Source organism: Pteropus medius, unplaced genomic scaffold, assembly GCF_902729225.1.
Source record: "Pteropus medius unplaced genomic scaffold, Ma_sr-lr_union100, whole genome shotgun sequence".
Taxonomy (NCBI): domain Eukaryota; kingdom Metazoa; phylum Chordata; class Mammalia; order Chiroptera; family Pteropodidae; genus Pteropus; species Pteropus medius.
The window spans coordinates 1,093,317-1,237,495 of NW_024344240.1; the positions used below are offsets into that span (position 1 = coordinate 1,093,317).

General features: G+C 42.8%; 1 pseudogene; it reads right to left on the minus strand.

Moving 5' to 3' along the window:
• Positions 1-24,781: 24,781 nt before the first annotated feature.
• On the minus strand, positions 24,782-97,673 carry LOC120607389 (piggyBac transposable element-derived protein 4-like; annotated as a pseudogene).
• Between the last annotated feature and the right edge of the window lie 46,506 nt (positions 97,674-144,179).

Sequence of the window (144,179 nt, forward strand, 5' to 3'; positions counted from 1 at the left end):
GTCCAGGAATTGTCTCCTCTCTCCGTCTCCTACCCTCCGTGGCTGAGCCCGATGAGAGGAAGGAAAAGCACCAGCCTCTGGACAGAGGGTCCAAGCATTCGCTCCTGACCAGCTGCCCCAGCTCCTTCCTGCCTTCTTGTGGGCTTAGCTGCTCTCACCAAGGTTGCTTCTGCCCACCCAAGGGCAGGGACCACAAGTCATGACAAGTGGCATCTGAGAGGTCCTTCTTCATGGACACTGAAGGTGGACCCTCCAGAAGCCTCAGAGATGAGCAACCAAGGCCCTGTGAGGGCACAAGGCTCATGTGGGTCACGCAGCTAGGAATGAACAGCAGAGCCAGGGCCGGCCCCCAGGACTGTGACGCCTCGTGCAGCACTCACGTCCCAGCTCTCCTGCCACGCTGCCTCCGTGGCATCTGTATGGTGCTGGCGCGGTCGGCTGTAGGAATCGGTGAAGAAGGAAATGTGAGTCTGTGGAATGAATGGGGTGTTATTAATGTTTGCAAAATGAACAAAGAAATACGAATGACACCTTGCCCAGAGCCAGGCTCTCGGGACATGTTGGTTTTCTCCTTCTTCCCCATTCTTTGTATCCAAAATGCTGCCGTGGGCTCACCCTGCCAGGACTGGAGAGAAAAGTGATCGGTGTCCTTTCCAGAACCTCGTAGAGATTCCCGTGTTCTGTTCCCTCCTCTCCTGACCACACCAGGTGCTCCAGGGGGAGCTGTAGTGGAGCTGCAGAGTGTCCTTTGTGGTCCTGCCCCACCCGAGGACATTCATCTGCTTCCTGGGTGCCCCACCCCCAGCAGGTCTTGCAATCACTGCTTTCTGAGTGGCCTTGGAGGCAGAAGCTCAGGGCCATGGGGCCCAGGAGTGTAGGGGATGGGGGGGGCCACACAGTCACCAGTGCCCATGTTTTTATCTACTGGCCAGCAGAATGGTTTGGTCCTGGCTTTGCCACTTTTTAGCTGTATGATCTTAGGCAAGTTACTTTAACTCTGATTCTCTCTTGCCATCTTTAAAATAAGAATAGACAACTTCCTGCTTACACTGTGGTTGTGGGTAGGAAGGGGTGTCTGTGACTGGATGTTGGGTGGCTGTGAAAACACTACGGAAACATTTGAGTCGCGGTCGTGTGGGAATGTGGTGTTGCTGCCTCTGCGCTCTCTCTTCTGTAGCCACCTGGGGAGCTTTGATTTGAGTCTTAGCCTTCAGCAAGTCACATGGTCTCTGAAAGCCTCAGCTTTTCTCATCTGTCAATGGGTATGATCACCTATGTGCCTCTCTAGGATCATCTATAAGCATATGAGATAATACTGACAGTCCGTGGTTGAGAAGCACTTTGTAAATATTAGGTGGATTGGGGTATACTTGTGAGGAGGCTCTGAAGAAGCCAGACTTCCTTGCAAGCAAGGCAGATGAGGGACGGAGGGAACCCTGACTCTTTCTCTTATGAGATGAGTAACTACCAAGGGTACATCACGTACCCTCCCCGAGCCTCTGTGTGCTCATCTGAAGAGTTACATGTGCCCAGCACCCAGCACTCAGTGGGCGGTTGCTGGGACAGCCTGTCATGCGGTTGCCTCCACAACTAAAAGGAGTGGCCTGCTGAAACTGGGCCTCCCTCACTGGGCCACCACTGCCCGAGGACAACAGAGCCTCTCTGACCTCACTCAGCTCCTGCCAAAGTGCTCCCCCAGCTCCAAGTGCTTCTCTGAAACAGCCTGGCTTCCTGGAGTTCCCCGGTCACCACCGACGGCCCCGTGCACATGATCTCCAGCTCAAGATGTTGAAATCCTACTCCAGGCTGCCCGGAAAGCCCCCGCCGGCTGAGGCTGGGCAGGCGCATGGGGCAGTGAGGGCTCCTTGGGTCTTGCCACACGGCCATACATTCGGGCTCCATTCTCAGACTTTCCTGTTTCCTCTCCAGGGAGCGGCGGGCAGCCAAGAGAATTTGGGCTTCCAGAGGCTCTGAGATTATCCCGAGCACACATCATTATACCGATGCTCTATTTGGAGAACTGTGTGCGATGTGTGGTTTAATGGCTGCACAGTCCCTCACAGAGGAAACATGCTGGAATCCACCGTCTTGTGGATCTGAGTGCTGATGTGGCAGTTTTCTACTCACAGGTTTTTTTTTTGTTTTTTTTTTTATGCTGTTCATATTGACAAAGGAGGGTGGGGAGCTGGCTACTCGTGGCATACCTATGAATCTTGACAGCATAAGCTCACATGCTGCTGAGAATGTTGCTCCATTTTTCTGACGAGGACACTGAGACACAGGAATAAGAACTAACCAATGCCAAGCAGTACAGTTCCTAAGCAGGAGGACCTTAACTGGAATCCAGGGCTGTCTGGCCACAAAATCTGGGCTTGTCGGTGCTTCTCTGCTAGGTCCTAGTTCAGGTGCTAGGAGCTAACCGGCTGTGTGACCTTGAGCCAGTCACCTGCTGCCTCAGGGCTCCAGTTTCTTTGTTTTGTGAGATTGTTGAGCTAAGTATTTCCAAACCTTTTCACAGAGCAGGTGAAATGAATTTCTTGAAAGTCTGTGTTTTCCCTTAAATATTCTCATAACATTTTATATTCTTCTCCATGATTTTTTGAGGGTTTATTAAATATATATATATATATTTTACATATTTCTTTTTCCCCCTAAATAAATCTCTAAGTAGACTTGATGCTCTAGGAAGACATGCCATATACCCCTGGCACAATGCTGAGGTCCCCTTCCTGGGCTGACCGGCTCCCCCTTTCCCAGGGGAGAGGCCTGGGGCAGGCCTACTCCAAATGTGGCATCTCTTCCATTGGCAGCACACGATTTAGGCCTCGGCCAGAGCAGGATGGAAGAGGACCCTGCCCTCTCGAAAGGCGGCCAATGTCGGATGTGAGTGTCAGTGTTACTGGCTGTGGCCTTGGGCAAATCACATGCCTGAGCTTCCTGGTCCTCTATAGACATAGGCATGGATCCAGATCCTTCTTCACAGATTACGGCAACAGAGAAGAGGGAGAAGAGGTAGGAGAGGTCTCAGCATGAGGGACATGCCAGGACAGATGAATGATGCTTCTATATGTTAGGACCACAGAGCCTCACAAATCTGTAAACCATTTCCCCTTAAAAAGCCCCTTTTCCAAAAATATCTCCCTCCCGAGTTTTGTCACAAGCCTGAGGTCCTCATAGTCACCAAGGCCTTAGGTTAAGGCATTGACATCCTTATTAAAATGGAGTTGTCACACAGAAATGCTGGGGCCGAGTTCCACTCCCCGCCTTCTGTTTAATTAGCCGTGTGTCTTCGGTAAGTCATTTCTCTCCTCAGAGCCTGTTTCTTTATCTCTAAACCAAAGATGTTGAGGCAAATTAGTTGCTGTAAACAAGATGCTCAGAGGTTAGTGGGACAACAGATGAGTCAGTGAGCTGCCGTAGCCCAGGACACTAAGTCCAATGGCAGGGGTCTATCACGGGCCCTTTGGAGACACAAAGATGCACCAATCCAGACTTGGAAAGTCATAGAATTTTCATGGAAGAGGTAGGGGTGTCATCTGAAGATATGAAGGATGGCAGGACTCAGTCAAGAAAAACAGGGCTGTGGCGAGCGCTGCTGGCAGTATGAATGGAGGAGGCCGGGCCCAGGCACCAGGCTGAGCTCCTCCCTGTGCTCAATGCTCCAGACAGCCCCACTGGTAGTTACTTTCACCCACTTTGCAGATGAAAAAACCAAACTGAGGTACATTAAGCAGCCTGCCTGAGGCCACCTTGCTTATAAGTGGCTCTGCTGGGCTTCATACCCAGACCAATCAGATCTGAGTCTGAGCTTGTAAGTGGGCAGCCCTACTCATGAGCCGAGAATAAGAGGCCTTGTTTCTCAGCGGATAAAGGCAAGGGTGGAGAAGGCCACACTTTGTGGTGGGTGCCTGGGGGGTGGTCTGAGAAGCTGAAGGTGGCTGGAGCCTGGAGCAGGGCCTCAGCCAACCACCACCTCGGCCTCTCTGCAGAAAGAAAGAGCCAGAATTCCTTCTGCTCCTTCAATACTCGCTTCAAGGCCTCACCATTCTGACAGGTGTTATCACACCCTAATCGTGGGGCCACTGCTTTTGGTCTGCTAGACTCTGAGCTGCTCAAGAACACACGTGTGGTCTTCTCCATGTCTTCCCACTGGACGTTTAGTACAGAGTCTAGGAGTCAACAAATGTTTGCTGAAGGAAGCCAAAAATGTGTTCTCCTCTTTCTAGTCCTACCTTTGCCCATAGTAAATGCTCCCAAAGTATTTGGAGCATGAAGGGTGGCACGTAGTTCAGCCCTCTCATTTCACAGATGAGAAAACCAGGGACCAGAGAGACAGATTTTCTCAAGACCCCTGTTCAAATTACACAGTGTTCCCTGGGTCGCCCTGTTTCCCTGAGGGAGGAGTTGGGTGAGCAGTGGGCCCACCTCCCTCTTCTTGAAGCCAGGGAGCCTTGCCATCCCCGGGACTCTACCCTCTCTTGCTCAACCACTTCTTCCAGGGGTAACTGAGCTTCAGCATTTTGCCAAAGGAGCTTGGCCTATTATCTCATCTGTAGGAGACACACCTTCTGCTGTTCTGCAGGAGGAAGAGGCTCTGTGAGCACCGTGGGGGACCCAGCTGAGAACTGGATAGTAGACTCCTGTCGGAGTCCCCTGAACAACTGCCATGGAGGCATTCAACCTGGGCACTCCGTGCTTCTAAGCAGGGCGGGATCAGAGCTGTGGACCCTGAGATCGCCTCCTGCATGGGAGCATGAAGGGCTGTCGTGATAACCACGGGCTTCCTAACACCCTGGGCGGGCAGGCGCTGGCTGCGGTGCTACGATGCTGCTTCACTAAACAGGAGAAGGTGGCTCTTGGCTCCCCCGCACAGCCTACAAATCATTTTTTAATGAGTTGTCACTTGGACAATGGGGCTAAGTCTTGGCCCTGATTCAGTACTGTTGCCCACCCTCCTCCCTTCTATGTTTTTCCCCCTCTCCTGCTTGCTTTCTTCTCTCTCCGGCCTCCACTTACTAGAAGTGAAATCTCTCAGCACATGAATGGCAGGGTGGGAGGGAGGCACGGAGACAAAGAGAAGGCTTTGTCTGGCGGTGAATTTAGATAGCATGTGGGTGGCGGGGAGCGTGCAGACTTCCTTCATCCTCCTGCCTGTCACGGAGCTTGCCTTGTGTTGATGGAGAAAAGGAGATGGGTTTAATCCTCTGGCAATGATTGGGTCCCAAATTACGGGGCTAGAAAGAGAGCCCCAGCACGCCAGCCCCTGTGGGAGAAGGGCAGAGGGGAAGCAGGCTGCTCGCTGTGGGGAGGGCTGTGAGCAGGGCCTGGATGCTTCTATTTTAGGGCAGCGAGCACAAGCGTGGGATGATGCTGGCCTGTGTGGGCTCCATTCTTCATGATGCCACAGACTCCCACACTATTGCCGCTCAGTTTCCCAATAGTTAGCGGACACTGACCCCTTCCTCTTCACGCTGACAAATGGATTAAATCAAACTAGAGAAGTGAATCCTCGGGCCCACCGCATCAACACTATTATTTTCTTCACTGTCATCGCCATCACCATCACCGACATCATCGCCATCATAGCAAACGTTTATATATCACGTACTGTGTGCCAGAGCCTGTTAAAGTGCTTATAAAAGTGAAAGACTCTCCCACTCAGTAGGTGTCCAATAGAAATGATTTGCAACTGACTTCATTTCTGCTGTCAATAATTGGTCGGGCAAGATGATGGTACCTCTCTGGACCTCAGTTTTCTCATCTGTCAAATGGAGATAATAACAGAACTTTCTGCAAAGGGTTGTTGGAGGTTTCAATGTGTTGAAGCACATAAAATCCTTGATAGAGATCATGTGCTAGCAAACTATTTACTGGTGTTATTGGAACATGTCGGTGGGCAGTATTTTGATACCGGAGAAGGGATGAATTCGCTGTCGCAAACATTGTACCCTACAGGCGACTCGCCTTGAATGTCCTATAAGCATTTTTTTAACACTCCAAAAATCAAATGCATCATTTCATCATTTTCACTGCCTAAAGTCCTAAATTTGCTTTTTCTCTACATTCCATATCTCACCCAGTGGCATCATCCACCACCATGTCAGTGGATATTTTCCTCTATTCTTCTGCCCTGCCCTCCACCTATTCCCAGTCCAGAGGGACCAGTTCCATTGCTTTTGTCACTGAGTATCTCTGGTGAGGTTTCCTGTTGCCCACCCCACCCACTTGGTTGCATCAGGCCCCACCTCCCCTTTGGAGATTGCGGCTACCTCCTCTCTGGCCTCTTGGCCTCCGCCTCTGCCTTACAGTTTGCCTTCCACCCCGGTAACCCAAGGGGTCCTTCTGAGTCACAGACATGGCCCATAACTCTCCTGTTGAACACCCTTCCATGAAAATAAGTCATCAGTCATTGAAATGCTTAATGGCCATTGGCTATGTCCAACACCAGGCTGGGCTCTGAGCATGGGAGGGAATGGCAGGAAATATTTGCCAAGAGGCCACTCCTTCTACATTCACTGAATGAATGTTTATTGTTTGCCTTCTCTGGGCTGAATACTGTGCCATGGACTTGCCAGCAAGTTTGTTGATGCTACCTGTGAGGGAGGTGTCGCTGCTCCATTCTGCAGATGAGAACCTGAAGCCCCGAGAGGTCCATTGGTTGGCCAAGGCCACATAAGGTCTTGATTCTGACGCCATGGTCTCTGAGGCCAAAGGTGTGATCTACTTACTGCTGCAGGCGACTGAGAGACCCAGTGGGCCTGGCAGGTGCAGCCTCTGCTCCTTGTCTGGAAATGGAACAGGGATGGCATAGGAGCTGTAGCAGAATCAAGCATAAAGAACAGAGCTGGCGGTGGTGAGGGGAAAACTATAACTCGACCAGTTTTGAAACAGGGAGGAGCTCAAGGCCAGGGGTGGAGAGCATAGCTGGGGGTGGATTCTGCAGCCTCTGAGAGCCAGATGCCCTATGCCAGGTGATGGAGAGGGGACTAGGGTCAAGGCAGAGTGGGGCAGCTGGATGAGATAAGGATAATGGCGAGGTGAACGGGGACATAGAATAAGGCCTTGGGTAGACTCTCCACTGTCAAGCTCTTTGCTTCTTACATAAATTGCCACTTAGTACCTGGGATTTGGGCAGATGGCTGTCAGCACTAGGGTTTCAGAATCCAAGGGCATCCCATCCCCTTACTTGCGTCCTCACGCTCCCTGCTCCTGCCCCCATCGCTTGCTCCTAAGTGTCCCCTCTTGCCCTGTGCAGCCAGGAAGATACCAGCAGTCCCTTGGGGTGATAACAGCAAAGACTTGGATCATAAGAGACCAGCATGAAAACTCTTTGCCACATTTCCTCCATATGACTTCCCAGAATGCTCTGAACTGCTTTGTGTTTGCAGGATGGAGCTTTGCTTCTGCCAGTTCATTTATTCTGTGAACATGTACTGGCCACCTGCTCTGAATCAGGCCCAGGGCTGGATCCTGGTGACCCTGGGTACTAGGCAGGCTGGGGTGCCCTTGTCTTTTGTGGGAGCTGGAAACCTGGGTGCCCTGTGCCCTCCTGCTCACCCCATACCCACTTAAGTTCAGCAGGGGCTCTCAGGAGAAGACAGGTCCCTGGACAATGTAACTTGCTGTGCTTTGAGCAGGTGTTCTGTGGAAAGACAGCCAGACCTGAGCATGGGGCCTGGTCCTGGGGGAGGTGCTTCCCCGTCCAGGTGCTATCCAATGGGGAGTGGTCAGAGGTATAGAAGGTACTTGTTCAGCCCAGGCGAAAAGCTCAGCAGGAGCAAATGGTGAGCATTCCGCAGAGAGGTAGGGCTCAGGCAGCGGGTGAGGGTGTGCTTGGGGACAAAACCATGCAGTCATCACCTCCTGGCATAACTTTTCCTTGGCCACCTCTTCTTCTCAGTCCTCTGTCTGGGGGCTTTGTCTCTGCATGCTGCCCTCTGCTAGCTTTCTGCTCCCTGGATTGCTCAGTTCAAATCCCAGATCTTTCATTTCCCAGAGTTGTGACCTGGGGCAAGCTGCTTAACCTCAGGTTCCTCATCCACAGGATAGGGGAGATGATAGTTCCTATCTCAGAGTATACTGTTAGGGATACAGCCGTCAACATAAGAGCCATTGGAAAAGCACTGCTTCCATATCTTTCCCGGTCCCCTTTCTCTGACTTCCTTCGTTGTCTCCTTTGTATAGTCTAGCCCTATCCAGAATTCTCCCACTGCTCCTGCTGCTTGTGGCTGTCAGTGTCTGCCACGTGCCTTGGACCTCCTAGAGGACCAGAGCCACGTCGTTTGTTTGCGCCCCGAGTGCTTATTTCAGTTCTGAACTCTGGCAGAGAAACGCCCTTGGCCAGTGAAGTCATTCTCTTGTCTGACCAGTATTTATTGAGAATGGTTTTGTTATCTCTCCATCGCTCATGATAAATTACTCCCAAACTTAAAACTTAAAATATTGAACATGTCTGTGGGTCAGGAATTCAGAAACAGCTTAGCTGGGCAGTTCTGGCTTATTTATGAGGCTGCAGTCAAATATCGGCTAGGGCGGTGGTCACCTGAGGGCTCAGCTGAGGCCGGAGGACCTGCTTCTAGGGTGGCTGCTCACCCACCTGGCACGCCAATGCTGGCCATTGCCTGGGACCTGAGTTCTTCCCCACATGGGCTTCTCTGCAGGCTGCTCGAATGTCCTCATGGTATGGTTCCCTCAAGAGGGTGATCCAGGAGACAGCGAGGTAAAAACATGTCTCTTATGACCCAGCCTCAGAAGTCACACCATCATTTCCACGGCATCCCATAAGCGACACAGGTCAGCTCCCTTTAGTGTGGGACAACTGTCCAGGGTGTGAACATGGAAGACAGGGATCACAGGTGGCATCTCAGAGTCTGGCTACCATAAGCATCTACTACGCGGTGGGCTGACTTTTCTGTACTGTTCACTGAGTGACGAGTGCAGAGCTGCAAAGCTCACAGGTTCACAGGACCTCATGAGGCCCTGGGTGCACTCAGGGCTTCTGGCAGGGGATTTGCCACTGTGATAGGCTGGAAACCTGGCCAGTTGGTGGCCTGGAGCTGTTTGAGGACAAAGTAGACCCTTGGGATTAGGATCCAGGACTCTCTTGGTCTCTCACGTCAGTCCCTTTGATCCAGCCTCCTTGCTCTATCAGCCAATACTCACCGGCACCTGTTCTCTAGACAGCTGTGCACAGCTGCACCTGCTTTCCACAGTCCCATTAAACGCAGACCGGTTTAAAGATGAGAAGTGTGTCATTCTCGGAGGCAGTGTGTTCCCTAGCCCTAGAGGTGCCACCCAGGGGAAACTCTGTCAGGGTACCTCTCAGTCCTGAGCTTCTAAGACTCCCCTCTTTCTTTGTGACCTGTCTGTAGGGGTTGGGCCAGCCCCCTGAAGGAAGCCTCCACTCACCCCATTTAAGCCTCTGAATGAGGCTCTGATCTATCTATCCAAGCCGTTCTCTTGCCCACCCCACCTCCGAACCTCCCACCTGTAGGGTCTAAGTGCCCGGAATCCTGGCTTCCCGCCCATGCTGCCCACATCCCGCTTGGGAGCCTTCCCCAGATAATCAGGACCATTAGAGGCCTCCTAATGCCACCTGACCTCAGGCCTGTGATGGGCCCTGCGCCGGCTGCCCATGCATTATTAACACGCAGAGAGCATGAGAGAACCACTTGGATGTATTCCATCCTCTGTCCCCCGTGCATTAGTTTGCAGCATTTGTAGCATCTTTCTGGTGGCCCAATGATGCCTCTCACCCAGATCTGCCCTGGGAATGAGTGCTGATGGGGGAGCTGACTCTCCAGGTACTAGACACCTGCAGCAGGATGAGCCGGCACCACTGATACCAGGGACGTCCAGGTCAGGGAGGGGAGCAGGTTGAAGGCTCAGCTCATATACTCCTCACCTCCTCACCTCTGCAGGGAAGGGGGCTGAGGCTCGAGAGGGAAGGGGTAGATGTTCAAGGTCACAGTGAAGTGGGGCAGAGGCCTGGGCTCTTGGTATTTCCTTCCCCCTGCCACTGAGTCTTCCTCGAGCTGAGCCTTGTCAGCTTCTGAGGACTTAGAGAAGGCCTCAGACAAGGCCTCCGCAAGTGGCCAGAGGAGAATTCTTGGCAGGATGGGGCCTTCTTGGTCTCCCGAGGGGCCCCAGCAGAAGATAAGATGAGAGCCTCCTACTCTACAGTTGTATTCCTAAGGTTAAAAACAATCAGCCTGGACTGGCCATAGGACCATGGCCTGGTCACTTAGCCTCTTTTGGCCTTAGTGTGCTCATCTGAAAAATAGGCACAATAATACCTGCCTCCCTGCCTCCCTGCCTCCCTGTCTCCCTGCCGCCCTCCCCAGGCTGGTGTGAGGCTCAAGAGCAGTAGTGGATGAGAGGAAGACTAGAAACTCACACGGGGACATTCCAATTATATGTCAAAAGTAAGGACACACCTCCTTTTCTTTCCTGCTCTCTAGCACCTCACACTTTTCAATGATGGCTGACCTATCGTTAAACCGAAATAATGAGAGGAATAGGGACAGCGGCTCTGAGGCCCCCAAGGATCATAGTAGTCAGGAGGCCCTGGTCTCAAGCCCAGCCCTGTCACTTACGAGCTAGCGACCTCGATCAAGGCCCTTCTCCTTCGCTTCTCCTCACTCTCTCTCTAAAATGCGTAAGGAGTTGGGAGGCAGAAGATTAGAACTCCTCTAAGAATATTCTGGCTCTGAAGTCACTGGGGACTCATTCAGGCTAAAAAGTAAATGACTAAAATCCAGCCCTTTCCTCACAGCAAGTTTGGGAAAGGGCCTCGGAGTCCTGAGAAGCACATTGTACCTTGAGGTGGAAGGAGAGGAGGAGGACAGTGAGGATGAGCTTTGCCAACTGCCTCTTCTTTCCTGAGGGCCAGTGCTTGCTTAATTTCTTCCCCATTTTACAGGTAAGTAAGCTGATGTGTAGAGAGTGGAGTGAGTTGCCTCAAGTCACAGAGCCAGGGTGAAGGATGAAATGGGCCCAGATCGGCCTAGTCCCTCACGTGTAATGTAGGAAGCAGATGGGCAAGGAAGGGGAAGGGGCCAGTGATGGTCAATCGCCTCTGTGGGTCCCCTGCAAAGCGCGCTCCCGCCAGCATCTCGTTTCCTTCCTGCAACTCTCCTGAGAGGTGGGTACGGTTATTATCCCCATTGTACAGCTGGAGACATTGATGCTTGGGCAAATGAGCAGAAGCTCTGAGAGTGATAAGCCAGTGGTCTGATTTCTGGTTGTTCCTGGATGGTTGTGAGGGGGGCTATGTGGCTGTGGCAGCCTGGGTAACCCCCCGTCAGTGTGGGGGGCTGTGACTGAGAGTGAGACTGTAGCCACACAGAGGCAGGTGTTGTGCCTGGAGTAGCAGCTGCCCTGTATGCAAATAAGGCCTTCAGCATCCAGAAAACGTGGCAGAGAAACCCCCTTCTACCTTCCCCTCCCTGTGGCTTTAGACTGTGCCTTGTGACACCTTCACCATAGCAGCTGCCTTTACGCAAGGCCTTGAATCCCAGGCAAGACCAGTTCACAAGAGCCATGCCCACCCGCCGGGGGAATTCCCTGGGTCCATCTGCAGGCAGTCACAACCCAAGCAAAAGTCTGACTGAAGAAGGCTAAAACAGACTGGCCCTAGAAGCCAGCCTGCGGTCAGATGCTGACAGAAGCATCCTCAGCAGTGTGCCTGTAGCACTTCTGGGCCGGGTCTGAACCCTGACAGCCGGGGCCTTGGATCACAGAGGCCCTCACCCTGTAAAGACAAATCCAGCCATACACTCTGCCCTGCCTCTGTGCCTTTACTCCTGTCATTTCCTTCATTCTTTCCCCTCTCCACCTGTATTGATACCCGGCAGAGCCGCCCCACATCCCTGTCCCAGCACTGAGTGCCCAATCCTTGGTGTTCCCCATCGTTACAATGCTGCTCCTGCCCTTGTACAGAGTCCAGCTGCCCACCACGCTGGGCACTGCCCAGGCCAAAGCTGATGGGTTTGTGTCTGGCTCTGGACTGATGTGCCTGGAGCAGCTTTACACACGATCTCATTGAATCCTCACAACCTAGAAGGTAGGGATGCTTTCTGTTCTCACTGTACAGATGAAGAAGGGTGCTGCTCAGAGAGGTCGCTTGTCTGAGGTGACACAGCTCCAAGTGCGATAGTTGGAATAAGAAGTTGGGAATCTGTTTGCAGAGCCCGTAATTGGGAATAAGACTGGCCCTTCTTCAGCCTTTTGTTCCTGCTGCCAACAGAGCAGAGAGTGATAAAGACCGATAAGCGTCAGATAAATGTTTGTTCAGGGAGTAAGACCGTGATGCTCCCCGTCGTGCATCCTGCAGCGCTGGGCACAGCCCCTTCTTTTTTCCCAAGTGCTCCCCCAAGCACAGGCCGGGGCTTCCCAGGTGCCATTTGCCTTGTGTGGGGCTTTAGCTCAGGAAGTCCTCCCAGCAGCATTGTGGACTCAGGGCAATGACACCCATTTTATAGAGAGGAAACTGAGGCCCAGTGAAGCCTAATAAGTATCCCAGAAGCACCCAGCAGGAAGTGGTCCACCCAGCCTCCAGCCTGGTGTTTGGGGTTTACAACTCTGAGTCTGCACTCCAGTGGGAGGAAGGCTTCCTTACCAAAGCCTCTGGGCCGCCTCTGGCCCGAGGTGAGGAGGTGAGGAGGTGAGTGGCGGCTCAGGGCAGTTATTCAACTGACCCCCCTCCTGTCTCTGAGAAGAGAGGAAACACCAGGCTGTGGGGGATTCCTCTGTCGGCGCCGCACCCCTCGGCCACTTCCTCTGGACACTCTCGTTTTCTTTGTCACTTGTTTTAGTTTCTGCTTTTCTTCCCTCGTTCCTTTTTTCAAGGTCACTTTCATTTCCGTCTGTCAGTGTCTCCCCCACTCCACCCCCACCCGTCCTTTCCTCATGCCACCCCCCCACCCCCACTCCCTCCTGCCACCTTGGGATCCCCAGTGGCCCGGCCTGCCTGGGGCCCCGGCTAGGGAGGGGTGAGGGATGGGAAGGGGTCCGTTCCCTGTGTCTTCTCCACAGTGGGAAAGCCAAGGTCGCTGTCAGATGGCCTTGAGAGGCTACACAGTGGTTAATGAGCCCCCCAGGCTTTCTGCGTAGCCTCTCTGGCCTCAGGCTCCGCATCTGTGAAATGAGAGTAAGAATACCATCCTCAGAGGATATGAGGAGAAAACGATGGCACATGTAAAGCTCAAACAACTAGTATTTAGAAAAACTCATTAAGTACCAGTTCTGTGTCTCCAGGCCCTGCCTCCGAGTTCAGTCTCCTACATCTGTTGTCTTTTACCCCACCACACACCCACCCACCCACCCACCCACCCAAATGTTTTCACTGGGCCCCATATCTGGCCAGAGGAAGAAATTACCATCTGTGCCTCCTGTACTGAGCCACCAAGGACTGCATGGAGATAGGTCTGAGAAAGGAAGACAGCATTATCAGTTATGCCCTCTAAGTCAGGCTAGCCCGAGTGCGGAGCTCCTCCATGCCCAGCTCATGGGCCTCCTTCCTTGCAGACTTCACATGGCAAGAAGCTCAGTACTGCCCAGGGCAGCCCATCTACTGCCAGACAGCTCTGCTTGTTAAAAATCCTTTTCTCTAGTGACCTGAGACCTGCCTGCCTTTACTCTCATCCTTCACCAAAAGGACCACTCTTCTTCTCCATTATTCCAGAGATTTGAATAGTGTCTTTGGGCTCCAGACTTGCCCTAGTCCCTCAGTCCCATCCCGAGAGGCAGTATAGCAGAGTAGTTAAGCTCTTGACCTCTAGAGCCCAGCTCCCCCAGTTCAAATTTTGGCATGGCCCCTTGCTATCTTTGTGACACGGTGCCCTCTGTGCCCAAAAGACATCACCTGTAGGACTTACATGAGCAGATGTGTAACATGCTAGCATATTGTTAAATACCTGATGAACTTCACCTACCACCATTATTCTTATTTAAGACCAAACATCTATGATTCCTACTTGTTAATTGAGGCATAATTGACATATAACATTTTTTAAGTTTCAGGTGTACAACATGATTCAATATGTGTATACATCACAAAATGATCACAGTAAGTCTAGTTAACATCTGTCACCATATATAGTTATGAATTTTTTTCTTGTGGTGAGAACTTTGAAGATCTACTCTCTTAGCAACTTTCAAAAATATAAAACAGTCTTAACTACAGTCACCACGCCATACGTTACAGCTCTAGGATTTATTTATCCTATTACTGGACGTTTTTAGCTTTTGACCATCTTCACCCATTTTTCACAACTCTCACCCCGTACAGTTCTTAACAGCCACTCAAAGGACATCATTCCCAGACCCCTTCCAAGCCTTGTCATCTGCCGGATTCTACTTGGCGGCTTCCCTCTTACAGCTTGGAGACGGTGCCGTGGCTTCTGCAGGTGGCTCCGCATGGAGGGAAAGACCCAGGTTTTGGCCTGAGACCTGTGTTCGCATCCCAGCTCTGCCCTGGGCCTGATTTGTAAGCTTCTTGGGGGCTTACGAGAATGTTTGAGACATGAAAAGAAAGTTTTCATTCCAAAATAAGGAAACTACTGATCGAAAAGAATGTTTAGTTAATATACTCAAACATGATTAATCGTTTGGTTTGGTGTTTATAAAAACAGCTCTCCTGCGGGGGGTTCCAGTGCTCATCTTGCCAAGTTTCCTTGTTACAGACGACTGCTGTTGAGAAGTCAAAGCCGATCGTGAATCGTATGAGATACTCATTGCAAATAATTTCCAGATCAAAATTATTTTTAAAATTCAGTTTTTTTTTCAGCCAAAGAATATATTCAGAATGGACTGTGTTTTATATAATGTGGGAGAGGTCTCCAAAAGTAACAGCACCTCGGTTGTAAAATGGCCCTTAGTCAAGTCACTTTGTCTCTTAGTCACTACTCTTCACTTGCAAGATGGGGACAATACACCTGCCTCCCAGAGTTGTTGACCCTAGCACGGTCTCTAGTGGTGCCTACCTGTCTTTTGGGAACTATTGAGGGATGGGACAGAGGACTGGTGGTCTTGGCTTCCCATGCATTTTCCATATAGACACTGGCTTATTAGCTTTATTTACCTGTCCTAAGTATCTGGGTCTTTCGTCCAGGCTGCCACCCACCCTAACTGGAAGGGAGCAGTGCCCTTGGCAGCAGATGATAGTTTGGGCTTTGGATGGTTCTGGGAGACTCTTGGTTATCTCTTTGCTGCTGCATCAGGCAGCTTCACACAAGGCCTCGAAGTTGGACATTCCTTCCTTGTAGTAGAAAGAGTCAGCTGGAAGAGATGTCTCTGCTCTTTCTCCTCTCAATAGCTTTCCCTTGTAAAGAACCATCATCCTTTTGTCTTTGTTACTGGAAGAGGCTGGTGGAGATGCTGACTGCTACAGGTGGCGCCTAGTTAGAACTTCACCTTTATTTCTGCCCCTCCAGAGATGTTCCTGGTCCAGGGATGGTATTCACAGCCTGAGAGGTGCTTTCATATGTGCCCATCCTGCACAGGGTGGGCTGTTTCATACTAAGAGCATCCCATACTAAGAAAAATGTTCTTGGGTTTCAGTTTTGCCTTTCTCATTCACTTGCTCTGGGACTTCGGACAAGTCACTTGACCACTCTGAACCTGTTTCTTCCTCTGTAAACTGGGAGACAAACAGCTGGCCCACTCCTCCCCTGAGCTGTGAGATTGTGAGATTGTGCATAGGAAAAGTTCAATGGAACATCATTTCCCAGATGCCTTGTCCTGGAGTCCTTCTCTGGCTTGTGCTGGCCCCAGCCTGACTTCCACCCCAGCCTGGCCCAGTCTTGGAGGCCACCCCCATAAGGAACAGAGCTGTCCTACCTGGTGTGAAGCTTGTGGCCTCAGACAAGACCAGGCCATCACCTCTATTTATACTCACAAATCCAACAGCTTCCCCTGTGTCCCTGCAGAGACTGTGTCTTGAAAAGTAGACTAAAACAAGATCGAATACTTACTAGAAAAAAAAATTATCTCACATATCAGACAAAATAGTCATTTCTACTGTTCCCTCATCACCCACTGGACATGCCCGTAATCACAGATGGAATCGTTCAGCCAGAGAAGGTCTCTGAGGTGATCCCGTGTAACCCAGCCTTTGTCTCCAGTCTAGATGTGCCAGTCAAAACCAGAGAGGTCCAGTGACTTGCCCAGGCTTGCCCAGGGCGTATGTGTGAGAACTGGGGCTCAGACCTCTGATTCTCTACCCAGCACCAGATGCCTCAGCACTTCACATCTCACTGCTCAGGCTCTGCTCCCTTCTCCCATTACCTGTTCTGAGACCATAATGTCAGCTCAGAGCAGGATGCCTCCCGTCTCCATTGTGTATCTCAAAGGGCCAGATGTTCAGGAACCTCCTGAGTGTGTGATCCAGGGCAAGGCTCTGTTCTCTGGTGCTCAGTTGTCCCATCTGCAGAATGGTGTTTTCGATGAGCGTTTGCATTCACTTTAGTTGGCATCAATAGTACCTCATGAGGAAAAGCCCATCCTACTGTTCATTCAGTCCTAGGCATTATATGAGAAGGCAGCCCCCTTCTCCCAGAGGAGCCAGCCTCACCGGCTGTCCCCAATGTTCTGGTGGGGGTGAGAGCATGTAGAAGACTTACCTCGAAGCTGCACTTGCAGAGTTAGCATTCTTTTTTTACCTAGCTTTTATGTTTGTGCTGTGGAGTAAATGTATTCCACCAAAAGTCACCTAATAAATGGGATGGCACTAGGAGGTGGGGTCCTTGGGAGATGGTTAGGTCATGAGAGTGGAGCCCTCATGAATGGGATTAGCGCTTGTTCCTTCTACCATGTGAGGAGGACACAGCAAGGAGACAGCCATCTATGAAGCAGGAAGTGGGTCCTCGCTAGTTACCACATCTGCCAGTTTCTTGATCTTGGATTCCCCAGTCTCCAGAACTGTGAGAGATAAACTTCTGTTGTTTATAAGACACCTAGCCTATGGGCATCTACTATAACAGTTCAAATGGACTAAGACAGTTTGCTTGCTTGGAGTGGCTTTGGAAGGTGACAGAGGCGGTGGAAGGAGGTGCTGTGTTCTCTGGGATCACGGGCAGATGACAACGTTTGGAGGAAGTGAGGAGAACTACTTACTCTCTATCTCTAAAGCTCCTACCTCCAGAAGGGGTGACAATACCTCGTTGGTCATTCATTCCTTAGCATGGACTGCTTAGTCCGGTTTCTCTCCATCCCTGACTAGGGGAAACCTAGGAGTGCTTCACCCTGTCTTCTGAAAGCTGTGCTGAGATGTCCCACTGCTAAACTAGATTAATATCTGTCTATTCCCAAATTGTAGCAAAGGACACAATTATTACTTAGAATTATCTCAATTTTACATTTTTCTGCCATTGGCATTTCTTAAGCTCCTGGCAACTGCTACTGCTTGACTGCTAAGGAGTGCTCTAGGCAATAAAATGAAATGTACAAATGGCAAGCAAATATTAATGAGAATGATCAGAATCAGCCAATTCTGCTGGGTTTCGTGGCATATTTTTTATGGTGGATGTGTGTGTGTTTGGTTACGATTTTATGGTGCCGGCACATTTTCTGCTAGTAAAATTGTTCCCAGTTCATGTAATGTTGCCAGAAGTTTAATATTTCATGGAGTTCCCCCTAGAGCTTCATGATTCCCATTATGGCAATGAGATGAGGATGGTGGTGGTGGTAAAGAGAGAGGGGGCCCCGGGAATGGATGGGATGCCCCAGACTCAGGCCTCATCTCTGACACACCACCCCCACCTCATCCAAGGCAATCAAGTCCTGTTGACTCAAGATTGGTTAGGTGTGTCTCTTCCTCCCTCCCCTACTGCTGACAACCTTGTCTTACCTGGATACCTGTAGCTGCTTCTCTCTGCTGCCATCATGCCCCTCCAATCTGTTCTCCACAGCATACCAGGAAGATCTTTCAAAAAACACAAACCTGGTCGCATCATCCCTTGCATAAAATCCTTTAATAGCTCCCTGTGGCCTCCAGGGTTAAATGCCACATTCTATTAGAGTGACTTACGAGATTCCTTTATGAAAAAAAAAAAGATTCCTTTATGAAATCTCACCCTCGCTCTTTCCTCTCTCCCTCTCTACCTCCATGCTACAGTCACCCAGGAGTGTGGTGCAGGGCTGTGCCTCCAGGCCTTTGAAGATGTGGTTCCCTTTTCCTAGAAAGCTCTGGGCTTGATCTCCCTCTCGCTAACTGACAGATACATTTGTGGTTCTACCTATAGCTCCCTCAACACCTTGTGCAGGAATTGTGCATAGTTTCCCTGTCCTCACCACCTTTGAAAAGTGGAATAATAAATAATATGGGATATTCAGTGCTTGAATGGGGTGAGCCAGGACTGGATAAACACTTTTCTTTATAGACAAACCCAAAGTTGTTCCAAATATGTCCAAATGGATTCAACCTGTGAATGAAGCATCTGATTTGCGGGATGTCCCAGTGGAGAAAGCTACAGCATTTCCCTTCTTTAGTCTTTTCAAGAGTTGCCGTCTGGGGCCTGGAAACAGCCCCGGCGGCCTGCTCAGAGTTGGTGTTGCGAGTACATCAGGTTCAGCATGCTAATTATGGAATTTCCTGGGTGCTCTGAAGAATTTTCAGCATCTGGGACATATGTGAAGGCCTAGGAAGATGTTTGGGGGTGGGCAAGGGAGGCACAGAAAAGACCAAGATGGCTTGGAACCAGAGCCAAGTCTTCTGACTCAGAGAGGCTGAGCCTCTGGAGTGGCAGATGTGGCCACCCTCCAAAGTCTGAGTCCTTGTGGGACTAGGAATAAATTGCTTCCTATCTTAGCTTCTATTGTTGGCCTGTGCAACTTAGGATAAGAGAGAACCTGGCCTGATGGAGAAGACTTGAAGGCTGGGAGTCACATGGTCCTGTGTTCAAATCCTAGCTCTGCTACTTAACCAGGTGTAGGTCTCAGGCAAGACACTGCACCTCTTCAAAGTTCAGTTCCCCAGTATGGTGCAGACATGTGTCATCTTCCCGCTGGGGTTGCTGTGAGGTTGGAGTCTGTGTGCCTCTCTCTTGAGCCTGGTCACCACATCACCCTTCTAATTTTGTGGCTTTTGCCCCAGAAAGATAGATGTCCCAGGAAACCCAAGGCTTTCAGATGAGCCTAAGACTTTCTGGAAGAGACAGAGACATTGGCCACAGGCCTCCCTAAGCAGTGTGAGGCAGCTGCTGACTGCCGGTTGGTCAGGAACATCCGCTCTGGGGCAGTCTTCTTTCCATGCCAGGGACACACCTATTTGGGAGATGGAAAAATTGAGGCATAGGAAGGAAAAATGACTTGCTTAGGCTGCCTCAACCCTTTTTAGAGTTATTCACATGAGTGAAGGAATTGCTGTTTGCCCAAGGTAAAGGTGAACACTGGAGGCACAAATAGGGCTTCTTACTCCACCTCCCTACTCACATCTTCCAATTTAGAAAAGGCCTAAGTTGCCAATGGAACCTCGCTGTGGTTCTAAATACCCTACAAGTCCCAACCTCTGTGCCTTTGTACTTTTGTTTTCTGCTTGTAATGAATGCTGTTCTCATATTGAGCAACAAATTCTATTTGGCCAAATTCTCTGCATCCTTCAAAGTTCAAATGAAACCCTCCTCCTCCTCTTGCTCCTCTACCAGGAAGTCCTCTGGGGTGCCTGGTGGCCCTCTGTGCAGCTGCTGTCCATGGCTGCTGCCACGCACTCCCAGCCCTCCATTCCAGCTGCCTGGCCTTGGCCTCTCACCATATCAAGGGTGTGTTTTTTATCAGTCCCACTTGGTCATGGGCTCTTGCTTTCTTGACCTCTGGGCAGGCCCTAGTTTCATCATGACCAGTTTCAGGCCAGCTAAGAGAGAGGTTTAAAACTGGTACCTCAACCCCCAGCTAGAATCTTCTGGAGACTACTTCCCTTTGGTCTTGCTTGGCTCCCACTGCTCTGGGGTGGATCAGGGTCTTAATTGCAACTTGTGCCTCTGCGCGTGTGTGTGTGTGTGTGTGTGTGTGTGTGTGTGTGTGTGTGTGTGTATTGTGTATGAGACAGACAGACAGACAGAGACAGAGAGAAAGAGAGAGATAGAGAGAAAAAGAGAGAAACAGAGAGAAAAATAGAAGAGGGAGCGAGAAGAAGGGGAGGAAAGAGAAGAGTGAGAGGGCTCATGCCAGGCCACATATCCCATGTTTCTATTTCGAGGTGAGAGTGAAACAACTCTTATTCTCTATCGGCTAAGATGCCTGGGCAGAGCCTCTGTGGGATGCTAAGCCTGCTCGCTGGGGCGGGTCAGCTGTTCAGATCCCAGCTGGGTCCAGTCTCTGTCACCTACAAAGAGAGATACCAGTGTCCTTAAAGTTGCACTAATAATTATAACAACAACTGCAAGCATTTGGGGCATTTGCTCTGCTAAGCACTTTACATGTGCTTCTTAATTCTCACAACTATTTGAGGTAGATGCCATATTAGTCCCATTTTACAGATGAGGAAACTGAGTCTCAGAAAGATTCCCTGCTATTGCAAGCATGGGGTGCAGATCCACAGCCAGTCTGTCTGGCCCCCAACCCCATGCTCATCTCCATTGCTCACGAACATCCCATTGGCCTAGAAACCTGGACTCCTGAGTATAAGATCCTGGTTCTGCCACTGGCTGCCATATGTGGGACATTTGGCACCAGGCCTCAGGTCCTCCCTCCTTAAAATTGACCAGATGATGCTAAGGGCCTCGCCGACTGTCCCATGCTGTGAGGTTGTGTAATTCAGGTAATTCTGAATTCTCTGAGGCTAAAATGCAATCCTTTGCATTCTGGGATTCCCAGATTCTGATCACAGACTTCAGGGTCCTGGAACCCTGTGATCCCCACATTCTCTGGCCTTCACTAGAACATGGGCTTCAGGGGCACATATGCCTCTGTCCACGTGCTCCTCACTCTATGCCAGGGCCCGGCACAGCCAGCACTTGGCGTGCGGTGGGCGCTCAGTCAATATTTGTTGACTGAATGACTGACTCACCCTCTGTTCTGCCTCCCATCATAGTCAGCAGCCAACACCCACACTCTGGCCAGAGCCCAGGCCCTGAAATGTGGCCAGTTGCCCATGCAGTGGCAGATGAGTCTTGGACCAGCAGGCAGGCCATCTACCCTCTGATCCTGCTTGGCCACTGATCAGCGGGATGACTCCAGGCAAATCACTTAACCTCTCTGAGCCTCTTTTTTTCTCCAGGAACACTAGATGAGGAGTCATTTCTGCCACAGGACCTTTGCATGTATCAGCCCCTCTGCCTGAAATACTCCACTTCAAAATACTCTTCCCACTGCTGCCTCACTTCATTCAGACCTCTGCTGAAATGTCACCCACTTAGACTCTCACTGCCTTAGAGAAGCCTTCCCTAACCACCTCGATTCAGACATCATCTCCTCTGGTCACTTTCCCTTCCCTTCTCCAAGTTGTTAATCTCTTTCGTAGTACTCATCGCTACCTGACAATATTTATTTGTTGACTGTTATCTGTTTCCTCAATTAGAATTTAAACTCTAAGAGGGCAGGGATTTTGTTTGTCTGATTCAATGCCTAGGCTGGTGCCTGACACATAATAGGTGCTATATGTCAACAAATAATATTTGTTGAAGGAGGCAGAAAGACCTAGTTTCGTGGGCTGCCCTGGCCCAGACACCTCCGCCCAATTTCTGGTCCCCAGACACTGAGCCACTTCGGGCAACTCTCTGCCCACGGGCTGACTCAGCCTGACCTCCCATGAGGCTGAGACACTCTCCCAGACACACTCTCGGCACCTCCACCATGGGAAAGTAAGACCAGAAGTGGGTGCCCCAAGAGAGTAGACGTAAGGCAACTAGCTCTCCCCAAAAGGGGAAGACAGCAAGGCAGAGTCTTGGGGGAGCTGGCTGTGTTCTGTTGACATAAAAGCAGTTGTTGAGTAAATACACTATGCTGCTTGATGTCTGGTGTGTGTTGCTGGTGCTCAGACAGCTGGAGAAGAGGGAGGATCCTACATCTGAGGATTGGGGAGAACAGTGAGGAATTAGATGTCTTGCCCAGCTTCGCTTCCTAAAGCTGCTTTGCTCACATCTCCCTATCCTGCCCCTGTTCCTCTTGGCTCCCCACAGGTCTTCACTGCCCAACAAGAGAATACAGCCCCTCATTCTGGAATTCATGGCTCTCTGTAACCCAGACCTGCCCAAATCTTCAACCTGCTTTCTCCAAACTCTCCTGCAGAAGGTTTCAGCTTCAACAGGGTCTAAAAACTATTTTCCCAGTATGCTATGGCCCACCCCAAGCTTTACTTGCGCCATACCATCTGCCCAGAACGTCCTCCACTCCTCTTCCAGGAAGCCCTCCCTTACCACACCCACTCATGACACCGTTTCCTCATCTGGGCCCCTCCAGCTCTCCTGGACTCCTAGGAAGTCCACTTGGCATCCACTTCTAGGGGATGCTTAGGAATCGATATGTAGCTACTGTGTACATGGTGGGTGCCCAGCCTATGGGAAGTCCTACAGGCAGGGATGAGGTAGGGCTTGGGTAGGGCAAGCTGTCCATCTTGGCTTGAGCAAATGAAGTAATGGACATGGATGTACTTTGTAAACTATAAAACCCTCCCTGCCTCAGCCCAGGACTCTTTATTTCTGACCAGCATCCTTGTGGGCTTCCTCGCCTCCAGTTTACCAGACTAACCTAGCTTCCCTGCTGAGCCCCACAGGGGTCTTTCTAAAACATGGATCTGATCATTTCCCTTCTCTAGTGACCCCTCCTTGCTGGTAGCTTCAGGCCCAGCAAGCCTGTCCCATGCTCACAGATCCTCCTCATGCTTTCCCAACTCCTTGCCTTTGCTCAAGTCATTCCTTCTGCCTGAAATGTCTTTCTCTCTCCTTCTCATCCTCATTCTATTAAACCTTCCTCTTCCTTCAGAATTCCCTGACCCCTCCAGGCACATCCGGTCATTCTGGGGACCCTCGCTGGCCATCTCTGTGCAATGACACGTCTCCAGCTGGATCTGGGTCCTTATTTATTTGTACAGGTACCTCCGTGGGGTTGAGTTGACATAGAGAAGTCAACCTTCTCCTAGTGGATCCTTTCTCCTGGTGGATGGTGCTATCTGCTGAGGATGTTCTATGTGCCAGGCCTGGTACTTTATGCACTTCAGTTTACCGAGACCCAACCACAGCCCTGAAAAAAAAAATGTTGTCTTTTTCTCTATGGTAAGACCGAGACCCAGAGATGCTCAGGACTTTCCTGGAGGTCACACAGCGGTATGTGACAAAGGTGGCATGGGGACTCTGTTTGGGCTGATTTCACAGCTTTCTTCCATATTGCATGACTGTGACAGAGGTAGATAACAGATCTCTTTCCAAAACATAGCAATTAATAAACCTTCGAAAGGATTTCGTTTGTCTTTTTTCTGTCTAGTTCTTTCATCTCAGCTGCCTGATGTACAAGAGGCCATAGTCCCCATCTTCCTCCCTGTCCCTCCTCAGGCCTGCTATGGGTCCCCTCCAGGTCACCTGGGCCTAGGCTCCAGAACAAGGTTAGACCTAGCGTTTCTCTCCAGGACTCCTCAAAGAGCCAGGGTCATCCTATGACCACGTCTGTCCCGAGCCTCCTCCCAGCCCTGACATCCATGCAGCAGATCAATAAATCTCTCTCTTGCTCTTCTCTCCCGACCATCTGTTCTTCCTGGTGGTCCCCAGGGAGTCTGCCAGGCTGGCTGCAAGCTCCCAGGTCGAGAGAAGAAGCTATTTTGGGGCCATCTGTTTGAGAGGTACCTCTGGCTGGGGTTCCACAGCTGAGAGAGCCTACCCAGGCAATGGGGGGTCTGTCAGGAGGGGACAGCAATTAGGAAATGAGAGCCACTTTTATCTTTAGGCTCAAGGCCAGGATGTGCCGGCTCTCCCCTGACTCGGACAGACCGGTCAGATCCCAGACTTGATTGCATCTTGGACGTGTTGTTGGGCCAGATGGTACCGGAGGAAGCGGGGAAGACAGTCTGAACCTCACCACTCCCCCCCTACTCCTTTTAAAACACATACACACACCCTTAAAATTGGGTTGCCAGTGACAACCTGGCATATCATCTTCTTTTTATATTATTCTTAGCCCCTCTGTTGCTATAGCAACTGAACAATGCTTTTAAATATAGCCGTTAATTTTTCAGCTCCAGAAACAAAGTTCTTGTGCTGTCCAGAAGGCCAATGGCTGGTTTCTCTCCCAGGGGCAAGTCCTCTCAACTCATCTCGCCCATGTCAGCTCCAGAATGTGAGCTGGGGCTGCGTGTCTGAGGCATCAGGGACTCTCCATGCTCCTTGACCTGGCTACACGCCAGAGTCAAGGTGTACCAGAAAGACCCTGGGTTCTGGAATCAGTGGGCCTGGGTCAGCATTCCACTCCCCCACCCCCACCCCCGAAGCCCTTGCTTTTCTTCTCTGAGCCTCGATTTCTTTATCTGGTTAATGGGGATGATGGCATCTGCTTCACAGTCTGCGAGAAGGCGTAAAGGCACTAAAGGAGGCGAAAGTGGCACATGAAAGACTCGGTCAATGCATCTGTGCTTCCTGTCCTTTCTTCTTCCCCTCCCCCTTTCCTTCCCTTCCTCTCTCCCTTTCAGTCCTTACCTCGCCCTCTCGCATTTTTCTCACCCCCTCCTCTCCGCTGCCTTGAATTATTGATGTTAAATTCCCAGCCAGTAACATCAGAGGGTTAAAATCCATAACCAGCCTTCCTCTGGCCTCCCCTCAGATCGCCCTCCCCCTGCGGGCTGGTGAGCTCATCAGAGTCATTAATCATACATCACGGCTTGAGAACCCAGGCCCCTGCGGTCCAGGTCCAGCCGCTGAGCAGCCCCAGGCAGGATGTCTTCTGGAAGGACTGGGCTGGCTCTGGAGCCTTGGGCAGAGTTGGCACATTAGTGGGAGCTTATCTGGGAGTGGGGGCTGACAGCCTGGAGAGGGCTTACATCAGAGAGTGCTCCCTGGCCCAGTGACCAGAGATGTCTTTTCCTGGTGCTCTCAGCTCCCAACACCTTCCCACCATCATCCTGCACCTCTCTCAGACCCTCCCCCAGCCTCGATCAGCACCCCCTCATTCCTCTGCATTCCAGAGCTCAGCATGGCACGCTTCAGACAACAGGCAGCAAAGTTTCTAATGTCTACAAGCAGTCAAAACATGGCATGGGCTGCCAAGCAGGTAGTGAGCTCCTTTTCACTAGAGTTTCACTAGAGTTTCTCTGGGGGCCGGACACTGTAGAAAATATTGTAGTACCAGGTTACAGATTGAATAACCTTTTGTCTTAACCTATGATTTTATAATGAAAACAATAATATTAAAATCACCATGTAATTTTGCAGAACCTTGGGTACCAATTATTATCCCCATTCCCCTCACCAAAAAAAAGTTAACTTGCCCGGGGCCATTAGGCTGACTCTGAATCTGTGATTCTACTTTTCTCATTTTTCTTCAAGTTCAGCTTTCCTGCCTGGAAAGCTGCATGGGGGCGGATATTTATGAAGCGGCAGCTAAGACTGAGTGTGACTCTATGCTGAGCCCCAGGATGGTGGCTTCGAGCTGTGCAGGAGCCAGCGGCTGCTTCCCAGGAGCCGTCGATCTTGTTCAGGACCCAGACAGACACAGGCAGAGAATAGGAGTGCTCTGAGCTACAGGAGCCCAGAAGAGGCAGTGATGCTCCGGGCTGCCAGCCAAGCCCGGCGGGAGGTAGCCGATGCAAAAGGGAAGGTGCCCGCATTTCTCGAGCCCACTGTGGGCCACAGACTTGTGGGCATTTTACACCTCACCTTATTTAATCCTCCCACAGCTCTGCGAGAGTGGTACAACATCCAGTTTTGACAGATGCTCTGCTGAACTTGTCAAGGTCACACAGCTCAGAAATGGAGGGACCACGTGTGTCTGACACCAAGGCACCACTGACATCTGTGGGAGGTGGTGGAGGGGAGGGAGCAGTCTGCCATGTCTGGATGGCTGAGGATCTGGCTGTCAGTCTCCATAGACAGAGAGCAGCATGGGCGACTGGAGGTAGTGGTGGCTGAAGGGGCCTAGCTCTGGCCCTCAACTCAGCAGAGCTGGCTGTTGCTTTCCTTGCTCCTCTGGGGAGGATAGAGGGTGGGTCGGTGGCTCTGGGGGCAAAAGGATGCCATGCCCTGTAGGGACCAGTTCTGGTCTGAGACCTGGAGCAGGTCTTGACTCTTTCTGGTTCTCTGTAACCCCTGTGGCAGGTCATTTCAGGGCCTTGGTTCCCTTTTTCACTCAGAAGGGAGAATGTTCATTTTTCTGCTTATCTCATGTGCTAAAGTGAACTTGTCATTTAGCATCTGCCCGACTGTCTCCTAAAATATCAGCAACCAGTGATAGGGGCTCACTGTCCCCTTCCCCTGCTATATTTTTCTTTACAGCATTACGTGCCCTGACATTCCATCATACGTGGCTTCATCTATCTGTGGCTGCTTTTCTCTGCTGTGAGACCATGAACCCCAGGAAAGCTGACTGGCCTTTGTTCAAGGCTGTGTCTCCAGCACCTAAACATACTTGGCACATATAAGCACCAAGCACATCGGTGAATAAATGAATGAATGCATGACCCATGTGATTAAGATGGTGTGCTTCCTTCATGCTCCCCCTGCCTATCTGTGCCTCCTCCTAACTCTTGTCACATGGCACTGTGATTGCACGTGTCCCATCTATCTCCCCACACACTGCGAGGTCCCCGTGGCTGAGCATGAAGCCAGTCTGGAGAAGGTGCTTGATAAAAATTTGTTGAAGCAGTGAATTGAAGCACTCTTCTCCTTGGACCTCAATTTCCCTATTTGTACACCGTGAGGGCAGTCACCACAAAGGCTTTTTAATGAGACGTCCTCCCTTGGTGACAGTCTGGGGTTTGTCGGCTGGCATTTCTGCACCCGCACCTTGGTGTGTTTTCCACCCCGATGCTTGTCCTGACCCTCCAGGGATGGTCACTGCCCAGAGCCTGCCTTCCCCTTGATGAGCAATTAAAACCCCAGAATAGGCCATTGTTTAGAATCAGGTGCCTGGACCCTGTATTTATCTCCAGCATGCCGAGTGTGCTCGGGTCCCTGCCAGCCACGTGGTGGGCATCACTGGGACTGCTCAGGCTTCTCACTCCAAGCGGCCATTTCTGGCACCAGGAGACAGCCAGCACCAGGGGCCACTTAGGAAAAGGTGTGGAAGGGAATCAACCTTCACTGAGAGCCAAGCATTCAACAAAGATATTTCATATGTCCTCACCACAGCCACACAACCACACATGATCTATGGCATTAGCCCCATTTCACAGCAGGGAGGTGGAGGCTGTAAGAGGCCACCCTCCCCATAGAACTGCTTCAAGCTCATGGAGTTTCTAAGGGCCAGGGCTGAGGCCTGAACACAGGACCGTCAAATGTTTTCACTGCGCCACTCAGCATCCCCTGGATGGTGGGGGATGTTCAGTTGTCATCAGCCTCTGAAGCCATAGCCCAGTGACTGCCAGTGAGCGAGTGAGAAAGGGAGCTGGCCTCGCGGATGCTGTCATGAGTCTACATTTGCAAATAACCAGGCTTGATTTCTGGCCTCCCTTTGGCCATCCCAAACCCTCTGCCTGTTCTTCCAGGTCCTGTCAAATCTCTTGTCTTTTCTGAAAGACATGGCAGAAACCTGAAGTGCTAGAGAGTAAGAGGGGCCAGAGACTTGGGACCTCCCATGCCTGCAGGGCAGAGCTGGTGTTCAAGGCCAGCCCAGGGGCTAGTATCGGGAGGGATCCACTCCAGGCCTGCAGCAGAGCAGAGTCCAGAGAAATGGCTGACATAGGGCTGTTGGGTGACACATCTGAGCACCACCCCTCACCAGGCAAGTGACCTCTGGTAGGTTGACCTTCAGCTCCCTCATCTGTGAAATGGGAGTAATGATAGTTACTGCCTGATGTGGCCCTGTTTGGGATTCACTGAAGTAATCCATGTAAAATTCTCTGATGAGCACCTGCTTCAGAAGCCACTATTGGCCAATACCATATCACCACCATGCTGCACATTTTGGGCACTGGAGACTGCAGGTGGGCACTAGACCAGGATTGAGGAATAAGGCGGCGCTGGGCCCCCTAACACTGGAGGGTCAGGACAGTGACCATTTCCAAAAACAGAGTGCAATAGCAGGAAATGTCTGGACCAGGGATTCCTTTGATGATTATAATGATTATAAGAGGGAAGATTGGTTTGGGAACAAGCGGTAGGACTGAGCTTGCAGGCGTGTGCAGGGGACCCAGCTGTTGGAAGAGGAGAGATGAGGGAGAGGAAAGTCAGATCCTCATTCAAGGCTTAAGGTTAGAGCCAATTCATTTACTGTTTCACATGTGTTGGTCCTTTTGAAGCAGAGCAATGGACTGTCAGAGCAGGCATCACCTTAGAGATGATGTGACTGCCCATGTTCACACAGTAGGTTACAAGCAGTCCCCTGCACTTCTCTGTGCCTCTGTTTCCCTTTTGGTCATATTAGATGACATTTTAGGATTTTTCCAACCCTGGAAATGACCTCTAGGGACTATTTCTGGGGTCCGTTCAGTGTTAAGAAAGGGGAGGCAGAGCGTACAGATGAGAATGCAGCATGAGGAAGGGCCTGATCCCCTGACCGATACACAAAGAATAGTTTGGAGGGAGGAGCACTGGTCCAGCTGCTGCCCCCTTGGACAAGAGTTGCTCGCATATTATCAGACTCAGATTGGCATAAGCTAGAAATCTCACTGGAGATCTCCCAACTCCCACTGGAAAATGCTTCCTGACCTAAGACTCTGTTGGTTCCTGACTTCCCAGCTCTGCTATAGGCATCGTCCTTCCAACATGCCTGTCCAACACCTGAGTCAAAGTGGTCCGAATCTCATCAGTGCCTAGGGTTTGGCAAGGCCTGGAATCGGCCTGGTTGCCTTGAACTATGTACTTGACATTCCTACGAGTGGTGGTGATAGGGTGCCTACTGAGCTGCAGCCTCCCCCAAACCCTGCTGTGTTAGTGACTCTGCAGAAGTGGATTTGCTCCTTTCTGCCTCTGTTCCCCGTTTGGACTCCAGTTCTCTGCAAGAGTCAGAGCCACACATGAACTTCAGACCTTGAGACCTAGACTAGCTATTACCATTCTACCCAAACTCCATTTGAGGCTAGATTCTGTTCTCCATGCCCTCAAGGTGCTGCCTGGGTTTTTGCCCCAAACAAAGAAGATTGCCAGGAAATGATGCTGCCATTCTTCTAGCTTCAAAGATTGCCACTGTTAGAGGCTGCCTGTGTCCCACCCATGAGTGGCCCTGCTTGGACCCATCACAAGCTTGCTCCAACCTCTAGATGCTCCCTTCTCCAAACCCCTTCCTGCCGCTGGCCTGTGATGCTGCAGTGCCAGCCTACTGTTCCTAAGTCTGAAGCTCTGGCTGGGTGTTATGATGTTTTGGGCTGCAGGTAACAGAAGCCTAACTATAAATGGATTAAACAATAGGAATTTATTAACTCCAGGATCCTGGAGGTGAGTGCGGTTTTAAAGCTGAATAACCCAGCAGCCCAGTGATGTCCAAGACCCATACTCTTTCCAGCTTCCTCCCTCTGCCAAGCTAACCACTCAACATCATCTCACCCAAGATCATAAGACGGTCCCAGAGGCCATTTGCAGACATGATGGTGGGTGGTGCAGGAGAAGAACACTGTCCCCACAAATCTTTTTTTATTAGCGAAGAAGTTCTTTTTCAGAAACATTGAAAAAGACTTCTCTTAGCTGTAAAATGGGAGTAATACAACTGACATTAGCCAGAACTGAGTCACATGCCCATGTCAGACCCAGTCACTGGAAAGTGAAATGAAACCACCATTGTGGATTGAACTAATAATGGTTTACCCGCTGGGCCTGCGGAAGGTCTGTCCCCCGCCCCGCCCTGCCCCACCTTCCCCGCCCCACCCACCTCCCCGCACTCCCCTCCTCCTGCCACCGAAATAAAGAACAGCAGGCTTCTACCAACAGAGAAGAAACAGGGGAATAACTTTATTGAGTAGCTCTTAATATTAACTTGAACTTTTCCTTTTTGCATTTGGTGCCAGATCACCTGTTCGCAGCCCTTTGTTCCAAAGGCAGCCATTTTGATTTCTTCCTCTCTGCACCCATCCAGGCTCTTTTGTATAAGCAACAGAAGCTGACTTTAGACAACTTAAGCAAAAGAAGATTGAGTTGGAAGGATAATGAGAATCTCACAGAATTGACAGAAAGCCTGGAGAACTAGTCTCAGAAAAGGATCAGGCTCCCCCAACCTCCCAGGTGGAGAAGAAAACAGGAACTAATCAGTGGCAGTCTTGTCATGGCCACAGAGATAGAGGTTCAAGACCTAGAAGAGAGCATTCAATATGCCTAACTCAGCCTTATGCCCTCCCCTTGGCTGCAGGAAAGCAGGCATTCTTGCTTCACTATCCGCCAAGATCAGGAGAACTAATCCCTCAAAATGAAATCAAGGTCTTATTGAAAGAGTAGGGAGAAGGGGTGCTGAGTGACCCCAGCCTGACAAATACATAAAATACATGGTAGTGCATGCCTGACACAAAGATGCAACAGAGATGGCATTATACGTGTCCCTCACAGGGGGGTAAATAATGCACAATCTTAACTGCATGGGAATGGTAGCTTGGAGCAGGAGATGCATGAGCAAGCACTCTCTGTCAGGTCCCACAAAGGTGATACCCCTCTGATGTCACTCTGACAGGCAGAGGATTCTGTCAAGTCCTTCTAGCAGCTCCCCAAACTGCTCATTTGGCAGCCGGCCCTTCCTGGCTTCTCTCAGTTGGTCTAGAAATTCTATCATTGCATCTTTTGTTCACCAATTACAGGAAACTGGTGACAGTCCCAGAACATTCCTTAGTCTTTCTTTAAGATGAAGTCAAGACCTTCAAGATGAAGGTTAATTCTCAGGCTTACCATACCCCTGGCAGGGTGGGTTTCAGGTTGGGCCAGCTCTTTTGCTGCAAATTAGAAACCTTTATTGAGCGCCTATTGTGGGCAGTTAAGGTGCTGAGCCCTTGGCCCACAGCAATTCATTTAATCCTCCCAACGACCCTGTCATATGGCTATCATTTTCCTTTCCTACAAATGAGGAAACCGAGATTTGGAAAGAGTCAATGACTTTCCCATAATCACAGCTAGTAAGCAGCAGATCAGGATTCAGATATGACCCAGAGCCCCCCTCTCAGTCACTTCACTGTACTGTCCTACATCCACTGCTAATAGGCGTCTCGTTTTGCCTATTTGGAACAGGAATGGGACGTGACCTTAGTTCATGCCTTTGTCCTCTAGGCTTATCCACTGCTCCTTATCTCCGGCTTCAGCCTACCACCTGTAAGAGCCTTCAGACTGCTCCAGAACTGCCGTCTGGACAGTTCTGGAGACGTCAAGTCCTTCATTATTCCACCCAAGGCCTCCATGAAAGCACCATCATGGGTTGCACTTTTCAATTTTCACAGCAAAACCTTGTCTTTTCTCTCGTAATTGTGCCTTGTAAGGGACATGTCTCTGCCTTCGCTGGGCACAGAGCATTCTTTCTGCTGCTCTCGCCAGTGCCTTTATCCTGGCAAAAGACCAGGAACCCTACAGGTCCCCAGAGGGATGGGCTGATGGAGCCATTTGCCATCTGGGCTCCAAGAAGCCTCCGAAACTCTGCAGAATCCCCTTCAAGGCAGCCATAGAGGGAATGGCAGGGGTACATAAAACATGCCTACTCAGCTTCTACCGGAGCACCCCATCTGTATGTTTCACACACTGGTCTCCAATGTTAGTTTTATTTTCTAAGAAGAGTGGTCAGAATTCAGGGACCCATTGAATACATTGATTTTTTTCCCCCACAAGATTCAATGAGGTTTTCTTTGAACTAAAACTCCTATATCCCTTTGGCCACTGGGAGAATTGCCTTTACAGAAACACAGCTTCATGTTCTGACTTTGGCATCATTCGAAGACTAATAACCAGGAACAGCCATATATGCAGAAAATACTTCAGCACATTGGTTTAAAAAAAATAGAGAAATTGTCTACTGTGTTGCTCAATTCCCTTGCAACAGAGATCCTGGCAACCAAGTCTCTCAGAAACTGGTTCCTTCCTATTAGTGACAATGACGCCGTCTTGTCTCACTCCTTGCCTTAGCTTATCCTTAGCAACCTAGGTTGCCCAAAGCTAAGATATTTGACTAAGCCTCTCTCTCTTTAAAACATGTATATTTTTCCACTATCCAATACTTGTATATTTCTTAAGAATTAAAAAATAAAGATATGTACAAAAGAGCAAAAAAAAATAATAATAATAAATAAATTACTCATTGTGTATCTATTCTCAAAAAACTTAATATTTTCATCTATGTCTCTCTGGCTTTTTGTTTAGGTACAGTTTTCATGTGGTTCGGTTTATAGGTTTTTTTTTTCTTTTTACACAGGTGAAATAACCTTATATATAAAACTTTATGGCTTACTTTTCTCTACCTGAAATCTAAAATCATCACATTCTTAAAGGATGCATACTATTCCTTCAAGTAAATCAGAGGTCAACAAGCTTGTTCTGTAAAAGGCCAGGTAGTAAATATTTTAGGTTTGGGGGGCCATACTGTTTCTGTCCCAACTGCTCCACTCTTCTGCTATAGCACAAAAGCAGCCATAGATAATATGTAAATGAGTGGCCATGGTTGTGTTCCAATAAAACTTTATTTACAAAAGCAGGCTGCTGGTGGGATTTGGCCTGCAGGTTATAGTTTGCTAACCCCTGATTTAGATGTACCTTAGATAAGGGATCCCCAATTCCTGGGCCACAGACCGGTACCAGCCTGCTAGGAACTGGGCCACACAGCAGGAGGTGAGCGGTGGGCGAATAAATGAAACTTCATCTGTATTTGCAGCCGCTTCCCAGCCTTAGCATCACCACCTCAGCTGCACCTCAGCTCATCGGGCATTAGATTCTCATAGGAGCACCGGTCCCTGGTGCCAAAAAGGTTGGGGACTCCTGCTTTAGATTTCATACCGCTATTAGCCATTTCCACATGTTAGCACTTAGAGTTGCTTTAAACACTCAGTGCTTCAGTATTATAAATAAAGCTGCATGGAATTTGCTTAGGCTTTTTTCCCCTTAAACTATATTCCTGGAAATTAGGATGACTGTGCCCTAAAGCATGGATATTTGTGAGGCAAAGCTCTTGGTGCGCGCTGTGAAATGGCTCTCCAAAAGCACTGCCACCTTCCACTCCCAGCAGAGATGTGAGAGCACCATTTCCCCAAACCTTTTGCACATTGGGCATTGTCCTTCAAAGCACTTATTCCAACCTCCCCTACTCCTTTATGTTTGGACTTTGCTTTTGTTTGATATTTCAAGCTTTGGTCTGCATTCTTGTCCTTTTTGGAAGTAGGTAAGATATAAGTAAACAGGGGCCAAATTCATGAGTAGGGAGAACCAGGGAGGCACAGAGTCCTGAAGGTTCAGGGCAGGTGGCACTAGCCAACAGAGCTGACAGCTGTTCTGACAGCTGTTCTTCTCTTTTGGGAGAGGGACTTTGAGGGGTGGACACTAACTGGAACTTCCAGAGCCTGCATCACTGTGGGCCTGGCAAGGGTAGGAAGATGAGGGTGTCATAGGGAGAAAGGAGCAACATAGTGGGAGGTTTGGGGTTCAGATGATGCAGGCTTCCATCAGGCTCCGTGTGTGTGACCTTGAGCAAGTTCCTTCACCTCTCTGAAATGCCTGTTTTGCCATTTGTAAAAGGGATAAAAGAGTCGACTGCAGGATTGTCATGAGGATTCAACACAATCCTACAGTGCCCGGCACGTAGAAAGGACTTAATGTGTCTTTGTTAAGTTGAATTGGCTTGAATCCTAGGGTCTTAGGAGTGGTGGGAAATAGATTATATGAATATTTTTTAAAGAGAGAACATGGATCCAGTGCACACCACATGGTAGGCCTTCAAAAAGTAATAGATGGATAAATGAATTAATGGAAATTTAAAGTCAGATAGCTTCAGTCTTGTCACTTGTTAGATGATCTTGGACAATGCACCTCCCTCTCTATGCCCCAGCTTCCTTCTCTGCAAAAATGGGTCTACCGAATGAGGATATTTACTTAGTGCTCACAGATAAGGAAACTGAGGCATGGGAGACTACATTGTTTGTTCTCACAGCTGGCACACAGAGAAATCAGGGTTCCCACCTGCAGGCTTGTTGTGAGGATGAAGTGAGACAAAGAATATAAAGTTTCTCATTTGACAAATGTTCGTTCTTTCCCATAAATAGGATGGTTTGCCAGCCTGGGGATCTTAGCCAGAGAAACTGAGCACAGGGAAACTGCAGCCACCACTGGGGCTAGGACTGCCTCAGAGGCAGCTACACACCGTGGGCTGTGAGATGCTGGCACTGGTACTTGGCAGGAACTCTCCAAGTGAATTCTCTGGAGACCAGCCTTTCCAGGGGGTCATTTCCCAAGCAGCTGTCTCACCTCCAAGGAGCCCAGTCTGTGCATCAGCCTTTTGGCACAGAATGGAGCCCAGGCTACTCTAACAAGCCATTTCCCTAGTAGAAGGATCCGAAGCCCATGTGAGGAAGAGTGTGATGGTAGCAACGTTTAGCACAAGATGAGCTAGCCCATAGGACGAGCTCCATCACAATGATCTGCTGTTGACCTTGATAGGCTCATTTTCATTATCACTATGGATAGGAGGTTTTACCTTCTCCAGTTTACATTTAATCCACCCAGCATCCCTCCAAGGTAGGCATGAGTTTCCCCATTATCCAGATAAGGAAACTGAGACAGGTACAGGAAGATAAGTATACAACAATTGAGTGACAGAGCAACAGAGTGAGGACTAGAATTTAAGTATCTGATTCTAGAGCCCATATTCTTGAGCACTAGTCATAATTTCTGCCCTTTATTGGACATAAAACCTAATTAATCTCCTTCCTCCTGGGTTTGGCTATGACCCAGGAACTGGGGGATCCTAAATTCCTTGGGGTCAATGCTCTGGCTACTATTTTGATTTGCTCATCCACATATGAGGCACAACTATTGACCTCTTTCCAGGAAGTACTTCATTCATTCAACCATCCAAAAATGTTTATTAGGGATCATCCATGTACCACGTATTCTAGGTGCAAGGGATGCATCATGAATAATAATAATTACAACCACTCCTGACTATATACCGGGTACTATTCTAGACACTGTACATGGATTAGTTCATTTAATCCTCACAACAACCCCATAGTCAGCTAGTATTAGCTTTTCTTTATAGATGAAGAAATCAAGGTACAGAGAGGTTAAGCTATTCATCCAGTGTCCCACAATTAATGAGTGTCAGAGCCAGGATTTGAACCCAAGCAGTCTGAGGTCAGCATCTATAAGTTTAACTGCCTCCACACTATTGTGGCTCTCATAGTCCCTACCCTCAAGGAAGTTACAGTCTTTTCCAACAAGCATGTTAAAATAGTACTAGCAATAATTTAATTGAGTTTCATTTACTGAAAAGCAAAGCATGAATGATTGTGGATTTGTATAGTACTTAACATAATTGGGCCAGTGGGAAGGAGTCAAGGTCATGAATAGGACCTTGCTCCACTTTCCACCATGGCCTTGACTGCTGTGTGCCTTATGGTAAGTCTCGTCACCTCTCTGAGCTTCCATTTCTTTATTTACAAAATGGATTGTCAGTACCTGTTCGACCTGCCTCCAAGCATTTCTGTGAAGGCTAAATGATGTGGCATATGGAAACAAGATTTCAAATTAGAAAAAAAAATAAAAAAAGACACTGAGAGCAAGGTTTGTTATGGGACCAAAGTTTGATGAATGAATGAATGAATGAATGAGCAAATGAATGAATTAATGAATTGTCCTAGAAGGCCTACAGATTGGTTTCCTGGGTAACAAATGGCTCCTTTCAGGAGCTTTGTTGGGGTTTTTCAGGGCTCCAATAGGACTCTCTCTTTGTCCATGTCCCATGCTCCTATACCTTGATTTATTTTGCTTCTAATTTTATGTGAACCTCCAAGATTGTTTTAGCAAACACTATTAATGTCTATTAGGAGACAGGCCTTCCACTAGACTCTTTAGGAAGACCGAGATGAATTTGGAATGGTTTCTGTCCTCAGGGGCTCACAGGCCAGGAGGAGAAATGATAATAATAACAATAACAAAATTACCACAAATTATTGAACATTTACCACCTGCCAGATATTGTGTTGTTTTTATATACATTATTTTATTTAATCATTACAGTTTCATCAATTACTGAAACTAATGTCCCATTTCACATATGAGGAGATAGATTCAGATAGGTTAAATAACTTGCCGAAGTTCACACGACTCTGAAGTTATAGAGGTTAACACGAATCTGAGAAAAATGTGAATACAAATAACTCTATTATAAGGTAGAAACTACTGTGTATCTTACAAGAGGGGCAAGGACAGGCTTCTTGGGGTTCAGGAAGAAAAGGAAGCGGGATGATGATAGTGGTGGTAGTGGTGGTGATAACATTGATGATGGTGACGATGAAGACGTTGATGGTAACAATAATAGTATTTATGATGGTAATAGTGGTGGTGGTCATGGTGGTGATAATATTGATGATGGCAATGATGATGATGATGATGTTGATGGTGGTGATGGTGCTGCTGCTATTGTTGATGGTAACAATTATATTTCTTATGGTGATAATAGTGGTAGTACTGATGATGGTGCTGGTGATGGTGATGTTGCTGCTGTTGATAGCAACGAAGATGATATTTATGATGATGGTGATGACAATGATGTTGATGACGATGATAATCCTCTGGTGCCCATTCGTTGAGCTACTTTATTCCAGGCCCTGACCTAGGTCCTTTCTACTACCTCATTTCATCCTCTTAACAATTTTTCAATATCAGGATATTCATCTGCCTTTTACTCATGAGGACCCTGAGCTGAAAAAAGGCCAAGTGGCCTGTCCAAGGCCACACATCCAGTCTGAGCTGGGCTTGAGCTTAAGCATACCTCCTTGTAGAGCTACCACTATTCCCTCTACAGGCTCTCTAACCTGTGGGCCATGGAGCCAGGCATCTTGGATATGCTCCATAAATACCTACTGAATGAATATTGAATGAATGGATCCCCAGGGGGTCAAAGCCTTAAGCCCAGAAAACACAAATAACATGTCTCAAATAAATATGCGTAACCATTATTTAAATATATGTAGTGGCGCTGTAATTACCAAAATACAAGTTATTTGTAAAGCATTATGTTCATTGTAGCTTTTGTATTAGTTTATTTTCCCCATGAAAAGATATGAAGTGTACAGTTACCATCAGAAGGAGTTTTGAGAAATATTTTCACACAAAAATGAGTCTTTGTGCTAAAAATGGTGGGAAGCATCATGTCATCCTGCACAGCTTATATAAAATGCTTTGCCCAGTTTCTGGCACAGAGATCACTGAGAGGAGGGAGGAAATCAACCAGGCTGGATGTTGGGAGCCCATGGCATTTGTCCTGGCTCTACAATTGACTTTCTCCCTAGAGCCGAGCTGTCACTCTCAGTGATTTTATCTCTGTAATACCTGACACTAACATCTGAGAGCTTCCCCAAGTGACAATCGAATGTTTGCATGAATGAATGAATAATGAAAGAAAGAATGAGTGAGTTATGACAAATGGTGCTCAGAAAGTATCCAGGAGTGCTTGAAAGTGAGACTTTCTCGGCCTAAGAGCAGAAATAGGATGCTTTGCTTCTCAGCAAATAGGGGGTTCAGCAGAGGCTGGTGACAGAACTTCCAGCTCTCAGTAGGGTGGTGAGGCATCTCATCAGGGGATGTCTGACCTTGACCCTGTGATAATCATGTTGAAGAAGCGGTAGTAGCTGGGGCTTGGCTGTGAAGCCACTCACCAAGGCTGTGCTCATCATTTTTGGATGCATTTTTCAAACTCGAGTGAAAGTTGACAGATGGTGGTATAATATTCTCACTTTCTCTGCTTCCCACAGGTCTCCCTCCAACACAGTCCTCCAAGCTCTTAGAAATCTCTGACACATATTGACCATGAGACCACGGCTGGCTTTTGGCAGGTAAGCTCCCCACCCCACACACACTCTCTTTCTCATGCCAGAGGGCACAGAGCAATTTTAGCATAGCCCAAAGGCCACTGGGCCATGTGTGTGGCTAGGAGGTAGGTGGGGTGACTTCACCCTCGGCAGAAGAATAGAGCCCCACACCCTACTGAGATTTCATGGAAAGCCTGCCAAATGTCCAGAGTCCTTCAGCTGGCTGGCATTTCTGCAAATGTAGCATATGGCGATGGGCACGCATCCTAGGATGGAAGCCAGGGAACTGGGTCTGACCTGGTCTGCCTTTACTGCTCAGGAAAATCTCAAGCAAGAACCTCCCTTTCTGTGTCTCTGTTTCCCTATCTGAAAAGTGAGGGAGTGGGACTCAGTGAACTGGGCAGGCCTCAAGCCAGCTGTTCCAGACTCTTGCCAAAGCCATGGGATAGGGGAGGGATGGTGGGGACAGTAGCTGTCTGCCACTTCATTAGGACTCATCTACTGTTGATTGTTCCATGGACCTCACATCCACAGGGAGCCTGTGTGTACGCTGTGTGTGTGCATGTTTGCGTTCAGGAGTCTGTCACCAGCTCCACACCTGCCCTCTCATGGCTGGGCAGCAAACCACAGACACTATAGGCTGCCAGTGCCCAGATGAGAAAGGTAAAGTCTACCCATGCACTGAGAGATGGGCAGGCCCACTGCAGAATTTAGGTGTGAAGATCAAGCTGAGTGAGGGTCAATGCAAGGTGGGAGACCAGATTAACCTAACAGCGAGGCCCTCATTAGAGCAGGAGTGAGTACAGGGCTAAAGCTCATGGACAGGCTGCAGGAGAGCTGCATAGGAGATGACAACTAGAGGGGCAGGTAGAGGCTCTTTGTGCAGCAGTTGGAGCTATCTGACAGGCTGGTGGCTGCCCTACCACCATATTACTCTGTCTTGAACAAGGCTCAGGTGACACATGCCAGGGTTTACAGCAGCAAGAAATCAATACCCTGTTCCCAGCTTGCCTCCATGCTCCTGCCTGAGTCTAGCCAGGCTCTGTCTGCCCAGTGGCCCAGCAAGCATGGCCTCTGAGAGAAGGGCCACCCTTACTGCCTTACATGGTTTGAGGATGGTCATGTAAGTGTCAGCCTGTACCTTCTTCCTCAGCCTGAAGGCCTGGCCCAGGAGGCTCCTGGGCACATAACACTGCTTGTCCACCTCAGCTGCAAAGCATGCTGAGAACCTGGAGAGCTGGGAACTAGGAGAAAGCTAAAAGCAGGTGACACAACCTGGAGGGATCCTCCAGGGCTTGGCCCTGCCCCTCACCAGCCCCATTCCCTCAACCCCCAGCTCTCCGCGGCACACACCCCTGCCCTCCAGCCCCGTGAAGCTCCCTGAATGGAGCAGCATTTCACCCTTCCTTGCATTTGCTCATTCTTTTCCTATGGCCCCTCCTCTGCTCTCCTATCCAAACCAGTGTGGTCCTCTGGACCTTAGGTCTTGGTTCTCTGGGGACCCTCCGCTGACCATCCAGCTGGCCTTAGTACACAGTACCTGCCACACGGTACATCCCTCTATCATCACGTACACCTCCCTGGGTTTAGTCGTTGGTTTCCATGTTGTCTCCCACCAGACCCAATTCCTTGAAGTCGGGGGCAGTGTCTCGGCCATTTGTGCAGTGGGCTATGGGAGTCCCTGGGAGTGAAATGTGAAGTAGGGCCTGGTCGTCTGGGCATATTTGTTGCCTGCTATGCTCTATTCTCTGTGCTGGGCATTGAGCCACAGAGATGAATAATGTCATTGCGTTCGAGAAGCTTCCCATCAAATGGAGGAGATAACAGGCAAATAGGCCACAGTACAGGAAACCTGCGAAGGCGAGAAGAGTCCGTTCTGTCTGGATTCGGTTGTGATGGTGATTCAGGGAAGACCATTTGAAGGCGACACTTGAACTGGGCTTCGAAGCATGAGTAAAAATTTGCCAGGTTAAAAAAAAAACAATGGATGAAGGGCATCCTAGGATGAGGAGGAAGCAAGTGCAAAGGTGGGGTGTCCAGGACGTAGGTACAGAGAAGGAGTGTGTGGAATGAGGTTGGGGGAAGTGGGCAGGCCTTTGAGCATCATGCCAAGGAGCTGGAGTTGGGCCCTATATGATCAAGGAAGGGAGATAGTCAGCTCTGTGGTGCCAAGAGAGGCCTCTGGGCCCAGGAGGAGACTGAGAACTAAGAAGAGGTGCTCCTGTTAGAAGCTACTAAACCGGAACAACAGGAGTCCAGAGCAGGACGCCCCTTGCTGATTGATGTGTCTGTGGCCCAGAGTCTCAGGAACTCAGGAGCCCCACGGTGGCCCTTTAGGTCTCCCGACACAGAGAACCACAGGCACCTTGGAGTCCCTGTCCTCAGCAGCGGGCCCCTTCCAGTAGAGGGGCTGATTAGCTTGCTATCAGAATCCCTCTTCCCACCCCACCCAGCTCTCCTCCTCCCAAGTCTCTGACCAGCAATAATATATTGTTTCCCCCAGGGCAACAACCTTTAAGGATTCTGTGCTGCTATTAGGCCCCCTTCAGGCCTCTTTTCTCTACTGGATAATAACAAGGCAGCTCCTGCCCTAGAGTTTTTCTGTGTGGTGGATAATCCTTCGTGATTTTGTAGTTTTACAGTTTCCCCTCTTAGCAGAACTCAAAACACTTTCACATCTGTCATCCCATGGGATAGTAGTAAAAGTAGCTTCTGAGGCCTGAGAGATCTGGACTCCAGTGCTGCCCTGTCAACCCCTTGGGGACCAGTGTAACCAGTCTGAGCCTCAGAGTCTTCATCTCTAAAATACCTACCTCCTCAGATGATTCCAGAATTAAATGCCAGAGCTTATGTGAAAAGCCAGCTCAGTGCCTGTCACACGGTCAGCAATTACATTCCTCCATCAACTCACATCCCTGTGATGGAACAGGTGGCTGCTGATGGGCAGTGGTGGCCTAGAGGGCCTGCAACTGTTTTGGTTCAAAAGGTGGCATGAGCAATTAGCATATATACCTTAACAAGAAGGCAAGCCAATTGACTTTCCTTTAAAAAGTTCATTCAGAAGAACTTTTTTGAAACCCCTCTGTTCTGGGTACTGGTGGACACTGGGGGCCCAGACAGGAAAAAGATGGTCCCTTCTGGAGAAGGGACATGTAAACAAATAAATACCAATGCACTGTGAGAAAGAGTAGCAACAGAAGCACATGCAACACACGAGAGAAGTGGAGAAGAGAGAGAGCCATAAATTCTGTAGCGGGGCTGTGATTAGGAGAAGCATTGTGGAGGAGGGGGTGTGTGAGCTGGCACTGGAAGCCTCTGTGGGATTTTGGCAGACCAGGAGGGTGTGGAGAGGACATTCCAGGTAGAGGGACTGGCATGTGCAGAGGTGTAGCCATAAGAAACATTCCAGTGTGGCAGGGCATCGGTGTTGGTATCTGAGATGACCTGCCCCACAGAGCTCTCTGTCACAGAGAAGCATTTAAGAAAGCCTAGCACTCAGCTCGCTTGTCAACTCGAGAGGGTCACATCCAGGGCCAGCTTCACAGTTAAGAGGAGCATTGATGAGCTCCATGGTAAGGCCAGACATGCAACCTTTACAGCCCGGGCAGTGAGGAGCTTCTAAGGCTTTTCCTGCTTGAAGTTGAGGGCATGTGTTACCCACAAACTCTGAAGTCATCCTGGAGACAGAATTGCTGCCTTTGTGCTGGGGCTGGGATAGAGATGACTGAAACTTGGTCCCTGCCCCAAGCACAGGCCTTCACATGCCCTTACTACATAGCTATTGATTCTCTAACTGGGGTGGGGGGGTGCATGAAAAATGCTATGGGACTGTGGAGGAGGGGGTGGCCAGAGGGCAGGAGGGAATCTGAGCCAGATGGTAATAAGAACGATTATAATAACTGATGATTATTAAGGATTTAAACGTGCCAGACATTGTTCTAAGAGCTTTATGTGGATTTTCACTTCACCTGCACAGTAACTCTATGAAGCAGGTGCTGTTATCATCCTCTTTTAAAAAGATGAGGGGGGCCAATGCACAGAGAGGCTGGGTGAATGTCCCAAGCACACACAGCTGGGAAGTGGCTTAGCCAGGTTGAACCCAGGCAGTCTGGCCTCAGAGTCCATGTTTGAATGACCCAGATAGCCTAAGCACGAAGCCCTCTCTAAGAACTAGAGGCACTGACAGGGTTCGGACTATGTCAGTCTTGTTCTAGCATATAGTAGGCACTCAAGAAAAATGCGTTCACTAACAAGAATGCACAAATGTGTGGGTGAACTGGGACAGAAAATGGGGAAAGAGACATGCACTGCAGACAGATTACAGCTGGAGCAAAGACGTCAGGTTTGAGCACCTGGAGTTGCCTTGAGGCACTGCTACATCTGGAGCACTGGAAGGCTTGAGGGGACCAGATAAGAAAGACTTCGAATGGTAGCCTCTTTGGCCAACCCTCCTTATCTCGAAGACCTGGCACTGGCCTACCTTTCCATGCAAGTCTTTCCCACCTGCCCTGCCCCACATCAGGAAAAAGAGGGTACTGTGCCCTTTATGTCACCATACTACTATTTGTCATCTGTTCCCTTAAAGGCTCCCAGGAGCTGATCTGGCAACAGGACCACAATCCTCCCAGAGACAGGAAACGTATGCACCACCCATGAGAGGCTCAAGAAAGACTATTCAAAACTTGCGTATGAGGGGTGGCTTTCTGAATATTTGAGACTTCAGGGAGCAGGTGTTTTTCAAAGACATTTTCTTTCTTCATTCTCAGTGAGTTATGGCTGAAAAACTAAAGCTGAGATTTAGCCCTGTGGCTTCCTAGCAGGGTGTCCTTGGGTGGATCAGTTCACTTCTCTATACCTTGGTTTCCATCTCCATCAAGTAGAAACACAAACAACTACAGAATTAAAGGGGACAAGGCTTGGAGAAACTCCAGTACGGGACCAGGGTCAGTGAAAAGTAGTTTCTCAGCTTCCTGCTTTGCTTCTGGGGCCTCAGTTTTCTCCATAAAATGAAGAATTGGAGGATGTTGATCTTTAACGTCAGCCAGCTTTGACATTCTAGGATTCAAAGCTACCAACACTGGTGGACTAGATATATAAATGTATTTACACACACACATACAATATATGCCTATGATCATATGCGATTTATTTTTATAAATTTAAAATGCATATTAAATTATATTTAATATAAATATACAATTGATAGCATCTCGTATTGTTTTCTTCTGATTACAAAAAGTAATACACATGGATTGAGAAAATTTTGGAAAGTACAGCAAAAGAAAAAAATTCACTCACTATTCCACATTCAAGACTGAAATAGCCTCTTAGATATTCAATGAAATCCTCTCCTACCTTTTTCCAATGCACATACACACAGATTTTAAAAGTATATATATATTTGGGATTATACTCTGCCTTCTATTTTTTAACTCAAGTTGAGCTATGGAACCAGGTCTCTGGGTAGGACCATCCTCCCTGTGCCCGAGAGGAACCGAAGGCAGCTGCTACCGCAGCTGTTGTGTGCCCGCTCCCCGTGCCCGCTCCCCCACTCCTGCCTGGGCGGTTGGCTGGAGGCATCTGACCTTCGGATGTTCTGTGTCTCTGGCGGGTGCACATTTTACACTAATTTTAGTTTAGCCACTCAGGCCCACTGGCCGTGGGGCCCGCATATAATGGACGCCTTATGTAGACAGCTGCCAACGGTACAGGAAGAAGCGTCCCACCTTAAAATGTTCTTCGTCGCCGGCCAGTCCTCTGCTCTCGGAGAACAAGCCGGCTCCCTGTTCCTTCTCCCACCAGGAAGGGGCCGTTGTTGATGTTCATGGCCCAGCAGGCTGGACCTGGTGGGCAGGTGGCCCACCAGACACATGGGCAATTGCTTCTCTGGACAGGGCCCTGTTTTTACAGGACAGGCTTTGATTTGAGCTGGAACCTCTGAGAGAGACATTTGCAGCATGGCAGCTAGGTGTCTGAAATGTTCCCGGCTGTGTACATGGAGCCTCCTGAAGCCTCACCTTAATACCGTACCTTCGTCCAGTGTGTACAAGTGTACAACGTCCTTTAATATCCCATTTTGCCCTGATGACAGCCCTGTATGTTGGATGATGGTGTTCCCCTTTTACAGACAAGGGAAGTGAGGTTGGGATGGGGAAGTAATTTGCTCAAAATTGCCCAGCAAATAGTGGCAGGAACTTGAACATGAACGTGGCTCACTTTTACTCCATGTCCGGGGCTCTTTCCATTCATCAGCACCATACAGGTGAGAGGTTAGCTAGGTTCGTATCCATCCGCTCTGTTTCCTTATGTTTGATATTGTTTTTCTAAAATGGAGATACTTTCATTTTCACTTTAAAAATCATATGTATTTATTGAAAATAAATATACCTAGTCCGTCTGTTTCTGAAGTATAAATCTGATCATGGGAGACTCTTGCTTCAAAATGTGGAAGTCTCCCTTTGCCCACTGGATGAAGCCCCCATGCCTTAGCCTGACATTCAATTTCCACACCTTGCTACCTACTGGCCCCGTGCCCCTGCCATGAGCCCCAGTCGAGGCTCCCCCAACACTTAAGTTAAAAACTTTTCCTTATGATCAGCTACCTGACCAGAATGGAGCTTCACAAGACAGGAGACCTGTAAGCTGTTCATCTCCATATCCCTGGGGCCAGGCACAGCGTCAAGACTGGAAATATATTGGCCCTCAATCCATGGCCTTTCATAAGAAACTGGAGCTTTAATCCAGGCTTAGAAATAAGCCGAGGCCTGCCCAGCAGCTGCCCGCTCAATAAGGAAGTGGCTGCTTGGCTGGACTCCAGGGGGGAGGTCAAAAAACCCAGACCCTGCACAGCCTAGGAGAAGGAAAACAAGAGCATCCCCAGATGTGTGCTGGAGACCGACCCCCTCCCCACATGGCACATCTTCCACCTCCCCCATCCCTCCCATCCCCAGTCCCATGGTGACAATACGTCCTGTGTAACACATCCCCAGCCCAAACAGTGGCTCTTTGACCCAAGTCCAGTGCTCTTCAGGAACAATCTATAGGCATCACATGCTGCTCTGAGGAAGGAAAGTTAGTTCTCTAAGGACTGTCTTAGCTTAGTGAGGACAGGACCCTCTCTCTCTGCCTCTGTACGGGACTCTGGGCCATGGCCTCTCGGCCTCCCAGACTCTGGTGTTCTGGATGTTACTATGGGAGAGGCAAGGCCTTTAGAGTCCCAGCTCTCACCAGTCCTGCCACTTACTACCTAGGGTTTCATCTCTCTGAGCCTCAGTTTCCTCATCTTCAAAACGAGACTAATGATATCAACCTTTCAGAGTTGTTGTATCTTAAAGGAAAAGGCTTTTCAAAAAGTCTAGCAGACACACAGTGAGCAGCTGGCCCGCCGTGAATACCTGCATTCCTTCTCAAAGCCTTGAGAGACTCCCCGTGGAGTGCCCAGACAGCTCAGTGAGGGTGACAGTCTTTGGGGACAGATGCTGGGGCACACTGCACATGGCGCATTAGTCTAGTAGTGAACACTCCTCTGATTCTGACATGGTCTTGGAAGATTAGCCAAGGACAAAAAGGAGGAGGAATAAAACTCTTGTTTTCTAATGAAAGCCTGTGGAAAAGGCTTTCACTTCACTTTCAACTTTCTGGGGGGAAAAAATCTTTCATTCATTTGTTCATTCATTTATTCATTCATCCTACAAATATCTCCACGGCCTTGACCACCCACCAGATGTGGCAAGACACACAAACAGGCCACGCAGGGACCATACCTTCAAAGAGCCCACCATCTAACTAATAATTATAATTCAGGGTTAAAAAGTAAGACATGCCATGAGAAAGGCATGGTGTTAGGGAGAGAGTAATCATGTCCTACAGGATTGGTTAGAGAAGCTTCCATGAAAAAGGTAGCACCTAAATGAGCCACTTAGAAAGCATAGAGGGAAAAGATGCTACTCTTCAAAGAAATAGAAGCATAAAATATCCAAGAATAAACTTAAGAAGATATTACGAATCAATCTACAAATTAAATGAAATCCCAATTAAAATCCCAACAAAATTTTTGATAAAATGATTAAAAAGCACATCTGGAAAAATAAACATGGGTGAATGGCCTAGAAAAATACAATGTTGGTAAATGAATAGGCCCATGGCCCAGGGGACTGGAACAGAGTGCCCAGAAGTAGATATAAGTGAACGTGAAAATTAGAGACAAAAAGGCAGATGATTCCTAACATGTTATAAAGACAATCAGCTAGCTATTTGTAGAAGAAAATGAAAAAGAATAAAACTGTATCTATACCTTAGTTCTTGTACCAAAATAAATTCCTAGGTGATGAAAAAATATGAGACCATAAAGGCGCTGGAAGAAAACAATGAAGGAATATGCTTATCATATTGGAATGGTGAATATCTTTTAAATATAAAACCAAATCCAGAAATCAAGAAATAAAATATTTTAAAACCCTGTGGGCAAAAAACCCACAATCATCATGGTTAAAGGATGATAAACTAAGAAAAGTATTTCAACATATATATGATGGGTAAAAAATTAATAGCACTAATAGAAAGAGCTCATAAATGAAGTAAAGAAATCGCCAGTAGAAAAATGGGCAGAGGATGGGAACAGGCAATTTTCAAAAGACTAAATACAAGGCATAGTAAGCATATGAGCAGGATAGTCCCCTGTAGTCAAAGGATGCACATTAAATAATCAGGATGTACTTCGGGGGCCTGTTTCAAAGGATGAGAATACCTGGGAGATGAGGAATGGAACACAGGAACACAGGAGTACTGTTAGCAGACTGTGACGCGATGCATATTTTCCGGAGGGAAGGTTTAACAATACGCACCAATATTTTTGATGCACATACCCTTTGTCTCAGCAGTCTGCTTCTAAACATTACTCTCAGGGAACAATCAGCAAGTGCCTGGAATTGTACCTGTAAGAAGGCAGCAGAGCTCATTGGTTACGAGGGACACATCAGAAGTCAAAGGACTGTTTTTAGCTGTGTGACCCTGGAAAAGTTGCTTAACATCTCTAAGCAACGGAGTCCTCATCTGTAAAGTGGGTGTAATAATAACATCAATTTCATGGGCTTGTTGTGAGGCCTAAATGAGAAAATACTTATAAAACTCTTAACAAAGGGCTGGGCCCATAGTAAGTGCTGAATAAATATTAACTATTTTATTATTACCAATAAGGATGTTCATTATAGTATAGTTTATAATAGCAAATAATAATAAACAACCAAATTGTCCATCAGTAGGGAACTACTGGTTAATAATTGAAAGAATGCTTGCAGAGATGCAGACATCTAGAGACTTGTATTTATGGACGTGGAAAGATACCTTTGACATATTGTGCAATTTTTTTAAAAAAAAAGATATCAAAAGAATGTGGAAGGTATGTTCCAAATTGCGTGAAAGTATACATCTCTGTATCTAGAGAAGTATAGTTGATTCTTGTACACATACAATCACATATATATGATTGTAGTTATGTTCTATAAAGTCCCCACAAACACTGATTTCGTGAGCACTGAACCATTGCTCCCAGGGAATATACAGCATTTGGTTCCTGTGAGCCTCTGGTCACATCATTCTTGTCATCCGATCAATATATAACCTTGTTTCATGTGTATTTCTGTCATTTACATTGAACTTATGATCAACAACACTGTAACTCATGCCCGAAGGTAACTTATCTCACACATATATTTCTCTGTAAGGCACATCACAGCGAAATCACCAACAAAAAGCACCAAAATGCAAAAAATGTTGCACGAACTAGACTGTTAAAAGGACACTTATTTACATAGGAGAGCTGAAACGAGAAGACAGTGGCATCTTTTTCGACCTCACTTAGGAACATGCATGTCAAGCGGCTCAATTTTTTCCCTGCTCTCCTCCTGTCTGCATGTGACCACAAAAGCACATGAGCATTGACTTTAGGGTAGCAAATATATTTTAGCAAGTAGGCGAATTTGCAAATATAGAATCCTTGAATAATGAAGATTGACTATATCAAAAAGGTGGTCATGCTAATGACAGTGATTGGAGGGCCAGCATTTAAGATGAATCCCTCCCTTTCTTCCTTATATTTATAATGCTTTAACTTTTTATAGTGGACACATATGAGCAAAATCAAAGCAATAAGCTTTTTTAAATTATTACTTTGAAAAGAAAGACTTTCACTGAGGGCATTTCATTGTCAAGACAAAAGCCAAATTCCTTACAATAATGAAAATAGCTAATACTTCTATCTATTGCCTACTATGTGCCACACAGACTTCTAAGTCCTTTATATATATTAATTCATGTACTTCTCACCAAAAGAGATAAGTACTATTTATGTCCTCATTTTACAGGTAAGAAAACTGAGGCAAAGTGAGGTCAGGTAACTTACTCAAGGTCACAGCTAGTAAAAGGCAGAAGCCAGACTTGAACCTAGGTACTCTTGCTCTAGAATCTACACTTTCAACCCAAATTCTGTGAGTGCCTAGTCCGGCACTGGATTGCAGAGATGCCCGGGAGACCCTGACCAGACCTCTGCCCCAAGGTACTTCTGTCTACATTGAGGGCGGTGACAGGGGTAGAGCAGGCATGTGGACTCATGATGGGGGACTCTTTCCCAGCCCAGCCTGAGGGCTCAGAGAAGGTGGAAGTAACCCAGCACTCCAGGCCCCCACAATCTGGATCACTCTCCTTTCTTCCTCCTCCCACAAAGACATCCCACCCCAAGCCACATCTGACCATTCCCTTCTCCTTGAGCCTGCCATGCCTCCTCATATTTTTGGGCCTCCAGCTCATCCCCTCAGGCCTGGCTAAAAATTCATCTTCTTTCTCAAGCCATCAGGAAGAACCAAGGGCTCCTTCTCCTGATGCCCTCTCTATTTTTGAACTACATGGCCATTATCTATATTCACCTGTCTGTCTACCCCCTCTAAGGAATTTGCCTCAGAAATCTTTGAATCCCCAGCACCCATTCCTTGCACATTTTTTCTATCAATAAAAGTGTGTTGAATGAATAAATGAAAAAATAAATGGAAATACCTAAGATTCTGAGACCCCCCCAAAGATCTAGGCCAACTAGATTGTAGCATGATTGTGGTCGAAGGCTGCCAAGGCTCTGGGGGGCTCTGGAAGGCTGAGCTGTCTGGGCAGGGGGCCTCTGTGACCAAGGGATCAGGAGGGAGAGCTGACAAGGCTGCAAGACCAATATTAACTGGGGTGTTTTTTCTGCGGCTTCTGAAAACCCCCACCTCAGTGGGAAAGACTAAGAAAGGCCCCATTCAGCTTCTCTTGGCATTTCCAAGGGAAAAGATGGGGTTGGGATTGGCTGGGCCAGAGACATCTCTTCTAAAATAGCTTCATGCATATTCAACTCCTCCCTGAAATAGTCGGCTGGCTATTTTAAGCAGCTTCTACTCAGATGCCCACACATAATGGCATCTACCTTGAGTGTGTAAACCAGCAAGAAGCAAAGAAAAGGGGCTGGGAGGACAATGTTAGAAAGCTTTTGATGGATTCCTACCACTCCTCCCCCATTCCTTGGTGTGCTTTCCTCTCAGGAACTCTCTTGCATGAAATTGAAAGTCCTGGTTACCATGACAACTCACTGGAGGAGTTTTCCCATCCAGTGACCTCACCCACCCAGATCTCAGAAAGTACAACTGCACCAGAGTGGTCAGAACTTGAGGCACAATAATGTCAGTCCCTAACAGAAATCGGTTAGTTTACTCCTGAGAGAGTCCCTCAGTGCCCGTTTCCTCATGGTTTACATACTGTTCTGACAGGTTCCCAGCAGATTAGAAGTGGAAGCTGTGGGAGGGCAGGGAGAGGTGGGACCCTAAACAGCTGAGGGTTAAGGTTACAACAGACAATCCAGCTGTAAGGGTAAGGAGAGAACAACTCTACAAAGGAAACGTTTATTAATAAGTACTGAAACATCAGTATGTACCCTGTGCTGTTTGCTGGGGAAACAAAGATAAATAAGACACAGGTCAGGAAATGAGTATGTAAATAAACAATGGTAAGTGTATTTATCTAAGCTCTAACTTTGTTCCCTCAAAAAAGATTCCAACAAGAAGTTGGAATACAATGTAATAAGTGGAAAGACGGTGTCACGAGTGTCACAATTGAGGAGAGGACGCAGCATTCACAAAGGAAGGAAACAGGTCTGTTTGAGGAGGTTGAGAAGGTGAGGCATAGGTGGAAAGGTGAGAGCTTTCCTGCCAGATCAGCAGGTGATGGCCTCTGTTCCAGGTGGCAGGCACAGCACATTCAAAGGAACAGATGTGAGAAACAGCAGGTCCATTTGGGGTGCTCCCAAATGGTGTGGCTGGAACGTAGTACTAAGGAGGAGGCAGAATGAAGAGAAGAGGCTGGAGACTGAGGAGCTACTTCTCTGAGCCCTTGGAGGCTCTTCTCTATCAGAAGAGCCTTCCAGGCCATTGCACATTTGGGCAGAGATCAGTACCCACCCCAGTCACGTCCGAAGGTCTCCCTGTGTCATAGAACAGTGATCAGAAGAAAACGAGATTAGATTAAAAGCTTCACAGTGAGAGATGTGACTACAAGAATGAGTTAAGCGTTCACTCCAGCTTCTCAAGAGACGTATCAGAAAAATGAAATGAACAGGGAGGCTGGAAGCCTGGATCCCAGCAGGAGGGCTGTGATGGGGAGGCCTGATAGAGGAGCCCTGCACCTCAGCTGGCTCAGCTCTATGTCAAGAAAAGTTTATTTTTTATATGTCTGAATTTATATTCACGCTGTTGCCCTGTAGCCATCCAGAAAAGGTTCTGTTTTGTTTTGTTGAGGGCACCCTGAGAAAGGCAAAGAAGTGCGTGATACCTTTTAGAAAGATGGTCACTCAGAGGAGTTGGAGGAGAACAGTACAGGGAGCTTAAGGAGGTGAGCTCCTGCTCTCTGAGAGACGCCTGTCAAACAAGGCCTGACCACATGTTCCTTCCAACCGGCTTCTTTAAAGGCTTCTGGAACCGTCAGCAAAATTCCTGATGCCCAGAGATGGCTGCATCTGTTTGTCCTGTTCCTCCTCTATTATTCCTCCATCTACAAGCAGCTTCTTTATTATTCATTTTTTCATTCATTCATTCATTCATTCAGTTGGAGCTACAGATTAGGATATCATTGGCATAGATAATGGTTTCTTCACTGAGTTTTCAGGGATCTGTGAAGCTTGAAATTTATTAAGAGAATAAATGCATATCCTGTGTTCATTTTCTGAAGAGATAGAACATAACTTTCAGCAGACTCTCAAAGGGGCAGGTGACCCAAAAAAGGTTAAGAAGCACTGATAGAAATGGGAATTGTTTTATTTTAAAACAAATGATTTCGCCTTTTGGTAGGGTGAAGCAGGGTGAGGGAGTGCTGAATGAAATTCCAGTTCTTTATCATCTCAGATGATAAAATGGCACCAGGGATTCTGTTAGTGTCTCCAGCATCACTGTGCACCTGGTGTGTACATGTGCTGCAGCTGAGCCAGGCCCAGAGGCTGTCCAAGCATCAAGGGAGGGCAAGGTCCCCAACCTAAGATTCTTCTGTTTCTCTTCCCAACCTCGGTCTCGCTTCAAGGCGCCTTTGCAGCCTGCGCTTGGCAGAAAGTAAAGCAGCCCCCTGGTTTGGATAGATTTAGAAAGCTGGAAGAAATTTGAGAAAGGAGAGACCATGTGAGCTGGAGTTGTAGAGGTCTGGATATTAAATAGTCTTCGAAAGGAAGGGGCATTTGAAATTTATCGTTCAGTTATAAAAGTCAGGTTGTGTCAGCTCTCGTCTGGAAAGCCTCCAGTCGCTTCCAGTCTCTGAGTAAAAGCCAGAGGTCTTATAAAAGTCTTCACAGCCCCAGTGATGTGGCTGCCAATGACTTCTCACACCCCATGTCTTCTGACTTTCATGCAGTTCCTCAAACTCTGGACTCAGGGCCTTTGCACTTGCTGGTTTTTCTGCTGGGAAAAATACACACATGGTTCACTCCCACACTTCCTTTGACTCTTTACTTGAATTTCCCCTTCTTGGTGAAGCCTTCTCTGACTCCTATTTAAAATGGCAAAACATCCTACTGGCAACACCGCATTCTCTGCTTTGCTTCTCTTGATGCCATTGTTTGTACATTATTCCCAGTGCCTGGCTCATAACAGATGCTAAATTAATATTTGTGAAATGAATGAATCTATTCTTATCATGCCCTGAGCTAGTTGTTTTAATGCACCGTAATCTCATACTGATCTTATAGTAACTCTGCAGGGCAGATTTTATTTTCCCTTTTCACAGATGAGAACCAGAGACTCGTAGAAGCTGGAACCACTTCCTGGGTTCTGGGGGCTCAGAAATGCCCGCTCTCTGTTTGTTCCCCACCCCCACTCCTGGGAGGCTTTGATGTCGCCTTCCCCAGGGCTCCTAGAGCCAGACGAGAGGCTGGGTTTGAACATGGATCCAGTCAGTAGTTAAAAGTCCACGGTAAACTCCCACGATCCAGCTGTGTCCCGGTCAGACAGTGTTTGATATGTCTTAGAAGTGGCCGGTCACATACATTCATCAGAAGCAAAGTAAAGAAGAAAAGAAGACAACAACTTTATGGGGATTTTGATCAATTCCTTCTCTTCATTGCCACCCCATAGTGTATCTTAAACATCTGTTCACTTTTCTGGAAGAGATTACATAAAGGAGGACTTTGCTCTTTGAAAATATAGCCCAGAACCCACAACTGAGCCCAGAATGCACCTAGATAGCTACAACGTGAGGCGATTTTCATATATATAAGCCAGTTCATTTGCTTGTAGCAGAACCCATCGATTCCCGTTTCCTTCACTGTCACATGCCCAGCCTGTGGGAATAGAGGGGATTGTAAGACGATGAGACAGGACAGATGGAGAAAAAAACTATACCATAAATCCTTCACAGTGCCCTGTATTGGTTATTGAGAGTTGCAAAGATGAATATGACGTAGAACATGCCTTTAGGGAACTTAATATCCAGCAAAAGAAATATATGGAAAACAATTCAGTTTAAGTGTATTTATTTATTCAAACCCTCACCTGTACCAACAAAGATTCGAGATAGAAATTGGAAATACGATATAGTCCACATGCTGCAACTGAGGTGGGGACACAGGCTAACAAAAGGAGAGGATGGTCTCTTCTCCCTGAGGAGTCAGGGGGGTCTCAGAAGTGGTGCTGCTGGAGCTGGGCATGGGGAAGCAGCCTGGCCCACTTGGTGACCCAGCAGGAAGCCCAAGTTTCTGGTGTGGGCCAGACAACCATTCATCCAAGCAAGGTGTGTGCTCTGAGCTAGTCCTGCCTCTGTGGAACTTCTAGTCCAGTGGAGCAAAGACTTGTAATGTGTCTGCAGCCCCTCCTTCCTTGTTCCCAGACTCCTATGCTCAGCTTTTGGAAAGCCCCAGGCTAAAGGGGCCTGTGGCATTTCCTGTGGTGGCTGAGACAGATGCTCCTACAGGCTTGGTCCTCCTGGATTCCTGACTACAGGCTGCACTGATCACAGTCCCAATAGAAGTTCTGGTCACAAAGTATCACCTCTCATTCAGACAGCACAGTTCAGCTGCAGAGTCCATTGCACTCATTGTCTCATGTCTTCCTTCGTGAAAAAGGCTGGGAAGGGCCAATTTTTCAGTGTATGGATGAGACCATGGAGGCTCAGAGACGATAAGTCCCAGGAAGTGTCAGAGCCAGGATGAGAATCCAAGAGGAGAGGACAGAGGCCCAGACACACAAACATGCAGCTGGCAGTGCAAACACTGGCACAGGACTACCTAGCAGCAAGAGAGCATGCTGTAACTGGTGAGAAAACACTCAGTCTCTGGAATCAGCTCGAACAAAGTGCACATCCCGCCTCCATCAGCCAAGAACAATGTGTCGTCACCTCTCTGAGCTTTGGGTGTCTCGCTAGTCAAATGAAAATAATCACGTCTACTTTGCAGGCTCATGGTGAGAATTAAATGAGATGATGCATGTACATCTACCTAGCAAAGTAAGCAAAGAAGACCAGAGCCATCGTGTATGGCTTAGGATAGCTTAGGATAGCTGCCTTTACATGTATTATCTAATCCTCTAAGCAACCTAGATAGTAGATACTATCACCTCATTTTACAGATTTACAAAGTTAACCAAAGCACCTATAGTCAGCAGATGATGAAAGCTGAATGCTGGCTGCAGAGCCCCAGTTATTAAACATAAGGTTATAATTATGCCTCATCTCATTTTACTTATGAACCTTTGACCCACACAGGCTCAGCCACTTGCCAAGTCTATGGAGGTGACCCCCTGACCCAGTAGGAGGGAAGCACCATGGGACCGTGCAGCAGGGAGTCCCTGGAGGCCCCAGAGAAGCCAAGTGAGCTTGACCCTGGAGGAAACGGTCAGCAGCTGTGGCCTTGGGAAGGAAGGGCTACAAGGTCACGGGCACCAGGCAGAGCTGCATGGCCAAGGTGGTTGGTGGCTTTGCACTAACAAAGTGGTGACCTGGAATCCAGTGGGCTGGGCTTCCCTTTCCCACTTCCTTCCTGTGCCGACTGTCTCGCTGAGTCACCTCCAGGAAGTCAGGGCGGTGAGGTGGAGAGTGAGGAGCCCTGGGTCCTCCCTCACCCTTGCCGTTGTCTTACTGCGTGACCCATAGCCAACCACTTCCCCTTGCTGGGGCTCAGTTTCCACATCTGTCACACCAGAGGCCTCAGTAGATCTCCAAAGTCATGCAAAAGGCTTTTTTCAGAGTGCAGTGCCTCCTGGAAGAATGGTTAGGACAAGGCCCACTCTGCTGGTAATCAGCTAGGGATTTAATGGTCACTGCGCTCCATAGAAACACCTTCGTGCTCCCACACAACTTGCCGGGTTCTTCTATGGGTCCTGAGTGTCACTTTCGGGTAGTGGGACTGGGAGTGCAGTAAAGGGCAGACCCTCCAAATGCTGGAATGGAGATGGCCCCAAGGAGCAGCTGCCACAAGGTCCTAAGCCTCTTCTAACTTAGCTCCATCCTCTGCTAGCCTCCTGTGATTTGTGTTTCTGAATTTTTACTAAGCCCTGGGCCCTGGTGAGGCTCTCCAGGATTCTCAGCACAGGTACTATCTTGTGGGAAAATGCACAACCAACATGGTGTTTCTCTTAGCTCCCAGCAACGTCTACCCTGAGCCCTGCAATAACCCTTTCATGCACGTAGACCCCAAAGAAGCTGTTTTGACTATACACAGTTCCAAGCTAGTTTATAAGACTCTTCCTAAGGACACCATATTCTGAAGTCAATGTGGACTCATTTCTGCAAGTATCAATTCTTAGCATATCACAGCTCCAGCCCTAATATGCATGGCTATCTGTGGCTAAGAGGAATTCTTGTGAGTCAAGAAGGGTTTGTTCAGGACCTGGGGGAACCACTTAGGTAAATGACAGAGTGCGGTTATAGCATCTGTCTGTGCTTCCTGCCACTCTGGAGAGGACGGGAACATAAAGGAAGGGGCATCTGGACTCCAAGTATAAGGTTCTTTGCCTACGAGCTGGAGTCCAGTAGGATTAGTGTGGCTTTCAAGCACCTTCTTATGTGGCCTTGCTCCCTGCACCAAACTCAAAGTACAGGCTCCCCTGTACTTAGGGCTTCAGCCTCACTAGCTGGCTTGTGCAGTTCCCCATCTTGCCATATCATTTCACGTTTCTGTGTCTTTGCACATTTCTCTTTAATTGAACCACCACCTTCTCTCCTCTCTTCTCTCATCTCCAAATTAGTCCTCCTTATAAACAAACTCTCATTCAAGACACAGTTGGGATGTCACTTCTTCCAAGATGTCTCTCCTGACCTCTCCTGTCTCCCTGGATGGCACTTCTGTAAACATTTTTGTTATTTCCTTTTTACCCCACTTTATAGCTCTTTGGGTCCACGTCTTCACAGTTCCTTGAGCACCAGGACTGTGTCTCAGTGGTATTTGTGTCTCAGGCTGAGCCCAGGGCCTGGAAGATGGTGGATTCATTTCTGAGGAATGAGTACTCCAGTGCCTGTTACCGAGGTTCAGAGGCAGCATGATGGTGGGGAGAGGCCTGGGACCTCTGGTGAGTCCCTAGCTCTGCCACTTACAAGCAGTGCATCCTTAAGTGCCACCTGTCCCTAGCTGTGCTTCAGTTTCCCCTCTGGAAAATGGACTAATTTCTCAGGTCTCTCTAAAGCTGGCATTTTGTGGTGTTTCTGGGAAGTCTGTAAGATGGCTTTTGCAGAGCGCCCCAAGTCACCAACCTTAGGGCATTAGATGGGATCTTTTTTTAACTCACCAATCCATTTCATCAACCCTCCCATTCAAGGCCAGGTCGATTCAGGTGCTGGGAGGTCACAGGGAGGAATCAGACTCAGTCACTTCCTGCAGAGGTCATAGCCTAGTTAGGATGACACACACATCTACAGCAGCACAGTGAACACACAGTGCTGTGGGAGCCAGGAGGAGGCCAGCTCTAAACCGGCCACTGGTGGTGGTCAGAGAGGACTTCCTGGTGGGGGTGGGCCTGAAAGAGCTGGAGCAGCACACTCCACGGTGAGCACAAGGCATGGAAGCCCCTGGGTATGGCCAATGGCATGGACAGAAGATGCGTCCTCAGCTGCTCCAGTGTGCTGGGGTATATAAATATGTGTGCTTGGGTGTGTCTGTGTGTGTTTTAAAGCGGTGTGTGTGTGTGTGTGTGTGAGAGAGAGAGAGAGAGAGACACCACGGGGAGGTAGAGTGGTAGAAGGGCCCAGGCTGGCACAAGTTATTTCCCCAAGGCCCTTGAGAAAGAGCTTTCCGATTAAAGGCCTGGCTCTTGGGGGCTGGGTTTCCTTGATTATGTAATAGCTGGAATAGCTGGGGAAATGTCATCTGGGAGAGCATTAGAGGGAGGCTGGATGTGTCTGAGCAGGGCTCCACCATTCCCAGAGGTAAGCTGGGAACAGGTTTGTAAATGAACCAAATTCACAGATAGTCAGAACATGCAAGCTGGGCAGCCAGTCCACGTGAAGAAGAGTGGACACATCAGTCGCAAGGTTGTGGCAATGAGATCCACATGCATCTGGACAGAAGGTCTCTCTCCTGGATCCTCTCTCTCTCAGGTAGCACCAGCCAGCTGGAGCATCTGCCCATCCTGTTAGGGTGGTCTCTGGGGATAGGTGGGTGGGGACAGGCCAGATCTGCACTACACTGGCCCAGAAGACATGTGCTGGGTGAGTTGTCTCATGAAAGAATATAGTGCAAGAGTGCCTTGTTTCCTGTGCCTCATAAACTGACCCCAAGGTCAAGCGGGCAGGAGGCCGGAAGCCATATGAGCACAGACCGAGCACATTTGTATTGCTTGCTGGGGAGAGAGCACATCACACCTTATTGCAACTGTGAGATGCCTCTGGGCCCCTTAGAAACAACTCTTGTAGCCCATTGATAAACCACACAAAGTAGTTTTCAGCTTCTGGGGGATAAGAGTAAGATGGACTTTGAGCCTCCTTTTTCTCATCTTTAAAGTGGGAATAATATTAATATCACCTTCTAGGATTATTATTGTGAAGATTAAATACATGTGAAATGTTAAGCCTGGAGCTTGGCACATAGTAAGTACTACTCAATAATTGGTAGCTATGATTATTTCCATAAAAGGCAAGCTTCCGCGAGGGGTATCCTGTTTGATTTATACTCCATATACTGTTTGAAAACATTTGGAGTGCCCTCCAGGGAGTAAGGAACCAGCAAGAGAATCAGGTGGCACAAAACAGGTTCTTGGCAGAAGGGCCAGTTGTACCTCTAGCACCAGCAGAAAACAAAACAAAACAAAACAAAAATGCTCTTTACCTCAGGCCGGGTCTGAGACATCGCTGCAGTCAGTTCAAGAAGAAGCAGGGTGAGAATATGGCCTTGGATACGTAGGCTGAGCCAAGACAGTCTGGACTCTGTGAAAAGAGTAAGAACCTGTAAGTTACATGCCTGGGTGTAGTTTAGTGCCCATTGTTTTGGCCCTCTAAGTGACACCCTGCTAAAGTTGGAATTTGGAAGAAGGGAATTAGAATGCAAGGCCAAGGCCAGAGTGACCCCTCTGTCGCTGTGGACGTGTTCAGCACTGAGAGTAACTAATAGAGGGAAGAAGATCTCAGCAGCCGTGGCCCAGTATCAGGCCTGCTCTCCAAGCTGGCCAACAGAGAAATGACGGCGTCACAGCTATAGCTGTCTGGGGCTTTGTGTGTGCTTTGGGTATGATAGCCAGTGCCACTTAGAAGGAGGCTTAGCAGTCCTGTCCCATCTCCCTTCATGGCAGGGTCCAGACATGGTTGCTATGAGTATGAGACACAGGGGCCAGCCCACAGAGGGAATGGCTATTAGGTCAGGCAGGTAACAGACTCTCAGCAATGTGAGCCGGACCTAAAGTTCTGATGGGGGCAGCAGGACTGGCCTCAGGGCAGACCCACGGAGAGATGCCCTGCCTCCCAAGGACACTAGAACAAGACCGTGGCAGGTGAGCAGCGGTTCACCTGGGCATTCACGAAGCGTGTGGCTTATGGTGAGAAAATTAATTCTAGCCCTAGATAGAACTAGGTTTCCCACATCCTCCCAGGCCTGGGCAGGGTGAGCTCAGCAATGGGCGGGGCTGAACCTTCAGCTGCTGAGCCCAGAGCTGGGGGCTGAATGGAGCTGGGGGGAAAGAGTATCCACAGTACCAGTAGAGCTATGGCTGGACATTGGTGCCGTGGGGATTGCTCAGGTCCCTTCCACTCCAGAGGTCCTCCCATCTTTGCTACCAGCCCCCTTCCCAAATGCATGCAGCTTGACTCTGGACCACGACAAGAGGGTGGGGAGAGACCAGCAGATTCCATTGCAGGTACAGTCAAAAAAGAATCCCCAGGCACCCAATTGAGGAGACAGGCTCTGTCCTTTCTGTGTTCAACAGCACCCGTGGTGCTGAGGAATGAGTCCTGGACTCGGGTTCTGACCATTGAATCCAAAACCAAGCTCTGCCTCACTCTGCTCCATGACCGTGGGCATGGACCTTGGCCTCTGGAGGCTTCAGCTCCCTCACTCACAAAATAGAGTGGGGTTCCAGAGGGCCCACATTGTAGTAACTCTTGGACCCACCAGAATTAGATGTATGTCAACGGAGCTATAGGGAGTAGCTTTGGGGAGATGAAAAAATAATGAGAGAAAGAATAATATTCACCCAGCCTCAAGGTATCTCTGTGACAAGGGTCTTTAACATTCCAAATGCTTGGTTATAATGTGAGCTCCTCTAACCAGGATCCTTGTGGTCCATCCATGGTGGAGCATCTTCTCTCTGGGCCATGAGTACCACACTGCAGACACCTAACTGCATGCCTAGGAACATTACTCCCCCCGCACCTTTTTTTGTTGTTGTTGCATCTCTGTCTTGATTGCCAGACCCTGATCCTATGAATCCATCTCTCCCTGGAAAACTGGCCATAGCAGTAGGGAGTAGGGAATAGGGAGCAGACTCTAGGATGAGCTGACTCAGAGCATGCTTGATGCTCTAATCTCTATCGCCTTCTCTTTGAAATGAAGGGTGGCTTCTTGGCTGGAGGGCTCTCATGATCTGAACAGACACAAACACTGGCACGCAGAGCCTTGGCAACCTGAAGAACCTGGCCTCAAGCGGGTAGGGCAGTAGTCATAGTCGCCGTAACCAGGAGGCAAGGTATGCTTGGGACCCATGGGGATGGGGTTTCTCTCAAGAGGGTGCTCGGAAGGGTAAGGGATGGGTAGGAGACAGCGGTCTCACTCTGTCTGCTCAGTGCCTGCTGTGTGGTTGTGGCTCCAAGGAAGAGGTGGGTGGGTGGAGAGGAGCAAGAGCAGGAGGCCACCCTGGGAAGAGGAAATGGACAAGGCCACATCTCTAGATGTGGAACTCGCAGGAATTTCAAGCCCCTGGCCTAGAGCTGCTCAGCTAATTACGATTTCCCCCTAGTTGGTGAGAACGAGGCTCCTAAGAGAGTACCAGCCTTGGCTAGGACTGGCTAAGGAGGGCAAGGTTGAGGTAGGGAGTTGGGAGGGTCTGGCAGCCAGCTGCCTAATGCGTTATTGCAATCAGGCCTCCATGAAAGGCTGGCCAGCTCAGCTTTTCTCTGGAGCAGAGTGTCCAGGTCCCAGTGGCCCAGGAGTGCAGTAGTCGCAGATGCCTGCCAGGAACAGGCTGTGGGAATGGCAGGGAGTAAACAACAGAGGACAATTGCCCTGCAAACCACACTCGATGGAAATCTCCCCCATAGCCACTTTGCAAAATGCAACCAAAATATTGATTCCGAGCATCATTTTTCAGTGTTGTTCTTTGGAAAGTAACACAGACTGTCCCATTTCCCAGACAGTGCAGTGCAAAGGGACACACCCTGCCCTCACTCCAATAAAGTCAACCATCCATTAGGTGGGGACTCAGAGTCAAGTTCAGCAGAGTCCTGGCCCATCCTTTCAACACTGTTCAGGGGAGACTGGACGCAGCTTAGGCTCCTTGTCTCAGTGACCCGTCATTGCTTGGCTGGAGCTGCCATCCCTGTGGACACACTGGATGCCCAGCGCGAAGGGAGGCAGACCCATCAGCCAACCTTCTGTCACTGCCAAGTCAGCAGCCAGTAGCCAAAGTCGAACGTTAACTGCATGCCTTTTTTATTCGTAGCCAACACGTATTCTTAGAAACAAGATATATAGAACTATCTTTCTAGAAAATACTTCTAGATTTGACAGGCTCAGCTAATGTTTATTAAGGCTCTCCTAGCCAGGAACGATGCCAGGCTCTTTTGTTTGTTTTAGGTCATTATTCCTCATGGAAGCCTTAGAGGTAGGCATCGTTATCCCATTTTGTAGAGGAAGAAAGGTAAGCCCAGAGAAGTTAAGAAACCAGCTCAGCATCACACAGCTAGTGCGTGGCAAAGCCAAGATTAGAGCTCAGGTCTTCAACACCCTATTCTAGTGTTTCTTATCTTCCATCACCCCATTGTATTTCTCTATTGTTATGGAGGCTGATCATGAGGGTTAGACAGGAGGACACATGTGACATATGTTAGAGTGGAGCAGGGATCTCGATGCATGCTCTTGTTCGTTACTACTGTCCCTCCAAGAGATTGTTTATTTAGTACTATGGGGTGACTTTGGGCCTAGATGTATCAAGCAGCATTCTTTCAAATGTGAGACAGAAACTAAATTCCATCTGGCTTTAGAAAAGAGACTGAGTTTGTCTCAGTCTTATTTTACTAGGGTGGATGAGTGAGTGAACTTCAGGCATGGCTAGATCCAGGAAATGATAAAACGTCATCAGGTCATCAGACTCTTATTGCCCCTCATTCTCATTTTTACTCTTTTTTGTGTTGACCTCAGTCTCGTCTGCTGTCTTTGGTCTTCTTCTACACAGCATGACACAATGGCTATAGGGAGTGAAAAAGGGCCATGGGCCCCTGGTGGCTCCTGACCTTCATTATTCCAGCTAGTGGCCCCAGATTGAAAAGCAGCTTTCCTCCCAGCTGTTATAGTGACAAGTATCTCAGAGAGGTGCTCTGATGGGAGCAGCTTGGGTGCCATGACTTCTCCCAGCCTGGTGGACTGCAGTATTAGACTAAACAGGTAGCCAGTCTGCCCAGTGCCATGGACGCAATGGCGGGGTACTGCGATGGGAAGCTCAGCCGGAGTCATGATTGAAGGACGAAAGTTCCCTGAGCAGGGCATACCAGAAGAAAGGGAAGCAAGCATCCTGCACAGACAAAAAGCAATGCTGTCCATTACCCTGGGACTGGAAGAATGAGCTGAGTCAATAATGAGATAAAACAATGTAAGCCATTCTTTACTGGCATATCCTTTCCATCTTACGGATTAGGAAGGTGAGGCTCAGAAGCATTATGTGACCTTGTCATGTTCTCACAATGACTTTCCGAGACAACTGAGGCTAGAGTCGGAGTCCTCTGTTTTTCTACCTCACCCTGCTCCAGGAGGAAAGTAAGGTCACAGGGACCTGCCCAGCCATCTTCTCCCTCACCCCAGGCTTCTCAGGGAGTACTGGGAAGAACCTGTGGGCCAGCAGCTGCTGTGGCAGGTTCTGGGGATTCGATGGTGAGCAAAGCATGCACGTCACCCTGATCATGATGGAACTTGTATTTCAGTGAGGGAGCTAGTCATCGGACTAAAAAATTGTATGTATCAAAAGAAGTGACAAATGTTGATACTTGTTGGGCTCTAAAGACAAAGTATATGGTGCTGAGAGAGTATACACAGGAAATGAGAGAGTGTACAGAGAGAGTGTACACAAGTTCAGCCAGGGGTCAGGGAGAGCTTCCCTGAGAAGGTGAGGTGCAAGGTGAAATTCAAAGTTTGGAGAAGAGTTAACTGGCAAAGAAGAGCATTCTAGGCAAAGGGCATAGCATATGCTACTCGTGCCCATAATTGCAAGAATTTTATGTGCTTGAAATTGGAGTAGAGGATAGATCCCCTGGTGGGAGCAAAGTGGGTCTTTGACCTTTTTCAATGTGTGGCTTAAAGATGAGCTGCTTTCTTTACCAGCCCCTCCAGATTTTTCATCTGCAAGTGTCCATTGGTAATCCCCAAACAGCCTGTGCAATAATCAGTGTTTTCCTAACATATGTGACCATGAGAAAGGCTATGGGCAAAGGCACTCCTAAGAGGTACCTGAAAAGTGACTGGATCTGATCCCAATATGAGAATACTCTATCCTGGTGGCCTATGGCCAGGTCAGCCTGGGAAGAGACTGGACATAAGGATACCTGTTAATAGGGCATTACAAGAAGCCCATCGGTGGTCAGACAAGCATGCATCTCATTGAGCGGCGCAGTGTCAGCAGGATAAATCCATCAGTGTGAAGACCTTCACTTATGTCCAGAAAACAATAGCACTAGTGAGGAATGCAGAAAGGAAAAGGGAAAGGAATGTCTCCTTCCTCTCTGCCCATCGATTTGTCTGTCGATCAGGTAACTAACGTCAGGCCCTGGACTGGACACAGGGAACCTAGCTGTACGGGAGACAGATTCAGTGTCAGCCTTTCTGATGCTGGGCTGGGTGTATTTTTGTGTGGCGTTAATTCTCCTGATGACTTGCTTCTAGCTAAGCCATGTCCACCTTTGGGGAGGGTTGGCCCCAGCCAACTGGGTTTAGGGAAAGTACACTGGCCTGGTGTTGGAGGGTCCTGGATTAGAAATGCAGCTGTATGCTCTTGGGAAAGTTACCCAGGCTCTCTGCACCTGTGTTTCACATCTGGATAAGAAAGGCAGCTCCTCCCTCTGCACGGGCTGGGGTGAGAGTCTAGGGAGGTACCAGGCTCCTGGCACCCCAGATGACACCTTGCATGCAGTGGCTTTCATTCTCATCCTCTATCTTTCCCACCAGGGAAAGTTGACCAGGCAATTTTGGTCTAATTTTTCCCAAACAGAGCATTATATACCCTCTCCCTTAGCTCAATGACATGTGCAATTTAGAGTTACAACTGAACCTGATTTTTTTTTTTTTTTTTTTTTTTTTTGGTACTTAGGGAGTCTTCAGAAATAACCTGTCAGATAAAACTTCAACTTTGAGGAGCTAACGCAAACCATTTTTTTAATGCTCATCCTGACTATGTGAAACTGGGCACAGGCTCATATTTTCTGCGTGCTTCAAGCAGTGAGGTAGAATGGGAGGAGCCCTGGGTATGTGACAAGGAAATCCAGGCTGCGGTCTGATTCCCTGTCTGCTAGCTGCACCGGGGTTCCCAGCCTTTCCAGCCTCGCTTCCACCCACTACCCCCCTGCGAAGGGGAGGTGATAACTCTTTCTTCCCAAGGGTGCTGGGAGAGTCGAGTGAGGTACAGAAGCAATTCTAAACGGAAATTGCTGCACCTCAAAGTATCTGCCTCCCCAAAGCTACTCGACATGTTCTCTTAAAATACTTACAAGCCCTCCTGGGAGACCAGCATTCCCACTGTCTCCTTACACCTGCGACCACCCATCTGGCCTCTGGGAGCCCCTCCCTCCTGACCCAGCTGTGTGGCTCCAACTGTCCTGTGGTTACAGCAGCAGGCCTGCTGTTCTGGGAAGTCTCTTTCTCAGGCTGGGTCCCTAGGGAGGGAGCTGAGCCCCATTTGGTGGAAGAAGTCAGGGCTGGGGATGGCGTGTGGTGGGAGGGGAGGGCCAACCTGGAAGAAGCTGGGTGAATGCTATGTTGTGTTTTTCAAATAACTCCATGTTCACGAAGCTAAAAATGTGGTCTGGCCTTACATATTTTATATGTGTGTGTGTTCCCGGTACATTTCCTTCTAATTTTTAAAACCATACGTAATGTCAGGGACATTTAATCCATATGGTTCTGATTCCTTAACACTTAAATCATCCAAATGTTGTTTTGGAGGATCTATTTGCAAATCTCTTTACATAAGCTTTTAACTCCTTCTTTCTCAAGGACATCAAGGTAGGGTCTCTGGGTGAGGCTTCCTTCTCTTCCAGTTCCCCACTCCCCATTCCCCACCCAAACTGGCCAGAGGTCTTGACCACCTGTCTTGACCACCTGTGTTCCCGGCACCAGCTGCTCAGGCCCTGCCTCCATCGCTGGGGCGAGCCTGGCGGGAGAGGAAGAAAGACAGAGTGGAGTCCATACCCCAGCTCCACCACATCCTGGCTGTGTAACCAGCTTCCAGTTCACCTCACCAAACCCCTTTGTCCTCGCCTGCAAAAAGGAATAAAATAATAAATATTTTAAAGGGTCGTTAGAGGAATTAAACAAGGAAAGCAGGAAGCCTGGAGCCCAGAGATCGGGGTTTGCCTTCCCTAATCAGAGCCTTCCTGTGTGCCTCAGGGCAGTGCTAGGTAGGGAGCGTCCTCGAGCTACAGGGTCGTTCTTGAGGAATCTCTAGCTCGCAGCACCAGGCGAAGAAACTGAGTCCAGAGAAGCAAAAGGGGATCCTGGGAATTGGGGGTTGAGGCAGCAAGAACGGAGCAGTCACCACAGTGGCCAGGAAGGCGCAGGTGAATGGCTTGATGTCAGGAGATACATGGCCCAGCCCGCCCTCAAATGCAAGTCTGGGAGGAGAGTGGCACCCCTAACCCACCCTGCATTTGATGCCTCCCCCATGTGTATGGGGGAGGTTGGAGAGGGCTCTATAGGACCAGACAGACCATGGAGGAGGGGAGCACAGAAGGCGACTCTCCCAGATTTGAGGGGCCTGGGTTTCACACCTGGAAGCCACCCACATTCATCTGTCAGCGCATAACTCCAAAGGCCCCTTCACAAGTTTTCCCACCTACAGGCCCAAGCCCAACTTCTTAGCCTGGCGTTAGGGACCAGTGACCCCAACACACACAGAGAATCCCTACTCTCTCCTTCCTCCCTCCCTTCAGGCCATTCCCAAACATTTAATGCTCTTTTAAGCTTTTATTTCTTCATCTATTTCCCCTGCCATGGTGGCCTTTTCTTGTCTTTTCCATTCATAATCACCTACCTACTCTTCAAAATCTAACTCAAAAGTCACCTCTTCTGATAAGCCTTTTGGGGAAGATTCGCAGACAATGAGCCCTACTTTGTGTTTTCCTAGTCTTGGTTTTACTGGGCCATACTTATCTGGGATGAACTCCTCAGGACATGGGTGGAGACCTGCGGGTGTGGGGATAGCTAAGAGATATCCCTATCCAGGAAGTCCTCCTGTTCTGGTTGAGACAGATCCACATCTGACCTATCAACTTTCTGGAAAGACAGAATGGATATCGAAGATAGCACCCATGGAAATCTTTGGCCGTTGGGTTTGAGACAGGAGATCAACAAGGAGGACACAGATGTCCTGGTATGGCACAGCTCCTAGAGGGCCTCCCCATGGCAGGGGCCCATTGGCCAGCTCTGATATGGACACCACCAACGTCTGTACCCATAGAGCAGGTTTGTTTCCCTGGCAATTCCAGACAGAGCGAATCCCAGACAGAGCTGAGTCTCTGGGATGGAAGAGCAGATGCTCTATCTAAAATTAGGCTGGTGACTGTAACTTCATCTAGGCTGCAGGAACTGATCTGCTTCTTACATCTGTCATTCTGTAGTGGAGGCAAACTGGAGCCCCTGCCTCCCTGTAGAGGCTGAGTGGAGGAGATATGGTACCTGCCAGGGGTCCAGCACTCTACAGTCTGCCTGTGCTACTTTCCCGCTCTCTACCTGGTCGACTCCTCACAAATCCCCCCTGACCCCCCACATCACCACCCAGCCCTCAGGAGTGGGATCTATCTGACATTGCCTTTGAAGTCTTCCCCTAGAGAGTTAATAACCTGTCCAGCACCATCCCCACCAGTGAGGGTCCAAGCAAGTCTGGGTCCCGACTCCAAATTTAGGCAGCGAAAAGACAAGCCATAGGAATGATACTGGCAGGAACCAGGGGATATCTGGCTGAAGCTGAGGAGGATGGTAGTCAAGGCAAAACCTCTTCTTGCCTCTTCTTTGTCTGCTATTCCCTCCTGCATTCAGGCATCCTCCGACTCTCTTATCGCTTGCCCAGGTAGAGTCCTACTCTCTAGAAAAAAGTGGTATCCACTGGAGGTCAACCGTGGCCTTCATTTATTCCTCACAACAGCCTACAAGGCCCCAAATAATATGCCTGACACACTGTCACCTCAGGGCCTTTGCACTAGCTCTTCTCTGACTATAAAGGTCTTTCCCCAATATCTATGTGACTCATTTCTTCACCTGCTTTAAGTCATGGTTAAAATGCCACCTTATCGATGAGGCTGACTCTAACTACCCTATTTAAATCTGTGACACACCTCCCATTTCTGCATTCCTCATTCCCTTGCTCTTTACCTTGTACTTTGCATAATACATACCTCCTGCTAAGATGCTGTATAATTCACTTAATTCTTCCGTTTTTCATTTGTCGGCTGTCTCTTTTCTCTAGAATGTAACTCCACGAGCTCAGGGATTTTTGTCCATTTTGTTCACTGTTGTACTTACGCTAATTTCCCAGAATAGGGCCTAGACTGTGGTTGGTGTTCACTGGCCATTTGTTAGATAATGTGTCTGTTCAGACAAGGTAGAAGCACCTGGACCCAGGGCAGCATCCTTCTTTAGTCTTTCCAGAGGAGGGTCTCTGATGTCAGGGCCACCTCTAGGTCTTTGGGCCTCCATTTGCTCATCTGGTAACTGGGGATGATGGTTCCTGTCATGCCTCTCACAGAGCCTTGGAGCTGACATGAGGGTACAAGTGTGATAGTGCGCAAAACTATAAAGGCCTACCCAAAAAAGTGTCAGATATTAATTTGTTCCATCAGCATCACTGAGTACCTACTGGATGCTAGGCCCCATACTGAGTATAAAAGAAGTAACAGCTGATGCCCATCTGCAAAGAGGATGACTCTAGATGTGAGGAGGTGGGAAATGTCCACTCATTTTGTAGAATCTTTGGACAAATGGGACTCCAGATAAGGAATGTGGGGCCCTCCTGAAATCTGTTGAATTCATACCTTAGCCCTCTGCATTAGTCAGGGTTCTCCAGAGAATAGAACCAATAAGAGATGTTAGATTGATAGATAGATAGATAGATAGATAGATGATAGATAGATAGATAGATAGATAGATGATAGATAGATAGATAGATAGATAAAATGAATAGGTAGGTAAGTAGATAGGGAGATAGGTAAATGGCTAGATGGGAGAAGGATAGATGGATATGAATTTGTAGAAATAGATACAGATATATATCTTTTTTTTTTCTGAATCCTTAGAGAATAACCAGCATATGTTAGGGTCCATCATCCCTATATACTTTGGTGTCTAATTATTAAGAATAGGATATTTTCTAACATAAACTATAGTTATAAAGCTCAGTGAAACACTGATATAATACTTTTTTCTAATCCACTGTCTTTACTAGTTTTGTCAGTTGGACCAACATCCTTCATAGCACTGTTTTGTCCCTCCAGTGCAAGATCCAGTCCACAGTCAGGTAATTCATTTTATTATTATATCTTTAGCTCACTTTAATCTAAAATATTTCTAAAAGCCTTCATCTTTTATGAATTTGATAAAATTTGAAGAAAATAGTCTTTTTTCCATTGGATTAGTCTTCATTTGGGGTTTGTCTATTTCCACATGATTAAATTTAGCTTATGAATTTCAGGCTGGAATATATAATACATAAATGATGTTGTGTCCTCCATATGACATCTAGAGACACACAATGCCCATCTGCCCCTCATTGGTGATGTGAATTTGAATCACTCGGTCAAGTTTTGTCTGGTTTCACCATTACAGAGTTATTATTATACAGTTACTATTATATAGAAACTAAATTATGTATAACAACATGACTATATATATATATATGTGTGTGTGTCATATTCAATGTATAGCTATAATATAGTCACTATTACACTGGTATTGTTTTTTCCCTCACAGCTATAAACAATCTGTGGAAAGACACTTTAACACCATGAAAAAATCTTGCTCTTTATCAAAATTTCCCTCTGGATCAATGATTCTTGACTGATCTCATCTTTAGCATGATAGTTACAAAAAGCTGGTTTTCTAACTTCAGCACTTACTCCATGTTTACCAGTAGGCACTTGGATTTTACAGTAAGCAAGAGCCCTCCTCTTTCCTCCATTTGTTTATTTGTCTCTATTTTTGACAAGGATTTATAATTTTTTTATTTTTCAATAGTTTATTATTATACTTAATTATGTCAGTGCTCAGATTGTCTTAAATGTGGCTTGTAGGGGCCCCTGGAGTTTTTCCTGTGTCCTTGTACTATGACTTGTCATTTTTTTAGCACTTTCTTACTTTGTGGAATAATAAAATATTCTCAAATCACTTTGTACTTACTCTGCCTCTGCCATGAAATCAGAAATTTCTTCAAGGAATCCTAATTCCTTTTAATAGGGAATAGTATTAGAGATCAAGATGCTAGTATGATAAACTTTCTTTTGAACTTTTTAGCATTTCTTAATGTAAATTTTCTTTAAAAAATTAGAGCTTTCGGGAGTCTTATTAGAACATAAACACTTCCTTACGTGTGTGAGATTTTAGTAGGGTCTTGAAGGAGTCATAGGAAGATAAAGGAAGGGGAAGTATGGAGATGGGAGTAATGAAGAGTTTCTGGATCCCATTCCTAAAATTTTCAGGTAATAAATCCTTAATCCTGAACATCAAGAAATTGTGGGGTTTTTTTAGAACTCTTATGCTAAACTCATTACAAAGAAATTTTATCTCATCTGCTTTTGTTCTATAATATGTTATTATTCCCCAAAATTTGATCAGTGAAAACCAGTTCTACATGGTTGCTGAAAAATACTCTGTGGTCAAATAAGTTTAGGCAACAATGCTTAACAAACCCCCTGCATAAGTTAACAGCACACACTGGTCAATTAAAAGTTTCTTCAGTCCTGTGTTAGACAGACTACTGGTTAACTTTAACCCAATATTGCCACATTTGCTTGAAACTACCTCCCCCTCCAGAAATACCTGTTATCATGGTTCAGAGCATTATTTGAAATGCAAATTTGCATATTTGAAGTGGATATTAAGTTGCCTTTAAGGCCTGTCCTCTTCTGTACCTTTCTCCTCCATCACCCTCTGAGCATCTTATTATAGCTCTTAGTAAATTACTTTTCAACCAGTTATTTGCTTATCAAACAGTTCCATTTGAAAGAAAGTTCCTAGAGGACAGAAATTTGTCTTTCTCAAAATTCCCTATTTCTGTTACAGTACCTGGTATTAACCAGACTTTCAAAAAAAAAAAAATGTGGAATTAAAGCATTGAATTAGCGAAGAGATATTGAATTCACTTGAAATTTTATCTTAGCTCAGAAGTTGTTCTTCCCTCATCTCTATCCCTATTCAGCAAATTGTTTTTAAATTAATTTTATCCTGGAACCATAATAATTACTCTCCTTCACTCTTAAAGAATAGTTGCCTTGTTGAAAAAGACATCAAAACAAAACCAATGAGTGTTGAGAATTCATTTAACCACTTGGAGCAACGGAGTTTTAAGTGATGGGTGTGGCTTCTACCTCCACCTGGCCCATGAGGAAATTGAATACAGTATGCAGAGCAATTTGTTCATTACTTCATAGTACTTTCATACTCATCGGTGCCGAATAAGGCAGGCAAATCCCTTTTCCCATGGAGCTAATATTCTAGATGAAGACAAAGAAAAAAAAAAGTGAGCAAATAAATAACCAAGGAAATTCTCCAGAGCCCTAAACGTATGAAGACAATAAAACAACATAAGATAGAAGGTAAAGCAAGTGAAGCTAGGACTTCAAGGATAAGAAGCAGCCAACTTTAAGACAATTCGGGGGCTGAGAATCTGAGGACCAGCAAGTGCAAAGGCCTTGAGTCAGCAAGAAGCCTGGAGAGCTGAGCCCCAGAAACGGCCCAATGACAACTAAGCATAGGCATCATATGGGATTCTATTGCTGCAGAATGAGACTATTCTTAGCATCGTCTTGTGAGGGAGGAGTGGGATGAGGGAGTAAATGATAAAGAAAAGTCTTAGAGCTGTGAACAGCAACAAATAAAGGAGTCAAGGTTTTAAAGTTAAATGATGATATTATACAGAATCTAAGTAAGCAAGACGGTGGTAAAATTGTGTCCCTGCCGTAGGCATCCCTTAAAGTCTCCTTGCTTCCTCTCCCTTTGTTTCTTTGTCTTCTGCTATCAGTGTCTTACTTTCCGTGTTTGTCTTCTTGCAGCCCATTGGCTGATCTCTCTTTTCTAATTTTGTTCTTCCTCTCCTGCCTTTGCCTTTACTTATTCTTCCTGTGTGTCATAGCTTCCCCTTCAGCTTACCTATCTCATTCATATTCATTTATTTGACAAAACTTCACCAAATCACTTCTACAGCCAGTCACTCTTCTGAGTACCTAAAAAAGATACTAAGATGAATGAGCTTTAGTGCTCCCTGCCCTCAAGGAACCTGTGGGCTTCGATGGGAGACAAATGAACACATTATTACAATGCAGCCTGTGCTGTACAAAGGCATCTATGCACAGATGGCCTTTCACTGCCATGCCCCTTCCTCCCTCTGCCTTAAGCAATCACAATATAGCAAGAATCTCCTGACATTCCTGCTTTTATCTCTCTGCCCTAAAATCTATTTCACATGCTGCCTTAAGATTAATCTCCCTCCAAACTGTTCTTGTGAATTTTGGAGTAAGACAGAAATGAGTTCAAAGTATGCCCACTCCCCACCCTCTCCCCACCGTAAATAAATCTAAATGCAACTTGAGATCCTGGATAAGATCCTGGAACAGAAAAAGAACATCAGAGAAGAAAATTGTGAAAATCAAAGAGGTCTGCGGATTAGTTAATAACATGGTACTGATGTTAATTTCCTAGTAGATCCTTGTGTTCTGGTGATGAGGTGCTAACATTAGATGAAAGGTCTATAGAAACTCTCTGTTTGATTTTTGCAACTTTTCTGTAAGTCTAATATTCATTTAAAATATTAATTAAATATCAGTTCATATAAGTTAACTAATAATATTTACATATTTCTTAAAAAAGAATACAAATTATTGAAAATGTTCTGGGAGAGGAAAAGAAATAGAGTATTTCTAGTGACACCGTTCTTATAGTGAAAAAACAAAACGATCCAAATGTCAAACAGAAAAATGTCAACCAAAAAAATATTCACGCAATAGAATTCAGTATGGTAGTGAAAACAAGTGGACTGCAATAACATTCATCAACATAGTCAGATCTCATAGACATATGAGATATAATATCGAGCAAAAGATATAATTCCACTCATATCACAGTGGAATTACATGGTATGAGTCCATTTTTCTGAAGTCTGAGAGTCCACAAAACTAAGCAAAATACTGCTTAGAGACACATGTGCGGGTGGTATGTACATAAAGAAAATCGGAGGATGACGATCACAAAAGTCCAGGTGGGCCAGCTCTGGTGGAGAAACGTGGAAATACTGTCAGGGAGGAGTCGCGCCCTTCGCCTGGTGGTACACACAGGTGGACTTGTTTCTTTAAAATTCTTAAGTTGCGCATATACTTTCTATTATCTTTCTGAATGAGTATTGTGCCTAACAGTGTTAAGTAATACATTAAGTAAATACATAAATTATGCATCATTCAAAAATAAATATTTTTTTCCAACACTAGCAAGCTGTGTGACTCTGGGCAATTACTTTTCTCGCTTATTTATTACCCAGTTGGTTGTCATGAGGATTAATTGAAATTATGTATAAAACACTAAACAGGAGGTTAGCCAATAGCAAACGCTCAATAGATGCTAGTTTACAAATAAAGATATATATACATATATATTTTACTATATAATGAAATAGTAAGGAAAAATGATCATAAAGAGGGAAGAATGGTCTTCTCAAGCCAGAAGTAAACCACTGTATTATCATCATTATTACTATTAATTATTGTTATTATGGTGTTAAAGTAATAATAGCTAATATTATGCTTCAGGAGATTTGCTAATTCTGAAGGGTCCCGGGAATCTGGATGTTTAATTTTTTAGATGATTCTATCACAGGTGATAGCTGGATTGCATTTGGAGAAACAGACCTCTAGCAGATTGTCCCATAAAAATACGATACAAGTGCTTTAAAATGTACATGTTCTTATTATTCAAGTATGGTAAAGCCAACAGATCAGGAAATGACTACCATGGAAAAGATGGTTTATTATATTCACAGATTCCAAGAGAGAGTGCACTATTCCAGGGGGTGCGGGGTGGGGACACCTGGGAAGTAGCAAGGTCAGTCAGGAGGCACGGGAGGCGGGTGTGATGGTTGGGAAAAGTGGGCAAGGGCCTTTATTGTCGTTTCCATAGGAAGTAATGAGTGAGGCAGGGTAAGCGGGCTTTAACTTGGCTGGCATGAATAACTTCAGCATACTCTAGGGAACGGGGTCCGTCCCTAGTTGTCTGGCACCTGGCCTTAAGATGATTAGGGCAGGTGGATAGTGGCCCGGTCCGGAGTGTCAGAACCCACTAAAGGAAGTAGTTGGGGATATGAGCTCTGGATCAGTTGCTTTGCATATGGAAGTGTCTCTCATATGCAAATCCTTTACTTTCTCTAGAATCTGGCCAGCCCTGGGAGAGGTAGCTCTTCTAAGGTCAGCAAGGCCTTAAGATGTCAGACATCAAATACAGAAAACTGGAAAATGTGGTTATTAATACAGGCCACAGATGCGATTTTAAATTTCCTAGTAGCCATTTTTTAAAGAGTAAAAAAATAATGATAAAACATAAAATGAATTCTAATGAAATAGCTTAAATATTACAATTTCAACATGTAATCGATATAAAAATTACTGAGATATTTTTTGTTTTTAATACCTTTGAAGACTAAATCTTTGCAATCAAGTATGTATTTTACACTTAAAGCGTGTGTCAATTTCAAATAGCCACATTTCAAGTGCTCAGTAACCACATGTGGCTAGTGGCTACTCTGTTGGAGAGTGTGGAACTAGATAGCCGTAGAAAAACTCATTGAGGTTGATTAAGACTTAAGAGAAATCTCTGAGCATCTGTTTGGTAGTGGCTCATTAAAATAATCTCTCTCCTCTCACCCCCGACCCTGCCTCAGCATATTATCAACGCTGCTCTTGTCTTTTGCTGGCCCGGTCCCCCTGCCCTTCCCTTTATTACCATGTGCCCGTCATCACTGTCATCTCCTCATTCCCTGTCTGTCTATTCCTGTTAGTGGTCTCTCCTTGGACAGACAAAGAAAAGATGCCACTACGGCTTTTCTCGGGTCGTTATCACAGAAATCACCGCTCCTCGGGAAGAGACTGCGAGCGTTCTTAATGGAAAAAAGGATGCCTAAAGAACTTTCTGAAAAGGCTTAGGTTCCAAAAAAGTAAAAATAGAAAAGATAATTAATTAGGGGCCCCGCATTAACCACTATGAACACAAATAACAATTACCCAACAATAAAACTTCTTTCTTGGTGATTTGGATATAAATAAATAAAATGGATTTTTTATCATTGTTATTCATGTTATTGCGACCTATATATCAGATAAAGGATCACAATAGAAAAACTAAAAAAAATACCACTTTATACTATATCAAAGAGTAAATATTTTTAAAAACAAGCACACCAGTAGCTTCCTAGTCTAAAATAATAACTTCAGATCATGTCTGTTTTTTATTTTGATGAGATGCTTTTGCCTCTGATCATTTGGAAGTTTTATCAGCTCTCTTGGTGAAAGTTAATACAATTCCAGCAGTTTTAATGCTCACATCAGCAAGGTCCATGAAGTACTCCCCAGACTAGACGCCCCATGACAGGTGAAGTTTCCTCCAGGTAGTGTTCCCTTGGTTCTAAGCTCACTCATCCTCAATCTCTATTTTTAAGGTGTTAATCCGGCATCCAGGAAAGTGAGAAATAGGTAGCTTTGTCCTGAGCCAGGAATCCTGTGAATACATCTCAGGCAGGTTAATCCACAGAGCTCAGCACATGTCCTGCAGCCTGATAGATGCTTCCGTCTTCGCTGTGTTTCCTATAAATAGTGGTTGACTACTGAACTGCACAGAAAATGTCAGCTCCAGAGTCATTTGCCAAGACTAAGAATTTAGGTCTACTGTAATATCTTTAGAAGTTTCATAAAAGATTAATAAAAATATGATCGTATATGGTAATGAACACTATAACTTTGGCTAGCATGTTGAAACAAATTCTTATTTACATTGTTATTTTCAATTAGGTTACTCTCCATAACACCTCTGATAAAATTCCCTGAACAGATAGAATGAACTTAACTTTAAATGGTCCTGAAAAATATGCATTGCTTTTTTCTTATAAAATATTACTTAAAACACACATTGCCAAGCAACAATTATGGCTTAGTTCTAGCAATTGCTCAAGTGATATATAGAAGAACAGGATGATACTTCAGAAGATTTATCGGAAATGCTCCACATCCATGATTTCTAGTGAAATCACTAGTTTGTCTTCAAAACACTACTTTGCTCTGGTGGAATATCTGTCTGATAAAAGGCCACAACCCAGTACAAGGTAATCATTAGGGAGACATTATTATTATTTTGCTAATTAGTCAAAAATCATTGGATTTCTCGTGGTTTCTTCCCGCTGAGCAATCATTTGATCTTGCTTATGTTGACAAACACACACGTCACCAATTCTGCCTCATTTATCATTTGACAGGGACAGTGTTTGCTTCTTCATGTGTGAAGAAAAGAAAACTAAGTGTAAGCAAACAGGCAAGAAGAATCAGGCAATAACTCGAACTCGTTTTCTTGCTTAAAAATAAATAAACAAACAAATATATAAAATTATGCAATGCCTTATTTTCTAACAAACTGGCTTTTGTGTGCTCTGGCAAGTGCTAACATGGATTGCACACCCCTTAAGAATAAACCAAATCAGAAAGTGAGCAAAATTGGGGTGCTGCTCAGCACTGAGAGAGGAAGCAACTGATAACCTAACAAAAGACTGAAAAATCTTCTTAAATAGTCAAAGATGTAAGATGTTCTTTTTTCTGTTTGAATTAATAATATGGAACATATATTTGTCTAGAAAAAGATTAAAAGGACCTTCTCCTTGCCTCTACTTGGTTAAAACATAGAAAAATGTTACATTCTGTGTAAGACAGACTTTCGAATTCAGTGTGACGATCATTTGAAATTCCAATCAGGCTGCATAGATTCTGTTGCTAAAAAAAAAGAGTCGGTAACTAAAATAAAGTGTCTAATAACTACTTTGGGAAAATACAGTTGCTTCCATAGAAGACTGCATCAGACAGCACTTAGCAAAATCACATGGTTTGGGCAGCCCTGGCTAATTAATAGGATCAAATGTTTGGAGGACTGATTGATTATTTATGCAGAAATCATCATTATGATAAGAAAAAAAAGTCATTTCAAGGGTTTCGAGTAAGAGGGCATCTGTATGTGGCTAAGGGGGCAATTCAAGACAAGAATGAGGTGAAGAGGGAGCTGTGTCTGTTCCAGGTTAGAATAAACTGGGGACATTAACCAAAGTTTTAAAGTAAAGAGCTGGTTTGGGAGCCTAATGTCCTCAGACAGGGCTTTGGTTCTCTGCAATCTCAGGTGGATTAAACATTACTTTCTTCAACTGCAAAATCCAGTAGCATTGCCATTTCACCCAGATATTGAGATTTAACTTTAAGCAGACCCCAAAATTCTTTAAAATGGCAGTGCTGTAGCCTGTATATAAACACATAAACACACACAGACACACACAGAGACACATACACACACACACCCCCCTAAGTAAAGGATTAAGAAGCTGCTGAGATGTGAGAAACACAAGTCAAGGAAAATTCCCATATGTTCTTATGTTTGTTTTTAAATTATATGTTAATATAGATGCAATAAATCTATTAAAGTCTCTGGTAGTCATTAAAACTCCATTTACATAAATTCCTTTTAATTTTTACTAAATTTTGCTCATAATTTTCTTTTGTGAATGTAATTTGCATTAGGGAAACAGTACCAAATTGCATTTTGAAACACCTTTCCACCTATTTAAAATTAATATTTTACAGCTTATCCTATGCGTTCGTTAAGAAGCATTCAGAATTCAATAGCTTAACACCCTTCTTGACTAGCATCCCAACAAATGTTCATTTTTCCATCGAATAAGGAAAAAATGATAAAAGACAAAATAATGTTAGTTCACAGATAATTTACTTGTCAACTTTCAAGAGGTTAAATGTGCTACTGCCTAGTTATGGAGAAATTTTAAATTTTCTAATTCATGTGATATTGACATCTGTGAATCAAGGTGGGCTGGATGTCATACTTTAAATTAGAGAAGAGTTATTATTAGCTAAAAGAAATTTTTTTTACTTAAATATGGTGCTGTATGAACTTCATTTAAAGTGCTTTTCTAAGCCATTTTAATAAACAAAAGAAAATGTACCATAATAAAAGATTAAGCAAAAACAAAAAATTCTTTCTTTTATTCAGAAAGTGACAACTCTAGAAGACACTAAGTATAAGTTGTTCAGGTCCCATTGAAGTGCTATCTCAAATGTTTTTGCTTTTTATTAAATAATAGAAGTTGGATACCACACAATTTGTGTATGTATTTATTTCCATCCAAAATTTTTGCAAGGAAAACAAAGTGTCGGGACCCTTATCTCCCTAGCTGACTCTCCAGGACACATTATTCCTTTTTTTCTTTTCTTCTAACTCATGCTTTCGAGATAAGGTTAACCCCTTAAGAAGAACATGTTGTTTTCAGAATGTTTGACAACTCTACAAGAAAAAAAAAATCTGTATTTTATTCACTATTTGTAAATAAAATATAATAATAAAATGATTGTTCTCATTTTAAATGGATGCAAGACATTAGAAAACAGAATATTCAAGGCTTAACTCAAATGATTAAAAACTGTAGCTGTCTCATTAATATAGGATTTTAAGGTAATGGCACAACGGCTCATTGGTTCTTTGTGTGAATAATGTGATCAAATGAAGGGGGGAGGGGAGGGAAGCTAAAAGACTATGGAATGATAAGAGCTTATTTCCATTGCCCACGAGGAAAATATATAGAATAGTATATCCAACACCTTTTTTTCCTCCTGACAATGATTTTAAAATGTTGAATACCCCCTTTTGAGACTAGTGTTGATCAACACTGATGGCTAAAATATACCTAAAGGGGAAAAAATGTGCTTATTAATTTGAATTATTAACAATTGGCTGCGTAAATTTTTTTCCACTTGAAATTATAAAGATTATATTTTGATTTTGATAATACGTGTTGTATGAATCTCCAGGTATGATGAAAAAAGGAACACACACATGCGCACGCACACATGCGCGCGCGCACACACACACACACACACCCCTCTGACCCACTGCTTTTAGTTTGTTATCTATTATCAACACATCATCTCACATTTGCCCATTTGAATAGCATCTTGTTCCAGACCCATTAAATTATTTTACACACTGTACCAATTAAGTCCCATCACAAACAAAAACTAAAAGTGATTTTAAAAATCTAACTTTTTACTCATTATTTATTCTCAAGTTTTGAGACCATTTCTTATCTCTCTCATGAGGTCTGAAGATCTACACACATGCGATAGAGCCTTTAAACTAAGTTATATGAACATCAAATCTACTCCGTAAAAACACAGAAATATCATACCCTATTCATTTATAGTAATAATTTCATGCTCTGTCAGCATGTCATCTATCATCAAAATTGTGGACAAATGTCCAGATTAATTTGTTCAACAATGGAGTATTACTGCATTACAATAGATGGCTTTTCTTTTCTTCCTTTGTATTCCAAATCCTATAAGATAGAACAAAAATAGACAAAAGAAATACGCATGATATGTATATACAAGTGTACAATCTATGTATTTAAAGAGGCAGAATTTGTCACATAAAGGTAACCAGGGTTTTTCTAGAAAAACTGATTCAAAGAAAACCCAAATCAATTTTCAGGAGACAATGAACCGATTAAAACAAGTCACTGCTGCATGTGTCTCTCGCACTGCAGCTTGGGAAGTGTTTTTAGGGTTAAGTGGGCAGCCGTCAAGCCTCCTGTAATCTGTGCATTCTGGAAAGCAGTCGGCTCCAGGGCCCTTCCCCAGGCTTGCGCTCTGCCTCTGCGTCACCCTGCCTCCCTGTGTCCAATGTCAAAATCACACGCACGCTGCAGAAAGACAGCCCTCTGCTTCGGCAGTCAGTGTGAGTGATGGCAGCACACCAGGACGATGGCAAAAGAGCCCTCCAAAGAGTGCTACCTCCAATCACTGGCGATTATCAGGGAGGCCCCCCGAATTCCACCTGCAGTCCCAGAGAGGCCCCCTGAATTCCACCCTCAGTCCCAGGCCGTGGGGAACGGGGCACTCTCGGGAAATCATTTAATCATAAGATTTCTATACCATGCATTTTTAGCCGCTTTTTCATGAGGGCTAGAAAAACGCCACCTCGTATTTGTTCCCTGTGAATGTCACAGATCTGTTCTCGGACTAAAGGATATCCTCTTCAAGACAGGATGCTAAAATCCCAAAGCCGACAGTTAATATTTTTGTTCCGTTTTAATTAAATGCCTAAGACCCTAAAGGCATCCACAGTGTTCATTCTGAGTTATTTATCTAGATAAACTGTGTATTAGTGTAGGTGAGAGATGATCGTTTTATCACATTTTATAAATTACACGTGGCTACATGTCTGCATACCACAGTCTCCACTTCCAGCAGATACTGTATTTGTTCAAAAACCAAAGGCGACATTTTATTTTTTATACCGCGGTTTTCAGAAATATGCACTATTATATTTTACTTACGATGTAGGTTATGTAGCTAATTCTGCTGTATAGAGGTATCACTGGATAATGGTGCAATATCTAACCCATCTTAGCAGGCTTAAAATTGCAAGATGGACTTAAAGTTCTTGATAAGGAACTAGATATCTTTTCGCAGCCTGCACACATTCCTAAAAGCAGAGAGTTTTGTGGCCTTCTCTGTCAGCAATGCAGCAGGTGTTCCCAGATCTGCATATGATGCTGCAGTGTGCCGAGTGCTTGAATCACTTCCAGAACTAGGGAGCCTTTGTGATTGGTCCAATTGATCACTGCAGTCACTTGATATTACATAAAAGGTTGGTGTTGAAGCATATGGATTGGATAATAATCAGAGTTGTTCTGACATGGTCTATTTAATAATTCAAAAAGGAAAATTTGAAAATGAGTCTGCACAAAGCTGCAGCACCCGGCTGACACTTTATTTATATCAAATGCTCTTTGTGTCATTTGCGAGCCGTGCAGATTGCCTGTTCGATGCAGTTCTTCTTCTAAAGCATCAATATTCCATATCACCACCAGCAAACAATCAGGCACATCACCTGTCACTATGGAAGGGTTGAAACAGTCAGCTTCTATACACACTGATGTAGCAAAAAGCAACCGTAGGAAAATCACTACTTAGGAATGTATCCAAAATGCAACATAGGACAGGCTCTGTGGACCTGATTTGTCAACCTGGAAAAAAAATACTTCTCGATAACATTCAGATGTAGTCAGAGCGTTTCTATTTAAATATCCTTTAGGGCGATTCACTCAAAAAATATGGGGGCGAGGAACATGTGGCTGGATTAGCGATGCTCACCTCCTCTCAGGTGAGTATGGAGTGGAGCTGTTTTAACAGCTTGGAAATGAGAGCCAGCTGTTCATGGTTCCCTAGGCTAAGCTCAACCCTTTAAAAAGGCTTTGTGATTGGAGAGGGGCAGGCAGATTTCCATACTCTCAACTGATAGCTCTCCCCACTATGCTTGAGACCCCCATCAGCGGCGCCCTCACTGGTCACTTTTTTTGCCCCCAAAACACTATCGCTTTCTAACGATCTGTGCACCACATTTTCCACATCTGTGACATGGAAATAGCACTGCAATATATCACGGGCTTTCTTTCTGATCACTCTAACTAAAGAAGTGATTCTGATGGCCCTATGAAACTTAAAATGTGTTTTGTAAATACTAAATGCTAATGATTTAAGTTATCAAAAACAAAGCCAATTGTTCTTGCAGTGGAGAAACTATATTCTTGTTTTACATTATACTCGTATACTCAAATTTTTAGTTTTTAAAATTAATCACAACATATGTGCAAATTCGTGATACATAAGAGCAACCCTGGCAAACAAGGTTTTGTCACCATAAACAAGTGTAAGTCACAAGTTGCAATAGTCATGTGCTGTTTTAAATGCTAAATTCGCCTCCCAATGTTTTTCTTGTTTAAAAAATTATCGGAAAGATTTTAATCTTGGAGACAGAGGCAATCTCTAGTACGTCTTCTCATCTTTTATATTTCATCCTGGTAAGAATCAATGCATAAAACACTAACATATCCAGCCTCAGAATGAACTAATTTAAATAGACATGGCCTTTACCTCTTGGCAACATCAAAATGTACTCATCAGACACCTGGTTGTCAAAAGTAATGATGTTCAAGGTACAAAATAATTTTAAGAACATTTTCTCTTTCCTGTAAATGAATCTAAGAAAGACATATGACAACAAACATGCAAGGGACTTCTCAACTGAAATAAAACAAATTACCTCATACGAAAAGACAGTAAAGTAAGATCATGAACACTCAAAAAGATCCATTTTCTTGGCCTAAATGTCCTTAATTTCAACCCCTAACCCACTTACAACCCATCACTATTGTTATCTGCTACATTCGATATTTGAGATGAGGCAATCTGAGGTGAGATGCCATTTCCCAAAGTTATTGTCACTGGAAATAATGAATACATACATGTATTTGGTTTACATATAACATGAGTAGTTTTAAAGCATCCTAGGAAGCCCCCAGGAAGAGGAGCTGCAATCTGTGCTTCTAAATAAAAACACCCACCTTTCTCTTGCAAGTATTTCCTACCACAAGGTAGCAGTTGCGTTATCTCCATCACCTCCCATGCAAAGTTGCACTCGTGGACTGTGATTTTCCGAAGAACACTCCAGGTGAATTTAACAAACAAGAAAGTTAAGGACACGTAATATTAAAAAATTAAGAAAACCTGGGGCCCAAAATCATAGGTTCCACCTTTCATTTCTGATCAAATCTTTTAACTCTTGCAAAAGGGGACGTAATCAAGTGGCAACATGAAATTTCGCAGACGAGGAAAAGAGCACCACATCCATGTGCAGGTGACCTTCATCCCAGAATATGAGTCTAAATATCTAAATGCTAACAGGAGAAGCTGATAATGTTCTTGCTTGGTCTCCCTGATGCATACTGTCCACTGGCCATGGACAGCACTCCTAATATGGTCTGTTCACCTCCCGAACAAATAAAACAAAGAGCCAAAAAAGGCATGCATTAGTCTATTTCATATTAGAAATCTGATTTCATCCTAAAAAGTACTTTGTAAGTTAAGTATCATTAACCCCATTTTATTGATGAGGAACCTGAAGCCCAGAAAGTTTAAATAACTCACCTGGGGTCAGACCGCTGACAAAGTAGTGAAACTGGGTTCTAAATCTTGAGCTTTAGAATCCAAGTTCAGTGACTTGTCCCCAAACTAAACTACAGATAATAAATGAGCAATGAACATGTTGAAAACTTGGTTAATTAGCATCCTTGAGTTATATAAAGGACAGTCCACTCGATTACCTGTTATCTAATAATTGATTTAAATAATGATCAATAAGTACAATCATGTTGTCAATTGTGATTCATAGAACTGAGCCCATGCCATAAAATATTAATCACAGGAATATGACGGAAGAGACAGGATAAGTCAATGTTTTTCTAAACCAGCCCCCAAGGCAAAAGTCAACAACATGCATATTATTAATGATACCATAAACTCTGTAGGAGTTTATCTAAAGGACAGGGCTATTGTCACTCCTTCACTCCACTAATGCTGCTGCTATTGTTAGCCTGGCTTCTAAAATAGGAATTTAGAGGACACCGCCCCCATCCCCTGCCTCTAGTAAAGATCAATCCCATCTCTTGCTGCTTCCAGGCCAATGGGAAGTATATACGGCAGCCCATCTGAAACCCCTTTTAATCCTCTAGAGGCTGTAAGTACAGTGTCTCTAAGTAAACGTCAATGTAGTCAATACATACATTCCTAGAAATCTGAATGCGCTTTAAGAAAAAAAAAAAGAGCACTCTTTTGTATTTATTGAAGTCAATAACTATGTAAAAAACAAAACCAAACAAAACAAAACACTTGTGAATGCTTTCACAGCTTCAAACACTGTCTTACAAAGTAGCACAGAGTTTATAGGGAAAAGACCTGGATTCAAATTCTGCCTTTTCTACTTACTACTGGTCAGCTGTTAGCAAGTGACTGTCTAAACACCAATGATCTCATCCTTGGTTTATCATAGCTTACTTTAAGAGTCTATTAAAATAATTTGCATTAGAGCACAATATGCACTATAAATTTATTACACAATCTAAATTGTCATCAATATTTCTTAATTTAATGTTTTTGTAAATTTGGATATTTTTGCAGTTATTTTCTCATGGAGAGATCCAACTTTTCTTCTGAAATGAAATCAAGTGTCCTCGTGACCTGAAAGAACCAAGCATTCTCAGTCCCAGTCTAAACCTGACCCTTCATATTCTCTGTCATTTATCTTCACAGCACTTACTGAACAGTCTTTTTCAAAGTTATATTTATATTTATTTCTACAATTATTTTTTGGTTGTCTCCTCATTTGGACCATCAGTTCCATGAGGGACCATACCTGGGTTTTTTGGGTTTTTTTCCATCACTGATTTCTTAGCACCTCTACATATATCGTCTGTAAATATTTATTGATCAAAATTAATAAATGAGAGTGATTAGGATCTAAAGGTAAGATGGGAAAGCAGACTACAACTCAGGTAACCATAGATTTGCATTGCTTTCCAGTAAATTTCTCTTTGGGTATCTATGCTTCGGATGTGGTCTCTTCCCATTCCTCAGCCTACCTAAAGGAGAAAGGAGAGGAGGAGAAACAAAATAATTAATGGTCGATAGTTAGAGTGCATTAAATTTTTTAATAAAATATCTACTCAGAGAATTCTTCAACGGCATTTCTATTTAGTATATTTAGGTAGCTAAGCAATAAATAGGCATAATGGTGCACATCGGTAAGAAATTACTAAAAATAACAAATAATTTTTTAAAGTGCTAGAATTTCTGAAACTATATTCAGATACTTTTATCATTTTGCGTTAAGCTTTAACAAATAGGAATGCTATTAACTGGTGGAAGTCAATAAAATCCCTTTTGATCCCTGTTATGTTTTAAAGGATTTCCCGTTTCTGGTTGGAGTGAAATCAGGATCTGGAGTGGGCGGTGTGTGCTCTTTTTCTATATACGGTAAGGAAACCTACCAAATGGCACAATAGACTTCAATATTCTTGGGAAACACATCTGCCATTTGGTCTACTTTCATTCTGATGAAATGGTTTGGGGTCAGCGCACAGTTGCTGCTCCTAAATGCAAATCGCTCCGTGATCCTAGCACATGGAATTACATCAACGCTTTTGATGAGAGGACAGAATCAATACAGAGGTCAAAAGTGCACAATTGGGAGCAGAGCCGCAATCAGGCACAGGGATTCCCCAAGATTACAAGTCCCCTGACGAGACAGCACAGTGGCCAGAGCATTCTACCTATGGACCCTGCCCAGGACTGGCTCACGATGGTTTATTTCTCCCCACACTCCTCTCATCACTGACTTGATTGGATTATGTTGCAAAGTTTGCCAACAAAATGCCGACACATAGGACCAAACTTTCAGAAAATCAATACCAACAATTGCCCAGGCCATGCTGGAAGATAAACTGATCCTGCACATTATGTACCTTTGGTTCTAGAGTGTGTGAAGCCACAGAGCTGAGGAAGCGACGCTGTTCTCATTCTGCATAATATACCTTTATATATCAGCAGGCAGCACAAACTATTTCCTTCCCTGCTGTTCAATACCCAGTGATTCCATCTCTTTTATATTCATTTTTTTTGTACCAGACCGATGCCCTTAAATGCTATGCTGCTGTCAGTTCTTGAATATCCCTTACCTGGCAGCCAAAGGGAGTGCTTAGGAACAAATCTCTTGTCCCCATAGAAAATGTCTCCCGGTGGTGATATAGTTTGATAAGTTTAATAAATAGACCACAATATCAACCACACTGTATTTTCCATAAAACTCTACCCTACAGAATGCACTTCCCAATTTATTTTTTTACTGAGTGGATAAGTGATAAGGTGAAACAGATACCAAAGGCCCTTTGTTATTGCCATCTTTCAGGAAAATGATTTCTATACCAAACAGTATTAAAAGTCAAGATATCAAAACAATTATAAATAGAGCATGTACATTTGTTTATACTTCATTGGCCAGAGCTGTTCTGTTACAGAAATTAGAGCAAGAACCATGTAATCTTTCACATTCTTAAACTGAATTTCCCCTCCCCCATTTAAAAAAAAAAAAGAAAGAAAGATTTATCTTTTGGGTCATGGCTGTGAGTCTTCTATATTATTGGTTCCAAAATGTGATTTCAAGCTTAGACAACAAAGCAATGACCTAGGAAAAAAGCAGTTCAGTTGCCAAATGTATGAACTCGTAATTCCTACTCCATACACTATCTTTTTTATTATTGAGTTAAGAAAAATAGATAGCTGAAAATACTTCAATAAAAATAACAGACATGCCTATTCAAAACTCTTCGGATGCTACGGATGCTAAATCCCTGCCAAACTTGTTCATCTCAAAGATAGCGTGTTCCCATTTATAGAAAAATCTACCACATAATAAAATTCGGAGATGCAGGCATAGAACAGAGGGGAAAGCCAGGAATAAAAAGAAACTATGTCAAGGTACTTTAGCATGAAATTGGCTTGAACGAGAGGGAAAAAAAAGAGGAGGGAGTTTATAATAACTGATGCCGGAATGCATATTCGCCTCCTTAGAAATATGTTAATTTTACATGATTGTTCCTTTGCACTTTATGACAGAAAGAAAGACCTTGTTAACATTAGTCCAGCTTCATATTTAATCACATTAATTCAGTAACATGTTGTAATTGGAAGATGAAAGACTAGTGCTTTATTTACATAAATATAAACGATAAATGAGCAATTCCTGAATTGAAGCAAATCAATACACACTGCATTGTCACGTTGACCCTGCTAGTATTGGGGTCAATAAATGTGCGAATCTTGAGAATAATATCCCATCAAAACCAGAGGCAAATCTTGGAGTCTCCATCACTCCTTTACCCATGAGTCTGAGGCTAGCTGATGAATATGCGACAGTATTAGAGAGATGGAATGCAATATTTGGAAGGGAGGGAAAATAAGACCAGCCTCGGTGATGCACTGGCTGATATGCGGCATTCACTGCTGACTACAGCTGGTAAGGGTTAGTTCGCGTGCTTACTCATCAAATGAGTGAACCACAGATGGGAGCGCTCACACTGATGTTTCAGTTTAGCATCCTGACTTGAAGACCAAGAACGTAATTTATTAACAATTGGAAATCTGGCACAAAGATGCCACATTTATAGGAACTCACTACAATTTTGTTTTGCCATCAAATTGTGCCTTTCTGCCAGGATATTGCAAACTTGGGAAGATTATGTTTCTTATCCTTATTAACAACTCATGATGAAATCAATTACTTAGCATTTTCTAAAATTGCCTTAAGAAATTGGACCAGACTAAGGTTATAGAGAGAAAAAAACTACAGCTTACTGAAAAAGAATGGCAAGGTTTCTCTTATATAACTAAATCAAGATTACTCTTATACAGGAACTCATAAATTACTATCAAAACTATACTATCTCCAATATCTAAATATCAGAATAAAATAAAATCAACAAATACTTACTGACTATCTACAAATTCAGACTATTCATTAGAACAGTTTCAGGATCATTTACTCTTTGAAAGCGATTTATCTTCTGATGGCAGATTAACAAAGTGAGGAGACTGAGGGGGATGAAAAAAATTCATGAGAAAACACTCCAAAAAAATGATAATGCTTAAGAAAAGACTGTTTGGTTATCTTACCCCTCAGGCAACTTGAAAAGAAGGTTACTTTTGAAAGCTAAAAAATTATTCAAGTTAAGAAAAAAACATACCCTCTATTTCTAACTACATGGAACCAAGAACTAAAGGTTAATTTTTTTAAAGATGAGATGTAGAAGTGCTATAGAAAAAGTGTTTTAGATTAAATTTTTTAAAAATATACATTATTGAAAACACTATATATTTAAAAGATTAAGGCATTATTACTAATATAAGGTACAATAATGGAATTATGGTTGGTTTTATATTTTTAGAGTACATGTTAAAATTGCAGGAAGAAATAATATGTCTGGAATTCATTTTAAAACAATCCAGATAGAGGGGTTCTATTTATGAAAGGTGAGTTGGTAACTGCTGAAGGCGGTTATAGACCCATGGGAGACATTTATCACGTTCTTCCATGTTTGAAATTTTGTATAATATTTATATGTGTATAAATAAGTATACACAGATATTTTAAATATGTATAAATTATAAATACATATGTATGTATATACATGTTTGTATGTGTATATATATATATATATAAATTTAAATGTATATAATATATTTTCATATTAGTAAGATCTTGAAGTTTATCTCCACCCAACACTGAACACTGATTCTCCAGCTTTTTTTGATGAAATTCTTTTAATTAATTAATTTGTTTGTTTGTTTGTTTGTTTACTTATTTATTTATGGATGAAATTCTTAATGTCAGTCATTCTTGCTGAAATGCTAGCAAGTTTATTCTATATTCACTATATGTCAGCTCAGTGCTACATTTTGAAGATACAGTGGTCACTGACAGGGCTTCTGCCTTCATGAAGCTTACATTCTAGAGGAGACAGTCATGTCTCAAGCACACAAATGAATAAACAAGAGGATTACAGGTCGTCATCAATGCTCTAAGGAAAATAAACAGAGAAATGAGATAGAAAGAAACTTGAGAAAGCCACTGAAGGATGGTGGCCCGAGAATTTCTCTTTATGAAGGTGACGTTGGAGCCAAGTCCTAGAAGATGAGAATGGACCAACTATGTAAATGTTGGAAGACATCTGAGGTGGAGGGATTAGCTCAAGCAATGATCCTAAGATGGGAATGAGCATCCTCTGTTTAAAGAACCAAAGATGGTCAGCTTGGTTGGGACACAGGACTGACCAAACTTGGTGATGGGTTACATGTAGGAAATGAGAGCAATGTAGGCTCTGTCTTTATTTTACAGATATATCTTTATATGCATTTATATTATTTATGTAAATAGATATTAAATATTACTTCCTAAAACAAATATATATATATAACTTTTACATCCTAAGTGTGAAATATATATAACTTTAAATTTAGAATACATTAGTGTTATGACAAAGGCAAAATGAATTCACTGACAAAATAGAAAATAAGCAAAAAGAAGAAAATTAAAATGAAAGACCCATAATCTCCTAAACCCAGAGATAGCATTCATTCAATCCTTTCCTTCCATATTTTTGGATAAAATAATTGCAAAAATAATAATACTATACAAATTTTAATCTCATTTATTTCACTTAACGATATAGTGTGAATAGCTTTCCATCTCAACTATTCATTATACATTGCATCATGTGGATAATTTATTTAACTCATTCTTCAACATTTGGCATGTAGATTAATTCTATTTTTTCACTATTATCTGTAACGTGAAATGAACACTCTTATAGAAGGCTCTGAATAAATCTTTAATGATTTCCTTATGATACAATTCTAAAAGTGGAATGCCCTAGATAAAAATCATTCACACTATTCAAAGCAAGGAGCTTCCTTTTGCTGGAAGAAATACACATCAAAAGAAAGGTAATTGTCTCCACATTCCTGAAAAGTCCTTCCTGTTCTATTCCAGTTCTAGATCTTTGAACTTCTACTGTCTATTGGCTTAAATCATCACAGAAATAATTCCCTCAGGATGGCATTTAGGTACAAACTCACAGATCAGATCTTAGTATTTCTTTTAATAAGACGTATTGCATTCAGAAAGAAAAGGTGAGGGGAAAAGATGTTTTTCCTCTCTTTACTTGGGGATGTATTTAACCTACGTCATAAGCCCTAAATGAACTTAGAGTCCAACAATTAGAATCGGAATAAAACTTAGTTTCCTACTTTTTATACTTCTCTAGGCAATGAAATTTGTCAATGTCCCAGTTAAGACATGGTGCTCTGAAATGAATGACTTTATTTTACTTTCTGCATATTGTATTCCGATTAATGGTGCTTACGGTGGAAATCTTTTTCTTCATCCTGCCCTCAAAAAATGAAAAATTAATCATTTTTTTTTTGCCCTTCGATTTTCTTCTAATAATTTCATCTTCTCTCAGGTTTTCTATCCCTGGGTCTACACTGCACACCCAAAGCTTACCACCCCTCAACTATTTTGAAATGTTCTAGAGTCCTTTCTACAGTTAATATTTCCTTCCTCTCCTTTTTTTCTGTTTCTTTGTTTCTCTTTCTTTTCTGCAGCTACTCTCCTGTTTTATTTGGGTTAAATGGTTAATTGGGGGGCACACTCTTCCAGAAAGGTGGAGAAGATATGAAATCGGACAGGAAGAGGGTGCACCATGCATTTCCAAGGTCTGTTCCAGATTCTTCTCTAGGACTCGCCCAGAGAAATTTGCCTTTGTTCAGGGTGAAGCAGCCCTAGGATCCACTTAAAAGCAGAGTACACATTGACTTTAAAAACAAAATGGAACATTTTGTTAGGACCAAACCAAACAGTCTTAATGTTTGTCATCTGACACAAAGTTAATTGAACTCCTCAGGCATGGACTAAGGATTTAATTACGTCTTTACACGCCAGCACTCTCAAAAGACTGCGAGTTCCTCAATTCAGAGGCTGTATTTTATTGATTCTTCTTTCCCCAGCACTCTGGAAAAAAGTGCCTTCCACAAAGGGTTACTAGAAATATTCTTTGAATAGATGATTAAAAAGTAAATGAATGAGTGGATTTTGTGGTACAAATTACTTATAGCATTTATAGGGTATAAAAATTGATTTTCAATTTTGTGATTTCAGATTAAATTAATATATGTAAAAACTGCCTGATCTACTTCTGTCTCAGTGAGCACAAGATTCGCTGACATATAGGGCCCCCTCCCATTATCTTTATTTATACTATTTAAATGCAGAAACCCACGCTTATTTTTCGTGATCACTACATTTCTCTATAAAAATATGAATGATTGTTATACAAAATTAGCATGTTTACGCTTGCTGCCTTATTACTTCAACAATTTACTTTGAAATCCAAAAACATTTCCTCAAATATCATTTGCCGTAAACCATTTGACCTGTTAATCATTAAATAATTCTGATTCCTTATTTTCAAGTTAAAGTTTTTTGAATAAATTAGGTAGAAGCATTCTCTATTACTATTTTTTTTTTTTCTCAAAACTTCAGGTCATATACAAAATGAGCATGAAAACAATCCAGTTTGCTTTTGGAATTATTTACATATACTTTTAAGAACACGCTAATAATTTCTTCTTTTCTTAGGTAAAATTTTCTATTTTGTTCAAAGGTATGCCTTCTCCATTTCAGAAAGGTTTTGTTTGATCTGGTAAGTCCTTCTTCTCACTCCCTAATTTTTCTTTTATATGCAGGAACTTAGTCTCCTAAATTTACAGCAACATATTAATCTCCTCCACCATCCAATGAGTGCCCCCCACCCCCACCTAAATAAGTATTTGTTTAGAGTGAAGTGTGAGATTTCCTTCTCCCAGGAATCTTTGTTTTCAACCCAGATCTCCGTTTCCCACTATGAAAGTTTACCTTGGTTTCCTAGTCAAAGTCAGTGCATTTCTCTGCACCCCCACCTTTTAAAAATCATGAATGCGCTATGGGCCATCTCATTTTTAATTCGCATTTCCAAAATTTCCCCTCCTAAAGATAGAAGAATGGTAGGCTCTTTGTGGTTGCAAGAGCAACTTTATGATGTTTCTAACTGTGGCTAAAATTTGAAGTTTGTCCTCTATCTTTTCCATAAGTTATATCACCCTCACCAGACTGTTCAGAATTCTAAATACTGCCCTGTGAGCTTAGTGAGATCCCATTCAACATCTACGGTCCAGCTCATCGTGAAGTCCTCTTGTCTCCTGAAGGAAATGCCAGTAACTGATTCCTTGTGTCAGCTTGGCCATCTGGATACCCCAGCTTCTTTCTCGTGTTGACTGCATCCTGGATGAGTGCCCTCCTCCTCCTGCCTCCAAGCCATGTGGTTCTGCCGGAACCCATCACGATCCTTCAGCAGTCCGTGACACGGGCCCGAGTAATCAGTGTAGCCCATTCCCAGGGCCTCAGCGATTCGTTCAGGAGGGGACACAAGATCTAAACCATGCCAGTGTGAATCGTTTCAGGTTTTTAATAAAACTGGTGGAAAAGATGTGGGTTTTCCAATGGGACTGCTAAATTGAGGGTGATGACATCCTTGAGCTGGTGGGAGCTAAGCTATGGAGAATGCCAACTGGAGAAAGAAGCCAATTCGAGGGAAAGACAAACTGACACAGAATGGGATAGTGGGGAGAGAGAGAGAGACCCGAAGCGGACTTGCTCAATAGTCCTGATACGGTCATCCTCGCCTGCTATAATTATTAGCATTATCTGTTAGCGGGTCCATATTATACACTGTACCGTGAGCTCCTCCAGAGCATCAGTGATGCTCATCGGAGTTTTAAATTTGGTTTTCTTTTCACATTTTTCTCAACTAGGGTTCCTTATATGAACCACACACAAAAAAATGATTTGATGACTATTTTTCAATCCACCGAAGGATGCTGCGATGGTTAATTTTATATCTTAACTTGACCAGATCATGGGGTGCACAGTTATTTGGCTATATATTATTTCTGGGTATATCTGTGAGGATGCTTCCGGTGGAATTAGCCTTTGAACTGGAGGATGCAGTGAAGCAGTTTTCCTTCCCCAACATGGGCACGTACCATCTGACCCCTTGAGGACGTGAGTGGAACAAAAAAGCAGAAGAAAGAATTTATCCTTTCAGTCTGATTGCTTGAGCTGGGACCTCGATTTTCGTCTGCTCTTGACACTCGTGGTTCTCAGGCCTTCAGACTTAGACTGAAACACACTGCTGGCTTTCCTGGGTCTCCAGCTTGGAGATGGCAGATCACAGGACCTCTCACATAATAATGTGAGCTAATTCCTTATAATAAATCTCTTCCTGTATATATATCTGATTGTATCTGTTTCTCTGGAGAACGCTAATACAGGTTTTATATAACTAATACCATTCTATATGCAGAGGAATGAAATTAATTCATTCCATCCAATGGATGCTTAAGGGCACTCCAATTAATTTCCTTGCAGACTCTACCCCCTTGAAAAGGTCTTAATTTTTTCTGCTGTGGTTTCTAATGATTTCTATATTTTCATACATAAAGAATTTTCATTTCTCCCTGTATCACCCAGATTGTGTTTCTATACTCCAGACCCTAGTAAATATATCCAATTGGCCTTTCGAACACTATATGCACAGATGCAAAGTCATCATATGTTTCTCCAAAAGTGTTCCTCTACCTGTATTTCTGTTCAGTCAATGTCATTAGGAAATGGCAATCATTCTGGACTTTTTCCTGATCCCATAAACCTTAACAGTACTTATTCCTGTAGATTCTAACTCCCCAAACGTTTCTTAAATCTATACTCCCAATTCAATCTTTATTGCCATTGCTCGACTTGGGTTCATTATTTCACCCAAACTATTTTGAAATCTCCTAAAATTTTTTCTTTGCTTCCAGCCCTAGTCCTTTATCCCATCCCTCATAGGTCCACCAAGACCATACTTCCAAAGTATAATGCTTTATATGTGTTTTTTGTCTCCCCATACTCTGTCAGAGCCAGAGTTGGGGTGCAAACCAGGTTTGCCTGTTCCAAAGCCTATCTTCCTCTGCGTATCATATTCTACTTCCTAAGTTCATCTAGAACAAGAGTTTTCATTTTTTAAGCTGTGAAACGCTTGGTTTAAAAAAAAAAATCATGGGCAACTTAAAAATGGAAAACACAAATTGGAGTTATTCTGGTTAAAGCAGGGGAATATACCTAGGAACCATGCCTGTCAGCCTCTTTATGGCACCCTCAAATCTCCATACAATTTAATTTTGTAAATCGTTGATCCATTTTACAGATGAACAAACTAAGGCCTGTCAAGATGCAATGCTCTGCCATGTTACCATCTTTCCTACCTGTGATTCGGCTCTCTTCTTATTCGATCAATCTGTCTTCTTGAAAGATAACATAAACTATTATTTTGAAGAACTATCATATGTTCATGAATAAGGGGAACTAATTTTTTTTAATTGAAACTGCTGAAGACCGTTTAATAAAGCATATAATTCTTCAGTAATGCCAAATACTCATCCTTTCGAGTCATCTGTTTTGAAAGTTTGGTTGGCACTTATCAAATTTTCTCATGGCCTAGATTCCATTATCACTTAATCTGCCTAGAGCCTGCCACTACATTACATTACACTCCTATGTGAGAGCAAGCTTATTTGTGATGAGCTTATTTGGCCTCTGTCTATATTATTTCTAATGAATAAGTATCCTGAAAAAAGCAGCATTTGTTGGTGGCCTTTACCTCTAAATCTCCTTTGGAAAAATTGTGATTTTTTTTTTTATCGAGATATAATTGGCATATAACATTATATTAGTTTCAGGTGTACACCATAATGTATGTATGTATGTATGTATATATATATATATATATATATAGCGAAATGGTTACCATGATTAGTCTACAGTTGTGAGTATTTTCATGTATTTCCAGACCTTTTTCCAAATTCAACTCATTCCGCCTAACAGGTTGTATTCCACCGCATAAATCTTTAAAACGTCCGAATCAAATATAATTGCCCAAAGACATGAAATGGACTTTGCGTGTGTAGAAAGATAGAGAGATCCCCTACCTTGTTTTTCCACTTTCCAAACTCAGTTTATACACAGAGCTTTTCTGTGTTTAAAATGACTCGTGTGGTAAAGTCTGATAACATAGCTTGAAATATACAACATAAATGCCAGACAGTCATGGCTTGTGTGAAGGGCTGAGGAGTGGAAGACAAGCTCCCAGGAACACAGGACCCAGGGACAAGAAAAAGATGAGGACTGTCGTCCCGGAGGATTAGGAACAGACTGCTCAGGGACAGTGTCAAAGAACCTCCTAACCGAGGTGAGAGAGCGAATGAGAAAGAATCCAGAGTGTGGGGCTGGATTAGGTTAAAGATGTGAGAGAAAGACCTTGGCAATGATGACGTGACTGAGACCTGCCTCTGATGCGCAGCGCTTTGTGCATCAGTGGCATAGGTTTGAGCCAGTGTAAATGGTTTAGCATTTGTCTCCTCATCTTCCTTACTCCTCCAGGTCCATCCTGCTGAAGCTATGGGCTGGATCAGATAGAGCACGCACTCAGACTTGGATACGACTTCAAAGTCCCAACGTTCTTAGATGAAATGATTACACTCTGGATGTGACTCTAAAGTAGCCTCTTATTAAAATGATGTTTCATTCGAATCCTGGGTTCTGAAGAAATTTTACAAAGCTCCTTTTTGCACAAAAAGAACAAGTTGGCAAATATTTTTTTATTCTCATAAAAAAAACTTACGAATTACAGCATTTTTCCTCCAAAATTGACTCTAGTAAAAGATATCCATCTTCTTTTTTACACAGTGAAGTAGAAGGTAATTGTAACACATTCCCCCATTACCAGCATTAGCCACGATACCCCTGGAGTCGAACATATAGGAGGTGCTGAGATTAAACAATTCAAACACTTTCTTCAGTTCTATGCTTTTAATGTCAGTAAGTACCAAGCCACGGTTCCTGAGAAAGCCTGTCATGTCACCTATTCCAAACTTCAAGGGGGGCGGGGAGGATTGATATAGGATGGGGATTCATGATATTCCTCGATAATATTACTGTCCTATATTTCCTATATCCAGATTAAACTAAAAACCCATTGAAGGAAAGACAACCCTTCAGTGTTTGCACAGCATAAGAAATCAATACACACTTCCTGAATCAAAATTTAAATTAAATTCACCATTCCCCCCTCAAGACCTATCAAAATCAAATGAGAAAGAAATCCGAGCTATAATTTAATCCAAAAGGAAATCTACTTTTTTAAATCAACAAAAAGAGCATTTGAGAAAAAAGCTCTCTACTAATTATATTTTGCTGACATATGCCAATTATATTCAGCAATATTGTTCTCCCAGCCTGTTGGGTCACGTAACAGCCTGAGAGGACAATGATGCTGAATTAACAATTGCAGTGAAAGCTTTCAAGAATCTTTTACTCAATTAGATGCTGACAAATTTACCTGTAAGTCATAAAAAATTTTATGAAATTTAAATAGTTTCATAAAGTGCATGTACTTCACACAGTTAATACAATTACTCTGAAATATGGAGTTCATTTTTCTATCTATATTTATAACGTTCCTTCCTTATTTTTAAGTGATTTCATGATTATGTATTTTTAAGCCATTTCATCACATAATGTATGTATTAAGTTGTCTCTGCCAGTCATTTGAAACTGATATAAAAATGCAATTTAATGATTCAATGGCCTTCCAGTGATGTCCAGTTGTTTTTTGATTACAGACAGATCATTTAACCTTCAGAGGTCCCGTGATGGTAGATGCTGAGCAAAGATCAACCACAAACACCAAAATTAAGCCAAATGATAAATGTTTTTAAGCACTCGTGACTCATAGAAATATAAACAGTCTTAGAGGTACCAGAATCAGCACCACCATATACAACACAGTCTCATTAGAAATGTAGCATTTAAATTTATAAAACAATTTCCTTTTATTAAATTATTGTTTTAGAAAAATAGAAGAGTTTTCCATGGCCATTGTACAGACAGAAAAGTAGAGGCATAGAGCTTGGGCTGCACGACAGAAGCATCATGTAGAAAGTCTCACACGGACTGAAGAGTTTCTCTGGAAACATACTGATTTCTCCCCTTCAGTGGGGAGTTCGAAGATGACTCAGACCTTGAGAACACACAGTGATAAAAATCTTAAGGATTATAAGATCAAGATTTTATAGATCTATAGCTTATTCCTTTGATCGATTGATTGATTTAATAATCTCTCCATACGTAGTTAGATACAAACAAAGATATAAAGGACAAACTCCTTGAGAACAAGAACTATACAGTCCCTCACTTAACCTATTTCCTGTTTAGAAAAAAAAAAGTGCAGCTCACCACCAGTATTAATTTAATTTTATATAAACACGTTCTTTGAGGCTGAAGCAAATCTGACTGGTTTTCAGTGTGAAAATAAAATATAAAAACTGTTCTTTGAGTTATTTCTAAACAGAACTTGTCTCTAATCCTGACGTCACAGAAATGCATATGATGATCAGTGTTTAATAATTTTTTTCCCGTGTGGTAAATTTCAAAGCACAGAACACCACAAAGCAGAACATCATGTTCCACACAAAAATATCACGTTTCTCTCTGGACCTTCTTACCATCCTTGTCATGTGAGCAGCAAACTTTGCAGCGACCAGTGGATTCTGTTTCCCTGATGTTGTTGTGCTCTTGGGGAAACGTGTTCCAGATAGGCGAAGAGGTGTGACATCATCAGAGCACGGACGACCTTGAAGTCGTTGCTGCCCTGGCCTGTGATGCTTTTCCAGCATTCTTTCGGTCAACGTCAGTCTGAAGTTTACACAGCTGATCGTGTGCTCAGGATCGTCCCCCTTGAACAGGATGGAGGAGTTCAGCACTATAAGGTTTAGAAGGTGGTGAAAGAATTTCTTACACCAAAATTTGTGCCTTTTACACTCAGTCGAATAAGAAGTGAGCATCTGCTCAGCCGAGTCCATTGCATCCATAGTCTCGTTCTAATCCACAGTGACACATGGCTTCTTAGTTTTCTTTCCATTCCTGTTGTCTCCTTCAGTCACAGTATCATTGTGGAATGGTGACAACATCGTCACCTCCTTCTTGTCACACCATTTCAGTGCCATAATTTCACCACAGAATCTGGCTACAGTCATCCCCTTGGCAATTCCTTTTTTTCAGATCATGTGGCATCTGTTTTCTGTTCAAACGAGCTGTCCCAACTGCATCAGTCCTGTTCTGATGCAATTCTCTGAAAAGCATGGGAGATGTACAAAAGTTATCAAGGAAGACACATCATCCTTGGCCAAGAAGGTCATTGACTAAGGAACAATACACAATGATTTCAGACCGCCAGCTGGATCTTTCAAATTCACACTGGGTCCTGTGTGAACAAGTGCATTGAACATGTAACCAGACTGACTTTCACAAAGTACACACGGCTTGAGACCAAATCATGCTTGTTTTGTCAGATGTCCTGCTTCATAGCTAATCATCCCTTGACCAGCATCAGTGATTCATTGATTGTATTATTTCTGTTTGGAGTATATACAGTTGAAAACTTATTTATAAGAAAGTAGAACACAGGTTTGATCTTCTGCTTTAAATCTGGGCCTTTGAATGACCAGTGGATATGGAAGAATTGTTGACAAAATGCAGGCACCAAAGAAAAAGTAAAATTTTTTCGCCAGTCATAATTCGCTTGAAGTAAGGTATATCCAAAAGAGGCCTTGTGGACTCAAATGTCTCCAGCTCGGGTTTCTGCACAATACCTCGCAGTAACATTACTGCAAAAAAGACTCTCAGTTCATCATCATCAGAGCCTTTCTGTTTATCCACCCGTGAGAATCCTTTAGGACCAGGTGGCTTGGGAGCCAACGAGGCAGCTCATGCATTCGTTTCACTGGTAATTTCTGAAACTAATTCCTCAATAAAGTACCATTCAAAATACTGCAGTGGGTCAGCAGTATCACTGACATCAACTTTTCTGCCAGGTGTGCCGACAAAGTCATACCTTTGATATGGAATCATAACACGAGTAGAGCATTTCAGAGCGCGACCCGAGTCAGATGATGCAGGGCTATTTCCATCCAATTCCGAATCGGTCGGAGGCCTGACCATGTAGACCTCTGAAGCACTATTTGAAAAATTGTCAGAATCCTCTATTTCAGAAAAATCAAATTCATCAAATGAATCTTTGGCTAACAATTGGTCGAGAACGATGTTAACATCACATGTAGGAATGCTACGTTTTCTAGGAGTTGACATTTTCAACTATTGAGAATTACCATATTTTATAAATGGAAATACCACTATTAAAAATGGAATGGTATAAGCAGAATGATGTCATTTCTTTCCAAAAACTATCAATATACAAAAGCGATGCGAAATAATAAAAGCAAGATATTTCATGGCAAACTTCAGGGGTAAAGTCAGGACTGCAATCCATAGGTTATCTCAGGGTAAACACCACAGCTTCAAGTACCGCCGGCCAGGATTCTTGGGGCAAACAGGAAATGGATTAAAGTCCTCACTTGTCATTGTCAACTGGTTCTCAGGAACTGCAACTTCAAGCAAAATGACATGTGACAAAACCAATTTTACCAGGTTAATTGATATAAACAAGAGTTAAGTTTCTACAGCATATTTCTGGTCACAAAAACGTCACCAAACTTTTAAATAAAAACCCAAAATCCTTCTAATATTAAACATTGAAATAAATGTGAGGTATACATACATTTAAGAGAGATGAATCAAAACAAGTATGATAATGATTTTCCAGCCCACTTATTCCAGTTCAGGGTCATGGTTAGCTGGGGCCTGTCCCGGCAGCTCAGGGCACAAGGCGAGATTGCCCCCTGGAGAACGCCATTTCATAAAAGGCCCCTCACACACACGGGGACAATGGAGACATGCCAGTTACATCTTTGAGATGTGGGAGGAAACCAGAGGACCCAGAGAAATCCCATACAGATAGCAGCCCCACCAGAAATCATTTTTTTCTTACCAACGCTCTAATGAAACCATGTTGAACAAAGCAACATCATTTGAGAACCTGACGTATTTAGCTTGCTTAAATTACAGACAACAAAAATATTAGTCTCCAAATGAAGCAAACTTTACCAATTCCATGTGAAAATGATTATGACTGACTTGACCTGGCATAAAAGCCATGCTGAGCAAGAGAGATTCTGAATTTCCTTAAAATTTTATCTTTTAATTATTTTTAATGTTATCAAGATGAGTCACTCTCCAAATAATTTTCTCATATTATAAGATATATGTTTCAAACAAGAATTATTAGAGCAACATTATATATAGTCCTCAGGATAGCATAGGATTCCTTTCTAAAGTACTCTTGGGCTGCACTGGGAGCAGCCGAATAATCAAACAGGAAGTTTAGGGAAATCCAAGATGGTGATGTTGTTTCCCCAGTCTTATAAATCTTTATAGTTTCCTTTGAGACTTGATATTTAAAAAAAATATGCGAAGTCAAGATCATCTGAGATTTCCTTCCATAACCATTTCTCAAAACACACATTCTGGCTACTGGTTCAGAAGTCAATTAGAACATTATGTGGGTTGTGGGTACCCTACACTTAGACTCATTTACATGATGTCTTCGGACTCTGGTAGCTAGAAATAGCTCATGGAGCCTTTACTTGGTTTTGCGTCTTGACCTTGACCACTGAGGTTTTAGAAAAACACTTCTTGCTTGTGCAAGGCAGCCATCGTTCTAGTAGTTCTTCCTTTTGGCTTGAGAAGACTTAAGGTCATGAGATATGGCCCCTTCTCTGAACCAATATCTTTGTTTGGCTTTTTCTCTTGGAATTATATTGTGCTGACTTCCATATTTGCACTACCATTCATTCTTTTCCACTCTCTCATCCCCTCCCTCTTCCCCTTACTTGCACATACACACACACACACGCACACACACACGCATGCATACGCACACAGAGGAAAATCTATATGTGTCAGACATTCAGCAAGGGAAAGACAAAGGCACTGAGTTAATTACCCATCATTTACTGCTGCTGAGAAGAGCAGATGGCAGCAGACGATATGTAAATGGCAAGGGGCAGTGAATTATTCGATTTTTTTAGATTAATCGTCGATGACAAAGGAAGTGATTACAGGCTGTGACATTTATACAAATGTATACAGTACATCACACTAAAAAATAGAACTTAATATTATTATGAGGATGTCAGGCATATGAACACTATTGTCACAATACAAAGCAACAAATTTTACAATAACCCAAGGATATGTTTTTCCTTTACCTTATAACTTTAGGGACCCCAGACTCTGAAAAATAAGATGAACTCAAGTCCAAACATCATAAAGTAGTCCCCCAAAACCTAAGCATATTAAGTAAGATTCAAAATACAGAAAATGCACCACGCAGTAAAAAAATGTTTATTGGAACATTAAACAAAAACGGTATTATTTGCTCACAACAGATCTGGTGCCATATCAGTGAGTAGACTATAAAACAGAAAAGGTGCTAATAAAATAAAGGCTAGAAATAGAAATTAAAATTAAAGGTGATGTTTGGTGTCTGGTCGTAAAGCCTATTTAGGTAGTGTAGAGGAAGAACAAATTAAAAGAGAAAAGAAAAAGGATTATGATCCTATTACATCAAAATACTACCCTATCACATACACACACAGAAAATCTCCCAATAATTTTCAAGGTCAGAATGAAGAAATTTCTGGCCAAGTTTTTCTTCTAAGTGATATATACATAAATATAAACATGAGCCTAAGAGCACAAACAACAGACCACACAACACACACACACACACATACACACACACACACACATACACACACACTGCTGCCTCTTTGCAGGAAAAAAGCACAGTAGCCTGTATTTTCTGTTGCTTCAATAATTAATTGGTACATGAACAAATCAGATGTTTTCAAATGCTTTCCTTTGCAGATCAGAGAAACTGCTTCATCATCAAAATGTTTTCAATCACCCAGTTATTAAATCTATATGGTATAATATTATTGAAAAGAGAGGAAGCCATTGAGCCACATATTTGTTCCCTGAAAGCATTCAAGCCACTGCAGTTCTGCCCCTTTAGATGAGAGTTTAGCTCCAAATATCAGCACGGAGAAAGGGGGGAGAGTTTAGAGCACATTTATTTATACTCTTCAGAAATACTTTCAAAACATGCAAGGCAAAACATCTCCAAAATTACTGCTGAGTACTTCACCATTATGCATTCTTTGTTGACAGTAGGGCCACCGGTATCTGTGTGTGACTGTGTGTGTATGTGTATGTGTATGTGTGTGTGAGAGAGAGAGAGAGAAAGAGATCGATCACCCTAGTATGAAGGGGTGGGAGCGGGGTGGGGGAGGGGCATTACTAGTCAGCAGCGGCACTGGATAGAGTATTTAAGTCTGCCAATCCATTTTGAATGAACGTGGGTTCAGGAATAAAGTGCAGGCAGAACCAATCTGCCCCGAAGAAAAGAAAAGCATAAAATATTGCACAAAGAAAGGAGAATTTCCAGGGTGGCTTTAATAGCAACCCAAACTGGCAGGTGCACAAAGCAAACCATTAGCTTTGTGTGCTAGTTTTAGAAAATATTATTGGTTTTTGTTATTTTCTTTTTCATGTAACCATACAAAGCAATACTCACAGATGCAAATAATGCTGATCTCTGCCTTGCTATAAACATGATGCGGTACCACGACTTCCTTTTGAAATTTTGCCTATAAATACGTGTTGCTGACATTATATTTAAAAATGCCTAGATGTAGGTGATTGTTACCTTAAGTAGAAATGGAGCCTAAAATGTGGCCACATTATCCTTACTCAGCATTTCATATGTTTTTCATGTAATCATCTTTTAAATACAATAATTGAAATATTAGTGAAGGCTAACCACTGCCTAGAAAAGTTATAAATGCTTGGACCCCAAGACAAAAAAGGGCAGTTGCCTATGACTTTAAGTTTATCGTTGACAGGTAAAATAAGCCATACAAAAACCATGTTTCCTGTATGTGAAAGGGGAAATATTCTAGAAGAATATACATATATAAGAAAGAACTCTTGGAATACAGGCAAAATCTTGCAATCTTAAAACAGTAGCCCTATGAAGCCAAGGTCGTTAGCTGCTACTGCATCTTTATTAGGAAATCCATGGAAAGTCGTCGTCATGTTCCATATAGTTTCATTTTAAACAAAACAAAAATTAGAAACCTGATTTACCCACAGTAAAAACTATTTCAAAAAAGAACTTTTATTTTAAAAAAATCTCTGAGAGGACTCTAAGTAATTTGGTTTGAATTTTTATTTTTTTTTATTTTTTGGATTTTATTAGAAATTTCTCTTCTCCGATTTATACAAAAAGAAAACAAAAGACAAGTGGAAATATAATTGGTAATTAAACTCTATATGAACACTAAGGTTGTAATTGTGTTTAAAGTAAGTTGTTAGCAAAACGTTTTGTAAATAAAAAATATTGAAAATATTTTTGTAGATAACCAAACCAAATTTCATTTGCTTGAAAAAAAGATTATAGTAAGGACATATGTGATGAACATACTATTCAAAATAAACCAGGGTTTGTTTATTAATCTTATCAGATCAAAGCATCATACACAGAAAAATCTTAGCAGGTCCAAGTCATTATAGTAAAAATAACTATATGTCTTTTGAAAAAATATAGATTATAAATACAGAATATATTAATATAGTATTACATGAAAACATATACATAAAATGAATTCATTATATATAGTTTACATACTAATGGTTTACCCAGAATATCAAATTATAATGTGCATTTGTATTCAAGAAGATCTAGAAGGAAACATTTTTGGTAGTGAATATAGATTTTTATTAAGATGCCAGTATTTCTCAGTGACATTTAGAGAATATTTTGAAAGGGTAATTTTGGAAATTTAGGTAAATATATTTTAGAAATTATATCCAAATTTCAAAATTATTTAGTTAAATCGAATATTAATTATGCCATCAAAATGCCTGTACATCAAATGAAGTAAACATTTTCAACTAGACATAGTAAAGTGGGTTAAAATTTTTAAAAGCTGTCTGCTCATAGAATATAATGAACCCATGTATTTCAAAGAACACTGAAATTAGATAAAACATTTATTAAAGTCAGAAGACTAAGATCTATAATCCAAAAACAACTTATTGCTTCAGTTTATTTTTTGCTCTATTTGAGTGCATATATTGTAAGCTTTCTGATCTGAAAATAGAATAAATAACTAGGCCTAACATGAAAAAGTATACTGGATAGTATGCATAGGTAGAGAAATAAATTTCACGAGAGCTTATTCTTATGCTTTTGTACTTTACCTTTTTAAACAGTATCACTTGCTTTTGTAAAATATTTTAGTAACATTTTGCTTTGTGCATGCATACAAACATATATTTTATGTATTAAATATTTACAATGCATATTATGTACGTAATACATCTCCTTACGCCAACAGTAAATTATTTGCCAACAGCAAAGATAAAATGTCTCCAAAGAGAGAATGAATGCAGTAGCTCCTGTTTTCTTATAAAATGTAACTGAAAGAGGTAATATTAATAGTACTTGAGAGCATAGAATATCTCTAATTTGCCTTCTTTCTTGTTTAGAGATGGTAAGATGTGTTTTGTCTTTTGAAAAGAACATCAATTCAAAGAATTATGAAATTCCGTCTTGTAAAAGTAGACCTTCCATTTAATCTTTGGATGATTCTTCCAGTTCAACTCAACTGACTCCATTTTTGTCAGTTCTATTTTTAAGGATAATACAGAATTTACTATAGCAACCTAAACCCAAGTAGTTTCTCTTTCCTTTTTGCTCTAACTCAAACCCATAGAGCCCTCTGTTGGAAGGATTTCACATTGCATTCTGTTGCCTGTAGAGAACAGAAAAATGTTTGGAATGCTAACCTTTTTAAAAAAAAAATTTATGCTAGCAATTTTTTTTTTTTGGAAGGCATAGGACACCAGGTTACATGTAGCTTCTCAACACAACAGAAAAACATTTTGTGCTAAAATAATAAAACACATAAGCACATGGTACCTTTGTTCCAGAAATTCCAATCTGTGATGTATTAGTTCGGGGAGCGATGTTAAACTAGCAGATTCTACTGCACAACATTCTTCAGTCATGAAACACTTGGATGCTGTTTTCACAGAAGAGAATGAATACAGGCATCCTTTGGTTTAGTCCCTAAGAGTTATCTAGAGATGAGAGACACACAATAAGTGTGTGTCTCTCATCTCTAGATAACAAGTAATCATTTAAATGGGTTCTAGGAGCTTTTAAAGTGTTAAAATATTTATACATTCGTTTGCAACAACAACACTTTCCTATATTTAAAAAGATGTAATTTAAAGGGAGGATTCCTCCACTCTTAAGGGTTATTATTATTATTTTTTTAAGTATGAGGCTTTTTATTTAGCACATTTTTAATATTAATATGAGGAAAAAGACTGTTGACATACCAGGGCGCCAACTTTCTTGGATAGCTCCGGGCTCCCATATGCTGCAAACATCCCCGTGGGTCTCCTGCAGGTTCCCTCAACTTATCCAGACTCCTCTTTGGTTTCGACAGTGGCAGGTTTCTCATCACTTCCCACCATCCTTATGGCTGCCACCCTGAGCTCCAGGCCCGTCTCCTCAGAGAGCCATCGTCACTGATCCAACACAGCCCCGCTTCCTCTCACAGGAACACGACACATTTAAGTTCTTTTTTTTTTTCTTTAATATAAAAATCATTGTTGCTCTACATGCTAACTGAATGACTTTTACGGATAACGTGGCTGACTTCTTGGCTGGGCCAAGAAGCATCTCAGTTGGCACTGAATAAATAATTTTTGCATTTATTGTGCATTGTCTTCGTGGAAGTTTTTCTCAGTGCGTGGGGCAGACTGCCAGATTTGGAAAACCCTAAAAGGTTACTCAACAGTTTATAGAATTCTCAGTCATACAAAAAAGTGTATTTCAATCATATTTTTGGCAAATTTTGATGGATCATCTATCCAAAAAATATATATATGTACACGTAAGCTTGTCTTCTCCCAAGGACCCTTAGCTTGTAAGATATGATATTTTTTTAAAAAGTAGAACTAATTCACCTCAAAAAAAGGCTGTTTTTGTGCTAGCCCCAGGCAAAGGGCACTAGGTCTATTTTTTAAAGGATTCAATTATCCCACATTATTTAAGAAGATATCAAAAAGTGGCCTCAGAAGCCTCTACATAAAAGGAAAGGCTGATCTTCTTACCCCTAAGCCAAACTAAAGCTTTTCCTTAGATCTTACCCGAGCATACCTAGTCTCCAATAAAACTGTTTGAAGGTTTATATAATACAAATATATCTGTCTATATACTCTTTGAAGGAATGAAAGAAGAAACATAAGCTAGGGGAACAAGTAGTCATGAAAAATAATCAATGGCCCGTAAGTCAAAAACTGGGAAAGAAATTTGGGGATAAATACAAAAAATTAAGACTACTACTCTGCTTTATCCTCTTGCTTTGGCTTACAGGGGGATCTGTATTGGAGTAACTCTGTGTCCATTTGCTGCAGGCGTTTATGTATATTATCTCATTCTGTAAAGAGGAGAGAAGGTAGTGCGGATAACTGGTGAAGGAGGACTTGACATTGGCAAATACAGGCAAAACCAATCCAACGTGTTTGAGACAATGACACTGGAGTGAAAACGTCAAAACGGTGAATGGCATTTGAAAAATAATTCCAAGACTAATCCATAGAATTAGAAATGGGATTTGGGGGGAAGGCCAGTTTTCCTAACCCTGAATTCATTTCCATAATCCTCAAGAATTTTCTTTAGTAACTGTAAGATAAGGACTCCAGCTATACAGGAAATGGTAACAAAAATTCCAACCAAATGAAGGAGCAAAATCTTCAATCAAAATTAAACTCAAGAGTTTATCAGCTGATTCTGGCTGCTTGGTCTCAAATTTCTGAGCTCGGAGTACAGAAACTGAAAAGGTGCATTTCCTGGTGAGCAGATTCACCCTTGCTGTCTCCTGGGTGATGAGAGAGGCACAGCTCAGCATAGGCAAGTCACTGCAGCAACCAGACTTCCATCAGCGTCTGGACAGACGTGGGTGTCCTTTGCGATCTAGATCTCACATTCCAAACTGGCAGACCTTCTAGATTTGTCTTCTGGCGTGAGTCTCAGTATGTTCTGCATGGGACTTTTTTTTTCAATTAAAGTCAACATTCGATATTATTTTATACTAGTTTCAGGTGTACAGCATAATGGTTAGAGATTTATGTAATTTATGAAGTGATCTCTATCAGTCGTGTACCCACCCGACACTAAACATAATCCTTATTAAAAGGTTTTGAGATAAAATCTCAACTGACCATAGTATCAGAGTACCTGATATTAATTTCTACCTGTCCTTGCACCAGGCGACAAAGGTGAACACTTAGGTTGTCTATATTATTGATAGGATTTTGCAAATACATATTTTTAACTTCCGACATAATTAATGAAAAAATATTTTCATACACATACATATATCCATCATCTTCTAAAATCAATTTCAGGATTGAAAGAGTTGCCTAGATCTTTTCTCTTTCAGTGAAAATATTTAGTAAAATCGCTTGAGGAAATAATCAAACCATCAATAAGATGTATAATACTATTAGTTTTCAGCAGGCTGAATTTCAGCAAATTAGATCCAATTTGATAAAATTAGATAAAGAGAAATATCCACTTTGAAAATGGTCTTAAAATCATAACCTTAAAAATTTTTTTATCCAAGAAAAAAAAAAAAACCCAAAGATTTGTTTTCTTCTACTGAGAGTAAATAGGCATTCGATGTGGAAATTTAATTTTAAATGGCAGCTAAATAAATCTAAAGACGAATAAAAAGCAAGTCATAGTGTTTTCTTAGTTTATCTAAAGAAATATCCAAGGAGAACATTACTATTTAAACTTCTTCTTTCTCTTCGTAGACTCTAAATCAAAGAAAAGCGATAGTGTTCCAGGAAACATGCTTATCACTAAGATTCGCTGACAGAATTCTGGAAAGAGCTAGGGGTGGTCCCCCTCCACTGATGAAATACGATATGGTATATTCCGTCCTTGGAGCCTGGATTAATGTTAATTAGAAACACCTTCCTGTTAGTCACTAAGCTTTCATCCAGTATCCTCACATTCCATAATTTTCTAAATCACGGAAAAAAAAACAAATATATCTTTGGCTCGTACGTTGTTAGAATTCTGTCTATATGTATGAGAACACGTGTTCAAACCAGGAAAGAATATGCAAGGGCCAACCTTCCCGCCGCCAAGCTCGCTCTCTCCCTCTGAACCATTCTGGCATTTTATCAAGTCGATCTTTGTTAAAATGCTTTATTCATCAGTTCACTCCTCTCTCTGAAACCCTGGGTGATGTGAGGTCAAGGGTAAAATCCCTAGCTTGGCATTTAAGGTCAGGTTGCCAGATAAAATGCAGGATGCCTAGATAAATCTAGATTTCAGATAAACGACAAGTACTTTTTCTTAGTGTAAGTACGCAGTGTCTGGGACATACCTAGACTGAAAAATTCTCTGCTTTTAACTGGGCATCCTAAATTTCTATTTGCTAACTCTGGCAAAGACCCACTGTCCCAACACCTTTTGTCAGTTAATTTTCCCACTATTTTTGGAACCAACCCTCTGCTCCTGTGAAAATAGGGCCACCGTGTTTCCCACCCACATGCACTTGCCCCGCCCCACGCGTTTGTTCGGCGTCGCGTTTGTTCGGTTTCGCGTTTGTTCGGCGTCGCGTTTGTTCGGCGTTGCCTCCGTCCACCACGTCCACTTTTATCCACTCTCCTGCGGACAGACTCATCTGGGAGGCGCAGCTCATATTGCATTGTTTCCATAAAACCTTTCTTGATTATTCCAGAGTGAAATTCTATACCACATTCTTTCACTTCATCAATGGTCTCTGCCTTGCGGTTTATCTCCCATTGTCTGTTTTCAACTTTTGTTTAAAACCTGGATGAGCTGTTAACTTTTCTCTCACTTGGACTCACAGCCCTCAAGTAGTTTGTAAGCCCCCTGGGGTCAGGTTGCTGTTTGTCTTGTACATTTGCACACTGACCGCAGAATGTTGCCTCGAGCAGATCATACTTTTTGGAAAGGAAGCAGAGGTGAACACTGATGTAAGAGGGGTCTACTCCGTCCTGGAATTTTTAGGTGTTATTTTATTTCTTCCTTACGACAGATGGACATTATCTTGTCTTTGCCTTTGAAAAAACTGGGATTCTCAGGAGAGTTAAACAGCTTGCCGACAATAACCGATAACCGTAACAGAAGCGGAATGCGAACCCAAGTCTGACTCCTGAGTCAACGCCATGCCACCATCTCCATTAATGCTTGTTGTCACTTGCTGCTGCTGCTGCTACTGCTCGATTTTTCACATTGCTTCACAAGGCTTGGGAAATGAGGAGTCTGGGCAGGGCACCTGAGGTCAAGTAGGCACCAGGAACTTCACAGGAAGCGCAGACCGCAGCTGGGGCGGACTCTGCCATCCTGGAAAAAGCAAGGACGGCTGGGGCAGCAGAAGAGAAAAACCCACTGCATGGGGTGAAGAAAATTAAGGGAAACAGGAGCTGAGCTGACTCCACATTTCCTGGTAACTGACTGTTTGCAAGCAAACAGCAGTGCGGAGCCAGCCCGGGTGGAGAGCCTAGCCTCACGCTCTCCCTGTGGGCTAAAGCGGTTGGGGTCTTTGCTGCTTGAACATGGTTGCTCGGAGAAGGAAGAAGGAGAGAAGCAGCAGGCAAGAGCCCAGAGTCGAATTCCCAGCAGAAGCTAGGCATTTATGTGCAGTAATTGCCTGTAGGTCAGTAGATTCTTAAGCAGCAGGAAAGCTCCCGAAAGGTCAGTGAACATTTTTTTTTTTCTTTAAATTTCAGTGCACATTTGTGCACCACTGCATACTTTTTTTCAGCTCTGGGCTCAGCATGGGAGAAATGTGGAGATTCTAGGGTCTGGGAGCCTCACCCTGCCCTATGGAAAATACCATCTACCAGAGTAAGACGCTTCCTTTCACCTGCCTAGCCTTCTGGAAGGCTTATCTGGCGATAAATTTCATTTATGCCTCCCTACCGTTTGGAGACCTCTGCAGTCAGCATGAGTGAGATAACAGAGAAGCTGGATTTCATACCTCTTGCTTTCGTGAGTTTATGATAGGGGAGGCCTATTATTGGACCATATTTTGTGAAGTAAAATATGAAACATTTGGAAGAACATTCCAGAGAACTTTCCCCTGCCCATTTAGTAGCCTCGGTCGCAAAGACTTAAAGCAAACCGTGGTTGTCAGGATAAGCAATGATTCCCCCACCATGCCAAAGACGTGATTGTAAACTCAGATCAATAGACATTATAAAGAGGTGTTGCTTTTATTTTCAGCTTTAATGTTTGAGAAAATCAAGGCTTGGGACTACTGAATTGGATCAACCCATCAGTGACTGCAGACACAGATACAATGAGGGCATCTGGGTGCAGCCGGACAATTACAACTCTTCTTTGTGAAGTGCCTTAGCTCCCTCTCCTGTGTAGATAGCCACACCAAGAAAGCCTCTTACTGTACAGAGCTTCTTTTGTCTTAACATATGTCCAAGTGCATTTCTAGTTCACAACTATGGAATACTCCATTCTACATGTGGGGAAACTAAAGTCAGATAGTTTATAAACCTTGGATGTTGATTAACCTAACAAAGATCTAGCCAAGATGGGTGGTGAAAACTGAACTAAAGGCGTGAAGTATTATTAACATCAAAAGATGTACAATATGTAAAATCTCTACCAGCTAAACCCTCCTCTGTGACTGACGGAAGCCTGGTGGGTCAGACCCTTGTTCAGACATAATGCTGTCACATCCCTAGTAAGGTCCGCTTCGTTTCTGAAGCACCTAGGATCTGGAATACTTCCTTTCTAAGGTTGCTTTTTTGCTCATTTGTCACTATTTCTGATGGCCCAAAGGTTCAGACTTGGGGCATGGACAAGGGATGTTTTGGAAGTAGGATAAAAATGAACAGCAGTGATAGGCAGCCAAGCTCCTTGGATAAAGTTCCAGTTTGTTAACTATTTTAGAAAGAAGACAAATCCTTCAGACATTTCAAGGGCACAGAGATACTGAAATGCAAAATCCTGCTAATAAATGGCCACAGCCGGCCAACCACACTGGCCGGGTAGCAGCCACCAGAGATGGAGGGATTCTCTTAGAGCTGAACTGAGGGTCCAGCGCTTGCTCATGCTCAATCTCTCTCTCTCTCTCTCTGTCAGCATGCGTGTGCATACACACACTTAGGGTGTGCACACCACTGAAATCAGGTCTACGATAGAATCTAAGATTCAAAGAAATTCATTATTTGCCTCTTCTAAGTAAAGATATGCTCGTGGATCATAAATATCATAAACAATCGTGTCTGCAGAGTGCAAGAAGGCCTAGAGATGACCATCTTTACGTAATATGTTATCAGACAAGATGGAAAGCAGCAGTGTTGTTTATCTTAAAGAAGGGCAGGTTAGGAGGTGATCTGATTATTAGTCTCAAGTACACAATGGGGATTTTATGAAGGCGATGGTGAATGATTGCACTCTGTATTGGCAGAGGACCTGACAAAACGAAATGGGCCTAAAGACAGGGTTTAGTTAAACATAAAGAAGAATGAATTCAACTTCAGGTTGATCCAACACAGAAACAGCTGGTGGGGCATGTGGACAGTTCATTCCTAGAGCTCTTCAGAACATAATAAGCAGTTGTCTACCTGGTGTCCAAAGTTATGCCTGCCTGAAAGAACCTGCCCAATGACCACTCATTACTTATTCTAGGTTAAAGGGTAGGAAATAAGAGTGGAATGCGGAAACTCAGAACCATAGGAAATCATGTTATAATGCCTACAGTATTTACAATGTATTTGGTATTCATTTATCAACATTAAAACCTATCCTGCGAGTGGTCTATTGAGCTCTGTGTTGTCATTTGCCCTATCAGCTGCATTTGACACAGCTTGTCACTCCTTCATCTGGCCAGTGGAAGACCACTTTACTGGTCTTTCACCTTACTTGTTCCTCCTTATCAATGAAGCCTCCAAATGTGGACCTGCTCAGTTTCAGCCCTTAGACAGATTTCCTCTCTTCCCCGGCTCTATTCACCCCGTGGAGGATCTCAAACAGTCCTTTGGTTTTAAATACCACTTACACTTTGAACACTCCGAAATTTATGTCTTCAGCCTGGACTTCCTCTGAACTCCATACTCGTATACCCAACTGCCCACCTACTCTTTACCTTTCCTTGGAGCTCTAATAGAGAGAGATCTAATAAAATCAAGTGCCCAAGTTCCTTCCTCCCTTGTCACAAAATCTGCCCCGCCACCATCTTCGTCATCTCTCTAAATGGCAACTCCATTCTTCCAGTTGCTCAGGCCCGAGATAGTGGAGTCGTTCTTACCTCCTCTCTGCTCTCCACCCCACAGACAATCCATAGCAAATAATGTGTTATATTCTCGAAATGTGTGTCTTACTTAACCCCGTCCACTGCTACCACCCTGCCCCAGCTACGATCATCTCTCGTCTCCATTCTTACACTGTCTTACTTCATCTCTCGCTTTTACCTGCCGTCTTATGTAATACAAGGTTAGTCTTAAAAATTGTTAGTTCATGTCACTTTTCTGCTCAAATTTTTCATTGGCTTCCAATTCATTCAGAGTGAAGCCAAAATCCTTATTGATTGTATTTACTGTGACATAAAGACAGGGGTGATGGGGCCTCTCTGGCTTTGTCTCCTATTATTCTTAACCTCATTCGCTCACCTCTAGCCAAGCCAGCCTCTTTACCGTTTCCTGATCATTCCATGCATGCTCTCACCTCAGGTTTTTGCTCTTGCCTGGAAATTTTTTTTCTCGGATACGTAGATGCCTTGCTTCCTTCCTTGAGGTCCTTGCTCGAAGGACACTTTAATAGCAATACCTTTCCTGACTAACCATTATAAATTGGTAACCTCCACCCCAGACCTGTGCCAATAGTCCCTCTCCCCCTTGCTCTGCACCATGATTCTCTATATCTGGAGAGACCATATAATTTCCAGCCTAAGAGGTATTTATGCAACTAAAAGGAGGAACTATTAATGACTACTACAGCTGACACATAAACCAGGGCTTTTCCAGGCAAATCAAGATACATGCTCCATAGTATCTATCATCACCAGCGTACTATTTACTCATTTCTTTGTTTGTCATTTGACTCTCTCCAGTGGAACATAGCCTCCAAGAAGTCAGAAACCTATTGCTCATGATTATATCATCAATGCCTAGAAAGTAACTGGCCAAAGTAGGTGTCAAATAATTTAATTGAATAAGTGGCTGGATGAATAATTTACTATAATTAATTGAAACCTGTAGATGTACCAAGAATAACAAAAATATTAGCTAAAATTCGGGGATGCTTACTGAGTACGTGCCAGACACCATGATGACTACTTTATATACATTGTCAGTTAAAACACACCCATCCTCTTAGTCTCATGTTCCAGATTAAAGGATGACACTTAGAGGTCAATGACCTGCCCATGCTCACACAGCCAGTAAGTGTTAGAGCTGCAGTTTCAACTCAAGTCTCTCCGATTCTCAAACATTTTCAAAGGGCACTCCCATGACCTGCTGATCTGTCAGCTCTGCCTATAGTCTGTGTCAAATTCATACTTCCTTCTGTCCTCAGAGGTATCTTCCAAACCACACACCCCTACTTCATGTTCCATGCCTTCCCACTGCATTCCAGACAAAGCCCAAACTCTTCCACCAGGCAGTCAAAGCCCCCTGAGGTAGAGTGAGCCCATCCTTCCCGCCTTCCCCATCTCAGCTGATGCCACGCCCTCTCCTTCTCCTCCCACCCTACCTGAGACTCTCAAGTGTCCACAGCAGCCACCTCTCCTGTTTCTCTCCCTGTTCCTTGGACAGAGCCAGTTTTTCAGCCTCATTTCTATGCTAAAGCTCCTCCTCCACCTGTTTCCCTCCCCTTCTCTCTCAGATCTCAGTCTGCCCCTGTTCCATCCTAATTGTTCCATATTTCCCAACCCACCCTCAGAATAAAAGTCAAGTTCTCTCTCTCCCAGATCCAAGAATGCTTAGTTGAATTCATTCATTGTTCATTACAATATGCCTTATTAAGGCTATTTATATCTGATTATTAGAGATTCATGAAGACAGGTACTATGCTTCATTCTTCATTGTAACTTCATAGGGCCCAGCAGAGGGCTTGGCTCATAGGAGGAACTAAAATGGTATTGATTTTGCTGGATGTGTTGTGCATGGATCGTTTCAGAAGCAGTTAGAGAGGCAGAGCTGAAGCCAAGATGGAAATTGTAAAACATTCACGTGTAAGTGAAAAACCCATGTGTAAGTGAACATGAGGATTTTAAGAAAACAAGTGACGAGTGAGAAAGCCTTAAGAAATACCACATTTAAGGTAGAAGGAAAAGAAGTGTGAGTAATTTGTAAGAACGATTTACTATTCATAATCCTATATAATATGTAAATATATACACTATACATAAAATCGAATGAATAAATTGCATAATGAAAGGATTCTTTTCTATTCTCCTGGCATACCTGGGGCTTATTTCATGGTCTCCCCGTGGAGTTAGATTTCAGAGCAGACCCCTCCAGAATCCATATGTAAGAAATATGTGTGCTATTGTATGTAGCTCTATACAAGTAACATGAAGAGGAAACTGTACACTTGCTAAGTAAAATCATTCCTTTAGGCTACTGCACAAATTTGCCTGATCCATAGACTTATTCTGGGGGTGGAAAGTGGGGAGGAGGCTGGGTCTAAGACAAATTAAAAATTAAAATGTAAATAAATGTTAAAATGCAGCTGCACGCAAAATAAATCGATTTCTTTGGTATATATAGTGGTCACTGACACAACACATAGCATTGTATTTGGGCTTGGAATACGTTGTAAAAATCTTGCAAGTGAATACATTTGATTGGCAACTTATTTGTCGATCAACCATGAGAATAATTTCAAACTTTTGAAAACAGACCACACAAATCTCCATATGCCAGGACACTAGGCAAAGTTTCCAAGGAAAATAAACCACTTTAGCTTGACTTGCACTGACACCAGCACTATAAGTTACTTCACAGGCAATTATATCGCTGAGTTAGTCTGTCCTCCTGCAAGGTGACTGTTAAAGTATCATCCCAGTGAGCAAGCAAAGGTTTGGAGTGGGACACGTGTGTGTTAGACCAGGTTGTTAAAAGGTATGTTCAGGTATGAGCGGCTTTCTCTCCGCATTATCATCGCAAGCGCAGCCGGTGCTTCTCCCGTGTCTCTGTGCAGGCTCCGTCTCCTGCCTTTTGTTCTATGCTTCGCTTCATTCGGGAGTCTACGGCAGCATTTCCCAGGGGTGGTGCCTGGACAAAGGACATTTATTCTACCGGTGCCCAGGCATTAAAGATAAAGCATCCAAATTACAGCTGGAGCTGTGTTCGTGGATAAATGAGGCCGGGAGAAGATGATTTTCCTGTGCTTCCTCGGTAAGCCTACCATGAATTCCCAAAGTATAGAAGTTTTAGCCAAGATTGAAAAAGATCGTTTGTTTCTTTGCCTGGAGAGACAATGGGCAGCCCCATGAACGTTCTGCCTCTCTCCGAATATAGGAGAGCCCTTTAAAACATGAATCGCCCAAGCGGGTGCAGAAGCGATGCTATTTAGAAATACGTCTCTGTGGTGGATGTGATGGGCAGAATGAGCTACACTTTCCCACTATTGTGGATCATTCACAACAGTCTTCCACTATACTCTTGAGAGTCAGTAAGAGGTAAATTAATATCAAAAGACAGCCTATGGTATGTATGGTCCATACACTGTCCTGAGCACTCTGTATTTATTAACTCATCTAACCCTAATTCACCTATTATCATCTCCCACTTTGCAGATGAGAAGACTCAGATACATCAAGATAACGTAAATGATCCAGGATTACACAGAGAATGGCAGAGCCGAGATCTAAAATGCAGTAGTCTAACTCTGGAACCTACCTCCTTAGTAAACACACCCTGAAGATATGATTTCTCCCTAATGAATAAATAAGTTTCAATTAAAACCCAGTATGTCGATCTATAATTATAGCTGTTATTTCCTCCTTTAATAAAGCATATTACTCCTCTTACTTCTTCATAGGTTACCTGAATTCTCACCTGACTCTGTAGTAAGACAGCCTGATATTTTACAAGCTATTTTACTTTTGAAGAGGGCTGAAGGACACAAAACTTGTCAGCAGCCACCCAGACTGCAGGAAAATGGGTAAAAATGGTGAGAGAAGAAGAGAATTTAAAAGGTGCTCATCTTTATTGAGTGATTCTTCAAATTTAAGTGCGATGTGAAGGACGTATTCATTTTCTAGGACTGCCTTAACAGTGTACCGCGAACTGGTGTCTTAAGCAACAGAAAGGGATCGTCTCAAAGCTCTGGAGGACTAAGATCCAAAATGAAGCTGTCGGCTGCACTGGCTCCTTCTGAGGGCCGTGAGGAGAATCTGTTCCCACATTCTCCCCTTGACTTGCAGGTGGTTATCTTCTTCCTACGGCTTTTCACAGCATCTCTCCTTTATGTGTGTTTCTGTTCAAATTTCTCCCTTTATGTTAGGACACAAGTCATATTGTATCAGCCCCAACCCCATTCCTGCTTTTACTTTCTTCCCTCTATAAAGATCCTATTTTCTAGTAAGGTCACGTGCTGGGGTACTAGAGGTTAGATTTCAACATGTGAATTTAGAAGGACACCATCCAACCCTTAACAAAGGTCACAGAGCAACTAAGAGGTATGGCTGGGATTCTAAATCAGATTTTTCTGATGCCAGGAGGTGTTCTGGTCATTATTATGCTGCTTTGCACTTAAAGATCCACAAATAACTTCCAACACCAACTTCTGGGACCTTCAAAAATCAATATGAGGCTCTGAACCGGTAAAAATGCTCCAAAGATTTTCTTTCTGAAAGCAGACATCTTTAATCACTGTCTCTCTAGCACCCCTTCCCTCTCTTTGGAGAACTGACCCCTCACACACCACATGTTCCGGTCGGCTGCCGATCTCAGCACCTCCTCTGACACCCATAAACTCTCAACCAGAACCTCTTTTTTTTGGGTCTGAAGATTGTAAAGATGTGATTCTCATTTATCGAAGGCCATGTCCCCACCACGTGGAGAAGCCTGAAATCCGATTCTATAAGCACTGCACAGAAAAGCCAAGTAAAGGAGTTGACAGATGGAAGAACAGACAGAATACACCACAAGAGAGAGATGCTAAGGTCAGAGGCTCCTTCAGGGTCTGGTTCTATCTACCCTGAGACGAGATCTACCCCAGCCTTTGCACAGATTGGTTATATGAGTCAATAAATGATCCCTTTCTTTTGTTTTTCCTCAAAAATGTTTAAAGAATATTTTACTCACTTGCCGCCAATATTGGTTGAAAGTAAATAAATCCTGAATCTCATTTTTATATATGTAATCGCACTCCTGAATTTATAATGCATTAAGTACCGTGATACAAAGGAACATTTCAGAAGTAGAATTCATATAGTCTTATTTCAGAAACTAGTTTAAGCATTTGGAAAGGCCATAACTCTATGTTTTCCTTTTGTACCATAATCATTTTGACTCATAATTTCACACAATAACCCCTAGAGCAAATCATCAAGATGGTTAATCCATTTTGAGATGAATAAGTGAAAATTAATAAAAGTAAATATGTGGCCTACTATCAAACTGCTGTTACTAATGGATACATTTTTCGACTCATCATTACAAATCATTTTTCAGACCAGAGACTCAAAATAGTCTATGTAACATTTTAGAAAACTATATTGCCTTCTCTGGAATAAAAAAAAAATTCAGAACACGTTGCCAAGTACAATAAAACAACTATTATTAAATAAACACCTTTATTACCTAGTCATATTTTTCTACATTAATCTTAAGCTTATTTCCCAGACTCTTGCTTTAAAAATTAGTTTTATAATCTGTATCTTAGCAAATAAAATCAACAATAATTTCTAGAGGAATAGCATCTTCCTCAACAATGAAAAGAAAGCCAATGGCTAGAAACATCAACTTTAAAGAATTGAAAAGTTGAGATTTCTGGTAAGAAATTTTATATCTCCAACAGAAGAACACTTTAAATTATGTAAAGTGTCACATATCTTCTCTCGGGAGCACTCCTCCTGACAATGCCCTATAAAGAAAAAATTAAATAATATGTGCATACTGTGTGCAAAACATCATAGGACTTTAGAGCAGCATATATTCTAGTAGTTGAAAGTAGAATAAGACATATAGGACAGGGACCATTTAAATTTGTTTTTTATATTTCTAGAATTGCTTATACTATTAGTGTTCAATAAATATTTGTCTAGTGGCTACATTTATATAATTGATCATCTTTAACAGAAACATATTCCTAAGTGCTATATAAGAAATATGTTTACATAGACAAAAGCTGTAGACACACATGAATATTGACTTACATATATATACAGATGCAGATATAGGTATAGGCAGATATAGATATACTTTTAAATATGTAGATACAGTTATAAGTATGGATATAAAGACATGGACGTAGACATATGACATATTAGGGATTTCTAGTTTTCTGCCTGGAGTAGACATGTTATTTCTCTCTCACAGTCATCCCCTTCCTCCCACTGGAAATAGCACCTCTTTATCCTTCAGTGGGAAACTGACCCTCTGCCACTGCATGTTCCAGTCAGCTGCATGTCACAGTACCTCCTTCCACATCCAGAAAAGAAGGTGAACCATAAACTCTCAACGGGCACCCCTTTCTCTTGAGTTTAAGGATGGTAAATATATGATCCCAGAGTTCCCAAAGGTAATGTCTCACCCCACAAACAGAAGCGTGAAGCTTGAGATTTTGAGCACCACATACGAAAGCCATATGGAGAGACTGAGAGATAGACAAACAGAGAGACAGACAGACGGTGCGATCGAGCTCCATGGCATTCATCTGCTACACCTCCCAGATTGTAGCAAAAGACAGGAAAAGCAAGGGAGAGGTGCTGTCTGCAATTGCCAAAAGGGAATGTGAGTCTTATGAGAGAAAAGATGTTTTTTCTAAAGTTTGGACTGAAGAGTCTTCTGTGAAGCATGAAGGGTGTTAAACATTGAAATGGAAGACCAAGGATTTTTTTTTTTTAACCAGGAAGTCTTTAAGTAAAAATACTCTCTTTTGTCTACGTGATTTACATCTCAATTTCCTCAAAATGTATATTTTTCAATCAGACTTTAGATTAAATAAGGAACAAGATGTGAAAAGAGAACTTAGAACTATAAGGATGGATGGTTAAGGCAAGGCTAGGTACACAGAGGTCCCGCCCTTCGGGATGCTACCTACAGGACTCCACATCTGTATCTATCACTCATTTACACTATTCTCCTAAAGAACACTAAGAAACATGTACAATTAATTTTAAAATAAAATGAATGGGCATGTGGATATCTACCTTGCAAACACTGGAAGCAGAATTGGTTTTAAAACAAAGAATCTTTACCATTTGACATTGGCTAGATGGAAATAAGAAATGAGAAAAGAACCTCGGTGATTCACACGAACTCTCTGGAATAACCTAAGTATTTTAGTAATTCAGGAAAGAATGTCTTTGTGAGAAAACTACCCCACCCCCAGATGCTCTCTGAGCCTCTGAAAATAACACTCTAATAGAGACTGTGAGCCTTCATTTTGAGATTTAAAGGGAATTCAATAATATGCTTGTGCCTGTACTTTATCTATCAAATGAAACAACATAAAAAATAGTTTTTTAGAGTAATATCATTTTATACAAGCTCATTCTCACTCCCAGCTCCATAATGCTTAGTAAATTATATAGGTAGGCAATCAGAATACAATTTAATTTCATCAGTAATTGTTGTGGTTTTCTATAGCTTTAAATAGACATATTAGAGGAACACACACACACACATATATATATTTTCATTAAGCATGGACAATTATAATTCATATTATATATATGATTCATATTATATATAATATATATATTTTATTAAGCATAGACAATTATAATTCATATAATATATATATACATATATATTACATGAATATATGTATATATAATATGAATTATATTATATATATAATATATAATATGAATTATATTATATATTCATGTAATATATATGTATATATATATATATATATAATATGAATTATAATTGTCCATGCTTAATAATTAGTATTTTAAAGAATAATGTGTGTGGTCACTGCATGGTTATGAAAGGAAATTGTTTATTGAGTCCCTCTTCTATCACATCTGTTGATTTATTCCCAATACAGTAGACTTTTTAAACTGATTCAGATGACCTTCAGGAGCAACCATCCCTTAACACAGTCCCGGCTCTTCCTTCCAATCACGGCATAAACATTACCAGACAGAATAGATTTATTTTGAGGGAGACACCAAAAATATAGACAGTCTTGACTTATGATAGTTGACTTACGATTTTTCAGCTTTAATGATAGTATGAAAGCAATTTGCATTCAGTAGAAACCATACTTTGAATTTTGAATTTTGATCTTTTCCTGGGTTAGTGATGTGCAATATTCTATTCTCTCATGATGCTAGGTAGCGGCAGCAAACTGCAACTCCCAGGCAGCAAGTGATCACAAGGATAAACAACCCATACTCTACAGTGTATTTATTCATTGTTAGATGATTTTGCCCAACCGTAGGCTAATGTAAGCGTTCTAAGCAGATTTAAGGTAGGTGAGGTCAAGGTATGATGGTCAGTAAGTTAGGTGTATTACATGCGCCTTTGACTTAGAATAATTTCAACTTGTGATGGGTTTATCAGGGTGTAACCCCACCATAAATTGAGGAGCATTTGTATCGGTGTGTATAAAATATTCACTTATACCAGAAATCAATAATAGTATTTTCACATGATAAAGAGTTGCATTATCAGAAATTGAGACATTCTCAGTAACCAACAAGATTATTCAGGCTAGAACTTCAAGAATCTTATCTATATATGACAAACAGACATACAAATTCAGAAACTATTTTGTTACCCTTCAAATTATAGAAGCCATGTAAATATCACTTTCAATGTAGCGTGTATTTTATAGGCTGATCTAACACACCACAGCCCTAGTTCCACTACCACTTTTCAGACATTTTTTGCTTACTTACCTCATCATATTCTTTATGATAAAAACACATAGAAAGATAAAGCAAAACAAAACTAATACATTAGATTTAAAGAGAGTACAAAATTCTCATCAAAGAGAGAACTAAAATCCCTTAAATAATCATCATAAAATCGTTCTATCATGTTAATAAGCTTCCTTTCTAAACAATTTTGAAGTCCTCTTCGAAAATGAATGCCATCCAAGTCATTTTCAAGTCTCCACTAAATTTTAGTAATGTTCCTAAATGTTTAAGAACACTTGAATGTTCTTAGGTAATTATTAGAATATGAGCAAAGGTTTATCTTTGCTTTGGGGTCAAGCAGAGACATTATAAGCCTCAAAATATGAATATCAAATATTAATGGCTAGAAATCTACTAGTGACTTCTGCCTTGAAACAATCTGACTATCCCTGCCAGAGATATCAGAAGCGACAATATCATTCATAGACAGCTGACACACCAGTCTGCCAGTGCACAGTATATACCCTAGGAGAGCAACTGACAACACCCACCACTTCTGAAACCACAGCCTGGGCCCCGGACCTCACACAAGTCCCAGGGGAGGAGCACCAACCACCCACAAGGCTGGTAGATGGATTCCCCTGCTATCTTGCACATCTGCTATTTATTTTCAGTATATGACTTTACCTCATTACCCAAAAGGGCTGCTCAAGATCCAGCCCTCTTGTCTTCTAATCAGGAAAAGGAAGAGAGTTTACAATGAAGTTTGACCTTATCCACGAGGGCACTTTACAGAAGTTAAGTAGGATGCTTCTGCCTACATTTTATTGGCCCAAACATAGTCATTTGACCATACTATCAAAGAAGCTTTGGAAATGTAATCTTTATCGAAGTTAGCTAATCAAAACTTGGGGGATCCCATTGCAAAAGAAAAGAAAAGAACTGCTTTTATTTGGGGAGACTAGCAGTCTGTCTTTCCTGTCTTCTAAAACCCTTTATAATTAAAAAGTCAACAAGTGCTATTACACAAGCAGATATCAGTAGTCAACTTAGAAAAGATAAGAATGGAGAAAGATCATAAGTACAATAATTTCAAGTCTCTCACTTAGGCATCACACTAATACTATAAAATCATCTTTAAATAAACAAAATCTGTAAAAATATCTTATGGCAGATATTTTACAAAACAAAGAATTATTCACGATAAAACCCCAATGGGTTTATGTAAGATAAATTTCTAAAAATTATATACCTAGAAAATTATAAATTATATCCCACTAGGAAAGACCCGACCACAACTAATTCCTATAACTATGAACAAGGAATATCTACAAATTCTTTATTGAATTATTTCTTAATGTTAGAAATTACATTTCTATGAAAATAAGTAGATTTGAATTTTATCTGTTTGGAGATCAACTTACGATCTGAGGCAGATAGCAACATTATGTTTAAACAGTGACCAAAAATTGCAGTTTGCCTTTCATTAAAAAGAAAAATTCTCTTCAGAAGTGAATCACTTAAGCACATGATATACGGGAGATGGAGCGAGGGAACACAGTGTTGGTAGTTGACATGAAAATTAATTTTGCCAATCCATATGTGTTCTCAAATTCAGAATTTAAAAGACAAAGATCAAAATACATGTACAGCCAAAGCAAATAAATATTACGATATTATGGCTGAAATGTTAATACCATTTAAACTCAGGATCTTCCAAGATAAAATTTCAACTGATTTATCAACTTGATTTACTTCTGGTAATGTCCCATTAAGATGTGGCCTCTCCTATCCTCTCTTTTACATCCCTAAACTTCACTCCAACAAACAAATGCTCATAGAAATGCAAATAAAAGAACTTATGGAGGGGTTAATCTGAAAATTTTGATCAAGAAGAAATAATAGCATGTGTGTGTGTGTGTGTGTGTGTGTGTGTGTGTGTGTGTGATGACTTAATTTCTACACTTCAGAAAGGAAAAAATCAAATCCACAGAAGCACCAGGACCATCTAACCTGAAGCCAGATCAGGGTCAGAGCAGGTCAAGGTCCTGCAAAAAAAAAACCCTCGGAATAGGTGGTAATGAGAAAGAATCAGGAGCTACAATCACTGCTCTCTGAGCCTTCTGAATGAAAGAAGAAAATGTGTAGGAACTCTGATGTCGTTATCAGTTCTTCGACAACTTGGATAACGACGTTGGGGAGACGTCACTGACTTTCCCACGAAGGCGATGCGTTTCATTTACACATTCCCATTAATCAGTGAACACTTCTGGGTGACTACTGCTAATGTTGATTTGCTCGTTCATCTATTCCTCCAACAAACATCTACAGTTCGAACATCTACAATTCAGTCTCCAGAGAAAGAACATGAATGAAACGCACCACCTTTGTCTCTGTGGGAGTCACAGTGTGTGCGCGTGTGTCCCCATGTGCATACTTGTGTACACACGCACCACAGAATTGGAGAGGCAATTGACACAAGTATTACAAATACTACTATATGAAGGAAAAAACATGGAAGCTATATACTGCCCCTAAAGCACCTACACCTACTTGGTGGTGGTAGTAAGATAGGGCAGAGGGATAAGAAAGACTTTTTAAAGCAGGCGATATATAAACTGAGACCAAAAAGGCAAATAGAAAAAGCTAAAGGAAAAGAGAAGATTGTTTTCATACCCTGAGTACAGGGAAGGAGTTTGAAATAAATTATGGTCCACTACTGCAGCTGGTCAATAAGATTATTGTTCCCAAGTACTAATAATTGGGCATTGGAGGCATTATTTTCATTCATTCAATATAGTTTCCTGAACCCTCATTTGTACTAGGCACTGTCCTGAACAGTGGGTGGGCATAGAAGGAAGAGGAGAAGGTGGGCTCCAAGAGGTAGTGGATTCTGTCTCTAAAACGTTTTTGTTGATTTTGAGAGTCTTAAACTAAAAACATTAAACATTTATATAAAGATGAAAACATTCCATTACTATTCATTAAAGTCACTGCCTCACATTGGCACCATATCCCCAAGAGGCAGTCAACTACAGTGGTCATGAATATGGACTTGGAAGCCAGATTGCCTCGATTCAAATCTTCACTCTGTCATTCATCAGTTATGTGAGAAGGACCAGGATAATTAACCTCTCTGGAATTCAGTTTTCCCATCCGAAAATGAGGGTAATAATAATCGTTCCTACCTCATGCAGTGGTTTGAAGATTAAATGAGTTAATACACATAAAGCACTTAGAATAGTGTCTGCTCCAGTGTAAACAGACAGTAAGGGTTGCATATTATTATAGCGAAAATTCTGGTATAATCATGCTGGAGCTCAATTCACTCTGTGTTACTCTGAATAAATAGCATTCTGCCAGTCTTGGTGCTTTTATATAACCTTAGACAAGTCACTTAAACATCATTAGCCCGAGTTTCCTCCTCTGCAAAGTGGGGCCAATAGTACCAGCCTCACGAGACTGTCTTGAGGGTTAAATGAAATAGCAGATTGAAGGGCCTGTAGGCTGCAAATTGCCATGCAATTGTTGCTTGTTGTTATTATCTTGCTCTTTTTAACCCTCATCCCCAAATTGGTAAGTGCTTCTCTCCTTAGGAGGAAGACAAAAACGAACATACACACGCACATGACTTTGACATAATGTTTCCTGCTCTCCAGACAGTATAAAGTGGATAAATTGAGACTGGAAATGAACTTGACATCAATTTGTAAATTCAAAAGCTGATACAACTTCCATGTTGAAGAATACCGGAAGCAATACCTTTTTAGTTTTTGCTTTCGGCAAATGTTGTTATTCTGTCTTATATGAATTGATTTCTGCATTGTTCTTTCTTCAAGCAAAATTTGGACAACTGAGAAATCAATACACCAGCAGCCTCTCACCTCCGGGCTTCACATGACTCCCACCATGCCCCCTGCATACACATGTGCCTTCTGTATATTGGTACCCTAAAAGCCACACCTGCCTTTCCTTTGGCTACACACTCCAAAGAGAGATGCTTGGAGGAGAGAAGAGGGTTGGCCTGACAGGCCCGGAGATTCACTTGGATTCGTTTCACTGTCTATATATTCATTGAACGCTGACTATGTGTCTTGAAACATTTTAGTCTCTATTGAGTTTGCAAAAATAAAGTTGAGAGAACCCCTAGCCCCAAGGGAATCACAGACTCTAATGGGAGAGATGGACAAACACACATTAGACAAGTCAGAATGTGGAATCGGTGTTAAAAATAAACGTGTAAATGGAGAAATGTAGAGGCTCAAAGATGGTAGTAATTGAATCCACCTGGATGGGTGAGTATGAGGCATTCAGACACATTTCCGGCTTCCCACAAGAGCTGACATCTCAGTGGTGACGTGAAGAATGAGTAGGTTTCCCAGGTGGAGGAAGGGCTAGGAACGCCAGGTTAAGAAACAGGATAAGTGGTCCACAGACATGTGGAAAAGCAGCTTGTGTCCCTAAAACAATGAGCAGAACAATGGGACTGGGACAGGGGATCTGCGATGGGGGGAAGAAGGAAGAAGGAAATTAAGGCGAAGAAAGGTTAGGTCCCAAACAGACCATAGAGAGAGCCAGACAAACATGTTGGTACATGGGCTTCTGGGCAGTTGAATGAATAACACGCAAATGGGTCTGTATTTTAAAAGCTAAATTCTTCTACTCCGGGAGAGAAGCGTCAGGAATTCATTTCTTTCTTGAGAAGAGTCACCAACAGCAAACAGGACATTATAAGATTACCACCTTGCCCAATGCCTGCAGGCCGGGTGTGCTCAGACACTGCAGTAAAGACAAGGCAGGACTTGGGAGCTGGGGCAAATGCAAAAATATCATACTGCCCACTCACAAGAGGCAGTGCTACCACCTAGAAAACTGCTGGCATGATGACTCCTGATCATGTGACTACATGCTAACTAACATTGCTTGATTTCCCTGCTCTATACGTACATGCGTTTCTGTATGTGTATTCATATTCATATTTATAAGGAGGCCTGTGGTTTCATTAGAGTAAGTTATTCCTTTCATTTCAGGCAAAGTATTTGTATAAAATGGAAACAATGAATTTCAAATGTCTCGGTCCCCAAGGGAAAAGGCCAACTTCCTGTGACCGGCCTCAAGGGAGTAGCTGGCTCCACAATTGCATTTTATAGTTTATGTTGTGCTTTCCCTGCCTGTCGCCACCCCAAGAAGTTCTAGAATTTGCCTCTGATTTCCTGCCATCTAGTCCCCAGATTCCTTTCCAGAGGAACACACAGACAGTGGGCAGGACGATAGGCAAGAAACAGATTGCTGAACCGGCTCGTTCGCTCATAGCTGTCTTTTTTTTTTTTTTTTAAGTAGTTTAGACAAGGGGGGAAAAGACAGTTACAAACTAAACCATCACACAGCTTTTTATAATCCTCTGTCACACTCTCTTCAAAAGCAGGAAAAATTAAGGTCCCGGTGATTTTCAGTTGAGCCCATTAGATTGGCAGATGTTGCCTAATCAATGGTGTTTTGAGGATTCTGCTTTGAATTTAGAGCCTCAGAAGGAGGACAGTCTCTCTCCAATAATCGATATTCTTTTCAAGTTTATCCTATTTTTTTTTTTTTTTTTGAAATTTGGAAAGTAGGAATTCCTTTAATGCCTGTTTTACAGACTAGAAAATCGTGGTTCTAGAAGATACAGCTAGTCAGTGAAAGAACGGGGATTGACAGCTGGTCTTCCTTACACTCTTTTTATTTTGTCTAAGAAACTGGCTCAGATCCAGCGAAGCGAGGACATCTGCCTGGTCATAATCTATCATATGATCAATCAATATTTATTGAGCAGCTACTAGGGATTCAGAAAGACACAAACCAGTATTTGAAAAAAAAAAATCGTATCTCAGAAACTTTTTATTCTAAATTAAGAAATAAAACATAAACTTATAAAAATGTAAGAGCTAAATAACAACATGTGACCCAAAAAAAGGCCTCTAGGGCCTTCTTTTAGGTTTTCCCAATCACTCGCGTGGAATAGTTTAAGTCTCCCACAGTGGTCCCTCTGCTATCGGTACACCCCGACGCTGACACCGAGAGATGTCTCTTAAACAGAGCTGACAGAACTACTCTCCTGCTCAAAAACACCCACTGTCCCCACCTCCTCCAGTTCGGAGGCCAGACTGCTAAGCCTTGTGACAGGGCCCTTGGCTCTGGCACCTACCAGTTTATATCCCTAACTCCACTTCTTTCTTTCCTGCTGCTGCTGTAACAAATTGCCACAAACTTGGTAGCTTAAAACAACACAAACCTGTGACCTCGCTGTTTATTCTGGAGGCTAGAAGTCTGCAATGGGTTTCACACGGACAGAATCGAGGGGCCAGAGAGCTGCGTTCCTCTCTGGAGGCTCCAGGCGGGAATTTATTTTCTTGCCTTTCTAGGTTCTAGAAGTTGCCGGTGTTCAGTGGCTCATGGCTCCCTTCCATCTTCCCTTCCAAAGCCAGCAGTAAGGTACAGTCTTTCTCACATCACATCGCTCGGACACTGACTCTTCTGCCTCCTTCTTCCACATTCAAGGACCATTGAGATTACGTTAGATTCGCCTAGAAAGTCTAGGATGACCTCTGCATCTCAAGGTCGGCTGACCAGCAACCTTAATTCTTAACTCCATCACAGCCTTAGTTCTCCCTCAGGTAAACTAGCGTATCGTCGGCTTTCAGGCATTATAACATGGACGCCTTTGGGGGCCATCATCTGCCTCCCGCCCCCACCCTCACCCATAAGACCTGCACAGTTTTTCTGCAGCAAATACACCTTTGCATTGACACACTGGGTTCTTCGCAGCTCCACAATGTTATGATACTCCACCTGAAATGCCGTTTCCTTCCGTCTCATCGTTCCCCTGAACAACCTCATAGTTCTCCTTCCACTGATAATTCCACGGCGAAATTTCCCCCAATTTTCTCAGGCAAAGCTCCCTTTGAATAGTAATTCTTTCCTACTGCTTTCTATTCACTAGACAAATATTTATTGTGCTCCTGCTATGTGGCAACAACTCTATTATACGTTGAGTCGACAATGATGAACAAAAAGAAGAAGATTTCTTCTTTCATGGAGTCAACAGGAAGATTCAGAAGCTAAACAATGAATCACACATGTAAATCTAGATTATAAGTTGTGATGAGGCTACGAGAAAGAACTCTGCGCTCTAAGGGAAGCTAAGAGGAAAACAGTTTGGAATGGAGGTTTGCGGGAAAGTGGCCTTTCAAGCAGCAGGTGCACCAGCCAAATGGGACAGAGGTTGGTATGATCAAGGACCTGACAGCAGCCACGGACCTGGCCAGAGAATGGCTGAGAAGTGAGAAACACATCTAGATAAGCAGGCTAGAGCCCGGTCATGTTAAGGAGTTTGCACTTTGTTCCAGCACAACAGGACGTCACCATAGTGGTTTCAGCAGGGGACAAATGTAATCCATTTTGAATTTTTAAAAACTCACTCTGGATGCTGCGTGAACAAGAAGGTGTCTAGACAGGGAACAGGAATACTGGGCAAGAAAAGTTTGGGGAAGGGGATGGGAACAGGATTGAAGAGAGAAGAAGAGATGTAAGAGTGTTCTTTTAGGGCAAGCTGACTGGAGAAACAGAGATTTCTGGGCCATGTTAAGTACTCATCTGACATGGAACTGATACATTTGAAGGGAAACCTGTCTGCCCAGTTTATAATTCTCACCAGTGACAATCAACTGCTCAGATGTAGCCACAGGGGAAACAGATGGTCAGATTTATCCCAGTTTGGGATTTTGCCAAGAAATATTGTGGATAGAAGATATGGCGGATGAAAACAGGGGCAAGGCAATTGGGGGCTTTTGCAAGGAAATGATGATAACGATTTACCGTTGAATCCTCACTGATAAGATAGCAAGAGAAGTCATGAGAAAATGGGAGGAAAGTCGATGGTAGGAATCTATGAAACGATGATGCTTCTAGGGTGTATTTCAACAAGTGAATTCAGAGGGAGATAATGGGAAAAAAATGAGCCATTTCGTTTTGTTGTTTTAAACCTAATACATTTCCTAATTATGGGAGCATCCAGAATGTGACTATGAGAGAAGATGGCCAAGATGGAAAGCAGGGAAGAGTCACTAAAGACAAGTGGTCGAGGAGCTGAGACATCATCTCTGTGGCTGTCCCTGTGTTCCAGAACTCGTGATAAACGGGGTTGGTTACCGAGAGATTCCTGGCAGACCATACGAGGGGGAGAGACAAGAATTGCCAATAAGAATTGAGGAGGACACTGACTTCCAAACTCAGCCCTGAATTATTGTGACTCAAGAAAATAAGCATTGAACCCATCTTAAGAAGTCCAAGTCTTTATGGGCCAGAGAAGAGTTTGGAGATGTGGAGGAAATTCCTGAGCGTGGACAAGAACTCTTTGTCCCGTGGCTGATGGGAAGACTTGGCGATCAGAAGAGAGACGAGATTGGATCAGATGAGAAAAAGTACAGAGCAGGAAGAGGATACGTTTGAGAGATAAGGTTCGTCCTCTACCAGTAAATAGTGTTTACAGACCAAATATTTTGTTTTTTTATATTTTAGAATAGTACTTGAAATATCTATTTCAAGGTGCTCAGTAAACATTTGTTGAGGGAGTAAGAAATGATCTCTAAATGACAATTACAGGGTATAACTTAGGTGACATTCAGAGGAAACAACCCGATGGCTTAGAAAAGCTGCGGAGGAAGTGCATCGAACCACGGGATTTTGAGCAAGAATGCGACTCAATGAAGCGGTATAAGAAAGACTTTTGAGGGAGGAGTATCTGGAGTCAAAGAACAGAACCATTCTATGGTCATACAGATCTGTCTTAAGAAGCAAAGTTATTCGACACTTATGCTGAATGTTCACATATTCGACGAAATAAAAAAAAACTCTCAGCAAATGCCAAATCTAAAATCATTTTAAATAGTTATCTTCCTCTGGAGAGACTGGGCTAGACAGGCCTGAGGATTTATTTTCTTTTCCATCCAGGAAGAGCCGAATGCAATTCTCTCTGGTTTATTTCAGCATCACTTCTCAGATCACTGGAAGGTTTGTGTAGAAGCAGGTTTTCTCCTCTCCCGATGGAGGACAAGGCAGCCAATGCCTACCGTGGGCCTGAGGCTTCTCTGCCCCATGCGACCTAACACGACATTTTGCTCATGAGGATTGCTTCACAGTGACCTGCTGGCCTCAGGAATGGGTCACGTGAAAGATTAAAAAATGTCACTTATTAGGTTAGAACCAAGAAATTAGTGCCAACAGATAATCTGGTGAAGCGTTCAATGTCATGAAGGTTACAAAAGGGGTTGGCCTCGACACTGTGACCTGTAGCCACACAACCCTGAGCCTACAGAACTGTACGGTGTCCGTCAGCCCCTATAGAAAAGACGGGCTGCATCTCCCTCAAGGAGTCTGCACTCCACCGTGGGAGAAAACAAACGACAACAACAGCCTCTTACGTAGCGAAGTAAAAGGAGCGTGTTATCTTCTGCAGGGGAAGAAGACGACACGACTCAGATTCGAAAGACCTAGATGCTGCTCTTGCTACCGTAGAAGCTCTTCGAACTTGGTCTTGACCGATGCAGACTCGACTATTTTATCTTCCAAATGAAGTGGTTGCATGGACGATGTAAATTCTCTTATAGCTAAAAAAATGTTTTTGAAAGTATATTAACTAGGAAAGCAATTTCTTATTTAGTAGAAACATTTGGAGATGCAGCAGTTACCAGAATTATGTGGGGTAGGTGGTGGTCTTTAAGTAATGTTTTTGAAGACTAGGACCTGATTAGAGAGAGCAGCAGAGTTTCGTAGGGGAGGTCGGACATGAGCAAAACCCTGAAGCCAAGAAAATACACGCACAGAAAGAAGTAGAGAGATTTGTTTCTGAAGAAATGCGTGCAGCCTGAAAATTTGTGAGAACAGATTAGTAAGGAATAAAAAGTGACTTGCCCAGTCACTGATTCTGCAGATGTGATTTAGATTTTTGAAGCGATTGGGAGCCACTGTTCCCTTTTGAGAAAGGAAGTGACACCATGTAAAAAACCACCGAGGATGAGAAGAGCAAGGCCGCGCTGGCGAAGCCCCGGGGCAGGACAGAGGACCCTGCCTGTCTGGCCTCCTGCGTGTCTCTCACCTCCTGCAGCCAGGCGGCCTTCCTGGGGGTGTAAACGGAGCAGAGGAGTGACTTTGCACAAGGTCACAGGCTAGAATTCTCGTTTCCTGCCACCTGGACTGTAGCTCTTTTCCAGCAAATCCTGCCCCCTGCCACTTTCCTCACTGAGGCTTCTTCCCCCTTTGTTTTCATGTCTCCAAGAATAGAACGTCTAAATTTCATGGGTGCTGCATCCTAAGTGATCCAAATAAAGGGTTGGAAAACGGGTGCATCACAGCTGAAAAGTGTTGCGTGTCTCCGGAAATAATAGAAGGAGAGAGGCAAAGAGAGGCCCTATCTTCCTTCTCCCTCACACCCCCCTCCCCAGCCTAACAGAAAACTAACAGGGGTTGGGGAGAGGAGAGAGGGAAGGAGGGCGAAGTCTGCAGTCGTCTCGCTGTGCTCAATTTGTATTCTAGCCACACACTGTCCCATCAGGGGAAAATGCTCCCCGCACACACACGTGTTCAGGATATCAGTATGATGGATCTGAGCGAGGGCCTCTCCAAACACAGTGACCATCTGCTAGGCAAAACATAGGGGTCTGACAAGCAGAAGCCATTCAGACCCGTTGTTGGGCCACATTATTACATATTTGACAAGGGTAATGAGAGGCTGTCATTAACCTTACATGACAGTTGCTACAATGACACACTAAAGCAAGGACAAAGAGCCGAACTCAGTAAAAAGGCACCTACTTCTCATTTAACCCTGGAATTATGTGACGCCATTATTCCCGATGGAGGCTGGCAGGCCTGGGGTTAATTTCCATTTCTGTGTCTGCTTGTTCTCTTTTTAAAATGTCCCCCTCGTATGGCACTGCATTATTTATCACAACACACTGAGTTAGATGCAAGAACAGAAAGGGTCTCCCGGAGAAATGAACAAACAGACAGATTTCGCGAGCCCCAGCGATGGCCTGAAATCGGGCTTCTGAACTCTGTGATATTTAAGGTAACTGTTACCTATGTATGACATTTCTTGGCATCTTGTGGTGGACTTCTATCAGATGAAAAGGAATAAGATTGTTTGGAAATATGAATATACACTCTACCTTTTTCAGGCCATGGACAAGCCTAAATGGAAAAAGTTAAGATAATAGTTTTGACCATTAAACACTTAATTTTGGAATCTAGTGTCATGGATCTTATTGTTGGAAATATCCTAAAAGACACCCACGCTTTTGTTTTATTTTACAGAAGACGCAACCCAAATCACGAGATGGTCAGTTACTCCCTCCTACCACTCACCAAGCCCAGAGCTGAAGAGAAGACGGTCACGCAGCCCCCCACTCCCCCACACCACCCCCCATGCTGTCCTACTTTCCAGAGCATGCTTTCTCCCTGCTTCCTCTTAAATTGTTCAACTTTTATTATCAAGAGTTTGATTTTTTCATGTAATTGTTTAAATCAGTATTCCTCTGATAAACATGCCTACACGAGTGTAGTCAGCAACGCTACTATTCATGATAATTCTGCTTCATAATTTTGAAAGCTGGTTTTGTGTAATCTGGCCAAGTCGAAGCATTTCTCCTTGGTGCAGTCTGTCTGCCTGACATCATGGCGCCACTAAAGTGATAACAGCCAATCAGGATGCTTTGCTTCAAGTTAAGAAATTGTAATCAAGATGTCCCAAGCCATGAAGAAGAAAACATTTGGTAGAAAATAGAGAAATCTGGCTTGGGGAAAGATCTAGTAGCCCACATCTATTTATACTTGGTTACCTCCTGCCTAAATGACACCAACCTATGACAGTCTCAGAGTCTGTGACTGTCTAGAGATTTCTAATATCTAACTATTTTTGGTCTAAAATTCAATCTCTCCCTTCTTCCACATGTGCAAAGTGGAAAGCTCAATAATTTAGGTCTTATGCAAGGTACCTGACTTTCATCTGGCTCAAACCTGAGGCAATGCAATTGGGTCGGCCCGTGGATGTGACTGGGGGGTTCTGGGACCTTGCTCTGTCACTCAAATAGTATGGAATCCCAGAAAAGTGGTACATTTCTTTTGGCCTAATTTCCTCAGCTAAGGAGTGAGGAGATTAGATTTGATACTGTCAAATGTCCTTAGTTCTATTTTGGCCAAAAACATCCGACTTCACAGCAGAGGAAAAGGTTTTGCTGATTTTCCAGAAAGTGTCATCAGCTCTTTCTGAATATAATCAGCTCAAGACATAAATGAGTTTAAGTGATTTGGGATCTAAGAACAAAAGAAAATGAAAAGAATAAAAGATGCCCCACATCCCTGAGAGTCATGCATATCTCACTAAAGACTGTAAAAGCTCCAGAAAACTCATAAGTGAGCCAAGTCAGTCAAATGCATGGGCAGTGGACATAGAACTGACACATTCTGGCTGTGACGGTACAGGAACAGAGACAAGACGTCGTTGCAGTTCTAATGTAGTGGGGCCTCCTGTGTACAGTCATCTCATACTCTTCATTATCTGCCACATAGGGCTCAATAAATGAGTGAATGAATGCATGGACATTTTAATATAAAAAAATGCAAAGATCATATAAAACACAAACCTTCTATTTTTCTAGATACCAACTTAATGATAGCAGAGCATCATGTCTTCCTTAACAATTACCAGTTAAAAGGAGAGAGATGTTTGCAAAAAGGGCGAAAGAAAAATCCAGAATGCACCAATATTAACATCAAGAAAAGAAAATATTTGGATTTGACCTGCTGCTATGTTAATATCCCCTGATGCTAGATTGGTGGTGTCCCTTGGTAAGAACTTTGGCTCACTAAGTTAATTATCAAGGTTATTGATTTGTCATAATTTCCCTATGTGGAATCCTGACCTACAACTGCAATTTAAAAATCAAAAGGAAATAATTTGAAAACTCTGTGAATTAAAAATCGTAACACCTCTAGGATTTACTGGTTATAGTTAAAAGCATTATTTTTTACTACAAAGAACATTGGGTTTCACTCAATTCATAATTTCAGAGTCAAAAAAAAAAGTAGCAACTTTAAAAATGACAGGATGAAATGTCATATAGGAAAACAGCTGAGTGTAACTTTTTATTCTCTAGACAGGTACAAACACCTGCAATTTGTTTCTTCAACTTAACTGCCAATTTAAAAGTGTTATGTGACCGTCCATAAAACAGTAATAACAGTTTTCCAAATAACATATTTATAAAGAACAATGATAATATTCTGAGACAACATTATAATGAAGTTTTTGCTAGCACACTTAAACATGGATGCACACATACTGCGCAATTAGACTCACATATTGCAATTATATGTGCGTTGCCCACTCTATATAAATGATTTATACATTAAATATGTTTTCGCTGTATTCTATATGGGACAAATGTTATTCCCATACTTTGCAAGTGTCAAATGAAAAAATAAAAGCAAACTGGGACTCGGGTAAGGAGGGACGATTTGAAAGTCTGCTGCGATGGGGTGCGAGAGGTTGGCGAGAACCGCAACAGGCAGAAAGTGCTCCAAACTTAGAATCTCCAGCCTCCTCAAAGGTCGGGCAGAAAGGGTTTTTCTTTTAAAAGGAGGAGTAAACAAGACCAGAAAGAACTGTGTGTGGAGAGTGGAACAAGCAGGTGGCATGATGAAAGAGTTGAGCAGGAAATTTCTGTCTTTGCGGTCTGTCATTTTCAGTATGGGTCATAGATGAAGCACTGGTCCACATCCCAAAGCTTGTTTAAGCTGAAGGCCAGGTCAAGGTCCAGGCGTCTGCGAAAGGGGAGAAGCCTGGCTAAAGTTTGGTCAAGTGGAGCAGTGTTTGGTTTGGATTAATCAGTAGGAACAAAGATTTCAGCTAATCATTTATGAGGCAAAGAATGGGAATTTGGCAGATCTGTGCCTCGCCTTGTCACAGATAAATAAGAGGATCATCATTTAGCTTACCTAAGTCATATGGGGGAGAGGGTTCTTCTCACTAACTCCACGAAACACAAAGGACAGGACATTTCTTTCTCATTAATTTTAAAAAATTTTTTCATTGTGATAGAATATGCATAATATGAAATTTATCATTCTAACCATTTTTATGTGTACAGTTCACATTATTGTGCAACCAATCTCCAGAATGCTCCATCTGGCAAAACATTATACCCATTAAACAACTCTCGATCCCCCCTCCCCCCAGCCCCTGTCAACCATCATTCTACTCTCTGTCAATTTGACTACTCTAGGTACTTTATGTAAGTGAAATCACACAGTATTTTTTGTAACTAGCTTGTTTCACTTAGCATGTCTACAAGCTTCATCTGTGTTATAGTATGTGTCAGAATTTCCTCACTATTTAAGTCCAAATAGTATTCTATTAATTCATCCATGGATGAACATCTGGGTTGCCTCGACCTTTTGGCTGTTGAATACAATACCACTATGAACATGGGTGCTCAAACATCACTTTGAGACCCTGCTTTCAATTCTTTTAGATATATGCCCAGAAGTGGAATTTCTGGATTATATGGTAATTTCATTTTTAATTTTTTGAGAAACTTCCATAGTGTTTTCCACAGAGGCTGCACCATTTTACATTCCCACCAACAGTGCACGAGGGTTCTATTAAAGAAAAAGTTTTCCTTGCCCCGACACCTTGTCACACAACTTCTTGACTGTCATGCAGAGAGTGTGCCAAGCTGGGACTCAGTTATAGTTTAACAAGATTCTTGTTAAAACTTGGCATTGCAATTACAAACATGGAAGTTCAAAGATCCCAGACTAAACTGACTAGCATTCGGTCAGTTTAGTCAGTTACGATTTCTCCACATCTTCACCAACATCTGTTATTTTCCAGTTTTTGATAGTAGTCATCCTAATGGATATGAGGTTGTATCTTATTGTGGTTTTGATTTTCATTTTCTTAATGCTTAGTGACGTTGAGCATCTTTTCTTGTGCTTGTTGGCATTTGTATATCTTCTTTGGAGAAATGTCTACTTAAGTCCTTAGTTCATTCTTTAATTGTCTTATTTGGTTGTTTGTTGTTGAGTTGTAGTTTCTTATGTATTCTGGGTATTAACCTCATATTAAATATATGATCTACAAGTATTTTCTCCCATTCTATAGGTTTCCTTTTCGCTTTCTTGATTGTGACCTTTGATACACAGAAGTTTTTAATTTTGATAGTCTAATTTATTTATTTTTACTTTTGTTGCCCCTGCTTTTGGTGTCATAAGGGATGTGTGGGTCTTAACTACCACTGCTTTCCAGGACAAGCGACTAAAGAAAAGTTCAACATTGTCAAGAATAATGCTCATCCTTAACCGTTATCATCAATTATCATGGGAAGAGATATAGCCGAGAACCTGCAATCCCTTATAACCTTAACGTTCAAAGAACCGAGGACATGGTCCAGTGCAGTCCAACAAGAAGGTTCCGGGAGAGCATGCAGGACGGTTCTTCTGGTATCCAGGACAAACCCTAGTGCACTCCAGGCAGAAGAGAACATCCATGGGGTTTAGGGGCGGGTGGTGGCAGGGAGGATGAGCAACTGAGACTGGGTCTTAGAGCTGCAGGCTCCTCCCGGGGGTAAGTGATCTTTCTCTACTCTGTACTGTCCGTGGCCAATCTTAGCTTCTCCAGGAAGCCTATTCTCGCCGGGGAGTCTTCGTTCTGGCTTCCTCCCCCCATTTTGCGCCCCCAGATCCCACTTTTCTCTACTCCCTCCCAGGCTTTTAATCGTTCCTTTCCACATGCCCCTGTCCTACCACATCCAAAGAACTCCACTGTCCTCTTTGTCCTTTCAGCAAAGTGCAGAGGCAATGAAGAAAAGCCACTCTAACCAGCTGGGCCTGAGGTCAAGGAAGACAATCAGACTTACCCTCTGGACACTGACTCCCTCCCTCTCCACTTCACAAGTCCCTTCTAGGCCATGCTAAAAGTCTCTTTCCTTCCCTGCTTTGACTTTCGTTACAAAAAGCTTCTTTGTGTTATTCAATTCCATCTGTGCTTAATCCTAAGAGAAGGAGTACGAATGCCCAGTAAGAAGATGAGGGACCGGTGAGAGTGAGAGCCAGGGTAAGCAAAAAAGAAAGCACTAGCAAACATTCCCCTGTCGATCCACGCGAGAGAAAGACAACGCGTGGTCAAGAACCCGACGAGTCGTCAGGAGTCTAGGGAAGCGTGTGATTTGAATGGCTCGGCAACGAACCACGAAAGAACAGCTGGGCAAGGAAAACAAAGCCCGCCTGGAGAAGAGAAATCACGAGAGAGGCAAGATCTAGGCAGAAAGCCAGGGAGTCACAAACATTGAAGAGCAGAGGAAGGTGGCTGATGCACGACATCGTCCTGGGATGGGAACCGGATTAGGAAACCAAGGGGAGGGTCCCAGGTCTCAGCCAGTTCATGTCCGAAGCAGAGACTCAGAGACCGTCAAGGACGTGTGAAAGCCACTGAGTCACCTTGAATCTCATCAATAATACCTTTCAAAATATTTAACTTTTTATCTAGAAATTTTAGTAATACATAAACATGACTTTTAAAAAGGTTAAGAAGTACTAAAGATACTCTGAAAATTATTTTCCCATCTCCAATCTAATTTTTCCTTCTGCAGATTCAATCGGTATTAATAGATTCTTGTGTATCCCTCCAGAAAAATTTGAATGTGAATGTCAGTATTTCTATAAAGATTATATTCTCCGTATTATTTTGCATCTTATTTGGTTTATTTCATAATATTTCTTGGAGAACTTTTCTTTACCAGCATATTTTAATCTACTTCATTTTTTAACAGCTTCATAGTATTCCATTCTATTTATTCTATTTGTTTAACCAGTTACATATGATCAACAATTACACTGTATGCATTATTTTGTTATTACTGTCCAGGCCTAGGCTAGGGCAGGAGGCCAAAAATATCCCACAGTGGCATACTGATTATTTTGAATTAAAGTTTCTTGAAAAGGAGGCTGTGCAAGAAGAGTCCATTGACCCTCCTTGATCTCCTTGAACAAAGGAAATAAATCTCCCCCATGACAAGTGACCTCCTCGCTCTGTGGGGGCTGAGAGAGACACCTTGATTGTTGATGGTAAGGAATACAGAGCAGATAAGCCTGTGTGATTTTTATTAATTTACCACCCAATCCCTCTTTTTGCTTTGATTCCTCACTAATGGGCACTCAAACCAAAGTTTCCTCGTCCTGTAGATTCTTCACAAATTTATTTTATTCCTTTGTCTAAAAAGTATAAAAAGCTAGCTGGTTTGATCATTTCTCCAGATATCCTTTATGACTTCCTATGCATATGTATTAAATTGTTTTTTCTCCTGTTAATCGGGTCTGGAATCAATTTTATCATTAGTCCAGCCATACGACCTCAAGAAGGTTGGGGAGCGGGGAGCACACAATTCTCCTCCTCCCCAATATTACAAAGCTGCTGCTAACTTTTACATATATTCTTAGGGACACACGAAAATGTCTGTATAATAAATTCTTAGAAATAGAATTTTCTTGTCAAAAACAGATACATTTAAAATTTGGAAAGCACCAGATTTTCCTCAGAAAACATCTGTTTGCATTTTCACTAAAAGTGTATTAGAGTGATGGCTGCCCACCTTTGTCTATACAGTATAGTATCAAAATTTTTGATCCTTGTAAATCAGATGTAAAAATCATCTCTTAGATTTGTTTTTATTATGAGTGAGGTTGAGCCTCTTCCATACATTTATAAGATACCCATACCCATACTACTTTCTATGAACTGTTTTCTGCCCATTTAAAAATTCGATTTTTTTATTACCACATATTAAGGAAGGTAAGCTTAAAAGTCCTATGACACATATCGCAAGTATATTTCCTAATCTGACTTTGTTTACAGGATTTGTTCAACAATTTTTTTAGCTTTATGTAATTGTTATTTTATTTTTTAAACTAATGGATTTTTAGTGTTTTATCTTGTTTAGAAAAAAAAAAAAAACCTTTCCTATTCCATTACTATATAAACATTCTTCCATTTTCTTCTTGTGTTTTGACAGAATTGTTTTAGAGGATGCAAGGTGAAAAACTGGTTTAATTTTAACATTTGAATTGTTGACAAATCTGGAATTTATTTTAAGAATAAGAATAAACTAAATATCCAAATTTTTTTCTTTTTGATGGCAACAATTAAAATTCTAGTTGTAGCAGATTCTAAATTATCTTGTGTATTTTTTATCTATCCTGGACCTCAATAGTGTTCCGTGGGTCTAACTATTCCATATGCCAGCACAAAAAATATTGTATTAATGCATTCTTATATTTGGCAGATTTAGTGTAGCCCTATAATTTTTTATTCACCATTTAAAAATTTTATTTCCTTTTTTGTTTCCTTAATGGATTTTAGAACTTACTCAATTAGTTCTAAGAATAATTCAAAATTAATAAGTTTTATTAATGTGAATCTACCAAATTTATAAATTAACTTAGGGAGAATGTACATCTTTATAATACTGAGTCTTTTTATTCAAGAAAAAGTTACAGCTTTTTGTTTATGCAAGTTTTCATTTATATGTCTAAGTAGAGTTTTTAAAAAATTACATAGGCCAAGCATAATTCTCGTTAAGTTTATGACTAGGTATTTATCTTCGTGCACAATATTATAAATGCAACATTTTCTTTATATGTTTCACTTGGTGGCTGGGCTCTGAAAAGCTATTGATTTTTATGCTAAAGAGATAGCTAGTCACATTAATAATTTCCTTCATTTTTTTCCTAATAGAATTTTAGATGATTAACTCAGGCTGTCTAGAAATACAATAAAATCATCTATAGATAATTATAATTTCCCTTCTTCATTCGCAATTTTTATACCTCTGATTCTTTTACTCCAAGTTGTGTTGGTTTGTGCTTCATGAAAATTTTTAAATGAAAGCAGTGACAGTGGGTATTTGCCTCTTAATATATTGTTGGCTTCTATTTGCCAATATTATATATTTGACTTTTAGATCAATATTTATAAGTAAGACTAGCATATTTTCTTTTGTTTCTGTATTTCTGCCAGATTTTTGTCAAAGTAGGTCACTTTCTTTATGGTGTCTTTTAATAAACAGTCTTGTATTTCAATGTAATTAGTGTATCAATTTTTTTTTTGAGTTTAGTACTATTTGTGACTGTTTTTAAAATATTTCTCTGCCCCAAAGCCAAAAAGACAGTCTCTTAACATTTTGCCCTAAAATTTTTTAAGTTTTACCTTTCAGATTAAATTTTTAATCTACTTAGAATTTATTTTAGTGTATAGAAAGAGGCAGTGATCCAAGGTTTTTTTCCAAATGGATAACTAATTATCTCACACCATTTATTATATGGCCCATCTTTCCTCTATTTACACTTTTGTCACACATCCTTATGACATCATGGGATCCATACATGTACCTTACACTGGCTAGTTCTTTTAATACAGTGTTGAACAGAATCAGTGATAGTGAGCATCTTCTTTGCCTTCTTCCTGATTTTAAAAGGAATGTTTTTAATATTGTACCATAAAAATGATTTCTGCCAACAGAATTAAAAAGTGATCCGAAGACTTGAATAATTATTTAACCAAAAAAGATATATGAATGGCAAATAAGTACATGAAATGTTTACCAACAACACAAGTCATTAAAGAAATACAAATTATTTCAAAATGATAGCTCTATGTCCCCTCTAGAATGTCAAATAAACATCTTACAAAATTGTTGCATGACTATGTGGAATACTTAGCTTTTGTTATTATTTTTATTATTCTATATTTATTCTAAAGACAAAAGAGATCCGATAGAGATTTTGGCTAAGATGCAACGCAGCCATAACTGTCTTTAAAAAAGATAAGCCTGGCAGCAATCTGAAGGATGGACTGGAATGAGTAGTTTTAGGGGTACAGAGGCCCCAGAGAAGGAAGCTCTTAGGCATACGCCACAAAAGAGAATGGAAAGCTTGAACGACAGCAGTGAGAAATGGGGGAGCAGATTAAAAAGCCATTCCTGAGAGAGAAATTGATGGAGTCTGGCGTATGATTACATGTAAAGCATCAAGATTCCAGAATCAAACTATGGTTAGCACTGTCCTAAAATATCAGATATTGAAATATACATTTCAAAATAGCAAACATTATATAAATTATATCACTCTAATATTAGGGGACAATATTAGTGAAGTTTGGTTCCAATTAATTTGGAAAATCCTTAAAGGATAATCTTGAAGGTTTTGTTTTATCAGATGTTCAGATAAGCATAATTAAATCCATCAACATTTTTTTTTCAGTTGTGGTATAATACCACACTTAGTATGGACACAATATACTTACAATACAAATTTGACTTGTTGGCTCAGAATAAAATACAGGAAGAAAAAGAAATTAGAAGAAGCAATTTTTTAGCTATGTTGTCTGTGAGCAGATACCCTAAAAATGGAACAGAAATTTCATACATTTTGAGCAGGACTGGGTTTATTTAATGTATTTAGCCTATCTTGACAAGTTGAAAAAATATATAAAATGTCTCTCCTTATATTTAGTTTAAAAGGCCAAGCATGTGTTTTCCTGAAGGCTAGCAGGGAATTGTTTTCTGCTTTATCTTGATCTTCATCTCTGGTTCAAAATGTTTGTTTCTGCCATATTGAAAAGGATCTTTTGAACCAAAAGAAATTTTCTTAAACCACTGTTTTTGTCTTTTTTAAATATCTTCATTGGTTCTTTAGACAAATGTAACTGAGGAAAAAAATTAGGGCTAATATAAACCAGTACATTTTATAAATGTTTGCTTGTACAGCCCAACTTGAAATATCTTGGCCCAAATTTACATTCAAAGAGCAAATTATATTGAATTACAGCTAGGGCTGTTTATTAAACTATGCATCAGATGAGTTTACTCAAACGGTAGGTCCCCCAATGTCATTATCTAGAAATCATCAGCAAATCTGTCCTCAGTTTGTGTTTCTATTACTAGATAGCACTTAAGTCCTTGGGACCACTGAGCCTCTTCCACCAAATTTAAGGAAGAATCATGGAACACGTAAGATCTTAGGTCAGCCTTCTGGAAAGCATGAACTTCCATCTTCCTGGAGAAGGGTCAAACTGAGAACCAGATTCCCATGAATACACTTTCTAAGTGGCGATGTTTCTACCAGTATCCAAAGTCAGCTATTACAGTGAGTGGTGCGTTCCTGTGGCTCTTCCACTGACCTGCTTCTTACAACTTGATACACAATTAATGTTGAGGTCAGAATTGTTACATTCTCGTGCTTCTTGCATCTATTGGCTTCCCCACTGACTATTTAAAACACTGAACCAGCCTGGAGTGGTAGCGCCTCATTTGGAGGGAAGGAAAGATTTCTGTATCTAAAGCTAATAGGCCTAGAAAAATAAATGTTGAATTTGCCATATAAAGACCTGACTTTCAGCTGATTCTGAAGTTGTGCCTGATATTTTTTTTCTGAGATTATGTTTCCTCTTATAGGTGAGAATGATAGACTCCCCTGCAACACACACACACACACACACACACACACACACACACACACACATACACAGGATTTTTGTGAAAAACAGACAATTTAAGAATTAGGAAAGTGTTTTGAAAGCCGTAAAGCATTTGTAAAAGCAAGAAATGGCACGTGAAGCAGTTCTCCAAAAACCATGGCACCTCTACACGGCACTTCTAGACTTCGGCTAGTGACTGAACAGTTATTGGCTTTTGATTTAAATAGATCTCCTCCCTTCGAAAGGAGAACCCATCAAGGGGAGTTTGATCTTATTTTCTGAGGGCTTCCTTTTTTTTTTTTTTTTTTTGTCTTTTTTATCCTGTAGAATCATGTGATAGGATAGAAAACCTTCACACATAACCAACCTGCACATGCACTGTATACACACTCCTTTAAACATGAGTTAAATTCTCACTCGTGATTCCAGATGGTCATATTAGAATGAGAACATTCATTGTTGAGAAAATTTAGTCTAGATTATTTCCTTAGAGTATTCTTGTTGGAAATTCAAAGACGTGTGTGTGTGTGTGTGTGTGTGTGTGTGTGTGTGTGTGTGTGTGTGTGAAATGTTATCAGAAACTAATGCTATTGACCACTGTTTCTGGTTGAACATTAGTTTCTTCGGCAAAACTTTCAGGTAAAATTTTATGTTGTATTGCCCCATATATACTGCTCAATACAGAATCCACACCAGGTGAATGGAGTCATCCATCTTAGTATTTCCAAAGAAAGTACTGTCCAGGTATTGATTTTATTTTCTAAGGGATTAACTTTGTCCATTTGGAAATTGCCATTATATAATTGCTCACTTTGGCACTTGGCCAGGATAACAGTTTTCACAATTCATCGTCCTGCTCTTATGAAATCTGCCACCTATTTTGTTAATAAATAAAATAGGTCGGAATCTGGGCATTAGCTCAAATCTAGAAGCCAGAATTTCCGGTAACACAGCATATTCTTTATATTATTGCTCAGGACTTCGCTTTTAGAATTCTCAGCATCCAGCATCAAGACATGAGAATATCTATCAAATCAGCATACGTCACTTCAATAATTTTAGAAAATAAAATTTCTAGAGATCACAGTCCCATGCTAAACCAGCAAAGCCTAGAAAGGTGTAATGTCCAGGTGCCCAGAAAATTAAGGTAGATTAATTGCTCTAAGAGTTGAGTCCTAGTTTTAGTTGTACAACTTAATTACTGCGTGACCTTTGAAACCCCCACCTCCAGATTTGTAAAATGGAGATGTCATCTTCCCTGACTGCTTCACAGAAGGTGTCTGAAAGCTGCCTTAAACAGTAGAGCCCTATCTATCCAGAATGAAAGTGTTATTATTGATGGAAGATCATGGGAAGAGGTGTTTCAGTGCCTGTTGGCATCTATTTGCAATTGTTACTGTGTTGTTGCTTTTCAAAAGGCACATTAGACAGTGTTTTTTGTCTGCAAGTCTCTCGATGTGATCATTTTTCCACGTTCCCATTCTTCACACTCTGTATGAACAGGGCTCAATGTTTCTTTTTTTTTTTCCCCCAGAGAAATTGTAAGTTTATTTGAGCCAAAACTGACAATTGCAAGGAAGCAAGATCTCAAATGCCCCTCAACGTTTCTTCACATGCTTTGCACTAACAACTTTCAGCAGTAGATGTGAAACAATGCATAGGCTTGAGAGATGGAACATTATTCTTATTAAGATTGCTCTGGTGTAGCAGTAATTCCTGGTGAGTATATCAACAACCAATGTATAACCACAAACTATAAGTTCCACATTTTGTTCACTGCCATGTCTCCAGCTTCTAGAACAGTGCCTGGCACAGAGAAGGCAATAAAACTTCCCCAAATCAATTAACTAACACTAATATAACTAGTGCCATTGGCACATCTACCTATAAAGATCAAATATTTTTTGCAAGCACACATTATATGGCTCCTCTCCAGGGTGTTGGTTATGTGCCATCTTAAGTCTGCCGAAATTCAGGATTTCCAAAGCAAGAGCAGCAATCATCGACCTGCTTGATAAATGTTATATATAATATTTATATCTGTTTTACATGTACATAAAACATGTACATGATATGATTTGGTACTTAGTGGTTTTTAGAAATTAAAAAAAAGCTTCTATTAACTGAAATGTTCATGGCACAGAATGTCACAACTAGAAGGTTCTCTTAACTATTAAACAGGAAGAATTATTAATTTCTAGCTGTATTCAGATCTTCCTGATTTGAAGTTGATTTTATTTTTTCTACCTCTTTGAGGAAATTATGCAATTGATATAACAAAATCTTTCGTGTTAGCAAATCTTACAGTGCCTGAATATTGTCATCTTGAAAATTGGCTTATATTGTGCAACAGAATAAATAAGGATTAGGGTTAATTTTGTTTTGATCTCAGAATGTACGCTAAACTTCCTTTTGAGAATAAACCCCTTTAACCAGCTTGACTTATGGTATTTTGTCTGTTTTAATATTGAAACTATAGACTACAGAAAAAAATCTTTTCTCATTATGGAGACTTCCCTGAAATGATTTTGATAAGTACACATTCTACTCAGTGCATTTCTATAGCTCCATAATGAACAATTTTTATTTACTCTATATTCTATCTCCTCAGATTACAAACTATAGGACAAAAAGATAAACCTCAAATCTCTCATCCCTGTGTCACCATCTATTTCTTTAGAAGCTTCAGGGCTCTCTTACAAATTAGTATGATTGTAGTGTGGTCACTGCACTGGGGCAATCAGCATTCATTATGAACATACAAAAAAAATGTAGTTTAACAACAAAATAAAAATTTGCGATCTTAGCTGAGTTATTGCTCTTATTCACACATCACATAGTACCAATGGCAGGAAATGTTTATGTCAACTCTGTCAGATTAGAAGAACATGCCCCTTTTTTAAGACTGGGATCTGGGTGGTGATATGCTGTCATTTTTATTTTTAAATTCAGATTAAAATGTTTAATTACATTCTCTCTGGGTTTGACACCAAACATATA